At 52.7% G+C, this 115,000-nt stretch overlaps 5 protein-coding genes, 1 non-coding gene and 1 pseudogene across 9 annotated transcripts in view; 3 read left to right on the top strand and 4 right to left on the bottom strand.

Moving 5' to 3' along the window:
- LOC129715392 (pre-mRNA-processing factor 39-like) overlaps window positions 1–683 on the bottom strand; it is a 35,660-nt gene extending 34,977 nt beyond the window's left edge. The window contains exon 1 of the mRNA XM_055665279.1: window positions 622–683. The gene's annotated coding sequence lies outside the window, so the exon portion shown is untranslated. The remainder of the gene's footprint in view (window positions 1–621) is intronic.
- A 3,967-nt stretch (window positions 684–4,650) lies between these two features.
- LOC129715400 (U6 spliceosomal RNA) lies at window positions 4,651–4,750 on the bottom strand (annotated as a pseudogene).
- Window positions 4,751–17,809: 13,059 nt separating this feature from the next.
- On the bottom strand, window positions 17,810–75,748 carry syvn1 (synovial apoptosis inhibitor 1, synoviolin). Its single transcript, XM_055665286.1, has 16 exons — window positions 75,619–75,748; window positions 69,214–69,549; window positions 58,093–58,185; window positions 57,400–57,552; window positions 51,785–51,833; window positions 48,545–48,648; window positions 46,314–46,440; window positions 44,546–44,645; window positions 42,639–42,704; window positions 39,187–39,306; window positions 32,385–32,527; window positions 31,578–31,742; window positions 25,275–25,421; window positions 23,199–23,385; window positions 21,010–21,173; window positions 17,810–19,417 (listed from the first exon to the last, which is right to left on the bottom strand). Exons 2-16 carry the CDS (start codon window positions 69,343–69,345, stop codon window positions 19,248–19,250), a joined length of 1,920 nt encoding a protein of 639 aa, XP_055521261.1. The 5' UTR covers window positions 69,346–69,549; window positions 75,619–75,748; the 3' UTR covers window positions 17,810–19,247.
- On the top strand, window positions 24,605–24,712 carry LOC129715399 (U6 spliceosomal RNA). The gene has a single exon (XR_008726495.1). It is a non-coding gene; the product is annotated as a U6 spliceosomal RNA (small nuclear RNA).
- Window positions 75,749–77,498: 1,750 nt separating the features above from the next.
- Window positions 77,499–88,869, top strand: LOC129715394 (speedy protein 1-A-like). Of its 4 annotated transcripts, none has more exons than XM_055665283.1 (6): window positions 77,499–77,565; window positions 80,901–81,149; window positions 81,615–81,673; window positions 81,961–82,046; window positions 83,403–83,574; window positions 87,660–88,869. In XM_055665283.1, the coding sequence occupies exons 2-6, from the start codon at window positions 80,930–80,932 to the stop codon at window positions 87,960–87,962; spliced, it is 840 nt and encodes a 279-aa protein (XP_055521258.1). In that variant the 5' UTR covers window positions 77,499–77,565; window positions 80,901–80,929; the 3' UTR covers window positions 87,963–88,869. The 4 variants fall into 4 exon arrangements, with proteins under 4 accessions (XP_055521258.1, XP_055521259.1, XP_055521257.1 ...); XM_055665284.1 differs by lacking the exon at window positions 77,499–77,565 and adding an exon at window positions 77,589–77,772; XM_055665282.1 differs by lacking the exon at window positions 77,499–77,565 and adding an exon at window positions 77,589–77,776.
- Window positions 88,870–96,783: 7,914 nt separating this feature from the next.
- Window positions 96,784–102,004, top strand: LOC129715393 (maestro heat-like repeat-containing protein family member 1). Its single transcript, XM_055665281.1, has one exon. It carries the CDS (start codon window positions 96,819–96,821, stop codon window positions 101,778–101,780), a length of 4,962 nt encoding a protein of 1,653 aa, XP_055521256.1. The 5' UTR covers window positions 96,784–96,818; the 3' UTR covers window positions 101,781–102,004.
- Window positions 102,005–109,898: 7,894 nt separating this feature from the next.
- LOC129715398 (glycogen phosphorylase, muscle form-like) overlaps window positions 109,899–115,000 on the bottom strand; it is a 56,179-nt gene continuing 51,077 nt past the window's right edge. Inside the window, exons 15-20 of the mRNA XM_055665290.1 lie at window positions 114,714–114,772; window positions 113,738–113,879; window positions 112,430–112,661; window positions 111,825–111,959; window positions 111,227–111,293; window positions 109,899–110,377 (exon numbers count right to left, since the gene is read on the bottom strand). Coding sequence (XP_055521265.1) covers window positions 110,225–110,377; window positions 111,227–111,293; window positions 111,825–111,959; window positions 112,430–112,661; window positions 113,738–113,879; window positions 114,714–114,772 — 788 coding nt within the window. The 3' untranslated portion in view covers window positions 109,899–110,224. The remainder of the gene's footprint in view (window positions 110,378–111,226; window positions 111,294–111,824; window positions 111,960–112,429; window positions 112,662–113,737; window positions 113,880–114,713; window positions 114,773–115,000) is intronic.

Genomic DNA, 115,000 nt, shown 5'->3' with positions numbered 1-115,000 from the left:
CACACACACAATGATACACACTGGTACACACACACTGGTACACACACACACACACTGGCACACACACTCAGTCCACCAGTGTCCTCGCCAGCAGCTCCATAGCCGCCAGTGCCCAGTGTAAGGCCTCCACCCCCACTGATACCCACCCTCACCCTCACACACACACACGCCTCAGTCCATATATATACACACACACACACACACACACACACACTGGCACACACACACACACACACACAATACACACACACAATGATACACACTGGTACACACACACTGATACACACACTGGTACACACATACACACACACACACTGGTACACACACACTGGTACACACACACACACACACACTCAGTCCACCAGTGTCCTCGCCAGCAGCTCCATAGCCGCCAGTGCCCAGTGTAAGGCCTCCACCCCCCCCCCACCCCTGTCCCCGGGGCCTGGGCGAGCGGGCAGCAGAGGAGAGGCCGCCATCCGCCATCTCACCGCCTCCCCGCGGACGTCTCTCCCTCCCCGCGGATTGAGAGATCATCCTCCCCCCATCCGCCTCCAATATCGGCGCCTCCAGCTCCCCGGCAGCCGCCTGCCCCCCCTCCACCCTCCCTCGGCCCCCTCTCACCGCCCGCAGCGGCGGATGGCGGCGGATTCGGATTCAGCTCCCGCTCCGGCCACCGATCATCCTCCATCCCCGGCCTCGCCGGAAGCGGAAGGAGAAGCAGCGCCGCGGCGTGCACCCTGGGAGTTGTAGTTGTGTGTGTGTGTTGTCAAGGGAACCAGGCCCTTCAGCCCAACTTGTTCATGCTGGCCAACATGTCCCATCCACACCAGTCCCACCTGCCTGCATTTGGCCCAGATCATTCTTGGTTCTTGGTTTATTGGTCCTCCAAAAATATTGTATTGTGTTGCATTGTAATGCCGTGCCTTGCAGTCATAACATCAAATAAAATAACAAAACACACACTTAACCCAGATTTAACAAACATATCCCATCCACACCAGTCCCACCTGCCTGCATTTGGCCCAGATCATTCTTGGTTTATTGGTCCTCCTCCAAAAATATTGTATTGTATTGCAATGTAATGCCGTGCCTTCAGATTCAGATTCAGAGATTCAGATTCAGATTCAGATTCAGATTCAATTTTAATTGTCATTGTCAGTGTACAGTACAGAGACAACGAAATCATATGCCTTGCAGTCATAACATTGAATAAAATAACAAAACACACACTTAACGCAGATTTAACAAACATGTCCCATCCACACCAGTCCCACCTGCCTGCATTTGGCCCAGATCATTCTTGGGTTCTTGGTTTATTGGTCCTCCAAAAATATTGTATTGTATTGCAATGTAATGCCGTGCCTTGCAGTCATAACATCGAATAAAATAACAAAACACACACTTAACGCAGATTTAACAAACATATCCCATCCACACCAGTCCCACCTGCCTGCATTTGGCCCAGATTCTTGATTCTTGGTTTATTGGTCCTCCAAAAATATTGTATTGTATTGCAATGTAATGCCGTGCCTTCAGATTCAGATTCAGATTCAGATTCAGATTCAGATTCAGATTCAGATTCAGATTCAATTTTAATTGTCATTGTCAGTGTACAGTACAGAGACAACAAAATCATATGCCTTGCAGTCATAACATTGAATAAAATAACAAAACACACACTTAACCCAGATTTAACAAACATGTCCCATCCACACCAGTCCCACCTGCCTGCATTTGGCCCAGATTCTTGGTTTATTGGTCCTCCAAAAATATTGTATTGTATTGCAATGTAATGCCGTGCCTTGCAGTCATAACATCGAATAAAATAACAAAACACACACTTAACCCAGATTTAACAAACATATCCCATCCACACCAGTCCCACCTGCCTGCATTTGGCCCAGATTCTTGGTTTATTGGTCCTCCAAAAATATTGTATTGTGTTGCAATGTAATGCCGTGCCTTCAGATTCAGATTCAGATTCAGATTCAGATTCAGATTCAGATTCAGATTCAATTTTAATTGTCATTGTCAGTGTACAGTACAGAGACAACAAAATCATATGCCTTGCAGTCATAACATTGAATAAAATAACAAAACACACACTTAACCCAGATTTAACAAACATATCCCATCCACACCAGTCCCACCTGCCTGCATTTGGCCCAGATCATTCTTGGTTCTTGGTTTATTGGTCCTCCAAAAATATTGTATTGTGTTGCATTGTAATGCCGTGCCTTCAGATTCAGATTCAGATTCAGATTCAGATTCAGATTCAATTTTAATTGTCATTGTCAGTGTACAGTACAGAGACAACGAAATCATATGCCTTGCAGTCATAACATTGAATAAAATAACAAAACACACATTTAACGCAGATTTAACAAACATGTCCCATCCACACCAGTCCCACCTGCCTGCATTTGGCCCAGATTCTTGGTTTATTGGTCCTCCAAAAATATTGTATTGTATTGCAATGTAATGCCGTGCCTTGCAGTCTTAACATTGAATAAAATAACAAAACACACACTTAACCCAGATTTAATAATAATAATAATAATAATATATTTTATTGTCATTGCACGTCAGTGCAACGAGATTTAGTATGCAGCTCCAACCGATGAAAAAGAAAAGTAAAATAAATAAACAAGCTGTGTGTCGTGACCATCTGAGGGAGACAGTCCGGGGGGGGGTGGGGGGCACTCAGCAGGGCCGGTTCAGAGCCGCTGTAGCTCTTGGAATAAAACTGTTTCTGAGTCTGGAGGTTCGGGCGTAGAAGGCCTTGTAACGTCTGCCGGAGGGAAGTAGTTCGAACAGTCCGTTACAGGGGTGTGATGAGTCTTTATGGATGCTGATGGCCTTCCTGAGGCACCGTGTGTGGTAGATGCCCTCCAAGGCTGGTAGCTCTGTCCCAATGATCCTCTGCGAACAAACATGTCCCATCCACACCACTCCCACCTGCCTGCATTTGGCCCAGATCATTCTTGGGTACTTGGTTTATTGGTCCTCCAAAAATATTGTATTGTATTGCATTGTAATGCCGTGCCTTGCAGTCATAACATCGAATAAAATAACAAAACACACACTTAACGCAGATTTAACATCCACCACAGTGCGAGTCTACCAGGCCCTCCTCACTGTGATGGAAGGCAAAAGTCTTAAAGTCCTTGTCTCTTCCCTGGAAATGGAATTTAAACTGGAGGTGGTGGAGGGAGAACTAAATAAATCAAATCAAATCAAATCAACCTTTATTGTCATCTTGCAAAGCAACAGTTGTACATTGCAAAATGAGAAGACGTTTCCTCGGGAATACTGGAGCATCGCACATAGAAACATAGAAACATAGAAATTAGGTGCAGGAGTAGGCCATTCGGCCCTTCGAGCCTGCACTGCCATTCAATATGATCATGGCTGATCATCCAACTCAGTATCCTGTACCTGCCTTCTCTCCATACCCCCTGATCCCCTTAGCCACAAGGGCCACATCTAACTCCCTCTTAAATATAGCCAATGAACTGGCCTCTTCTACCCTCTGTGGCAGAGAGTTCCAGAGATTCACCACTCTCTGTGTGAAAAAAGTTCTTCTCATCTCGGTTTTAAAAGGATTTCCCCCTTATCCTTAAGCTGTGACCCTTGTCCTGGACTTCCCTAACATAGGGAACAATCTTCCTGCATCTAGCCTGTCCAACCCCTTAAGAATTTTGTAAGTTTCTATAAGATCCCCTCTCAATCTCCTAAATTCTAGAGAGTATAAACCGAGTCTATCCAGTCTTTCTTCATAAGACAGTCCTGACATCCCAGGAATCAGTCTGGTGAACCATCTCTGCACTCCCTCTATGGCAATAATGTCCTTCCTCAGATTTGGAGACGCAATACTCCAGGTGTGGTCTCACCAAGACCCTGTACAACTGCAGTAGAACCTCCCTGCTCCTATACTCAAATCCTTTTGCTATGAAAGCTAACATACCATTCTATGTAACCTCCCTGCTCCTATACTCAAATCCTTTTGCTATGAATAACATCGAATAAAATAACAAAACACACACTTAACGCAGATTTAACATCCACCACAGTGCAAGTCTACCAGGCCCTCCTCACTGTGATGGAAGGCAAAAGTCTTAAAGTCCTTGTCTCTTCCCTGGAAATGGAATTTAAACTGGAGGTGGTGGAGGGAGGACTAAATAAATCAAATCAAATCAAATCAACCTTTATTGTCATCTTGCAAAGCAACAGTTGTACAGTGCAAAATGAGAAGACGTTTCCCAGGGAATACCAGAGCATCGCACATGAAACTTAAAACATTTCACACATAATAACAATAAAAACAATCCAGTCCTTGATGAAACTGTATAAATAGTTAAAAGCAGGTAAAACGGCAACATTAAAATACAGTAATAACAGTCATTAAAATGTCCAGGGCAGATGATTTGAGTGGCCAGTGCCAGAGTTATTAAAATGTTAGTGCAAAGCCGCAGAATCAGGTGACTGTGAGTACAGAGTGACTGTTTAGCAGCCTCACAGCCAGTGGCAGGAAGCTGTTTAGCAGTCTGGTAGTCCGGGCTTTGATGCTACGGTATCTCTTGCCTGATGGCAGGAGATCCAGGTGTGTGTGGAGGGGGTGCAGTTTGTCCTTAGCTATTCTCAGGGAGATTAGCTAAGGAAAGCTTCACGAATGTGCCTGTCATCCTTGCGCAGAGGCCATGCTCATCTCCTGTGCATTGTTCCGTTCTAAACATTTCACATCCATGTGCCTGCCTAAATGTTTCTTAAACATTACAACTACCTCAACTACCTCCTCTGGCATAGATACAAAAAGCTGGGGTAACTCAGCGGGTCAGACTATCATAGAAACATAGCAAATAGGTGCAGGAGTATGTTGTTAAGGGCTTGGACACGCTAGAGGCAGGAAACATGTTGGGGGAGTCCAGAACCAGGGGCCACACAGAGTTTAAGAATAAGGGGTAAGCCATTTAGAACGGAGACGAGGAAACACTTTTTCTCACAGAGAGTAGTGAGTCTGTGGAATTCTCTGCCTCAGAGGGTGGTGGAGGCGGGTTCTCAGGATGCTTTCAAGAGAGCTAGATAGGGCTCTTAAAAATAGCGGAGTCAGGGGATATGGGGAGAAGGCAGGAACGGGGTACTGATTGGGAATGATCAGCCATGATCACATTGAATGGCGGTGCTGGCTCGAAGGATCAAATGGCCTCTACTCCTGCACCTATTGTCTATTGAGTAGGCCATTCGGCCCTTTGGGCCATTCAGTATTCTCTTGCCAAAATCAGTGCCCCGTCCCTGCTTTCTCCCCAATATCCCTTGATTCCGTTAGCCCTAAGAGCTAAATCTAACTCTCTCTTGAAAACATCCAGTGAATCGGCCTCCACTGCCTTCTGTGGTACTCAGCGGGTCAGAGTGTATCCCTGGAAAAGAGGAATGGGTGATGTTTCAGTCTGAAGAAGGGTCTCGACCCAAAATGCCACCTATTCCTTTTCTCCAGAGATGCAGTCTGACCCTGCTCTTCGGTTTAGACCAGCATCTGCAGTTCCTCCGGCAGCTCGTTCCATACACCCAGCATCCTTTGTGTAAAAAAGTTACCCATCAGATTCACATTAAATCCCCCCCCCCTTCCCCCCCACCTTAAAACCATGTCCACTGGTTCTTGAACTCCCTACTCTGGGCAAAAGACTGCATTTAACCAATCTATTCCTGCCATGATTTTGTACATTTCTATAAGGTCACCTCTCATTCTCCTGCGCCCCAAGGAATAGTCTTAGCCTGCTCAATCTACCCCTCTGGCTCAATCTTCTCTGAACCCTTGACAAGACTGGTCACGGTCGCGCAGCGGTAGAGTTGCTTCCTTAGGGCGAATGCAGCGCCAGAGACCCGGGTTCGATCCCGACTACGGGCGCTGTCTGTACGGAGTTTGCACGTTCTCCCCGTGACCTGCTTGGGTTTTCTCCGAGATCTTCGGTTTCCTCCCACACTCCACAGACGTACCGGTTTGCAGGTTAATTTGCTTGGCGAATGTAAAAATTGTCCCTAGTGTGTGTGTGTGTAGGATAGTGTTAATGTGCGGGGATCGCTGGTCGGCGCGGACCCGGTGGGCCGAAGGGCCTGTTTCCGCGCTGTATCTCTGAACTAAACAAAACTAAAACGCAAGGAATTACAGAGAGTTGTGGACGCAGGGACGGGATACTGAGTTGGATGATCAACCGTGATCATATTGAATGGCGGTACAGGCTCGAAGGGCCGAACGGCCTACTCCTGCACCTATTGTCTATGTTTCCATGTTTCTATGTATCACACAAACCAACCTTCCTTCCACCGACCCCCATCTGCACCTCACGTTGCCTCGGCAAGGCCAGCAGCATAATCCAGGACCAGTCTCACTCCCTCTTCTCCCCTCTCCCATCAGGGAAGTTTGAAATTCTACGCCTCCAGATTCAGGGACAGTTTCTTCCCAGGCAACAGATTTGAGCAGTCCTGAGCTACCATCTACCCCACCTTTGCACTATCTGTGAGGAAGAGCTGTAATCAGTTTGGAACTATTTTTACCCCATTGCCGGAAGGATATGGAGGCTTTGGTTAGGGTGTAGTGGACCCGAACGCTGCCTGGATTAGAGTGCCATAAGGAGAGGTTAGACTTAGACAGACTTGGATTTTTTTCTCAGGAGCGTCGGAGATCTAATGGAAGTATGGGAGGTGCAGACCATCAGAACCTTTTCCCCCCGGGGTGGAAACGTCAAAGACTAGAGGGCACAGCTTTAAGGTGAGAGGGGCAAAGTTTGAAGGAGACGTCTATACACAGAGAGTGGTGGAGGCCTGGAACGTGATGCCAGGCCTGGTGGAGGAGGCGTGGGTTTTCTCCGAGATCTTCGGTTTCCTCCCACACTCCAAAAACGTGCAGTTTTGTAGGTTAATTGGCTTGGTGTAAATGAAAAATTGTCCCGAGTGGGTGTCGGAAAGTGTTCAGTTTAAGAAAGAACTGCAGTTAGTGGTGGCGCCTAACGGCAGCGGCTAGACTACAGCCGTTTGTCTTTTTTTATTTTTGTCTTAAATGCATGTCTTGAGTTAGTTTTTATTATTTTTTTAGCTGTGTATATGTGGGGGGTGGTGGGGGGGAAACCGTTTAAATCTCTTCCCTGTGCGGGGACCCGGCTATTCCCTGTCGGGTCTCGGATGTCGTTGGGCCTAACATCGTGGAGCCGGTGGCGACCTCAGGCCGGGACTAACCTGGGGGCTCCAGTTGCAGAGCCTGCAGAACGGAACTGACATCGCGGGGCTGGCCAACTTCGGAGCGGGGAGAGCTGTGGTGGCGTGCGGATGCGACCCGGCTTTGGAGTTCGGAGGCACCGGCCGCAGACCCGGTGGACGGGAACATCGGGAGCTCGCAGGTCCCTGGTGGGAGACCGCTTTTCCGAGCTCCGCAACGGCGACTTCTCCCGCTGGAATCGCGGGTTTAAGGACATGGAGCCGGGGCCTAACATCGCTCGGCGTGGCTTAAGCGGCCTCAGGACTTACCCACGCCCACCGGGGGCTTTAACATCGGAGCCCCAGTTCGCCTCGACACTGCAGTTGCACTGCTGGACCACGGGAGAAGGAACAAAGGGAAGAGATAAAGACTTTGCCTTCCATCACAGTGAGGAGATGTTGGAAACTCACTGTGATGGATGTTTATGTAAACTGTGTTAAGTGTGGGTCTTGGATTGTTTTGTAAACTAAAAAACTGCAGAAATGACATTCCGTTCAAACCTAGCTTTGAATGACAATAAATTGCATTCTATTCTTCTATTCAGATGCTGGAAAAATCGACGGTAGACAAGAATGCTGGAGAAACTCAGCGGGTGAGGCAGCATCCATGGAGCGAAGGAAATAGGTGGCGTTTCAGGTCGAGACCCTTCTTCAGCTGAAGAAGGGTCTCAACCCGAAACGTCATCTGTTCCTTCGCTTCATAGATGCTGCCTCACCCGCTGAGTTTCTCCAGCATCCTTGTCTGCCTAGGATAGTGTTAATGTGCGGGGATCGCTGGTCGGCGCAGACCCGGTGGGCCGAAGGGCCTGTTTCCGCGCTGTATCTCTAAACTAAACCAAACACAATGTTGGCTGTTGAGGCTTATAAATAGGTGTCTGGACATACAGGGATATGGATGGCATGGAGGCCAAGAATAGTTTGCCTTGGAATCACAGACATTGTGTTTCGAAGGGCCTGTTCCTCTTCGGTGCTGTTCTATGTACTTTCTTTGCAGCCACCACACTGTGTACTGCACGCTGTGTCCCTTCTCGCAGTAACTGATGTACTCATGTACGATAGAGTACATCACTATCTTTACGTGGGAGAGTCTAGGGCTAGAGGCCGCAGCCTCAGAAGACTCTGCGCTCGCCACATGTTCGCTGTTGGTCTCTGGTGAGTCTCCTTCATGGTCGCGAGGAGTTCCCGCATTCTGGGAACTAGTCGCGGCCTCAGTATGGTCGCCGCTAATTTTTCTGCGACCATAAATTGGTCACCGTAGTGAGAATTGATACTTTTGTTGTCGTGAGTGCAGTTGTAGTGGGGTCGCCATGTAGTTAGAGGCAAAGATTCTAGAGCAGAGCAAGATAGACCACTCCTCCGAAATCCAATGGGCTGACGTGTAGTACGTAACGGAACGTCACGGCCGCCATTTGTTTATGCCAACCGCGACATCTTTGGTAACGGGGGCGGGTACGGACTCCAGTTATACAATCTGCTCTTATATCAGGTCGTAGGGAAAAGCAAAGAGGCTCCTCTAGTATCATTGGGGGAAGAGGACATTTCCTCCACTCCCGAGTTGCTCCAGGACTGATTCTTGGTCGGTCCCCCCCGATACCAGATGAAGGCGACCGGCGGGAGAGCCTCAAGCGTCTGCCCACGGTTGGCGCTCCCGAGGGAGGTAGCGGGCAATGCTCCTCTAGTATCTTTGGTGTAATCCGTTCCAAAGATTGATCTGCTAAATCATCTTTGGTGTAATCAGTGTTGTAGGGAATAGTGTTTTATATAGCATCGATCACTTCACATATTTAGTTAATATTATTGTACATTTTATTCATATTATTCAGGTTCAGATTCAGATTCAATTTTAATTGTCATTGTCAGTGTACAGTACAGAGACAACGAAATGCATTGTAAAATGCAGCTCAGTAAAATGGCGTCATGTCATACCCATGTCATACGCTTTTTTCGCAGAGTGGCGCATCTTGCTCTGCTCTTATAATCTTTGGTTTTAGGCAGTCGAGCTAGACCAAGGTAGTTTTAATTAATCGCATTTTCATTGGCTCATTGGGGGAAAGAAAACGTAAGCACGAGTTTTCATAGAAACATAGAAAGTAGGTGCAGGAGTAGACCATTCGGCCCTTCGAGCCTGCACCGCCATTCAATATGATCATGGCTGATCATCCAACTCAGTATCCCGTACCTGCCTTCTCTCCATACCCTCTGATCCCCTTAGCCACATCTAACTCCCTCTTAAATATAGCCAATGAACTGGCCTCAACTACCCTCTGTGGCAGAGAGTTCCAGAGATTCATCACTCTCTGTGTGAAAAAAGTTCTTCTCATCTCGGTTTTAAAGGATTTCCCCCTTATCCTTAAGCTGAGACCCCTTGTCCTGGACTTCCCCAACATCGGGAGCAATCTTCCTGCATCTAGCCTGTCCAACCCCTTAAGAATTTTGTAAGTTTCTATAAGATCCCCACTCAATCTCCTAAATTCGAGAGAGTATAAACCAAGCCTATCCAGTCTTTCTTCATAAGACAGTCCTGACATCCCAGGAATCAGTCTGGTGAACCTTCTCTGCACTCCCTCTATGGCAAGAATGTCCTTCCTCAGACTTGGAGACCAAAACTGTACGCAATACTCCAGGTGTGGTCTCACCAAGACCCTGTACAACTGCAGTAGAACCTCCCTGCTCCGACACTCAAATCCTTTTGCTATTTCAGAACCAATCGGTAATGTTAAATGTCCGCCAAACTTCACAGCTGTGTATCTCTGGCTTATTAAAAGTTGTCTGGCTTCTTAAAAGTGTCTCCTCTCCTTCTCCCCATGCCACTCTTCTTATAAAGGACATACCGTAGCACTGTGCTAGCAGTCTTAATCTTTCTGTTCGTCGCAGTGTGTGTCTGTATCACCTTGGCTTTGTACCGTGTGAATTTCAGAGAGCACTCCCCCGCTTTCCCTGGCCCCTGCCTTTGCGACGTGTGTGTGTGCGTGTGTGTTCCACTCTGACAGTCGCTGTTCCCGTTCCCGATTTTTCAGGCGAGTACCCTGATCTTGACAGTCTGCTGAAAAATCGCCCAAGTGGGACAGGCCCTTTAGATCTAGCTCTTAGAGCTAACGGAATCAATGGATATGGGGAGAAAGCAGGAACAGGGTACTGATTTTGGATGATCACCCATAATCATATTGAATGGCCGTATGGCCTACTCCTGCACCTATTTTCTAGATTTCCCTTATGTTGATTCTAACGTCTACAGGTGCACAGTAGAGAGCATGCTGACTGGTTGCATCGTGGCTCGGTTCGGCAACTTGAGCGCCCTGGAGAGGAAGAGACTACAAAAAGTAGTAAACACTGCCCAGTCCATCATCGGCTCTGACCTCCCTTCCATCGAGGGGATCTATCGCAGTCGCTGCCTCAAAAAGGCTGGCAGCATCATCAAGGACCCACACACCATCCTGGCCACACGCTCATCTCCCCGCTAACTTCAGGTAGAAGGTACAGGAGCCTGAAGACTGCAACGTCCAGGTTCAGGAATAGCTACTTCCCCACAGCCATCAGGCTATTAAACTTGACTCAGACAAAACTCTGAACATTAATAACCCATTATCTGTTTATTTGCACTATATCAGTTTATTTATTCATGTGTGTATATATTTATATTATGGTATATGGACACACTGATCTGTTCTGTAGTCAATGCCTACTATGTTCTGTTGTGCTGAAGCAAAGCAAGAATTTCATTGTCCTATACAGGGACACATGATAATAAACTCTCTTGACTTGACTCTTGACATAAGCTAATGGTTTAGGAGCTAATTAACCCCGTTGAACTGTAGACACTAGATCTATTATCCCACTTTCTCATGTACTACCTACCCAATTGGGGCAAATTAACCTACAAACTACCAATGTCTTGCTGGTGGGCACAACGGTAGAGTTGCTGCCTGCAACACAGCGTCAGAGACCCAGGTTCGATCCTGGCTACGGGTGCAGTCTGTACGGAGTTTGTACGTTCTCCCCGTGGGTTTTCTCCGGGTGCTCAGGTTTCCTCTAACGGTCCAAAGACGTACAGGTTTGCTGGTTCATTGGCTTCTGTGCTATTGGTCCTAGTGCATGGTCGGCGAAGACTCTGTACAGAGCATGCTGTTTCGCTATAGTCTATGTGGGCTGTGGAAGGAAACTGCAAACTCCACACAGACAGCGTAGGGAGGTGAGGATCGAAGCCTGTGGAGTTCCTCCCACACTCTAAAGAGGTACAGGTTTGTAGGTTAATTGGCTTAAGTAAGGCGGTAACATTATCTCAAGTGTGTGTGTGTGGAGAATAGCGTTAGTGTGCTGATATCGCTGGTTGGCACAGACTCGACGGGCCGAATGGCCCAGTCTCATAGAAACATAGAAATTAGGTGCAGGAGTAGGCCATTTGGCCCTTCGAGCCAGCACCATCATTCAATATGATCATGGCTGATCATCCAACTCAGTATCCCGTACCTGCCTTCTCTCCATATCCTCTGATCCCCTTAGCCACAAGGGCCACATCTAACTCCCTCTTAAATATAGCCAATGAACTGTGGCCTCAACTACCCTCTGTGGCAGAGAGTTCCAGAGATTCACCACTCTCTGTGTGAAAAAAGTTCTTCTCATCTCGGTTTTTTAAAGGATTTCCCCCTTATCCTTAAGCTGTGACCCCTTGTCCTGGACTTCCCTAACATCGGGAACAATCTTCCTGCATCTAGCCTGTCCAACCCCTTAAGAATTTTGTAAGTTTCTATAAGATCCCCTCTCAATCTCCTAAATTCTAGAGAGTATAAACCAAGTGTATCCAGTCTTTCTTCATAAGACAGTCCTGACATCCCAGGAATCAGTCTGGTGAACCGTCTCTGCACTCCCTCTACGGCAAGAATGTCTTTCCTCAGATTTGGGAGACCAAAACTGTACGCAATACTCCAGGTGTGGTCTCACCAAGACCCTGTACAACTGCAGTAGAACCTCCCTACTCCTATACTCAAATCCTTCTGCAATGAATGCTAAATCTCTAAATTAAACAAGGTTAATTCCCGGGATGGCGGGTCTGTCATATGCCGAGAGAATGGAGCAGCTGGGCTTGTACACTCTGGATTTTAGAAGGATGAGAGGGAATCTTATAGAAACAAATACGATTATTAAGGGTTTGGACACGCTAGAGGCAGGAAACATGTACCCGATGTTGAGTCCAGAACCAGTGGCCACACACAGTTTAAGAATAAGGAGTAAGCCATTTAGAACGTAGACGAGGAAACACTTTTTCTCACAGAGAGTTGTGAGTCTGTGGAATTCTCTGCCTCAGAGTGCGGTGGAGGCTGGTTCTCTGGATACTTTCAAGAGAGCTAGAACCCTGGTTCTGGACTCGCACAACATTGGGAACATTTTTCCTGCATCTAGCTTGTCCAGTCCATTTATAATTTTGTACGTTTCCATAAGATGTCCCCCTCATCCTTCTAAACTCCAGTGAATACAAGCCTAGTCTCTGCCTCAGAGGGCGGTGGAGGCAGGTTCTCTGGATGCTTTCAAGAGAGAGCTAGATAAACATAGAACATAGAAACATAGAAATTAGGTGCAGGAGTAGGCCATTCGGCCCTTCGAGCCTGCACCGCCATTCAATATGATCATGGCTGATCATCCAACTCAGTATCCCGTACCTGCCTTCTCTCCATACCCCCTGATCCCTTTAGCCACAAGGGCCACATCTAACTCCCTCTTAAATATAGCCAATGAACTGGCCTCAACTACCCTCTGTGGCAGAGAGTTCCAGAGATTCACCTGTGTGAAAAAAGTTCTTCTCATCTCGGTTTTAAAGGATTTCCCCCTTATCCTTAAGCTGTGACCTTGTCCTGGACTTCCCCAACATCGGGAACAATCTTCCTGCATCTAGCCTGTCCAACCCCTTAAGAATTTTGTAAGTTTCTATAAGATCCCCTCTCAATCTTCTAAATTCTAGAGAGTATAAACCAAGTCTATCCAGTCTTTCTTCATAAGACAGTCCTGACATCCCAGGAATCAGTCTGGTGAACCGTCTCTGCACTCCCTCTATGGCAATAATGTCCTTCCTCATAAGGCTCTTAAAGATAGTGGAGTCAGGGGATATGGGGAGAAGGCAGGAACGGGGTACTGATTGGGGATGATCAGCCACGATCACATTGAATGGCGGTGCTGGCCCGAACGACCGAATGGCCTCTACTCCTGCACCCATTGTCTATTGGAGTAACTCAGCAGGTCACACGGGGGCTCCCAGTAGGTGGATAGGTGATGATTCGGGTTGGGGACACTTGGATCCTGGTCAGGAACAACACCGGCAAGACAGAACCAGCAGATTTTATTGTGCACTATGTACAATCCCAGCTATTAAAATTTTATACAATATATACAAATTTAAATAATCAACGACAAAACCCTCACCCGCTACGAGCGTAGACTTAAATGCAAGTAATCTATGCATGGACCCCCCCCCCCCGCCCTGGAAAGTGGCAGAAAGGGGGCGATGTGCGCCAGGCCGCATGTTCGACGGGGCTGGGAAACCTGACCCGCAACCCAGGCTCGAGAGCAGTGTAGGCCGCAATGTCACTAGGCAACGCCAGCTAGGGGCACCCCCCACCTCAGTCGCTGGCGTCGAGCCTGTGGGTCGAAGCGAGAGTGGTGGAGGTGGGGGAAATAACCCAAACGCACTCAGGACGAGAGTGTAGAAAGGAACTGCAGATGCTGGTCTATACCCGAGATAGACACAAAGTGCTGGAGGAACTCAGCTGGTCGGGCAGCATCCCCCTTTTCGCACACACCCATCCTTTCTCTTCCCCCCCCCCCCTTTTTTCCTCTCTCTTCCCCCCCCTCTCCCTCTTCCCCCTCCCTCTCGACCCGAAACCACACACCCATTCCTTCGCTGCAGAGATGCTGCCCGTCCCGCTGAGTTACTCCAGCTTGTTGTGTCTGTCTCGTCGGGGGTTACCTGATCCTATCCATTGTCCCCCCAGCACTGGGACACCTCTCGATCGTCAAGCAAGAGGACAACTGGCCGAATGCAACCAGAGGCGTTTGTCCAATGCAGGGTCTGTGGGGGGTTGAAGGGAAGGTGGCAGAGCCCAACCCTGGACAAATCTCTTATTGCAGGTGAAAGCGTCAGGAGGATGTATTGCCACCGCTGGCATCGAGTGGCAATGTGAGGGGGTGGGGGGGGGGTTGCGGTTCCTGTTTCACACAGTGGGAGAGAAAGGAGGAAAGAAGAGCAGATAAAAAACAGGGAGGAGGAGGGAGAAGGGAGAGGGAGAGAGAGGGAGAGGGGAGAGGGAGAAGGGGGAGGAGAGGGGAGAGGGAGAGGAGAAGGGGAGAGGGGAGAGGAGAGAGGGGAGAGGGAGAAGGGGGAGAGGGGGAAGAAGGGGAGGGGGAGAGGGGGAGAAGGGAGAGGGGGGAGGGAAGGGGAGAGGGGGAAGGGGAGGAGAGGGGAGAGAGGGGAGGGGGAGAGGGGAGAGGGGAGAAGGGGAGAGGGGGAGAAGGGGGGAGAGAGAAAGGGAGAGAGAGGGAGAATGGGGAAAAGGGGGAGAGGGAGAGGGTGGAGGAGAGAGAGGAGAGAAAAGAGAGATAGAGGGAGAGGGGAGAGGGGGAGAAGGGGAGAGGGAGAAGGGGAGAGAGAGAGAAGGGGGGAGAGAGGAGGGGGGAGGGGAGAGAGAGAGGGAGAAGAGGGAGAAGAGAGAGAGGAGAGAGGGAGAGGGAGAAGGGGAGAGAGGGAGAAGGGGAGAGGGGGAGAGAGGAGAGAGGGAGAGAGGGGAGAGGGAGAGAGGGGAGAGGGAGGGGGAGAGGGGGAGAAGGGGAGAGAGGGAGAAGGGGGAGAGAGGGAGAAGGGGAGAGGGAGAAGGGGAGAGGGAGAAGGGGAGAGGGAGAAGGGGAGAGGGAGAAGGGGAGAGGGAGGCAGAAAAATAGGGAGGGAGAGCGGGAGAGGAGAGAAAAGGACAGAGAGAGAGAGAAAAAAAAAAAATGAGAGAAAGAGACAGAGACAAAGACCTTTCCTGACCCGCCGTCTCTTAAAGAAGGGTCTTCATCCCCACAAAACAGACCCTCTCCCACAAGGGGGTCTTCTCCCCAGATGGACCCTCTCAAAACAGGGGGAAGGGGGGGGGGGGGGGGGTCTTCAAGTAGGAAGAAAGGGAAACGGGGAGCAGAAGATTGAAGTGGGGAAAAACCCCACCCCCGCTCCTCAGCGGTGAGGATAAGGGGCATTGTCCCCACAGTTTAAGTGCCGCGCAAGGAGGCGTTGTGGGCCCAGCCGTGGAAAAACACGGCAGTCTCCATGATCCAGCAAGCCTTTCCAGTACCTCCCCTCCCCCCACCCCTCTCTCACGCCCCTCCCCCGCCCCCCCCCCTACTCTCCCCCCCCCCCTGTCCCCCTTCCTCCTCCTCCTCCTCTCCCCCTTCTCCTCCTCTCCTCCCTCCTTCCCCCACCTGCTCCCCCCCTCCTCCTTACCCCTCCCCCTCCTCCCCCCTCCTCCTCTCCCCCCTCTTCTCCTGCCACCCCCCTACTCCTCCCTCCACCTCCCCCCCCTCCTCCTGCCCCCCCCCCCACTCCTCCCGCCCCACCCTCCCCCTCCTCCACACTAAAAATGGGGAGATGCAATGAATAACCTAACGTCAAAGTGAAAAATATTCCCCGACAAGGGCCAAAACTAAAGGTGAACGGTTTGAAGCAAAAAAAATCAAAAAAAAAATCAATGTTAATCAGCCAGCGACATTAATCCCAAAGGTTACACAAGAAAGCTGGAGAAACTCAGCGGGTGCAGCAGCATCTATGGAGCGAAGGAAATAGGCAACGTTTCGGGCCGAAACCCTTCGAAACGAAGGGTTTCGGCCCGAAACGTTGCCTATTTCCTTCGCTCCATAGATGCTGCTGCACCCGCTGAGTTTCTCCAGCTTTTTTGTGTAACCTTCGATTCTCCAGCATCTGCAGTTCCCTCTTAAACATTAATCCCAAAGCCTGGAGATCGTTTCATCGTCTGGGGCCATAACCCAGGGACTCGATGGCCCAGTTTCCTTGTACGAGACCCTTTCCAAAGCGAACATCATTTCCCCCCCTCCCCTAAAGACGAGAAACACAAAATGGCGGAGTAACTGAGCGGGGAACAGGCAGCGTCTCTGGAGAGGAGGAATGAATGGGTGACGTTTCGGGTGGAGACACCCCGAAACATCGTCCGTTCCTTCTCTCCCGAGACGCTGCCCGTCCCCCGCTGAGTTACTCCGGCATTCTTTGCGTGTGCGCATCTTCGGACGCAAGCCGGCATCTGCAGTTCCTGCCCTCGATCAAACCCAAATATAAATAGATGCGGTTTAGGTTTAGGTTTCATCCGGCGCGTTTGTACCGAGGAGGCCGTCTGGTAAAATGCTATTAGCGGGCTCCAAGGTTAAGACAGAAATGATGGAGAAACTCAGCGGGTGAGGCAGCATCTATGGAGCGAAGGGATTGGTGGCATTTCAGGTCGAGGCGGGCGTAGAGTATTCAGCCAGGGAGCAACTGGAGAACCTTTGTCGCATCTGCAGTTCCTTCCGAAAAACAAAATGCCGGAGGATCTCGGAAGTCCAGGCAGCATCTGCGGAGGCAGCGGGCAGACACCATTTTGGGTCGGAGGTTGGCGATACTGTTCGTCTTCAGAGTGATGGGAGAGGATCCTGGCAACGGAACGTCACCCGTCCGTTCCCTCCGCAGACGCCGGCCCGACTTTCTCCGGCATTGCGTTTTGTTTTTTTTCCCCCGTTGGCTTTTCGGAAGGAACTGCAGATGCTGGGTTTGGCGGCGTTTGCACTGAAAGGCCGGGAATGACCCAGAAGCAGGCCGCAAGTCACCTGGTTGGCTATGTCACGCTAAAAGGCTCGGAACTACCCGTTGAAGCAGGCCACAGGTCGCCTCCCCGGACCAACTAAAGGCTGGGACTTATCCTGAAGCAGGCCACAGGCCCGCCTCCCCTGTTCGACTAAAGGCTTGGGCCTACGCTGAAGTAGGCCACAGGTCGCCTCCCCTGACCAACTAAAGGCTGGGACTTATCCTGAAGCAGGCCACAGGCCCGCCTCCCCTGTTCGACTAAAGGCTTGGGCCTACGCTGAAGTAGGCCACAGGTCATCTCCCCAGTTCAACTTGAGGCCAGGGCCTACGCTGAAGCAGGCCACAGGTCACCTCCCCTGTCCAGGGAGGTGACCAGAGGCCTACTTCAGGAGTTTACACTGAAAGGCCGGGAATGACCCACGAGCAGGCCGCAAGTCACTTGGCTGGCTATGTCACGCTAAAAGGCTCGGAACTACCCCCTGAAGCAGGCCACGGGCTGCCTCACCCTACTTCAGGGTGAAAGAAAGGGGATGTCACTGAACAGGCACCAGGGCTGCCGTTGGTTTCTAGGGCTTGGCTCTGAAGTAATGCAGATGGGTTGACGCCAATCCTGGTGGGAGAGAGATTGGTATCATCGAGGTGGGGAGGGGGGGAAAGAGACTGGCGGAGTGGCATTGAGGACCGTGTCAAGGAACTGCAGAAGCTGGTTTGTGACGGGGATGAGCCTCGAGATGCCGGGGGGGGGGGGGGGGGGGGGGGCAGGGGAAGCGTCTCTGGGGGAGGGAGTGTGGGAAGGAAAGGGCGACGTTTCGAGTCCTCTCGAAGGCCCGAAACGTCGGCCGTTCCTTCTGCCGGCCCCGCTGTGATCACTCCAGCGCATCGCGTCTTATCTCCAGCGTCGATCTATCGTGTGTTTTTTTTGAGGGGTTTCGGTCAAAGCGAGGAGGTTAAATAATGACCGGCTTTTGGAAGGAGAGTTTAAGAAAGGACTGCAGATGCTGGAAAAAAAAAAATCGAAGGTATGGACAAAAAAAAATGCTGGAGAAACTCAGCGGGTGAGGCAGCATCTGTGGAGAAGAGGAGGGTCTCGACCTGAAGTGTCACCTGTTCCTTCGCTCCATAGATGCCGCCTCACTCGCTGAGTTACTCCCGCATTTTTGTCTGTCTTGGAAGGAGAAGGAGCTGGGGGTCAAGGAAGTTTAAAAAGAAAAAATGTTTAACAGCAGAAGGACAAAACCTCCTCCGCATCGGACATGGTTTTCAGACATCTCCACTGACAGGCCGGGGGATTACTCTAAAGCGGGCCTCAGGTCAGGTCACCTGGTTGACTATGTCACACTAAAGGCCGGGAATTGCCCCGCAGCAGGCCACAGGTCACCCTCAAGGTTGTGTCAAGGACCACCACCACCACCCAGTCCCAGAGGAACCCGTGGTGTACAAGCACTAAAGGCTGGGATTTACCCCCCGAGGAAGGCCACAGGTTACCTACCCTGTCCGACTAAAGCCTGGGGCCTACGTTGAAGAAGGCCACAGGTCACCTCCCTTGTCTGACTAAAGGCTGGGGCCTACGTTGAAGCAGGCCACAGGTCACCTCCCTTGTCCGACTAAAGGCTGGGGCCTACGTTGAAGCAGGCCACAGGTCACCTCCCCTTGTCCGACTAAAGGCTGGGGCCTACGTTGAAGCAGGCCACAGGTCATCAGTGGCCTACTTCAGGCTAAAAGAAAGGGGACCACACAGAACAGGCCCCAGTGCTGCCATCTGTGCCGGGGCTTGGCTCTGAATCAATGCAGATGGGTTGACGCCAACTCTGGGCGCATGGGGGGGGTTGGGGGGGTGGGGAGACCGTGTCAAAAATCCAGACCAGCTTTAGAGACAGAGAAAGAGAGAAAGAGAAAGAAAAAAAATTAAACTGGTGCCTAGTGGTGTGTCTGGAACGACTGAAGAGCACAGGACAAGAGGTGGTGGCTGGTGTATGGTTTACTGGAGTCGTGGAGATTGGACCTCGGGGTCAGCTGGTGAATCGATGGCAGTCGGGGTGGGGGGAACCGGTCGAGCAGATAGTGGAGACCCCCCCCTTCGCAGACTTCCCTCACGCACGCACACACACACACAAACAAGGCCCGGTTGACTTTCCTGGGCCTCCCCTCCGCACCACCACCACCATCGAGGCCGGCAGCCAGCGGTTGGTTAGAGCGGGGCGCCGGGGCGCTCCAGATTCCGTAGACGGCGGCGCCGCAGCTCGGCGGCGTCCGGCTCCCCCAGCCGGGCGCCCTCCTCCTCGTCTTCGTCGTGGCCGCGGCGGCTGCCAGGCGAATCTGGCGCCGTGTAGCCCACCGCCCCTTCCAGGTCGCTCGGTCCTGCAGGTCGGGGGGGGGGGGAGGGGGAGACACACGGTCATTTGGTGGTCTACGAACCACCCCCCCCCCCCGCCTCTCCTGCACCAGGTATAGTACAGACACCCCCTCCCCCCCCACCAGCTTGAACACGACGAGCAATCGGCACGCACGTGCGCTTACGCAAAGGCGAGCACTGCGCAGGGGGGCCGCAATGGAGGAATGTTGTGTGGGAGGAGTGGGGGGGGATGGAAAGAGAGAACACAGGAGGACCAGGTGTAGCAATGTTACAAAATTTTAAGATTTTAAAAATCAAGTCTGCAATTTATCCCATCAGATAAAGCATAACAATAAGTTTAATTTGACACCAAATTCACTTTCATATCTCAAGTATTAAAAAAGTTATGGCCATTTTCATACTCGGAAATTAGCATCTTGTTCCCTATTGATTTTCAATGGACATTACAAAAAAGCTGTGATCTTGGATAGTCAAAAGACCATTTCTTAAGGAAAGATTAACATTTTTAAATAGCCTAAGTGCCAAAGATTATTCACAAATAATTCACAATATAACATGATTTTTTATATCTAATTTACATTAATTTATAGGCCAAATGGAAGGAATTTAGTGTTCAATTGCTGTAAATAAATGCCCATTTAAATCGGCTTTCTAGTGGGTTCATGTGAACGCGCTGGTTTAGAACGTTGACATCGCGCTGGATTAGTGCCCTCAAATGCCGAGAAAAATACTGCGGGATATAAAAAGCCCAAAATGAAATACTCGCTATAGATAACTTGATATACAGGGTTATATATATGCCCCATTTAATGTAAAAATAAGGTACATACCTTTAATTGTTTGCTTTATAAAACCCTGGGGCTGCGAGAGGTTGCGGAATGAGACAGTAATTTTAAAACTATTATAAGGCACGAGGCCTATAAAACTAATAATACCCTTTTGCGACGGGTCTTGCAGCGATTTTTCGTTAATGATTTACTAGGCTGAACATCTGCGGTTAGAACAGCCTAGTAAAAGCGTTTTTTTAAACCGCCCCCCCCCTCCAAACAGCGCCAAAAATGCGGACATAGCTGTGGGGCAGATTCCCAATGACGATTCAGGTAGGTTTTGTAACATACCTACCAGGTGTGGTGGGATGGGGAGAGAGAGGGGGAGACAAAGGTTTGACACAGTGGGGGGGGGGAAACAAAGGGGGGACCCAGTGGGGTGGGGGGGGATGGGGAGAGAGGGGGGGGCAAACAAAGGGGTACCCGGTTTGGGGGAGGGGGGGCGAGGTGGGGAAAACAAAGGGGACCCAGTGGGGGGGGGGGGGAGAGAGGGGGAGACAAACAAAGGTACCCGGTTTGGGGGAGGGGGCGAAACAAAGGAGGACCCGCCGCGCGATCATTTATAACATGGTCGGCGCCCTTTATGTGGCCACTCTTTGGATACCTCCCGGTGGGGCGAAACGAAGGTTTGACTGCAGCTTGCTGCGTGTGATGGTACTCATTCATTCATTCATTACGGAGAGATAATATTCCCAGCCTCCTATTATAGAGGAGACGTGGCCTAAATGTAAAGCCGGCATGTTTCAAGCGCTCGCACGGTGGCCTGTTACCTATTTCCTCGGGAGCCGGTGCTGGTTCTGTCGAGGTGGTGTCGGCCGCTGGAGCGGGAGTGGGAGAGGGGGGCGCTCCCGGTGAATCTGCCTGCGCTCCCGCTGCCGGCTCCGGCGACTCCGTGCTGGGCGCCGCTCGCTCGGTTGTCGTCGGCCTGGGGGGGCTAGAGAGAGAAGGCCGTGAACGCAAAGACCCTCCCCAGCCCGAACCCGCAGTCACCTCACGTTACCCCCTCCCCCCCCCCCATCAGCCGCCTCATACAACACGTAATCCTCCGACACTTTCCCCGCCTCCGACACTTTCCCCGTTCACGTGCACCACCTCGAGCCGCATCTACCGTATCCGCTGTTCCAGGTGTGGACTCTTACACATCGGCGAGACCACATATCTGGGAGTCCACATCTCTGAGGATATGACATGGGCATCACACGCCTCAGCACTGGTGAGTAAGGCAAGGCAGCGCCTTTACCACCTCAGGCAATTGAGGAAATTCAGAGTGTCTCCGAGGATCCTCCAGTGCTTCTACGCAGCGGCGGTGGAAAGCATCTTGTCCGGGAACATTACCATCTGGTTCGGGAATTGCTCTGCCAAGGACAAGAAGGCTCTGCAGAGAGTAGTGCGTTCGGCCGAACGCACTATGGGAACTTCACTCGCCCCCCTGCAGGAACTATACAACAGGAGGTGCAACTCCAGAGCAAACAAAATCATGGGAGACCTCTTCCACCCCTGCAACGGACTGTTCCAGCCGCTACGGTCAGGCAAACGCCTCCGTTGCCATGCGGTGAGAACGGAGAGGTTGAGAAGGAGTTTCTTCCCAGAGGCAATTCGGACTGTAAACGCCTTATTCACCAGGGACTAACTCTACAGAACGTTTTTCCTTCTATTATTTATTATGTAAAAGAATATGTGTGTTATGATTGTGTTTATAATTTGTTTGGTTGTTTTGTTGTTTGTCTTTTGCACAAAAGTCCACGAGCATTGCCACTTTCATTTCACTGCACATCTCGTATGTGTATGTGACAAATAAACTTGACTTGACTTGACCAAGCGTAGTTTGGGCGATCGTTTCGCTGAAAACCTTCACTCAGCACGCCTGAACCAACCTGATCTCCCGGTTGCCAAATTCCCCATCCCATTCCCACACAGACCTTTCTGTCCTGGGCCTCCTCCATTGTCAGGGTGAGGCTAAAACGCAAATTGGAGGAACAGCATCTCATATTTCGCTTGGGCAGCTTACACCCCAGTGGTATGAATATTGATATCTCTAACTTCAAGTAACCCCGGCATTCCCTCTCCCTCCATCCCTCCTGCACCCAAGTCACACCAGCTACTCGTTGTCACCCAACAAACAACTAACGTCGGCCTGTTTCCATTTCTTTTTTGCATATCATTCATTCATTGAAATGTCGTTACTTTTTTGTACATCTTTCATTCATTGAAATGTCGTTACTTTTTTGTAAATTTCATTCATAATATTCATAATACTACACTAGTCCCACCTGCCATATCCCTCCAAACCCGTCCTATCCATGTACCTGTCTAACTGTTTCATAGATGTTGATGTAGTCCCAGCCTCAACTACCTCCTCCGGCAGCTCGTTCCATACACCCACCACCCTCTGTGTGAAAAAGTTAACCCTCAGATTCCTATTAAACCTTTTAACATTCACCTTGAAGTATGTCCTCTGGATATAGAAACATAGAAAATAGGTGCAGGAGGAGGCCATTCGGCCCTTCGAGCCAGCACCGCCATTCATTGTGATCGTGGCTGATCGTCCCCTATCAATAACCCGTGCCTGCCTTCTCCCCATATCCCTTGATTCCACTAGCCCCTAGAGCTCTATCTAACCCTCTCTTAAATCCATCCAGTGACCTGGCCTCCACTCAGATTCAGATTCAGATTCAATTTTAATTGTCATTGTCAGTGTACAGTACAGAGACAACGAAATGCATTCCCCTCTGTGGCAGGGAATTCTATAAATTCACAACTCTCTGGGTGAATGTTCTACCTATGCTCTGTGCTGTGTTGTTTAAGGGGCTTTTTGGATTGGCACATGTTAGTGCAGAGGGAATGCAGGGACATGGTTCACATGCAGGCTGAGGAGATCGGGTTTTGACTTGATGCGGTGGTTGGCTCGGAGGTGATGGGCCGAAGGGCCTCGCTGGTTCCCCCCCCCCCAAATGCCCACCTGAGGGTGGCCACCACGGCGAGATACTGGTGGATGTGGACCATGGCAGCGTCGAGCAGCGTGTGGATGTTCTGCAGGCACTGGAGCCGGGCCTCCAGGTTCTGACGTTCCTGCCCTTCCATCGCACGCAGCTCCTCTTCCGTCAGCCCGGCAAATCCCGACGGGGGCAACGGCATCGGAGGCATCGCTGAGGGAACGGGGGGGTGGGGGGAGAAGAGAAGAGGTTTAGGTTTATTGTCAACACCTGCAGTAGCGATGTTACAAAATTTACTTCAGCGACGCTGCAGTTTTGGCCGTGTGCGCGGTTTTGGCGCCTTTGGGGGGCGGGATTAAAGTCCAGTTTTCTACTGCCTGTCAGAGAGGGATTTCCTCTGGCTGCTAGCTGCTGAAGAAAAATCGATCAGACTTCCGTTCCCTTCCTTCAATTTTTTTTTAAATCACGAGACAATTAAAAAATTATATTCAAATAAAATGCGACTTCTAACGCCTACAACGTGACGGATCGCAAGAACGGGACAAAACAAAGGGTAAGACGTCTATTTTACATATAACCTTGCTTCTTGGGATGGCTTTAATCTAATTTTACGTTGCGAAAATGTGATTTGGGCCCCCTTAGTGTTTTTCCTGCCGATATGGAGTTCAAATTCACCGCAAATGCAACGTTCCAATCGATTGCGTTCCATAAAAACCCACTCGCAAGATGATTAAAATGCTCTTTTTCTTTGGACAATCATGACACAAGAGCATCTAAATCGTCTATATTTTGTGTTATTGTCTATCCATAGTTAATATTTTTATATTAAATATCAGTTTTAGTGTATTGTGCAAAAAAAAAAAAAATTTTGATTATATTGAGTGGATGTTTCTAGATTAATTTTATGGGAATTAAACATTAAAACAGATCCCGCAATCCGGCATAAGTGTTCGGACTGGAGACCGGAAGGTAGCCGGTTCGAAAGAGGCTTGGAGTGCATACTGTCGTTGTGCTGCTGGGGCAAGGACACCCTGCCGTTGCACCCAGGCTCCCTTGCCATCTTCAAATCCAGTGTAAAACACAATTGTACTCCCTGTTTTGACCATGTGAGGCTTTGCTTTGTTTGTGGTGTTTTTGATGTTTCTTTATTTTAAAATGTGCTATCCTAAATAAGATTATTATTTTTATTGTATTAAATTCCCTCCATCCGGCATATAAATTCATGACAGTGAGATTTAAAAATCATGTTATATTGTGGATTCTTGTGTGAATGGGATTAGTTTGTTATTTGGATACTTAGGCTATTTTAAAAAATAAAATCTTTTTCTTAAGAAATGGAATCGTTAATGGGAAAGTAGTGGGCAGAAAGGCATGTCATGTGTGGTTTGAAGAGCAAAAACTTGTAATTTACAATACCAAAATTGAAAAGTTGGTGCTTGCTTTGGCAGCACATATACTAAAAATTGGAACGATACAGAGAAGATTAGCATGGCCCCTGTGCAAGGATGACACGCAAATTCGTGAAGCGTTCCATATTTTTTTTTTTTCAATTAAAAAAAAAAAAAAAAAAATGTTTAAATTGAAAAGTTGAGGTGTACAGAGCTGCTTATTAGTTACAATCTGAGGAGTATGATGATGCTACTGATTATGATATGCCAATGTACCAGCTGGCAACTGATCTTCTCCATAAAGACTTGGTCTATTGCTAGAAATTGGAATTTATTTACCTATCTGTTACGGACTGACAGCATTTTATACAATAATATTAAAGTTCTGATCTTGAGAATATCACATTTTTGAATTTTCAAGGCAGTCTGGATGTTTGTTATTATTTCCGTCACAACTTTCAATTTTGTAATTGGCTCCAATTACGTAATTAACTAATTATATGGTTTAATTTCCGGTCATCCAAGTAAGATGTTTTATATTTGTTTCAGAATGCTTCAATCTATAATAACTGAAAACTTCATTCAGTTCCCTTAATTTTTAAGAAAGTGACGGGCTTAAAGGGGGCGCGAGGAAGTGTGGGGCCCGCACTGACAGGCTTAAAGGGGGCGCGGGAAGCCCCCTGCAAGTACTCATGCCCGCCCCTTCATCCTTACCGAACGGAAGTGGCGGCATTCCCACCCAAGGAGCCGTTGGGAACGGAGGGAAGGTGAAAGGAAATCCTGGGATGGAGCCCGTGGGCGGCGCTTCCAAGCCGGTCCCTGCCATGGAGTCTCCGCTCCTCGAGGAATCACCAGTAGCAGCTGGAATGTTGAAAGATAATCAAACAAGCATTGTTAATTAATCAGACAGTGTATCAGTGTATGTGTGTGTGTGTGTGTGTGTGTATGTGTATCAGTGTGTGTGTGTGTGTGTGTGTGTGTGTGTGTGTGTCAGTGTGTGTGTGTGTGTGTCAGTGTGTGTGTGTGTGTGTGTGTGTGTGTGTGTGTGTGTGTGTGTGTGTGTGTGTGTATCTGTGTGTGTGTGTGTGTGTATCAGTGTGTGTGTGTGTGTGTATCAGTGTGTGTGTGTGTGTGTGTGTGTGTGTGTGTGTGTGTGTGTGTGTGTGTGTGTGTGTGTGTGTGTGTGTGTGTGTGTGTGTATCAGTGTGTGTGTGTGTGTGTGTGTGTGTGTGTGTGTGGTTGTGTGTGTGTGTGCGTATCAGTGTGTGTGTGTGTGTGTGTATCAGTGTGTGTGTGTGTGTATCCACGTGTGTCAGTGTGTGTGTGTGTGTGTCTATCAGTGTGTGTGCGTGCGTGTATGTGTATCAGTGTGTGTGTGCGTGCGTGTGATTTCTATTCCGTTTATTATACTGTTTACAATATGGAGGTGCAGCGGGTAGAGCTGCTGCCTCACAGCGGCAGAAACCCGGGTTCGATCCCGACCGTGTGTGCGTGCTGCCTGTACGGAGTTTGCACGTTCTCCCTGTAACCTGTGTGGGTTTTCTCCGGGTGCTCCGGTTTCCTCCCACACTCCAAAAGACGAGCGGGTTTGTAGGTTAATTGGCTTGAAGAAATGTAAATAAAATTCCCCGGAGTATAGGGTAGTGTCAGTGTGCGGGGATCGCTGGTCGGCGCAGACTCGGTGGGCCGAAGGGCCTGTTTCCGCGCAGTATCACTAAATTAAACTAAACTCAGCGGGACAGGCAGCATCTCTGGAGAGAAGGAATTGCTGAGGTTTTGGGTCGAGAACCTTCTTCAGTCTCGTCCCGAAACGTCACCTATTCCATTTCTCCAGAGATAGAAACATAGAAAATAGTAAATAGATGCATTCGGCCCTTCGAGCCAGCACCGTCATTCAATATGATCATGGCTGATGATCCAACTCAGTATCCTGCACCTGCCTTTTCCTCCATATCCCCTGATCCCTTTAGCCACAAGGGCCACATCTAACTCCCTCTTAAATATAGCCAATGAACTGTGTGGCCTCAACTACCTTCTGTGGCAGAGAATTCCACAGATTCACCACTCTCTGTGTGAAAATTATTTTTCTCATCTCGGTCCTAAAAGACTTCCCCCTTATCCTTAAGCTGTGACCCCTTGTTCTGGACTTCCCCAACATCGGGAACAATCTTCCTGCATCTAGCCTGTCCAACCTCTTAAGAATTTTGTAAGCTTCTACAAGATCCCCCCTCAATCTTCTAAATTCTAGCGAGCACAAGCCGAGTCTACCCAGTCTTTCTTCATATGAAACTCCTCCCAACCGACCCTCCTCCCCTCTGTACAACATACCCAAAAATCAGGATCGTCAGACTAAAATGGAGCCCAAACTTGACGAGCAGCCCCTTCAGATCTGGGAGTGTGGGAGGAAACCGAAGATCTTCTTATAGAAACTCACAAAATTCTTAAGGGGTTGGATAGGCTAGACGCAGGAAGATTATTCCCAATGTTGGGGAAGTCCAGAACTAGGGGCCACACAGTTTAAGGATAAGGGAGAAATCTTTTAGGACCGAGATGAGGAAAACATTTTTCATACAGAGAGTGGTGAATCTCTGGAATTCTCTGCCACAGAAGGTAGTTGAGGCCACAGTTCATGGGCTATATTTAAGAGGGAGTTAGATGTGGCCCTTGTTGCTAAAGGGATCAGAGGGTATGGAGAGAAGGCAGGGATGGGATACTGAGTTGGATGATCAGCCATGATCGTATTGGAATGGCAAGAGGCTCGAAAACCTAATCCCTACTCCTGCACCTATTTTCTATGTTTCTATCTGGGGCCAACCCACACGGTCGGGGGGGAATAGGGGGTCGGCGCGTTTCAGAAACTCCGCACAGGAAAGCAACCTTTTCTCCAGCAAGCGCGCCACTGTCTGTGGAATTCCCGCGCCCCAAGTCTCCTCGTGGCTTGCCCCTCCGGACATATGCTGGATTTTTTCATGTTCTAATTAGAAAAGCGAGATAACTTGGGGACGAATGGAAGGGATCTGAGTTTTCACCAGGTTAATTCACGGGATGGCGGGACTGTCTTATGTTGACAGAATGGAGCGGCTGGGCTTGTATACACTGGAATTTAGAAGGATGAGAGGGTATCTTATTGAAACATATAAGATCAGTGAGGGATTGGACACGCAAGAGGCAGGAAACATGTTCCCGACGTTGGGGGAGTCCAGAACCAGGGTCCACACACACACACAGTTTAAGAATAAGGGGTCGGCCATTTAGAACGGAGACGAGGAAACACCTTTTCTCACAGGATGTGGTGAGTCTGTGGAATTCTCTGCCTCAGAGAGCGGTGGAGGCCGGTTCTCTGGATGCTTTCAAGAGAGAGCTAGATAGGGCTCTAGAAGATAGCGGAGTCAGGAGCCTGTCCCACTTGGGCGTCACGCAGATGGTACACGAAGGTTTTGTACATACAGACCGCACCATGCGGCATCACGTGCGTGGAACAACGCACGTAAATGATGACGCGCAAATGCGCCCAAGTGGGACAGGCCCGTCAGGGGATATGGGGGAGAAGGCAGGAACGGGGTACCGATTGGGGATGGTCAGCCATGATCACATTGAATGGCGGTGCTGGCTGGAAGGGCCGAATGGCCTACTCCTCCTGCACCTATTGTCTACTGCTGTCGAAAAATAAAATGGCAGCTCTGTTGACCCAACTCATTCCTGGGATCACTCTGGTAAAGTCTCACCATCGCTGCGGGTTTTCGAGCGACTCTTGCTCGCCGCGTTTCTGCGCTTGTCGTGCGTTCTGCCGCCTTTTGATTCCATCGGCTCATCGGCGGAGGGACGGGGGAGTGACGGAGATCGGGCGGCAGAGCCCCACGGGCCTTCTCCACCCTGCCAGGGGTTGTGCCCTGGCTCCGACGTGATGGGGGTCATGTTAGAGGGGGTCGGACAGAGGTGTGTGGGGGGGGGGGGGAGGGGAGGCACGAGAGACACAGAGAGGGGACAGACTGCCCCTCTGTGAGAGTCACATGGGGGTCACAGGGAGACCCAGCCAGCAACACAGACAGAGAGTGAGAGTGACAGAGACAGACAGAGAGAGAGAGAGAGAGAGAGACAGAGATAGACAGAGACACACACACAGACACAGACAGAGACAGAGACAGAGACAGAGACAGAGACAGAGACAGAGACAGAGACAGAGAGGCACAGACAGAGGCACAGACAGAGACACAGACAGAGACACAGACAGAGACACAGACAGAGACACAGACAGAGACACAGACAGAGACACAGACAGAGACACAGACAGAGACACAGACAGAGACAGAGAGAGAGAGAGAGACAGTGAGAGAGAGAGACAGACAGACAGGGAGACAGAGATAGCGGGAGTGAGAGAGACGAAGAGAGAGACAGAGACACAGGGAGAGAGAGAGGGGGCCGCAAGAAACGGTGGCTAATCGTGGAAGCAGCCCAGGCGCCATCACGCAAACCAACCTCCCTTCCACCGACTCCATCTTCACCACACGCTGCCTCGGCAAGGCCAGCAGCATCATCAAGGACCAGTCTCACCCCCGGTCACTCCCTCTCCTCCCCTCTCCCATCGGGCAAGAGGTACAGAAGTGTGAAAACGCACACACACACACACCTCCAGATTCAGGGACAGTTTCTTCCCGGCTGTTATCAGGCAACCGAACCATCCTACCACAACCAGAGAGCGGTCCTGACCTCCCATCTACCTCTTTGGTGACCCTCGGACTATCCTTGATCGAACTTTGCTGGCTTTGCTTTGCACTAAACGTTATTCCCTTTATCAAGTATCTGTACACTGTAAACTGCTCGATTGTAATCATGTATTGTCTTTCTGCTGGCTGGTTAGCATGCAACAAAGGCTTTTCACTGTACCTCGGTACACGTGACAATAAACTAAACTGAAACTGAACTGATGAAACAACTCATAGATACAATCAGTCCACACTCAGGGACAACAGGTGGAGCAAAGGGGAACATACAGAGTGCAGAATATAGTTCTCAGGGGCGGCACGGTGGCGCAGCGGTAGAGTTGATGCCTCACAGTGCCAGGGATTTTGTTATTCCCTTATCGTGTCTCTGTACACTGTGGACGGCTCGATTGTAATTGTGTGTTGTCTTTCTGTTGACTGGATAGCGCGCGAAAAAAGCTTTTCATTGACAGGAAAGGAAACTGAAACTGGGGGGGAAGGGGAAGGGGGAAGGGGGGGAAGGGGGGAGTGGGGCAGGGGGAGAGGGGGAGAGGGGGAGAGGGGGAGACAGAGGTGGAGGGGGGGAAGGGGGGAGGGGGACGGAGAGGGGGAAGGGAGAGGGGGAAGGGAGAGGGGGAAGGGAGAGGGGGGAGGGGAGAGGGGCGAGAAGGAGGGGAAAGGAGAGAGGAGGAGGAGAGGGGGGAAGAGGGGGGGAGGGGGAGGGAGAGGGGGGAGGGGAGGGGGGGGAGGGGGAGGGAGAGAGGGGGAAGGGAGAGGGGGAAGGGAGGAGGGGGGGGGGGAGGAGAGAGGGGAGAAGAGGAGAGGGAGGAGGAAGAGGAAGGGGGGGAGGAGAAGGGGAGGGGAAGGGGGAGGGAGAGGGGGAGGGGAGAGGGGAAGAAGAGGGGAGAGGGAGGAGGGGGAAGGGAGAGGGGGAAGGGAGAGGGGGAGGGGGAGAGGGGGAAGGGGAGAAGGGGGAAGGGAGAGGGGGGGGAAGGGAGGAGAGGGGAAGGGAAGAGGGAGAAGGGAGAGCGGGGGAGAGGGAAGGAGAAGGGAGAGGGAGGAGGGAGAGAGGGAAGGGAGAGGGAGGGAAGGGAGAGGGGAAGGGAGAGGGGGGAAGGGAGAGGGAAGAGAGAGGGGGAGAGGGAGGGGGAGAGGGAAGAGGGGGAGGGAGAGAGGAGGAGAGGAGGGGGAGGGAAGGGAGGGAGGGAGAGAGGAGAGGGAAGGGAGAGGGGGAGAGGGAAGGGGGGGAAGGGGAGAGGGAGGGAGAGAGAGGGGGAAGGGAGAGGGGGAAAGAGAGGAGAGGGGAGGGAGAAGGGAAGGGAGGAGAGGGGGAAGGAGGAGAGGAGGGGGAAGGGAGGGGGAAAAAGGGGAGGGGGGGAGAGGGGGGAGGAGGAGGAGGGGGAAGGGAGGAGGGGGAAGGGAAGAGGGGGAGGGGAAGGGAGGAAGGGGAGGGGGAAGAGGGGAGGGAAGGGGGGAAGGGAGAGGGGGAAGGGAGAGGGGAGGGGAGGGGGGTGGGGGGGGGGGGGGTGGGGGTGGGGGAGAGGGGGAGGGGGGGGGGGGGGGGGGGAGGGGGGGGGAGGGGGGAAGGGGAGAGGGGGGAGGGGGGGGGGAGGAGGAGAGGGGGGAGAGAGAGGGGGGAGGGAGAGGAGGGGGGGGAGGGGGAAGGGAGAGGGGGAAGGGAGAGGGGAGGAAGGGGGGGAAGGGGAGAGGGAGGGGGAGGGGGAGAGGGAAGGAGAGGGAGAGGGAGGGGGAGGGAGAGAGGGGGAGGGAGAGGGGGAAGAGAGAGGGGGAAGGGGAGAGGGGGAAGGGAGAGGGAGAGGGAGGGGGAAGGGGGAGGGGGAAGGGGAGGGGGGGAGGGGGAAGGGGGGAAGAGGAGGGGGGAGGGAAGGGGGGGGGAGGAGGGGGAGGGAAGGGGGAAGGGGGAGGAGGGAAGGGGGAGGGAAGGGGGAGGGAAGGGGGAGGGAAGGGGGAGAGGAAGGGGGAGGGAGGAGCAGGGAGAGGGAGAGAGGAGATGGAGGGAGGGGAGAGAGGGAGAGGAAGGGAGGGAGAGAGAGGAGAGGGAGGGCAAGGAAGGGGGAGAGGGAGGGAGAGGGAAGGGAGAGGGAAGGGAGGAGGGGGAGAGAGGAGGGAGGGAGGGGAGAAGGGAGGGAGGAAGGGAGGGGAGGAAAGGGGGGGAGAGGCGGGGGGGGGAGAGGGAAGGAGAGGGGAGAGAGAAGGGAGAGAAGGGGGAAGGAGAGAAGGGGGAGAGAAGGAGGGGGAAGGAGGGGAGGAGGAGGGGGGAGGGGAGGGGGGAAGGAAGGGGAAAGAAAGCACCTACCGTTGGACCTGAGCGTTTGACCGGAGGGGGGAAGAGCGTTTGGTTTGCGGGTGTTGGGGGGAAAGGCCGGTGGGGCCTGAGGGAAGAGGTTCTGGCCCATGTGGCCCATCGGCGGCCAGAAGGGGAACAGCCCCGGCGGGAAGGGTGGCATCATTCCCGGAGGCACTGGAAGCAGAAAGAGACACTCTGTGAGAAACATTACATGTTTTCGTATTCTAGTCCTAGAAACATAGAAAATAGGTGCAGGAGGTGGCCATTCGGCCCTTCAAGCCAGCACCGCCATTGATTGTGATCATGGCTGATCGTCCCCGATCAATAACCCGTGCCTGCCTTCTCCCCATATCCCTGGACTCCACTAGCCGCTAGAGCTCTATCTAACTCTCTCTTAAATCCATCCAGTGACTCGGCCTCCACTGCCCTCTGTGGCAGGGAATTCCACAAATTCACAACTCTCTGGGTGGAAAAGAAAAAGTTTTTTCTCACCTCAGTCTTAAATGGCCTCCCCTTTATTCTAAGACTGTGTGTGTGGCCCCTGGTTCTGGACTCGCCCAACATTGGGAACATTTTTCCCGCATCTAGCTTGTCCAGTCCTTTTATAATTTTATATGTCTCTATAAGAAATCCTGACCGAAATCAATGCTAGCATTGTGTGAAGCCTTCCTTAACTAGGATCTACAACACTCCAGGGAATCTGACTAAATACAAGTGGAGAGGACACTGAGTTTAGAACCAAGACAGGACAATCGGAGGATCGTAACCAGGGGATAGGAGACCCCCAGCGGGGAGAGAGGAAGCCCGAAGGGGGACGGTTCGGTTGCTGGGGCACCAAGGGCGTCTGCGGAAGGGGCTGACTGAGAGTGGGGGAAGAGAGAGGCGCGGGAGCGTGGAAGCGCAGGAACGTCCATGCGGGAGGTGGGGCAGGTCTGCTGGAGGGAAACCAGGAGCGGAGGGAAGCTGCAGGGCAAATGGGGGGGGGGGAGGGGGGGAGGGAGGGGGAGAAGGGGGAGGGAAGGGGGATGAGAGAAGGGGAGAGGGGAGGGGGGGGAGAGGGGAAAGGGGGGGAGGGGGAGAAGAGAGGGGGGGGGAGAGAGAGAGGGAGGGAGGGGGAGAGAGAGAGGGGAAGGGGGGAGAGGGAGAGGGAGGAGGAGGGGGAGGAGGGGAGAGGAGAGGGGAGAGGGGAGGAGGGGAGAGGGGGAGGGGGGGGGGGAGGGGAGGGGGGGGGGGGGGGGGGGGGGGGGGGGAGAGGGGGGGGGGGGGGAGGGAGGGGGGGGAGAGGGAGGGGGGGAGAGGGGCGAGGAGGGGAGAGGGAGGGGGAGGGGAGAGAGGAGGGGGGGGAGAGGGGAGGGGGGGAGAGGGGGGGGGGAGGAGAGGGGGGGGCGAGCGGGGTGGAGAGGGTGGGAGGGGGGGGAAGGAAGAGGGAGGGGGGGGGAGAGAGGGAGGGGGGGGGGGGGGGAGAGGGGGAGAGGAGAGGGGGAAAGGGGGGGGGAAGAGAAGGGAGGGGGGAGAGAAGAGGGGAAGAGGGGAGAGGGGGAGAGAGGGAGAAGGAGAGTGGAGAGGGGGAGAAGGAGAGGAGAGGGAGAGAAGGGGAGAAGGAGAGGAGAGGGAGGGAGAGGGGGAGAGAGGAGAGGGGGAGAGGGAGGGAGAGGGAGGGAGGGGGGAGGAAGAGAGGGGGGGGAGAGGAGGAGGGGGAGAAGGGAGGAGGGGGGAGAGGGAGGGGAGGGAGGGAGAGGGGGGAGAGGGAGGAGGGGAGAGGGGAGAAGAGGGGGGAGGGGAGAGGGGAGAGGAAAGAGGAGAGAGGGAGGAGGGAGAGGGGAGGGGAGAGGGGAGGGGGGAGGGGAGGGGGAAGGGGGAGGGGGAGGAGGGGAGGGGCGAGAGAGGAAGAGGGGAGGGGAGAGAGAGGGGAAGGGAAGAGGGGGAAGGGGGGAGAAGAGGGGAGGGGGGGAGGGGAGGGGGAAAGGGGGAGAAAGGGGGAGAGGAAAGGAGAGGGAGGAAAAAGGGGAGGGGGAAAGAGGGGAGGAGGAGGGGAGAGAGGGGAGAGAGAGGAGGAGAAAGAGGGGAGGGGGAAGAGGAGAGGAGGGGGGAGGAGAAGAGGGGAGGGGGAAGAGGGGAGGATGAAAGAGGGGAGGAGAAGGGGGAGAGGGGGAGAAGAGGGGAGAGGGGAGGGGGAAAGAGGGGAGGGGGAGAGGGGAGGGGAGGAGAGAGGGGAGAGAGGAGAGAGAGAGAGTAGGGGAGAGGGGAAGGGGGAGGGGGAGAGGGAGGGAGGGATAGGGGGGGGGGGAGGAGAGGAGGGGAGGAGAGGGAAGGAGGGAGGAGGAGGGAGAGAAGAGGGGAGGGGAGAGGGGGAGGGGGAGAGAGAGAGAGGGGAAGGGAGGGGAGGAGAGAGAGAGAGAGGGACCGAGAGATAGAGAGAGAGAGGGAGAGAGGGGGAGGAGAGGGGAGGGAGGAGAAGGGGAGGGAAGGAGGGGAAGAGGGGAGGGGGGGAAGAGGGGAGGGGGGAGAGGGGAGGGGGGGGAGGAAGAGGAGAGAGGGGAAGAGGGGAGAGGGGGAAGAGGGGGGGGGGGGAGAGGGGAGGAGAGGAGGGGGAGGGGGGAGAGAGGGAGAGGGGGGAAGAGGGGAGGAGAGGGAAGAGGGAGGGAGGAGGAGAGGGGGAGAGAGGGGAGGGGGAGAGAGGGGAGAGGGGAGGAGGGGAGGGGGAGAGAGGGAGGGAGAGAGGAGGGGAAGAGGGGAGGGGGGGAGAGAGGGGAGGGGAGAGGGAGGGAGGGGGGGAGGGGGGAGAGAGAGGTGGGGAGAGGAGAGGGAGAGGGGAGAGAGAGGGGGATGGGAAAGAGGGGAGGGGGGAGAGGGGAGGGGGGGGGGAAAGAGGGGGAGGGGGGAGGGGAAAGAGGGGAGGGGGAAGAGGGGAGGGGGGGGAGATGAGAGGGGAGGTGGAGATGAGAGGGGGGGTTACAACCAAGACACTACCCAAATGCATTCCTCAAAGCCGCAGGAACATTACAGTCATACATTAGAGCGGAGAAACAGGCCCTTCGGCCCAACATGCCCAAGATATCCCATCTAGACTAGGTCCCACCTGCACATATTTGGCCCATATCCCTTCAAGCTGTTCCTATCCCTGTACCATGTACCATCTGAAGAAGGGTTTCTGACCTGAATGGTCACCTGGTCCTTTTCTCCACAGATGCTGCCTGACCCGCTGATGAGCCCACCCCAAATATCTTTAAATTGTGTTTTCGCGCTTGCCCAAACTCCCTCCTCTGGCAGCCCGGCCCATGTGCCCACCACCCTCGGAGTCAACAAGTTGTCCCTCAGTTTCCCGCCAAATCTCCCCCTCCCTCACCTTAAACCCTTGCCCTATGGATCTTGATGCTCCAACTCTGGGTAAAAGACTGCCCAGCCACCCTATCTATTCCCCTCATGATTTTATAGGCCTCTCTCAAAACAAAAACAAAAAAAAAATCACCCTCCATCCTCCTGCGCTCCAAGGAATAAAGTCCTAGCCTGCACAACCTCTCCCTGTCGCTCAGGCCCTCGAGTAGGGTCGCCAACTCTCTCTCGCTCCCAAATAAGGGACAAAAACGGTCAAAATACGTGGACAAAATCCCGACGGCAATCCGTCGACCGACTCGGCCGTGGCTGGGTGAACGATGAGTTGGCCCCGGGCGCTGGACTGCACACAAAGCCCAGCCGGCACGGGCCAGCTGAGGAGTTTTGGCCCCAGGGGCCTCGCACAACCATCCAACTCATGAACCGATGAGCAGGAGTGGTGGTGGTGTCAGCGGTAAGTGATGGTAGACTCATTGTAGACTTCAGGAAGTCTAGGGGCGGCACGCACACTCCCATCCACATTAACGGGACGGAGGTGGAACGTGTTTCTAGCTTCAGGTTCCTGGGGGTCAACATCTCCGATGACCTCTCTTGGACCCACAATACCTCTACTCTGATCAAGAAGGCTCATCAGCGTCTCTTCTTCCTGAGGAGACTGAAGAAGGTCCATCTGTCTCCTCAGATCCTGGTGAACTTCTACCGCTGCACAATCGAGAGCATCCTTACCAACTGCATCACAGTACGGTACGGCAACTGCTCTGTCTCCGACCGGAAGGCATTGCAGAGGGTGGTGAAAATTGCCCAACGCATCACCGGTTCCTCGCTCCCCTCCATTGAGTCTGTCCAAAGCAAGCGCTGTCTGCAGAGGGCGCTCAGCATCGCCAAGAACTGCTCTCACCCCAACCATGGACTGTTTACCCTCCTACCATCCAGGAGGCGCTACAGGTCTCTCCGTTGCCGAACCAGCAGGTCGAGGAACAGCTTCTTTCCGGCGGCTGTCACTCTACTCAACAACGTACCTCGGTGACTGCCAATCACCCCCCCCCCGGACACTTATTATTTTTTTTATTCAAATCGTTTGCTATGTCGCTCTTCAAGGGAGATGCTAAATGCATTTCGTTGTCTCTGTACTGTACACTGACAATGACAATTAAAATTGAATCTGAATTGAATCTGAATCTGAATCTGGTCCGAAGGTCTAACTGTTTCCTAAGGAAATAGGTTCAAGGTGAAGGGGAAAAGATTGAATAAGAATCTGAGGGGTAACTGTTTCACACAAAGGGCAGCGGTGGGTGTTTGGAACGAGCTGCCAGAGGAGGTAGTTGAGGCTGGGACTACATCAACGTCTATGAAACAGTTAGACGGGTACATGGATAGGACAGGTTTGGAGGGATATGGACCAAGCGCTGGCAGGTGGGACTAGTGTAGTCAAGTCAAGTCAAGTCAAGTTTATTTGTCACATACACATACGAGATGTGCAGTGAAATGAAAGTGGCAATGCTCGCAGACTTTTGTGCAAAAGACAAACAACAAAACAACCAAACAAATTATAAACACAATCATAACACACATATTCTTTTACACTAGCTGGGACATGTTGAGGAATAGATCGGGTAGATGCACAGAGTCTCTTGCCCAGAGTTGAGGGGAATCGAGGACCAGAGGACATGGGTTCAAGGTGAAGGGGGAACCATTTAATTGGAATCGGAGGGGTAACCTTTTCCACTCAAAGGGTGGTGGGTGTATGGGAACGAGCAGGGCACGTTGGGCTGAAGGGCCTGTTTCCACACTGTATCACTCTATGACTCCACCCTACACAAACACAGCCAAGTCGGACTCGAGTACTGTGGTAGAGCTGCTGTCTTACAGCGCCAGATACCTGGGCTCTGTCGTATCGGAGAGAGAAACATAGAAACATAGAAAATAGGTGCTGGAGGAGACCATTCGGCCCTTCGAGTCAGCACCGCCATTCATTGTGATCATCCCCTATCAATAACCCGTGCCTGCCGTCTCCCCATATCCCTCGACTCCACTAGCCCCCAGAGCTCTATCTAACCCTCTCTTAAATCCATCCAGTGACTTGGCCTCCACTGCCCTCTGTGGCAGGGATTTCCATAAATTCACAACTCTCTGGGTGAAAAAGTTTCTTAAATGGCCTCCCCTTTATTCTAAGACTGTGTGTGGCCCCTGGTTCTGGACTCGCCCAACATTGGGAACATTTTCCTGCATCTAGTCTGTCCAGGCAGGGAAAGGCAGAGATGTAAAACTCTCTGGGTGAAAAAGTTTCTTAAATGGCCTCCCCTTTATTCTAAGACTGTGTGTGGGCCCTGGTTCTGGACTCGCCCAACATTTGGGAACATTTTTCCTGCATCTAGCTTGTCCAGTCCTTTTATAATTTTATATGTTTCTATAAGATATCCCTTCATCCTTCTAAACTCCAGTGAATACACGCCTAGTCTTTTCAATCTTTCATCATATGAGGGGTTGGACAGGCTAGATGCAGGAAGATTGCTCCCGATGTTGGGGAAGTCCTGGACAAGGGGTCACAGCTTAAGGATAAGGGGGAAATCCTTTAAAACCGAGATGAGAAGAGCTTTTTTCACACAGAGAGTGGTGAATCTCTGGAACTCTCTGCCGCAGAGGGTAGTCGAGGCCAGTTCATTGGCTATATTTAAGAGGGAGTTAGATGTGGCCCTTGTGGCTAAGGGGATCAGAGGGTATGGAGAGAAGGCAGGTACGGGATACTGAGTTGGATGATCAGCCATGATCATATTGAATGGCGGTGCAGGCTCGAAGGGCCGAATGGCCTACTCCTGCACCTATTGTCTATGTTTCTATGACAGTCCCGCCATCCCAGGGATCCATCTGGCGAACCTACGCTGCACTGCCTCAATCACAAGGATGTCCTTCCTCAAATTGGTGAACCTGGCGTGGCTCCTTGGCAAGGTTAAGCCGAAGGGTGACTTCATGACCGCGACTCTACCAGAGGGCGCTAACAGGAGGTGTAGGCCGAGGGGTGTTCACGAACACCGGCATGGCTTAAGGGGCTGTCCCACTTGGGCGACCTAATTGGAGAGTTTAGAAGAGTTTGAAAAAATGACATGTTGAAGACCTCCTTGGGCTAGCTACGACTAACTTCGGGAAAATTGTTCACCGAATAGTGGAGAGTGAAGTCGACCTTCGACTATGGTGAAGACTATCTACAACTACCGTCGATGACCAATGACTAGCATGCCGAACTACTACGACTAAACTTACGAGTAAAAAAAGTATCGATTTGTTTCCACGGCGACCTGTTTTTTACGCGCGGGCATTGGGGTGGGAGGGAGGGGGAAACTTTTAAATCTCTCCCTGCACGGGAGACCCGACCTTTTCTTGTCGGGTCTCCGTTATCGTTGGGGCTGCAACGAGGAGCGGCCTCCAACAGGAAGAGACCGGGGACTCTGGTGCTGACGACTCACCGTCACCGTCGCGGGGCTGGCCGAGTCCGGAGCGGGTGGAGCGGTGGAGGAGCGCTGCTGCTGCTGCTGCTGTGGCCCGACCTCCGGAGAGTCGGAGGCTTCAACTGCGGGTCTGGTGGACGGCGGCACCGGGAGCCCGTGGGTCCCTGGAGGGAGACCGCTTTTCAGGGCTCTCGCAACGGCGACTTCTCCCGCCCGAGTTGCGGGGTCGAAGAGCTCCTGGAACGGGGCCTTACAGCACCGCCCCGCGCGGCTTGGAATGGCCGCGGGACTCTGCGAGCGCACGCCGGGGGCTCCAACACCAAGACCCGGTGTGCGACCTCGCACCACCCGGCGTGGCTTTAATGGCCGCGGGACAATCGCCATCGCCAGCCGGGAGCTTTGACTTTGACTCTGACATCGGGTGGGGGGGGGGGGGGAGGAGTGCAGTGGAGAGATAGGTTTTTTTGGCCTTCCATCACAGCGATGTGATGGATGTTTATGTAAATTATGTTGTGTCTTGGGTCTATTTGTTTGTAATGTATGGCTGCAGAAACGGCATTTCGTTTGGACCTCAAGGGGTCCAAATGACAATTAAATTGTATCTTGGTATCTTGGTATCTTGATCTTGATCGTCAACATGTTGAAAAATACGCCGCGGCCTAGCTGAGGCCTCGAGTACATGGGGACCGCTCTGGAGCATGGAGCAGAGTCACAAAGACCTCCTAGGACCGCGTGTCGACCATGCTGCGAGTACGAGTCGAGGGCAAACTCGCAGGTTAGGTCGCCCAAGTGGGACAGGGCCCTTTAGCGCGTGCGTGGCCACAGGACAGGTTGCCCGCCCTCACCTGGTGTGGAAGATGTGGTTGCACGGCAGTCGCTTGGCTCCCGTCACCATCTCCTCCCGGCAGATAATACAGACGTTGTCCGTCAGTTGCAGCTCCTCTGGGCTGGCGTCGGGGTACCTGAGGGGGAGGGGACAGATCACGTTAGTTCCCCGCAAACAAATACGTAAAAAGGCCACAAGCGACGGGAGTCGAATTAGGCCATTCGGCCCATCGAGTCTACTTTGTGGGAACAAGTTACCTCAGATTCCTATTCAATCTATTCCCCTTCACCTCGAACCTATGTCCTCTGATAGAAACATAGAAATTAGGTGCAGGAGTAGGCCATTCGGCCCTTCGAGCCTGCTCTGTTGCGGGAAGAATTCTGCTGATTCACCACCCTCTGTCTAAAGAAATCTCTCCTCGTTTTCGTCCTTTAATTTTGAGGCTGCGACCTCTAACATAGAAACATAGAAATTAGGTGCAGGAGTAGGCCATTCGGCCCTTCGAGCCTGCACCGCCATTCAATATGATCATGGCTGATCATCCAACTCAGTATCCCATACCTGCCTTCTCTCCATACCCCCTGATCCCCTTAGCCACAAGGGCCACATCTAACTCCCTCTTAAATATAGCCAATGAAATGGCCTCAACTACCCTCTGTGGCAGAGAGTTCCAGAGATTCACCACTCTCTGTGTGAAAAAAGTTCTTCTCATCTCGGTTTTAAAGGATTTCCCCTTGATCCTTAAGCTGTGACCCCTTGTCCTGGACTCCCCTAACATCGGGAACAATCTTCCTGCATCTAGCCTGTCCAACCCCTTAAGAATTTTGTAAGTTTCTATAAGATCCCCTCTCAATCTTCTAAATTCTAGAGAGTTTAGATCATAAGTGATAGGAGAATTAGGCCAGTCGGCCCATCAAATCTACTCTGCCATTCCATCATGGCCGATCTATCTGTCCAATCAGCTAATTTATACGTTTCAATAAGATATCCTCTCATCCTTCTAAATTCCAGTGAATACAAGCCCAGTCGACCCATTCTTTCCTCATATGTCAGTCCCCGCCACCCCAGGAATTAACCTGGTGAGCCTACGCTGCACTCCCTCAATAGCAAGAACGTCCTTTCTTAAACTAGGAGACCAAAACTGCACACAATACTCCAGGTGTGGTCTCACTAGGGCCCTGTACAACTGCAGTAGAACCTCCTTGCTCCTAAACTCAACTCCTCTTGCAATGAAGGCCAATTGGCTTTCTTCACTGCCTCCGGAAACCTCCAAGACAGAGAACAAAGGAGACCTAGAGTAGAGCAACCACAAATGGTATACTTTATAGACAATAGGTGCAGGAGTAGGCCATTCAGCCCTTCGAGCCAGCACCGCCATACAATGTGATCATGGCTGATAATCCCCAATCAGTACCCCCCGTTCCTGCCTTCTCCCCATATCCTCTGACTCCGCTATCTTTAAGAGCCCTATCTAGCTCTCTCTTGAAAGTATCCAGAGAACTGGCCTCCACCGCCCTCTGAGGCAAAGAATTCCACAGACTCACAAATCTCTGTGAGAAAAAGTGTTTCCTCGTTCCGTTCTAAATGGCTTACCCCTTATTCTTAAACTGTGTGTGGCCCCTGTTTCTGGACTCCCCCAATATTGGGAACATGTTTCCTGCCTCTAGCGTGTCCAAACCCTTAATAATCTTATATGTTTCAATAAGATATCCTCTCATCCTTCTAAACTCCACAGAGTGTACAAGCCCAGCCGCTCCATTCTCTCAGCATATGACAGTCCCGCCTTCCCGGGAATTAACCTTGTAAACCTATGCTGGGCTCCCTCAATAGCAAGAATGTCCTTCCTCAAATTAGGGGACCAAAACTGTACACAATACTCCAGGTGTGGTCTCACTAGGGCTCTGTACAACTGCATACAAGTGCTATACAACTACACTACAACTAGACACTTTGTGTTTAAATGGAATACTGTGTCACTTTGCCCTTTCTGTGGCAACTCTTTGCATACCTTGGGAAATGCAAGTATATCACTGTGACTTGTCACGTCTGATAACAAAGTATCATTCATTCAAATGCCATAGAGTCACAGAGTGATACAGTCTGGAAACAGGCCCTTCGGCCCAACTTTCCCCACAATGGCCAGCACGTCCCAGCTGCGCTGATCCCATCTGCCCGCAGTCGGTCCATATCCCTCCAAACCTGCCCGAACTGTTTCTTAAACGTTGGGATAGTCCCAGCCTCAACCACCTCCTGTGGCAGCTCGTTCCATACACCCACCACCACCTTTGTGTGAAAAAAAAGTTACCCCTCAGATTCCGATTATATCTTTTCCCCTTCATCTTATAACCATATAACCATATAACAATTACAGAACGGAAACAGGCCATCTCGGCCCTACAAGTCCGTGCCGAACAAATTTTTTTCCCCTTAGTCCCACCTGCCTGCACTCATACCAGTTAACCCTCCATTCCCTTCTCATCCATATGCCTATCCAATTTATTTTTAAATGATACCAATGAACCTGCCTCCACCACTTCCACTGGGAGCTCATTCCACACCGCCACCACTCTCTGCGTAAAGAAGTTCCCCCTCATATTACCCCTAAACTTCTGTCCCTTAATTCTGAAATCTTGAACCCATGTCCTCTGGTCATAAGCGATAGCAGCAGAATTAGGCCGTTCGGCCCATCAAGTCTACTCTGCCATCCAACCGTGGCTGATCTATCTCTCCCTCCTAACCCCATTCTCCTGCCTTCTCCCCATAGCCTGACACCCGCACTAATCAAGAATCGATCTATTTCTGCCTTAAAAATAGCCACTGACTTGGCCTCCGAAGAATTCCGCTGATTCACCACCCTCTGTCTAAAGAAATCTCTCTTCGTTTTCGTCCTTTAATTTTGAGGCTGCGACCTCTAACATAGAAACATAGAAATTAGGTGCAGGAGTAGGCCATTCGGCCCTTCGAGTCTGCACCGCCATTCAATATGATCATGGCTGATCATCCAACTCAGTATCCCGTACCTGCCTTCTCTCCATACCCCCTGATCCCCTTGGCCACAAGGGCCACATCTAACTCCCTCTTAAATATAGCCAATGAACTGGGCCTCAAACTACCCTCTGTGGCAGAGAGTTCCAGAGATTCACCACTCTCTGCGTGAAAAAAAGTTCTTCTCATCTCGGTTTTAAAGGATTTCCCCTTTATCCTTAAGCTGTGACCCCAAGTCTAGTCCTAGACTCTCCCACAGGTAGAAACATCCTCTCCACGCCCACTCTATCCGAGCCTTTGATTCACCTCCTCTGGGCAAGAGACCCAAAGAGTCCATCGTTGATCAGCTGATTGGCCCCACAAGCTCCTCCATCCAGCAAGTTGACCCCCCCCCCCCCCCCCCCCCCCACAACAACAATGGCCAGTTAACAGTCACCCCCTCCTGCCACCAGAGGCCGCCACCAGCGAGCGACTACTACTCACAGCGTGTTCATGTTGCGAATCGCTCGCCGTGACATAATGGCGTCAGTCACGGCCTTCTTGAATTGCCTGAAGGGAGACATTGGGAGGGCGTTATGGTCCGTTCAGCGAATTAGACGCCTCCCCCCCACGGCCTGCTGCACGGGTGTCACATTGCAAAAAGAGCACTGGAGACGGAAGGATGAGGAAGACTCCTTACGGAGGCACGCGGGTTGGGGTTCTACAGTTACCGAGTGGTCGGGGATAGTTTCGGTTCCCTCCCCCCCCCATGCAGGGATTAGATTCCTCAGGAGGGCCCGGATTTTGGCAAGGCTTCACCGACACATTCTTGGCTCAGATACAAAGGCAAAATAGCATCTGCTCCATCAATCCTTTCCACCGATATCTCTCTCAGGAGGGAGAGGGGGGAGAGGGGAGAGAGGGGAGAGAGGGGAGAGAGGGGGGAGAGGGGGGGAGGAGGGAGGGAGGGAGAGAGAGGGGAGAGAGAGAGAGAGAGAGACAAGGAGAGAGAGAGAGGCATATAAGCAAAGAGGAGGGAAAGGGGAGAGAGGGAGAGGGGAGAGAGGGAGAGAGGGAGAGAGGGATAGAGGGAGAGAGGGGGGGGAGAGAGGGAGAGGGAGGAGAGAGGGGGGGAGGGAGAGAGGGGGAGAGGGGAGAGAGAGGAGAGAGAGGGGAGGGGAAGAGAGGGGGAGAGGGGAGGGAGAGAGGGGGGGAGAGGAGGGAGAGAGGGGAGAGGGGAGGGAGAGAGGAAGAGGGCGAGAGAGAGAGAGAGGAGGGGGGAGAGAGGGGGAGAGAGGGGGGGGGAGAGAGAGAGGGGGAGAGGGGAGGGGAGAGAGGGGAGAGGGGAGAGAGGGGAGGGGAGGGGGGAGGAGGGGGGAGGGAGGAGGGGGAGAGGGAGAGAGAGGGGGAGAGGGGAGGGAGAGAGGGGAGAGGGGAGGAGGGAGGAGGGAGAGGGGAGGGAGAGAGGGGAGAGGGGGAGGGAGAGAGGGGAGAGGGGAGGGGCGGAGGGGAGAGGGAGGGAGGAGGGAGGGAGCCCTGGGAGAGGGGAGGACCGAGAGGGGAGGGAGGCAGAGAGAGAGAGGGGAGAGAGGGAGGGAGAGAGGGGAGAGCAGGGGGGAGAGGGGGGAGAGCCAGGAGAGGGGAGAGAATGCATCTTTGATCGCACTGCAGATTTCAGCTATTGCTGGATCACGTTCACCCAGTATAAGCATAGAAACACAGAGGCAGGGTTAGGCCACTCGGCCCCTTCGAGCCAGCACAGCCATCCAATACGATCATGGCTGATCAACCAAAATCAGTACCACGTTCCTGCTTTCACCCCATATCCCTTGATTCTGTTAGCCCTGGGTGTTATACCTAATTTGAGGAAGGACATCCTGGTGATTGAGGCAGTGCAGCGTAGGTTCACGAGATTGATCCCTGGGTTATTGATTGGGGACAACCTTCGAGCCTGCACCGCCATTCAATATGATCACGGCTGATCATCCAACTCAGTATCCCGTACCTGCCTTCTCTCCATACCCCCCGATCCCTTTAGCCACAAGGGCCACATCTAACTCCCTCTTAAATATAGCCAATGAACTGTGGCCTCAACTACCTTCTGTGGCAGAGAATTCCACTCTCTGTGTGAAAATTGTTTTTCTCATCTTGGTCCTAAAAGACTTCCCCCTTTTCCTTAAACTGTGTGGCCCCGTGTTCTGGACTTCCCCAACATCGGGAACAATCTTCCTGCATCTAGCCTGTCCAACCCCTTAAGAATTTTGTAATAAAGTTGACTTGACTTTGTTGATCGATTGGCTTGGTGTAAATTAAAATTGCCCGCCCAGTGGTTATAGGAGAGCGTGGCAGTGTGCGCGGGGATCGCTGGTCGGCGCGGGGCGCGGAACGGAGCAAACAGCCGGCGCTTTTACCTCATGGTCAGGTACATGGGGCGAATGGCGAACAGCGGGAACGTGTGCACCTTGATCATGATGGTCATGAAGGCCATGTAGAGCAGCACCTTGATGAAGCCTGCAGCCAGGGAGAGAGCAGAGGCGGTGACACAGGTTAAAACGCGGACAATTACGGGCCTGTCCCGCCTACGCGGCTTTTCCGGCGACCGCCGCGGGTCGCTGCAGGTCGCCGAAAGTCTTCACCACGTTGAAAATAGACAATAGACAACAGGTGCAGGAGTAGAGGCCATTTGGCCCTTCGAGACAGCACCGCCATTCAATGTGGTCATGGCTGATCACCCCCAATCAGTACCCCGTTCCTGCCGTCTCCCCTGATCCGCTATTTTTAAGAGCCCTATCTAGCTCTCTCTTGAAAGCATCCAGAGAACCGCCCTCCGAGGCAGAGAATTCCACAGACTCACCACCCTCTGTCTTAGAGGGCGGTGGAGGCCGGTTCTCTGGATGCTTTCAAGAGAGAGCTAGAGAGGGCTCTTAAACAGAGATAGGGCCTATTCCTTCGCTCCATAGATGCTGCCTCACCCACTGAGTTTTTCCAGCTTTTTTGTCTAGCTTCGATTTTTCCAGCATCTGCAGTTCCTTCTTAAACATAAAGTACAGGTAATTCTTTTATCATGTGCATTTTCCTGAACTGGACTTGACGCAAGAGGAGAATTAGACAATAGAGTATTGCGCGGGCCAAATTATTTAGATTGGGAACTAGAGAGACTTTACTTGGTGACAAGCAGATTAAAAAAAAGCTGAATTTAAACAGTCTAGAAAAAAAAAATAACCGTTACCCCCAAGTAATCAGACTCTGATGTCTCTTAAGAACAGTTTAAGAAGGAACTGCAGATGCTGGAAAAATCGAAGGTAGGCAAAAATGCTGGAGAAACTCAGTGGGTGAGGCAGCATCTATGGAGCGAAGGAATAGGTGACGTTTTGGGTCGAGACCCTTCTTCAGACTGTTGCGGGGGTGGGGGCGGGAATAAGAAAGGAAGAGGCGGAGACAGTGGGCTGTGGGAGAGCTGGGAAGGGGAGGGAAAGGAGGGAGAAAGCAGGGACTACCTGAAATTGGAGGTCAATGTGTAAACTGCCCAAGCAAAATATGAGGTGCTGCTCCTCCAATTTGCGGTGGGCCTCACTCTGGCCATGGAGGAGGCCCAGGACGGAAAGGTCGGATTCGGAATGGGAGGGGGAGTTGAAGTGCTGAGCCACCGGGAGATCAGGTTGGTTAGTGCGAACTGTGCGGAGGTGTTGGGCGAAGCGATCGCCGAACCTGCGCCTGATTCACCACGGAAGGCCATTGAAATTGAGAAACAAATTGCGTCTACTGACAATTGTGGAACAATACTCCAATAAACAATGCAACATATAGCCTTCAGAGATGTGTAGGAAGGAACTGCAGATGCTGGTTTAAACCGAAGATGGACACAAAATGCTGGAGTAACTCAGCGGGACAGGCAGCATCTCTGGAGAGAAGGAAGGGGGGTGACGTTTTAGGTCGAGACCCTTCTTCAGACTCGACGGGTCACCTCTCCCTTATCTCCGCAGATGCAGTCTGACCCGCTGAGTTACTCCCAGCTGGCATGGGTGCACCATGACAACCTTTGTGGCCGATCAAAATGGCCGCTTTGGGGCCAATCAAAATGGCCGCCTCCTGGGCATGGTGGTCCTGTCAGCAAACCCGACCCTACCCCACCCATCGGTCACCCAAGACGTCCCCCCCCCCACCGTTGCATCGCCATACCGGTCAGGAGCTCCGTGTACAGCATGTAAACGGCCTTGTTGTCCCAGGGATTCTCGCTCTGAAGGTCAATGGTGTGGAGAACGTACTTGATGAAGATGGTCAGCACCATGGTGAGAAGTATGGCGTACTGCAAGGAGAGAACGCCACGGTTACACAGATCAGCGGCAGTCAACTCATTCCACGAAGGTTCACAATTGTTCGGACGGAAGACGGACCATTATTAACCTTCTGCTCCCTCGTTAACGAAGGCAAACGTATTCGACGCGGATAAAAGAAGTAAGATCGGGAGCTCACACGTCCCTGGTGGGAGACCGATTTTCGGGGAGCTACCTCAACCGCAACTTCGCCCGCCCCCGAATCGCAGGGTTTGAATAGGCCCGTCGCAGGGCCTTTCACCACCGCGGGACTTAACATCGCCTGCCGGGGGCTTTAACACCAAGAGCCTCGATCGCCTCGACGCAGCAGTTTGACTGCCTGACCGCGGGAAACATAGACAATAGGTGCAGGAGTAGGCCATTCAGCCCTTCGAACCTGCACCGCCATTCAATATGATCATGGCTGATCATCCAACTAGTATCCCATCCCTGCCTTCTCTCCATACCCCCTGATCCCTTTAGCCACAAGTGCCACATCTAACTCCCTCTTAAATATAGCCAATGAACTGTGTGGCCTCAACTACGTTCTGTGGCAGAGAATTCCACAGATTCACCACTCTCTGTGTGAATAATGTTTTTCTCATCTCGGTCCTAAAAAGATTTCCCCCTTATCCTTAAACTGTGTGTGTGACCCCTTGTTCTGGACTTCCCCAACATCGGGAACATAGAAACATAGAAATTAGGTGCAGGAGTAGGCCATTCGGCCCTTCGAGCCTGCACCGCCATTCAATATGATCATGGCTGATCATCCAACTCAGTATCCCGTACCTGCCTTCTCTCCATACCCTCTGACCCCCTTAGCCACAAGGGCCAATCTTCCTGCATCTAGCCTGCCCAACCCCTTAAGAATTTTGTGAGTTTCTATAAGATCCCCCCTCAATCTTCTAAATTCTAGCGAGTACAAGCCGAGTCTATCCAGTCTTTTTCATATGAAAGTCCTGCCATCCCAGGAATCAGTCTGGTGAACCTTCTCTGTACTCCCTCTATGGCAAGAATGTCTTTCCTCAGATTAGGAGACCAAAACTGTACGCAATACTCCAGGTATGGTCTCACCCAGACCCTGTACAACTGCAGTAGAACCTCCCCGCTCCTATACTCCAATCCTTTTGCTATGAATGCTAACATACCATTCGAGAGAAGAACAAAGAACAGGGAAGAGATAAGACTTTTGCCGTCCATCACAGTGAGGAGGTGTTTGGAGATTCACTGTGATGGATGTTTGTGCGGAACTATGTTCATTGTGTGTTTTTATTATTTTTTGTCTATGTTTTTACGTAGTTTTTGTTATTTTTTGTTGGGGTGTGTGTGTGTGGGGGGTGGGGGTGGGGTAACTTTTAAATCTCTCCCTGCACGGGAGACCCGACCTTTTCTTTGTTGGGTCTCCGTTGTCGTTGGGGCTGCAATGAGGAGCGGCCTCCAACAGGAAGACCGGGGGCTCTGGTGCCGACGACTCACCTCACCGTCGCGGGGCTGGCCGAGTCCAGAGCGGGTGGAGCGGTGGTGGAGCGCTGCTGTGGCCCGACCTCCGGAGATTCGGAGGCTGCAACTGCGGGTCTGGCGGACGGCGGCACCGGGAGCCCGCGGGTCCCTGGAGGGAGACCGCTTTTCAGGGCTCCCGCAACGGCGATTTCTCCCGCCCGAGTTGCGGGGTTGAAGAGCTCCTGGAGCGGGGCTTTACAGCACCGCCCCCGCGCGGCTTGGAATGGGCGCGGGACTCTGCGAGCGCACGCCGGGGGCTCTAACATCAAGAACCCGGTGTGCGACCTTGCATCACCCGGCGTGGCTTTAATGGCCGCGGGACAAGTTTATTTGGCCTTCCATCACAGCAATGTGATGGATGTTTATGTAAATTATGTTGTGTCTTGGGTCTATTTGTTTGTAATGTATGGCTGCAGAAACGTCATTATGTTTGGACCTCATTGGGCCCAAATGACAAATAAATTGTATCTTGTATCTTGTTTTGCTTTATTTTGCTGTTACGACTGAAGGTAACATCATTATTTGGAAACCTTTGTTTGTTTGAATGACAATAAAGGCATTCTAATTCCAATTCAATTGCCATCGGTCGAGTCTCACCTCAAAGCCGAACACCAGCTGGACAGACGCGCCTCGGGTCATGATGCTGTGGCAAGCATGGTTTACAAACAGGAGGTCTAACACAGTGAGCAATCCCATGAGTGCTGCAGAGAGATACAAACAAAAATCACAATTATAAATGTTTAATCACAACTGAAATGCCAAACGCCAAACTTCCAGTTGCCAAACCCTGAATTCCCCTGAATATCAACACAAAAAGCTGGAGTAACTCAGCGGGACAGGCGGCATCATCTTTAGGAGGGCACATCACTCGAGGACGTACACGCCCTTGAGGATAAATGGGGATAGGGTGAGCTGTTTTAGATACCTGGGAGTCCCCATCTCTGAGGATATGACATGGACAACACACGCTGCAGCACTCGTGAGTAAGGCAAGGCAGCGCCTTTACCACCTCAGGCAATTGAGGAAATTGAGCGTCTCCGAGGATCCTCCAGTGCTTCTACTCAGCGGCTGTGGAAAGCATCTTGTCCGGGAATATCACGATTTGGTTTGGGAATTGCTCTGCCCAGGACAAGAAGGCTCTGCAGAGGGTTGTGCGTTCGGCCCAACGCACTATGAGCACTATACATCAGGAGGTGGAGGTGCAACTCCAGAGCCAACAAGATCATGGGAGACCCCTTCCACCCCGCAACGGACTGTTCCAGCTGCTACGTTCAGGCAAACGCCTCCGTTGCCATGCGGTGAGAACGGAGAGGTTGTGAAGAAGAGGCCATTAGGACTGTACACTCCTACCTCACCAGGGACTAACTTTACAAGCCGAGTCTATCCAGTCTTTCTTCATATGAAAGTCCTGCCAACCCAGGAATCAGTCTGGTGGTGAACCTTCTCTGTAGGCCTTGAACATAACCACAGCCCCGTCAGTCCCAGCTGAATGTTAGCAGGTGCGAGCCGACCTCCAGTGCAGCGCCAGACTCAACCACTTCCCCACAATCCATGCAGCGTCCGAGAAGACACGTCAGAGGCACGGCCACAGAGATTGGGGGGGGGGGTCCCAGTGCGGCAGTTTTTAGCATCACCTATGCAAATCCTGTACCACAGATGCACAGGGAACAGAGATACTCACCAACCTTCAGCTCCACGCGCAAAACATGGGCCTACAATCTCAGTGCACCCCCCCTCCACAAAACCCCTCCCCTCTCGACCGCGGGCGGCCCCCTCAGCCGCCCAAGCCCCCTCCTCATCTGCCCACCCCCCCCCCCTAAACCAATCTACCCTCAATTAGAGTCATAGAATAATACAGGCCTCATCGTGTGAGGAAATAGGCCAACTTGTCCACACCGACCAACTACACTAGTCCCACCTGCCCGCTTCCAGCCCATATCCCTCCGAACCTGTCCTATCCATGTACCTGTCTAACTGCTTCTTAAACATTGGGATAGTCCCAGTCTCAACTACCTCCTCTGGCAGCCCGTTCCATACACCCACCACCCTCTGTGTTCAATTGGCCTCACCTTCGACCATCACCCCTCCCTCCCCCCCCCCCCCATCTAATCCATCCTGAATTGATGGCAGAATTAGGCCATTCGGCCCATCAAGTCTACTCCGCCATTCAATAATGGCTGATCTATCTCCCCCTCCTAACCCCATTCTCCTGCCTTCCCCCCCCATAACCTCGGACACCCGCACTAATCAAGAATCCATCTATCTCTGCCTTAAAAATATCCACTGACAGTGAAAAATATCCACTGGCCTCCACAGCCGTCTGTGGCAAAGAATTCCACAGACTCACCACCCTCTGACTAAAGAAATTCCTCATCTCCTTCCTGAAGGAACGTCCTGTAATCCCGAGGCTGTGTCCTCAGGTCCTAGACTCTCCCACTAGTGGAAACATCTCTCTCCACATCCACTCTATCCAAGCCTTTCACTATTCTGTACGTTTCAATGAGGTTCCCCCCCCTTCATTCTTCTAAACTCCAGCAAGTACAGACCCAGTGCCGACAAACGCTCATCATATGAAACAAGCTGCCGGAGGAGGTAGTTGAGGCTGGGACTATCCCAACGTTTAAGAAACAGTTAGACAGGTACATGGATAGTGTTTAAGAAGGAACTGCAGATGCTGGAGAATCGAAGGTACACAAAAAAGCTGGAGAAACTCAGCGGGTGCAGCAGCATCTATGGAGCGAAGGAAATAGGCAACGTTTCGGGCCGAAACGTTGCCTATTTCCTTCGCTCCATAGATGCTGCTGCACCCGCTGAGTTTCTCCCAGGTACATGGATAGGACTGGTTTGGAGGGATGTGGACCAAGGGCAGGCAGGTGGGACTAGTGTAACTCGGACATTGTTGGCCGGTGCGGGCGAGTTGGGCCGAAGGGCCTGTTTGCTGGGGTCGTTCTCGTAAACCTCCTCTGGACCCTCTCCAGAGCCAGCACACCCCGGGATGGTGGGACTGTCATATGCTGAGAGAATGGAGCGGCTGGGCTTGTACACTCTGGAGTTTAGAAGGATGAGAGGGCATCTCATTGAAACAAATAAGATTGTTACGGGTTTGTACACGCTAGAGGCAGGAAACATGTTCCTGATGTTGGGGGAGTCCAGAACCAGGGGCCACAGTTTAAGAATTCGGAGTAAGCCATTTAGAACGGAGACGAGGAAACACTTTTTCTCACAGAGAGTGGCGAGTCTGGAATTCTCTGCCTCAGAGGGCGGTGGAGGCAGGTTTCCTGGAAGGCTTTCAAGAGAAAGCTAGATAGGGCTCTTAAAAGTCAGGGGATACAAACATAGAAAATAGGTGCAGGAGGAGGCCATTTGGCCCTTCGAGCCAGCACCGCCATTCATCGTGATCATGGCTGATCGTCCCCTATCAATAACCCGTGCCTGCCTTCTTCCCATATCCCTCGACTCCACTAGCCCCTAGAGCTCTATCTAACTCTCTCTTAAATCCATCCAGTGACTTGGCCTCCACCGCCCTCTGTGGCAGGGAATTCCACAAATTCACACAACTCTCTGGGTGAAATTTTTTTTTCTCACCTAAGTCTTAAATGACCTCCCCTTTACTCTAAGAAGATATGGGAAGAAGGCAGGAACGGGGTATTGATTGGGGATGATCAGGCATGATCACATTGAATGGCGGTGCTGGCTCGAAGGGTCGAATGGCCTACTCCTGCACCTATTATCTAAACGCATGTGGGTGAGATACAGGCACGGTGAAACTATAACCCCCCGCCCCACAAAACAAAATCCAAGGGCCACCAGAGGCTCCCTTGACACAGCGGCACTTACAGGTAACGCGGAGGTGGAACAGCACGGAGATGTTCGGGCTCCTCTCCATCTGCGGGGAAATACAAAGGGATCAGCGAGGACAGCAGGCCCCGTCGGGACAGAAAACAGCAACGTTGCACAAACCCCCTCGCATTAGACTTCACCTGTTCGAGGACGTTGCCAGGACTCGAGGGTGTGAGCTACAGGGAGAGGTCGAGCAGGCTGGGCCTCTATTCCCCGGAGCGCAGGAGGATGAGGGGCGATCTTATAGAGGTGTGCAAAATCATGAGAGGGCTAGACAATAGGTGCAGGAGTAGGCCATTCGGCCCTTCGAGCCAGCACCGCCATTCAATGTGATCATGGCTGATCATCCACAATCAGTATCCCGTTCCTGCCTTCTCCCCATATCCCCTGACTCCACTATCTTTAAGAGCCCTACCTAGCTCTCTTGAAAGTATCCAGAGAACCGGCCTCCACCGCCCTCTGAGGCAGAGAATTCCACAGACTCATAACTATCTGTGTGAAAAATTGTTTCCTCATCTCCGTTCTAAACGGCTTACCCCTTATTCTTAAACTGTGTGGCCCCCGGTTCTGGACTCCCCCAACATCGGGAACATGTTTCCTGCCTCTAGCGTGTCTAAACCCTTAATAATTTTACATGTTTCAATAAGATCCCCTGTCATCCTTCTAAACTCCACAGTGTACAAGCCCAGACGCTCCATTCTCTCAGCATATGACAGTCCCGCCATCCCGGGAATTAACCTTGTAAACCTACGCTGCACTCCCTCAATAGCAAGGATGTCCTTCCTCAAATTAGGGGGCCAAAAACTGTACACAATACTCCAGGTGTGGTCTCACTGGGGGCCTGTACAACTGCAGAGAGATCTCTTTGGTCTCAGAGAGAACCAGACTGATTCCTAGGATGGCGGGACTTTCATATGAAGAAAGACTGGATAGACTCGGCTTGTACTCGCTAGAATTTAGAAGATTGAGGGGGGATCTTACAGAAACCTACAAAATTCTTAAGGGGTTGGACAGGCTGGATGCAAGAAGATTGTTCTCGATGTTGGGGAAGTCCAGAACAAGGGATCACAGTTTAAGGATAAGGGGGAAGTCTGTTAGGACCGAGATGAGAAAAAGTTTTTTCACACGGAGAGCGGTGAATCTGTGGAATTCTCTGCCACAGAAAGTAGTTGAGGCCACAGTTCATTGGCTATATTTAAGAGGGTTAGATGTGGCCCTTGTGGCTAAAGGGATCAGGGGGTATGGAGAGAAGGCAGGTACAGGATACTGAGTTGGATGATCAGCCATGATGATATTGAATGGCAGTGCAGGCTCAAAGGGCCGAATGGCCTACTCCTGCACCTATTTTCTATGTTTCTTTGCTCCTAATGACTCCTCCTCACTTCACCTTCCTGCAATCAGCAGGGTTTTTGCGTAAGGATTACACCCTCAGGCCCATGCAAACTGGAGAGCTCACAAGACAATAGCATTTGCATGCCGGCGTGCCAACTCACCGCCCTGCCAAAACAAACCAGCCACGGCAAGGCCAGCAGCATAATCAAGGACCAGTCGCACCCTGGCCAATAGTCAATAGTCAATAGTCTATTTATTTGTCATTATGGCCACGTATCGAAGTGTGAAAACGTACACGCACACCTCCAGATTCAGGGTCAGTTTCTTCCCAGCTGTTATCTGGCAACTGAACCATCCTACCAACAACCAGAGAGCAGTACTATCTACCTCATTGATGACCCTTGATCAGACTTTGCTGGCTTTATCTTGCACTAAACCTCATTCCAATTAAAACACAGAGTACTCGTGCTATATCTCCAGGATAAGCGCTCAACCAAGAAAATCAAGCCCAAAGTATTATCTAAAGGCCCTGTCCCACTTGGGCGACTTAATCCGCCAGTTCTGGCGAGTTTGCCCTCGACTCGTACTCGCAGCATGGTCGACACGAGGTCGTAGGAGGTCTTTGTAACTCTCCTTCATGCTCGAGAGTGGTCTCTCCCCGTACTCGAGGCCTCAGCTAGGTCGCGGCGTATTTTTCAACATGTTGACAAATGCCCGCGAGGAAAAAAAGGTCGCCACGGAAAAAAAAAAAATCGATATTTTTTGACTTGTAGGTTTAGTTGTAGTAGGTCAGTACGTTAGTCGTAGGTAATCGAGGGTAGTCGTAGATAGTCTTCATCATAGTCGAAGGGAGGTCGAAGGAGATCGTCCTCACTCTCCATTATTCGGGGTCCAATTTCACTGCGGGTCGGGTTACTAAAATGGATGTAAAAAAGGCCCACGTTCGTACTACACGTCAGCCCATTGCATTTAGAAGGAGTGGTCTGTTTTGCTCCGCTATAGGTCTGAAGAAGGGTTGCAACCCGAAATGATGCCAATTTCCTTCGCTACATAGATCGCTGCCTCCCACCGCTGGGCGGCTCCGGTTTTTTTTTGACTACCTTCAACTCTTTCCAGCATCTGCGCAGTTCTCCAAAAACAGCGCCGCCCGCCGCCCATCTGAGTTAACAGTTTCAGATTCAATTTCAATTGCGCATTGGAGTTACAGTACAGCGACAACGAAAGGCATTTAGCATCTTCCCGCTGGTAGCGACATAGCGCTGCGATTGCCGCCGAATCCCAACAAGTGCAGAGGGGGGGGGGGGGGGGGGGGGGGGGGGGGGGGTGGATTTGGAGCGCCTCGCAGCAGGGGGTAGAGTTGTACGGGGTTGGAGCTAGAGGTGACAGCCGCCGGCCCCCACAGCGCTGTTCCTCGACTTGCTGCTGGTTCGGCAAGGCATTGACCTGTAGCGCCCTCCCGGATGGTAGGAGGGAAAAAGTTTACCCCTTCAACCCCCCAGTCCTCCCCTCCTTCACATGAAAGCCCCTCCTAACTGACTAACATTTAAGACAATGACTTTACAGATGTGGAAGGGTCTCGAGGAACCGGTGAGGAGGAGGCGTTGCCGCTACATTTTCACCAGACCTGGGTTTGCACCGTGGGTCCTTTCGGGTCAAGTTTGAGACAGAGCTTTGGTGTGCAGACGACATACTGTGAAAAAATGGCCGGTTTTTCGGATGCTTTCGATGGTTTCAGCACCGGATAGAAGTTGTGCACAGTAGGTTGTAGTAGGTCAGATGCGAGTCGTACAGATGGAGTCGTCTTCAGTCTTCCTCAGTCGAAGAAGAGGACGAAGGTGATCCTTCTTGATCAGAGTATTCGTATGTGGGTCCAAGAGAGGTTATCGGAATGGATGTAAAACTCCCAGGAACCTGAAGCTAGTAACACGTTCAACCTCAGTCCCGTTAATGTGGATGGGGGAAGGCGTGCCTGCCTCTCCGACTATAGGTCTGAAGAAGGGTTGCGACCCGAAACGTTGCCTATTTTCTTCGCTCCATAGATGCTGCCTCACCCGCTGAGTTTCTCCAGCTTTTTTTTGTCTACCTTCGATCTTTCCAGCATCTGCACAGTTCCTTCTTAAACAGGCCGCCGCCGGTCCATCTGAGTTACTCCAGCTTTTTGTGTCGATCTTCCATTTCTTCCACCGACTGCCTTCCTCTGTCTGACATCTGATTTCGGGCCTGGATGCAAACTACAAATTCCCAGCTCTCCAGAGAGCGAGATCAGGGTCGGTCATGCATCTGTACACTGTGAATGGCTCGATTGCAATTGCCATTGTGTTGTCCTTGAGCCGTGAGGCACAAAAATGGCGCAGTAACTCAGCGGGACGGGCAGCATCTCTGGAGAGAAGGAACGGCTGACGTTTCGGGTCGAGACCCTTCTTCAGACATGGGTTAATATATCAGCGCCCCCGACCTTTGACCGTATAACCATATAACAATTCCAGCACGGAAACAGGCCATCTCGGCCCTTCAAGTCCGTGCCGAACACTTACTCTCACCTAGTCCCATCTACCTGCACTCAGACCACAACCCTCCATTCCTTTCCCGTCCATATACCTATCCAATTTATTTTTAAATGATAAAATCGAACCTGCCTGCCTCCACCACTTCCACTGGAAGCTCATTCCACACACAGCTACCACTCTCTGAGTAAAGAAGTTCCCCCTCATGTTACCCCTAAACTTTTGTCCCCTTAATTCTCAAATCATGTCCTCTTGTTTGAATCTTCCCTACTCGCAATGGAAAAAGCTTATCCACGTCAACTCTGTCTATCCCTCTCATAATCCCTTCTGCCGACTGGATAGCGTGCGACAAGAGCTTTTCGCTGTACCTCAGTGCGCATGACAATAGACCAAACCGCGGCAGGCCCAGCTCCACACACGGCGGTGCAGCGGTAGAGTTGCTGCCTTAATGGCCTGTCCCACTGTACGAGCTAATTCAAGAGCTCTCCCGAGTTTCCCCTGATTCGAACTCGGAGAATTACTGTAATGGCCGCTCGTAGGTACCCGGGGCTTTCGTGGACATTTTTCAACATCTTCACGAGCTTACCGCGTTTCCCCGAGTACCTGTCGACAGCGTTACGAGCCGCTAAGAGACGTCCCCGAGCTCTGACGTACCCTCTACGTGCTTACCACTAGTTTGATTATTTTTTTTTTTAAACTCGGAAGAGATCTTGAACGACCTCGTACAGTGGGACAGGGCCTTCACAGCGAATGCAGCGCCGGAGGCTCGGGTTCGATATCGACGACGGGTGCTGTCTGTACGGAGTTTGTACGTTCGTGTTTGTAAACTGCGCAGGCGAGTGAAATTATTATTGTAAATTGTAAAATCCAGCATCGTCTTTTTTAGCATTTTATCGGGTCCGAATTGTATAAATACTTTGTGTATGTAAAAAGATTTAGAGTGTATTAAGATTTTGAAAGTTAATATTTAGAGTGTGTTGAGTTTGCGGACTGCTATTTGTATTGTTTGTGTGTGTGTGTGCTTAAGGATTTTTGGGTATTAGATAATTTTCAGTAAGAGTGTGTTTGAAGTAAATATTTATAATTGTTTAGATTGTAGTATTGTTAGAATCCGTTAGATCACTGTGTCGGGGGAGGAGTCGTTCCATCAACCAAGCATGCCACGAGGAAGATTTATTGGAGTGTGATTTATGCTTGTAGTATATATTGGGGTTATTTTCCTTTTTGATTATAGTCTTACTGGCATGGTTCCGATTTGTTTGTCTGTGTGAACTTAAAGTGGTTTGAATTGGAGAGATTGTTGCTTGGGAGAGATTGCTGTGAGGGAGAGATTGTAATTAAGAGTTGGAGTCTTAATTTGAGGAACCGGAGGTCCTTTGTTTGAAGGTTGAGAGTTGAATTAAGTGATTGTGATCTAACGGTACGGGATGCAGGTACGGGATACGGGATGCAGGTACGGGATACTGAGTTGGATGATCAGCCATGATCATATTGAATGGCGGTGCAGGCTCGAAGGGCCGAATGGCCTACTCCTGCACCTAATTTCTATGTTTCTATGTTCTCCCTGAGATCTTTGGTTTCCTCCCACGCTCCAAAGACGCACGGGTTTGTAGGTTAATTGGCTCGGTATAAGTGTAAAAGTTGTCCTTAGTGTGTGTAGGATGGCGTTAGTGTGCGGGGATCGCTGGTCGGCGCGGACTCAGTGGGCCAAAGGGCCTGTTTCCGCGCTGTATCTCTAAACTAAACTAAAGAGACCCAGGGCCAGGCCACACTCACAAAGTCCACGCGATCCTCTGCCAGCCAGTGGAAGCACTTGAGGAAGAGGAGCAGGGTGAAGATGGCCACAAAGCGCGGGCTGAAGTCGTCCCTGAAGACGGTGAACGCCAGGCAGGTCTCCGTCACTGCGTACCAGGAGCGCTCGATTAAATGCTGGGAAAACAGGAAGGAAAGAACGGTGATCATCCACAATCAGTAACCCTGTTCCTGCCTTCTCCCCATGCCCCTTGAGATTAAAGCCATCTTTAAGAGCTCTATCCAACTCTCCCTTGAAAGCATCCTGAGAACTGGGCTCCACTGCCTTCCGAGGAAGAGAATTCCACAGATTCACAACTCTCTGGGTGAAAAAAGTTTTTCCTCATCTCCGTTCTAAATGGCCTACCCCCTTATTCTTAAACTGTGATTAAAATGATCAGCCATGATCACATTGATTCAGATTCAGATTCAGATTCAATTTAATTGTCATTGTCAGTGTACAGTACAGAGACAACGAAATGCATTAGAGACAACGAAATGCAACGAAATTGAATGGCGGTGATGGCTCGAAGGGCCTACTCCTGCACCTATTGTCTATTGACCCCTGGTTCTGGACTCTCCCCCCCCCAACAGGGGGAACGTGTTTCCTGCCTCCACCGTAACTCCCACCGCAGAGTTCAGTGCAGTGGGCAATCACAAGACGAATGGCCATCTCACCTCCATCTCTGCAGCCCGCAGTTGCCCGAAGAACACCTTCCTCATGAACTTGCCGACGAGAAAGACCAAGACAAAGGCCTGGATGTACAGCACCTGCCCAAAGAAAGAGAATAATAATCAAAATCACACATGGTTGGGCACAGTCACGTGGTGGTAAGAGTCGCTGCCACACAGCGCCAGAGACCCGAGCCGCTACTTCTTAACTAGAAGTACTGAGAACTCAAGCCGACCGTTGAGACCTTTGGCGGGGATTCGCCAGCTCCGTCCAGCTCGGCTTGTGGACCTCGGGAGCCGCGGTCTCCGGCGGGAAGCGGCCGATTCGGAAACTCCAAGCCGCTGAGAGTGTCCTTCCGTTACCATACAACCATATAACAATTACAGCACGGAAACAGGCCATCTCGACCCTTCTAGTCAGTGCCGAACACATAATCTCCCCCTAGTCCCCAGAAGGGTGGCTACCTGGCGCTCAGACCATAACCCTCCATTCCCTTCCCATCCAATATAACTGTATCCAAATTTATTTTTAAATGATAAAAACGAACCTGCCTCCTCCACCTTCACTGGAAGCTCATTCCACACCGCTACCAGTAAAGAAGTCCCCCCTCATGTTACCCCCTAAACTTCAGTCCCTTAATTCTCAAGTCATGTCCCCTTGTTTGAATCTTCCCTACTCTCAGTGGGAAAAGCTCATCCACGTCAACTCTGTCTATCCCTCTCATCATTTTAAAGCCCGCTTAACCTTCTGCGCTCCAAAGAATAAAGCCCTAACTTGTTCAACCTTTCTCTGTAACTTAGTTGCAAAAACCCAGGCAACATTCTAGTAAAAATCACACTCTGTTGGGCATTTTGTGACGATGTGGTAGAGTCGCGATCACACACGGTTGAGAGGGCCTGAAAGTACACCCGGCCCGCCCGTAGCGGCGACTGCGGAGGGGCTCAATAGCCCGCGACCACGGTGAACTTTGTGGAAGATTCGCTGAACTTTAGTGCCTTCGGCTCACAGTGGGAACGTCGGTCTCCGCTGAGTGGGGGCCGATTCGGAATGTTCAAGCCGCTGAGAGTGTATCGTGTTCTTTACCATATAATTCGGGGCAGCACGGAAACAGGCCATCTAACCTTCTAGTCCGTGCCGAACACATAATCTCCCCTAGTCCCACATACCTGCGCTCAGACCATGACCCTCCATTTCCCTTCCCATCCATATAACTATCCAATTTATTTTTAAATGTTAAAAACGAACCTGCCTCCACCACCTTCACTGGAAGCTCATTCCACACAGCACCAGGACATGGGGTAACAGCTTCATTAAGGGGGCAGATCCTTTACAACGGTGATTGAGGAGAACTTTTTTCAACAACGATGAGGTGGCCTACAGGGAGGAACTCTCTGCACAGCAGAGGGTAGTTGACAAGTTCATGGCCCTTATTTAAGAGGGAGTTAGATGAGCTCATTGTAGACTTCAGGAAGTCCAGAGGCGGCACGCACACCCCCATCCACATTAACGGGACGGAGGCAGGTACGTGTTTTCTGAGTTTCATGATCAGCCATGAGTCAACATCCGATGGCGGTGCAGGCTCGAACCCACGAATGGCTACTCCTGATCAAGAAGGCTATGTTTCTATGTGTTCTCTTCTTCCTGAGGAGTAAAGAAGGTCCCCCTCATGTCCCCTCAGATCCTTAGTGAACTTAATTCTCAAGTCATCGTCCCTTGTTACCAACTGCCCTAAGCTATGGTATGGGAAAAGCTTGTCTCCGACCGGAAGGCTGTGCAGAGGGTGGTGAAATTTTAAAGCACCTCTATCCACGCTCCCCTCCACCTTCTGTCTGTCCAAAGAATAAAGCGCTAACTGTTCAGGGCGCTCTCTGTGCCAAGGACTGCTGAAACCCCAGGCAACATTCTAGTAAACCCTCTGTACTGTCTCTATTTTGTTACAGATGCCGGAGTTCCGTTGCACAAACCAGCAGGAGGGCCTGAAAACATCGGGCCGCCATTTCCGGCGACTGCGGATAGGCCCGCGACCACGGGTGAACAAAGTGGAAGATGACTGAACTTTAGTGCCTTCCCTCACAGTGGGAAACGTTGATTCCGCTGTGTGGGGGGGAGGGGGGATGTTCATGTTAAATTCTATCGTGTGTTGGGTTATTTTTATTCGGGGCTGTCTGGCAACTCAAACCTAACTGTACCAATCAGTGCAATGTGACAATAAATGTTACTTGAACTCCTGAAATAACTATCTGGCAGAAAACCCATGCAGGTCACGGGGAAAACGTGCAGACAGCACCTGTAGTCGGGATCCAACCCGGGTCCCTGGCGCTGTGAGGCAGCGACTCTACCGCTGTGCCGCCCAACTCTGATATATGCCGAGTTATTAGAGTGGATCTGTGGAACACCCTCTCCCCCCCCCCTCGGGTACTGCCCGTCCAGTCGCAGCCTCAAAAAGGCTGGCGGTGTCATCAAGGACCCACACACCATCCTGGCCACACACTCATCTCCCCGCTACCTTCAGGTAGAAGGTACAGGAGCCTGAAGACTGCAACGTCCAGGTTCAGGAATAGCTACTTCCCCACAGCTATTAAACTAGGCTCGGACAAAACTCTGAACATTAATAGCCCATTATCTGTTTCTTTGCACTTTATCCGTTTATTTCTTGATGTGTATATATATATTTATATTATGGTATTCAAGAAGGAGCTGCAGATGCTGGAAAATCGAAGGTACACAAAATTGCTGGAGAAACTCAGCAGGTGCAGCAGCATCTATGGAGCGAAGGAAATAGGCGACGTTTCGGGACGAAACGTCGCCTATTTCCTTCGCTCCATAGATGCTGCTGCACCCGCTGCGTTTCTCCAGCAATTTTGTGTACCTTCATATTATGGTATATGGACACACTGATCTGTCTTGTAGTCAATGCCTACTATGTTCTTCTGTGCTGAAGCAAAGCAACAATTTCATTGTCCTATCAGGGACACATGACAATAAACGCACTTGAACAAACTATTACCACTTTCTGGTTTTATCTCGGATTTTCAGCATCTGCAGTTCTATTTCTGTTTTCTCTGGCTTTCCTAGGTCGGTGGTTTAAGATGGGCCAAACAGCCCTTCGCACCACAGTTCATTTGTCGCCTTTGTTAGTTTAGCTTAGAGATACAGCACGTAAACGGGCCCTTCGGCACACAGCAATTCCCAGACTGATTCCTGGGATGTCAGGACTGTCTTATGAAGAAAGACTGGATAGACTTGGTTTATACTCTCTAGAATTTAGGAGATTGAGAGGGGATCTTATAGAAACTTACAAAATTCTTAAGGGGTTGGACAGGCTAGATGCAGGAAGATCGTTCCCGATGTTGGGGAAGTCCAGGACAAGGGGTCACAGCTTAAGGATAAGGGGGAAATCCTTTAGAACCGAGATGAGGAGAACTTTTTTCACACAGAGAGTGGTGAATCTCTGGAACTCTCTGCCACAGAGGGTGGTTGAGGCCAGTTCATTGGCTATATTTAAGAGGGAGTTAGATGTGGCCCTTGTGGCCAGGGGGATCAGAGGGTATGGAGAGAAGGCAGGTACGGGATACTGAGTTGGATGATCAGCCATGATCATATTGAATGGCGGTGCAGGCTCGAAGGGGCGAATGGCCTACTCCTGCACCTAATTTCTATGTTTCTATTCCCACACACCCTACACACACCAGGGACAATTTAGCATTTAGAATAGAAGCCAAGTCAAGTCAAGAGAGTTTATTGTCATGTGTCCCAGATAGGACAATGAAATTCTTGCTTTCTGCAGCACAACAGAATATTGTAAGCAAAAATACAGAACAGTTCAGTTCAATATACACATAAATAAGCAGAGAAAGTGCAGTTCAGAGTCTGTTTGTTGACGAGTTTAATAGCCTGATGGCTGTGGGGAAGTAGCTGTTCCTGAACCTGGATGTTGCAGATTTCAGGCTCCTGTACCTTCTACCCGATGGTAGCAGAGGGATGAGTGTGTGGCCAGGATGGTGTGTGGGTCCTTGATGATGCTGGCTGCCTACTTGAGGCAGCGACTGCGATAGATCCCTTCGATGGTGGGGAGGTCAGAGCCGATGATGGACTGGGCAGTGGTCACAACTTTCTGCAGTCTTTTCCGCTCCTGGACGCTCAAGTTGCTGAACCAAGCCACGATGCAACCGGTCAACATGCTCTCTACTGTGCATAGAAACATAGAAAATAGGGGAACTTCTTTACTCAGAGAGTGGTAGCGGTGTGGAATGAGCTTCCAGTGGAAGTGGTGTCGGCAGGTTCGTTGGTATCATTTAAAAATAAATTGGATAGGCATATGGATGAGAAGGGAATGGAGGGTTACGGTATGAGTGCAGGCAGGTGGGACTAAGGGAAAATAATTGTTCGGCATGGACTTGTAGGGCCAAGATGGCCTGTTTCCGTGCTGCAATTGTTATATGGTTATATGGTACAGGAGTAGGCCATTCGGCCCTTCGAGCCTGCACCGCCATTCAACGTGATCATGGCTGATCATCCAACTCAGTATCCTGTACCTGCCTTATCTCCATACCCCCCCGATCCCTTTAGCCACAAGGGCCACATCTAATTCCCTCTTAAATATAGCCAATGAACTGGCCTCAACTACCTTCTATGGCAGAGAATTCCACAGATTCACCACTCTCTGTGTGAAAAAGTGTTTACTTGTCTCTGTTCTAAATGGCTTACCCCTTATTCTCAAACCCCTGGTCCTGGACTCCCCCAACATCGGGAATATGTTTCCTGCCTCCAGCGTATCCAAACCCTTAATAATCTTATATGTTTCAATAAGATCTCCTCTCATCCTTCTAAACTTCAGAGTGTACAAGCCCACAGCCGCTCCATTCTCTCAGCATACGACAGTCCCGCCATCCCGGGAATTAACCTGGTGAACCTACGCTGCACTCCCTCAATAGCAAGAATGTTGAGTTTCGTGCCTGGCTCCAGCTGCCTCCCTACATCGGCCACGTCACCGCAGAGAACACGATGAAACTCTCCTCTCATGCCGTGGGCTCATAGCCACAAACCTAGCTGAGCAAACGTCCCCAAAGAACAAACTTCCCCAAAGAACGCAGTGAACTAGATCCTCTCCCAACAACCTCACGACGATTTAATGGCTTTATAGTCAACTTTAGATTTTGATGAATCAACATAGAAACATAGAAAATAGGTGCAGGAATAGGTCATTCAGCCCTTCGAGACTGCACCGCCATTTAATATGATCATGGCTGATCATCCAACTCAGTATCCCATCCCTGCCTTCTCTCCATACCCCCTGATCCCTTTAGCCACAAGGGCCACATCTAACTCCCTCTTAAATATAGCCAATGAACTGTGGCCTCAACTACCTTCTGTGGCAGAGAATTCCACAGATTTACCACTGCGTGAAGAATGTTTTTCTCATCTCAGTCCTAAAAGACTTCCCCCTTATCCTTAAACTGTGATCCCTTGTTCTGGACTTCCCCAACATCGGGAACAATCTTCTTGCATCTAGCCCGTCCAACCCCTCCGTGCCAACCAGCGATCACCCTGTTGCACCAGCACCATATCCCACCCACTAGGAATAATTTACAATTTGACCAAAGACTACAAACCCTTTTGGCGCGTCTTTGGAGCGTGGGAGGAAACCAGAGGACCCGGAGAAAACCCACGCGGTCCCAACCCTTAATAACCTTGTATGTTTCAATAAGGTTCCCTCTCATCCTTCTAAACTGTAGAGTGTACAAGCCCAGCTGCCCTGTTGTGCAGCAATAGACTGGTTCCACCAAGATGCAGCACAGAACGCCACAGGAAATCCTTCTTCCCTGTGGCTATCAAACTGTACAACTGCTCCCCCTTCAGTCTTGGGGTAGACTGACCCCCCCCCCCCCCTCCCTCCTCTCCACCAATCACTTTAATTTCATGTATCTAGTGTTTTATGACTATTGGCAGACCAATTTCCCTCCTGGGATAAATAACGTGCTGTCGTATCGTAAAGTCCCTTCAACAGCTGAAGTTCCCCCGAATGCTCCCTCTTGAAACGAAACTCTACTTGGTTTCATTCCTAAATAGTTAAACATCCAACTTCTGTGACCACAAAACTCTCTGAAGACAGTTTGACAACCTCCTCTCTCACTGACACCCCCCCCCCCCCCCCCCCCTCCACCGCCTGTGATTCCCCCTTCCCTCCAATCCTAAAACCACAAGAACTGTCTCCGCCTCTTCCTTTCCTCTTCACGCCCCTACCCCCCCCCACCCACATCAGCCCGAAGAAGGGTTTCGGCCCGAAACGTCGCCTATTTCCTTCACTCCATAGATGCTGCCTCACCCGCGGAGTTTCTCCAGCATTTTTGTCTACCTTCGTCTTAAATCAAAATCTTTTTGATTTAGTTTTCAGGACATAACAAAGTGCAAAGTTGTCGATTTGATACAGACAGAGCATACGAAAAGAACGAATAAAAAACAACTTATACTAACATTATAACAAGACAAAAACAATAAAATAAAAATGGAGATATCAAAAATAATCCCTCCCCAGTCACTGCCAGTGAGCATATGCACACATCAGCCTCTCACAACAATAATCCGCGATAAATGAATGGGTAGACTGTTAAGCTGTTAAACTGTGCTTGATGATCAAGCATTTATTACCTTCGTCTTTTATCCAGCATTGTGGAATCGAGAATCAGAGGATGTAGGTTTCAGGTGAGAGGGGAAAGATTTAATAGGAACCAGACCAACATCAAAGTCCATAGTGGGCCCTAATTGCTGAGGGCAGTGTTCAAGAGCCTGATGGTTGCTTTGAAGAAGCTGTTCATGAAACTTCTTCATCACTCACTTCTCAGGCTCTTGTACCTTCTTCCCGATGGTAGCAGCGAGATGAGAGCGTGGCCTGAGGTGGTGCGGGTCTTTGATACTTTTGAGGCAGATTAGTTTTGAGATACAGCGGGGTAACAGGCCATTCGGCCCACCGGGTCCGCGCCGACCAGCGATCCCCGCACACTAACACTATCCTACACCCACTTGGGATAATTGCTACATTTACCAAGCCAATTAACCTACAAACCTGTATGTCTGTGGGAGAAAACCGGAGCACCCGGAGAAAACCCACGCAGGTTCTTGGTCCTCCAAAATATTCCACCTGGAATTTAAACTGGAGGTGGTGGAGGGAAGACTTAAGCCAGAAAGGGTTTTTGGGAAGGAAGAATGTAGTTGCATCTGGTTGGGTAACTATTGTAGGGTGAAGATTATTCCATGCTTTAATTGTGCGGGGGAAGAACGAATTGCTGTACACACCCATCTTGGTAGCTGGAATCTCAAATTGGATCGAATTCTCTTGTCTGCTAATTGGTTTGGGTTTGGTCACGGGAAGAAGGTACAAACTCTGTACGGACAAGCACCCGTAGTCAGGATCGAACCGGGGTCTCTGGCGCTGTAAGGCAGCAACTCGACTGCTGCGCCACCGTGCCGCTCAAAACATCTGCAGTTACTTTGTTTAAAGATAAAGTTTAATAGATAGGGTGGTAAAGAAAGCTTTTGGTATGCTAGCCTTTATAAATCAGAGCATTGAGTATAGAAGCTGGGATGTAATGTTAAAATTGTACAAGGCATTGGTGAGACCAAATCTGGAGTATGGGGTACAATTTTGGTCGCCAAATTATAGGAAGGATGTCAACAAAATAGAGAGAGTACAGAGGAGATTTACTAGAATGTTGCCTGGGTTTCAACAACTAAGTTACAGAGATAGGTTGAATAAGTTAGGTCTTTATTCTCTGGAGCGCAGAAGGTTAAGGGGGGACCTGATAGAGGTCTTTAAAATGATGAGAGGGATAGACAGAGTTGATGTGGACAAGCTTTTCCCTTTGAGAATAGGGAAGATTCAAACAAGAGGGCATGACTTCAGAATTAAGGGACAGAAGTTTAGGGGTAATATGAGGGGGAACTTCTTTACGCAGAGAGTGGTAGCGGCGTGGAATGAGCTCCCAGTGGAAGTGGTGGAGGCAGGTTCATTGGTATCATTTAAAAATAAATTGGATAGGCATATGGATGAGAAGGGAATGGAGGGTTATGGTACGAGTGCAGGCAGGTGGGACTAAGGGGAAAAAAATTGTGTTCGGCATGGACTTGTAGGGCCGAGATGGCCTGTTTCCGTGCTGTAATTGTTATATGGTTAAACATGGGAACGGAAGATTCATTGTCAGCACGAGCTCAGTGGGTCAAAGGACCTGCTTCCATGCTGCATCTACTAATCCAACTGGGCGACATGGTGGCGCCGCAGTGGAGTTGCTGCCTCACGGCGCCAGAGACCCGTTTGGTCACACTAGACCTTCCCGTGACCTGCGCGGGTTTTCCCCTGGGAGTTGCGGTTTCCTCCCACTATGCAAAGAAGTCCAGGTTAATTGGCTTGGTAAAATTGTCGTTCGTGTGTGATTGTGTTCGTTCATGTGTGTGTGTGTGTGTGTGCATGCGCGATAGCGTTAGTGTGCGGGGATCGCTGATCGGCACGGACTTGTTGGGCCGAAGGGCCTGTTTCCGTGCCCCATCTCAAAACTAAACAATATCAACCAACAATTTATTTAAAATGGTGAGAGGGATAGACAGAGTTGACGTGGATAAGCTTTTTCCATTGAGAGTAGGGAAGATTCAAACAAGAGGACATGACTTGAGAATTAAGGGACAGAAGTTTAGGGGTAACATGAGGGGGATCTTCTTTACTCAGAGAGTGGTAGCTGTGTGGAATGAGCTTCCAGTGGAGTGGTGGAGGCAGGCAGGTTCGATTTTATCATTTAAAAATAAATTGGATAGGTATATGGACGGGAAAGGAATGGAGGGTTATGGTCTGAGTGCAGGTAGATGGGACTAGGTGAGAGTAAGTGTTCGGCATGGACTAGAAGGGCCGAGATGGCCTGTTTCCGTGCTGTAATTGTTATATGGTTATATAACAGTCAATTCAGTTTAGTTTATTGTCACATGTACCGAGGTACTGTGAAAGGCTTTCGTTGCATGCTATCCAGTCAGCAGAAAGACAACACATGATTACAATCGAGCTATTTACAGTATGCAGCTACATGATAAGGGAATAACGTTTGGTGGAAGGTAAAGCCAGCAGAGTCTGATCAAGGATAGTCCGAGTGTTTAAGATGCTGGAAAAATCGAAGGTAGACGCAAATGCTGGAGAAACTCAGCGGGTGAGGCAGCATCTAAGGAGCGAAGGAAATAGGCGACGTTTCGGGCCGAGACCCTTCTTCAGACTGATGTGGGGGTGGGGAGGCGGGAAGAAGAAAGGAAGAGGCGGAGACAGTGGGCTGGGGAAAGCTGGGAAGGGGAGGAGAAAAAAGGGACTACCTGAAATTGGAGAAGTCAATGTTCATACCACTGGGGTACAAACTACCCAAGTGGAATATGAGGTGCTGCTCCTCCAATTTACGACTGGCCTCACTCTGGCCATGGAGGAGGCCCAGGACCGAAAGGTCGGATTGCAGAGGCACTAAACGTGGTGAATGGACCCCCCCCCCCGGTTAAGTTGGTCCACTAAAGTAATTATCATTGCTGCTGTAGCTGAGCGAGGTTGTTCTCTCGGGCTCAGCTACCTGTTGACTCACTAGGTCTCGAGGTGAGATAAGCTTAAGTAGCAGGACACTCCCCCTAGGCCGTGACGTCACGTGGCAGCTCTTGTAGCTACTGACGAGGGTTCGACCATAAGTGGTCTGTGTATCAGCTGACGCCACAGGATTCAGAATTTTAAGTAAGTTTATCGGCCAAGTATTCACATACAAGGAATTTGCCTTGGTGCTCCGCCCACAAGTAACAACATGACATACAGTGACAGTTACGAATGACTCGGAAAACACTAAACATTGATAATAATAAAACATTAATGATAAAACACCAAGCAGGTGAACCAACAAAATACCAGATCAAAGGGAGGCTACAGATCTCTGGCTGTTGAGTAGAACAACTACTCGTGGATAAAAACTGTTTTTATGTCTGGCTGTGGCAGCTTTGACAGTCTGGAGTCGCCTTCCAGAGGGAAGTGATTCGAAGAGTTTGTGGCCAGGGAGAGAGGGGACAGAGATGATCTTGCCCGCTCGCTTCCTGGCACGAGATTGGCATTCTTGGCACCACAAAATTACAATCAGTATACGGATAAATGGACACACTGATCTGTTCTGTAGTCAATGCCTAGCATGTTCTGTTGCTCGGCTTCTTCTACGCAGCGGCGGTGGAAAGCATCTTGTCCGGGAACATTACCATCTGGTTCGGGAATTTCTCTGCCAAGGACAAGAAGGCTCTGCAGAGAGTAGTGCGTTCGGCCGAACGCACTATGGGAACTTCACTCACCCCCCTGCAGGAACTATACAACAGGAGGTGCAACTCCAGAGCAAACAAAATCATGAGAGACCTCCTTCTACGCCTGCAACGGACTGTTCCAGCCGCTACGGTCAGGCAAACGCCTCCGTTGCCATGCAGTGAGAACGGAGAGGTTGAGAAGGAGTTTCTTCCCAGAGGCAATTCGGACTGTAAACGCCTTTCTCACCAGGGACTAACTAAACAGAACGTTTTTCCTTCTATTATTTATTATGTAAAAGAATATGTGTGTTATGATTGTGTTTATAATTTGTTTGGTTGTTTTGTTGTTTGTCTTTTGCACAAAAGTCCGCGAGCATTGCCACTTTCATTTCACTGCACATCTCGTATGTGTATGTGACAAATAAACTTGACTTGACTTGTGCTGAAGCAAAGCAAGAATTTCATTGTCCTATCAGGGACACATGACAATAAACTCACTTGAACTTGGATATATGATAAGTGTAATGCATACAATGTAAATGGTGTTACCTGCCTCCAAGTTAAAGGGGGAGCAGTGTGATGTATGTAATATAATTAGCATATGTCATGTCTTGTGCGAGCGGACACATGTGCTAGGGGAGACTCAAGGTGGCATCCTGCAATAAAGTAACTTGTTAGTTTACTCCTGTATCACCCAAATACACTACAATAAGGGAATAACGTTGAGTGCAAGGTAAAGCCAGCTGAGTCTAAGGGTCACCAAAGAGGCAGATAGTTCGGCACAGCTCTCTGGGCAACCCCCCCATTCACCCCCCCCCCCACACACCCCCAATACTTACAGCCATGCTGGGGCTGGACTTGGTGAGGTAGACCACAGTGGGGTAGAACTGGCGCTTGAGATAGTAGGCGTGGGTGACCACGGTGGTGGTGAGCACCAGGCTGGTGGCCGTCGCCAACATGGATCGGGCCATCTCGTGCCTCCCCGCGGGAAACAGCTTGCTGGCGGGACGCCGGGAGAGCGAGGCCCCCCGGAACTGGACGGTGGAAGAAATACGACCAACCGGCTCGGCCCGCGGTGCGTGAGCGCACTCGTGTCGTCCCCGTCGCCCGCCTCAGGTGCTAGTCCCACCACCGGGCAGTCGGGTCTCGCCGCCTCTCCTCGGCTCACCACAAAACTACAAAAAAAAAGGAAGATAAAAGAGAGATTATAGACAATAGACGCAGGAGTAGGGCCATTCGGCCCTTCAAGCCAGCACCGCCATTCAATGTGATCATGGCTGATCATCCCCAATCAGTACCCAGTTCCTGCCTTCTCCCCATATCCCCTGACTCCGCTATCTTTAAGAGCCCGATCTAGCTCTCTCTTGAAAGTATCCAGAGAACTGGCCTCCACCGCCCTCTGAGGCAGAGAATGCCACAGACTCACAACTCTGTGTGAAGAAGTGTTTCATCGTCTACGTTCTAAATGGCTTACCTCTTATGATATGCCATTTATTGTCACTATACATGTACAGTGAAACTGAAAGCTGCTCGTACTCAGTGCATTCATACAATTTAGCACAAAAAACAAGAAACAGAAAAAACAAAAAACAGAAGGGAGATGGGGGGGGGGGGGGGGGAATAGGTGCACAAATTCTGTGGCGCCACATACATATATACAGATGGAAGTCTGTGTTGGGCGGTGTAGTCAGTGCATGTGTGAATTTGAATTTATAGTAGATATAATTCTCAAACTGTGTTCTGGCCCCTGGTTCTGGACTCCCCCAACGTCGGGAACATGTTTCCCGCCTCTAGCGAGTCCAAACCCTTAATAATCTTATACGTTTCAATAAGATCCCCTCTCATCCTTCTAAACTCCACAGAGTGTACAAGCCCAGCCGCTCCATTCTCTCAGCATATGACAGTCCCGCCATCCCGTGAATTAACCTGGTGAACCTACGCTGTACCCCCTCAATAGCAAGAATGTCCTTCCTCAAATTAGGGGACCAAAACTGCACACAATACCCCAGGTGTGGTCTCACTGGGGAATTAACCTTGATAGGAGCGGAATTAGGCCTGATTAAGGGGCGGCACGGCAGTAGAGTTGCTGTCTTACAGCACCTGGGACACGGGTTCGATCCTGACCACGGGTGTTGTCTGTACGGAGTTAGAGCGTTCTCCCCGCGACCTGCGCGGCTTTTCTCCGGCCTCCTCCCATATTCCAAAGACGTGCAGGTTTGCAGGTTAATTGGCATGGTACAATTGTAAATTGTCCCTAGTATGTGTGTGTGTGTATGTGTAGGATAGTGTTAGTGTGCAGGGATCACTGCTCGGCGCTTACTCAGTGGGCCGAGGGGACTGTTCCCACACACTGTATCTCTAAAACTAAATCTATCTCTCCCTCCTAACCCCCATGCCTCCTCCCCATAGCCCTGTCTCCTTCCCACCCCTCAGCCAGCTCTCTATTCCCTCTCACTCACCCACCCCTCCACCTTCTCAGGCACTGGAGCAAGGCGTGACCAGCCCACAGTTGACCTTTGGTCCAAGAGGGGGATAGAACCAGGAATATCATTGTTTTCATGAAAAGATACAGCATGGAAACAGACCCTTCGGCCCACCGAGTCCATACTTGCCCATCGATCAGCCGTTCACATTAGTTCTGTTAGCCCACTTATTCGTCCACTACCAAAACAGTTGCGGTAATTTACAGAGGGCCAATCAATCTACCCGCCCACACTGGCACTCCGGGATGTGGGAGGAACACAAAGCACTCGGGATGGACCCATACAGACACAGGGAGAACAAGCAAACTCCACACAGGCAGCAAGTCTCCCCCCCCCCCTCACCACCCTATCTCCTCTCCCTCCGTCCCTTCCTCCCGTCCACACCCTAGCCTCTCCCCCAACACCGTCGCCTCTCGCTCCCCTCCTTCTCTCCCTTCCCCCCTCCCCCTTCCTCACCTCCCCTCCCCCCCTCTCCTCTCTCTCCCTTGTCCCTCTTCACCATCCTTCTGCTCCCTTCGTCCACCCTCTTAAGTGGCCGACCTCACCACCACACCCCTCTTCTCCTCCCTGCCCCGGTACCCTCACTTCACCACCCCCTCTCTGCCCCCCTTGTACACCGTGTTAAGCGACAGACCTCCCCTCCACCAGCCCCTCTCTTTCCCTCACTACCCCCCACCCCCTCTCTCTTCCCCTCCCTCTTCCCTCCCTACCCCACCCTACTCCCCTCCTCCTCTCCCCTCCCTCTCTCCCCTCTCTCCCTCTCCCCACCCCCTCCCCCTCTTCCCCTCCCCTCACCCCTCCCTTCTCTTCCCCTCCCTCTACCCCCCTCTCTTCCCCCCCCCACCCACTCTCTCCCCCCCCCCTCCCTTTCTCTCCCCTACCCCCACCCTCTCTCTCCCCTCCCCCTCTCTCCTTCTCCCTGTCCCCTTCTCTCTCTCTCCCCATCCTCCTCTCTCGCTCTCCATCTTTCTCTCTCCCCTCATCCCCCTCTCCCCCCTGTCTCTCCCTCTTTCTCTCTCTCTCTCTATCTCTGTCTCCCTCCCCCCGTCCCCTCCCTTCCCCTCCCCCCCCCCTCCTCCCCTCCCTCTCTCCCTCCCCCCCTCCCCCTCCCCCCCCTTCCCCCGCTCTCCCTCTCCCTCTCCTACCCCCCTCTCTCCCCCTCCCCACCCCCCCTCTCTTCCCCTCCCCTCTCCCCCTCTCTTCCCCTCCCCCTCCCCCCTCCCCCTCTCTCCCCTCTCCCTCCCCCTCTGCCTCCCCTCTTCTTCCCCTCTCCCCCCTCTCCCCCCCGCCCGCCTCCCCCCTCTCCCCTCCCTTCCCCCCTCCCCCTCCTCCCCTCCCCTCCCTCCTCCTCCTCCTCCCCCCTCTCCTCCCTCTCCCTCTCCCTCTCCCCTCCCCCTCCTCCCCTCCCCCTCTCCCCCTCTCCTCTCCTTCTCCCCTCTTCCCCCCTCTCCCTTCCCCCCTCTCCTCCCCTCCTCTCCCTCCCCCCCTCTCCCCCTCCACTCCCTCCCCAACCCCCACCCCCTCTCCCCTCCACCTCCCCCTCTCCCTCCCCTCCACTCCTCTCTCCCTCTTCCCCACCCCTCTCCCTCCCCCTACCTTCCCTACCCCCCTCTCCTCCCCCTCCCCCACCCCCTCTCTCTTCCCCCTCCCTCCCCCCTCTCTCTTCCCCTCCCTCTGATCCCTCTCCCCCCTCCCTCCCCCTCTCTCTCTCCCCTACCCCGCCCCCCCCCTCTCTTCCCCTCCCTCCCCCTCTCCCCCCCCTACCCCTCCCCCCCCCTCTCTTCCCCTTCCCCCCCCCTCCCCCTCCCTCTCCTCCCCCCCCACCCCTTCTCTTCCCCTCCCCCCTCCCTCCCTCTCTCCCTCTCCCCCTCCCCCCTCTCCCCCTCTCTTCCCTCCTCTCCCTCTTCTCCCTTCCTCCCCTCTCCTCTCTTCCCCTTCTCCCCTCCCCACCCCCCTCTCTCTCCTCCCTCCCTCCCTCTCCCTCTCTCGTCCTCCCCCCTCTCTCTACTCCCCCCCTCTCTTCCCCTCCCCACCCCCTCTCTTCCCCTCCTCACCTCCCCTCTCTTTTCCCTCCCCACCCCCCCTCCCTCTCCCCCCCCCCCTCTCCCCCCTCCCCTCCCTCTCTCCCTCCCCTCCCTCTTCCCCTCCCCCCTCCCTTCTTCCCCCCCCCCCCTCTCTCTCTCTCCCCCTCCCTCTCTCTCTTCCCCTACCCCCACCCCCACTCTGCTCTCCCTCCTTCCCCTACCCCCACCCCCTCCCCCTCCCCTCCCCCCCCCCCCCTCTCTCTTCCCCCTCCCCCCCCCTCTCTCCCCTCCTCTAACCATTCCCCTCTCCTCTCCCCTCCCTCCACCCCCTCTCTCTTCCCCTCCCCCCACCCTCCCCTCTCCCCCCTACCCCCTCCTCCCTCTTCCCCTCTCCCCCCCCCCCCACCACTCTCTTCCCCCTCCCCCCTTACCCTTCCACCCCCCCACTCCACCCCACAAGGTCCATCTTGCCACCTCCACCACCCCCTCTCCCCTCTCTCTCCCTCACTACCCCCCCCCCTCTCTCTTCCCCTCCTCCCTACCCCACCCCTCTCTCCCCTCCCCACTTCACCTCCCCACCCCCAGCCCTACTCCCCCCTCTCTCTCCCCTCCCCACCCCCCTCCCCTCTCTTCTACCCCTCCCTCCCCTCTTCCTCTCTCTCCTCCTCTCCCCCCCCCATCTCCCCCCCCCCCCCCTCTCTCCCTCCCCCCTTCCTCTTCCACCCTCTCCCCCCACTCTCGCCAGTCCTCCACCTCCACCACTCCCCACCCCCTCCTTCGCCCTCCACCTCCCTCCCCTGATCGGTTCCCCCGGCGGCTGCGCCAACCCCCCAGAGAGAGGGAAGGGACAGCTTCAACCCCTCACTTCCGGTCGAGGCGTCCGTCCCTTTTACTTGTCCCCCCCCCCACCCCCCCCCCCCCCCCCCCCTCCACGGTGTGTCAGGGGGCTCTATTGTTTCCCTCCCTGGGAATCCCTCTCTCTCCCCGGACAGACGGTCCCCCCCCCCCCCTTCCCTCCCTCCTTCTCTCTCTCTCTCCCTTCCCTCCCCCTCTCCCCCTCCCCCTCTCCTCTCCCCCCTCTCCCCCCCCCTCTCTCTCTCTCCTCCTCCCCCTCCTCTCAATCTCTCTCTCCTCCCTCTCCCTTCCCATACCCTACTCCCCCCCTCTCTAGCCTCCCTCCCTCCCCCTCTCCAAACTCTCACCCCTTTCTTCACCCCCCCCTTCTTCTCTCCCTCCTTCTACGTCCCCCTTCACCTCCTCTCCCTCCTCTCCCCCACCCCCTCCCCCCCTCTCTCCCCCCCCTCTCCTCCTCTCCCCTCCCTCCTCCCTCCTCCTCTCACCCCCTCCTCTCACCCCCCCTCCTCTCACCCCCTCCCCTCTCCCCCCCCCCCCTCCTCTCCCCACCCTCCTCTCCCCTCCCCCTCCCTCTCCCCACCCCCCTCCTCTCCATCCTCCTCACCCTCACTCTCCTCCTCCTCCCCCCCCCCTCCCTCCTCTCACCCTCCCCGGTTCTCTCACCCCCTCCTCCTCCCCCTCTCCTCCCTCCCTCTCACCCCTCCCCCTCTCTTCTCCTCTCCCCCCCCCCTCCTCCTCCTCCCCCCCCCCTCCTCCCCCCTCCCTCCCCACCCTCTCCTCACCCCCCTCCTCCTCCTCCCCACCCCTCCCTCCCTCCTCCCCACCCCCTCCTCCCCCCTCCCCCTTCTCCCTCTCCCCTCCCCCTTCTCACCCCCTCCCCCCCTCCTCCTCCTCACCCCCCCTCCTCCTCTCACCCCCTCCTCCCCATCCCTCCCCTCCTCCCCCTCCTCCTCCTCCTCCCTCCTCCCCTCCCTCCTCCCTCCTTCACCCCCCTCCTCCTCCTCTCACCCCCTCCTCCCACCTCTCACCCCCTTCCTCCTCCTCCTCCGAACCTCCTCCTCCTCCTCTCCTCCCCCTCCTCCTCTCACCTCCTCCCTCCCTCCCCCCTCCCCACTCCCCCCTCCCTCCTCCCCACCCTCTCCTCCCCTCCCCCCCCCCTCTCCCCCCTCTCCCTCCCTCCTCACTCTCCTCATTCACTCCCCCTCTCCCCACCTCTCCCTCCCATCCTCCCCCCCTCCTCTCCCTCCTCCCACCTCCTCCTCCTCTCACCCCCTCCCCTCTCCTCCACCTCCCTCCCCCTCTCACCCCCTCTCCTCCTCTCCCCCCCTCCTCCTCTCACCCCCATCCTCTCTCACCCCCTCCCCCACCCTCTCCTCCTCTCCGACCCTCCCCTCCTCCTCTCCCCCCTCCTCCTCCTCTCACCTCCCCTCCCCTCCTCTCACCTCCACCTCTCTCCTCCTCCTCTCACCCCCTCCTCTCTCCTCCTCCTCCCCTCCCCTCACCCCCTCCTCCTCTCTCTCCCACCCTCTCCTCCCCTCCTCCCTCTCATCCTCTCTCTCCCCTCCTCCTCCTCCCTCCTCCCCACCTCTCCCCCCCTCCTCTCCCCCCCCTCTTCCTCCCCCCTCGCTCCCCTCCTCCCTCTCCTCCTCTCACCCCCCTCCTCCTCCTCCTCTCCTCCTCCCCTCACCCCCCTCCTCCTCCTCTCACCCCCCTCCTCCTCTCACCCCTCACCCCCCTCCTCCTCTCACCTCCCTCTCAACCCCCCTCTCTTACCCCCTCCTCCTCTCCCCTCTCCTCTCCCTCCCTCACCTCCTCACCCCCGAGTTGTAGGGGCTTCGCCTTGCCCCCGCCACCCCACCCCTCCCGACAGCCGCGACGTTACCTCCTCTCGGGCCGACCCGCCTCCTCTTCCTCCCCGCAAACCCCCTCCAACGTTTGCGCCACAACTCCCCACAAGCGAGCCCGTGGCCTCTGCCCATTGGCGGCGCCGCCTCTGTCCGCCGGCTCCTCCCCTCCCCCTCCCCCCACCCCCGCCAGCCCCGCCCACAGGCCGGCCGGGCCAATCAACGCCGCCCCGCCCCGCCGGACCCCACCAATCAGCATCCGTCTCTAGCCCCGGCCAATCACCGCCGCTCCGTGCATCGGCAGTCTCCGCCAATCAAAGCCGCCCCCCCGGTTGTCCCGGCCAATCAACGCCGCTCAGTACCCCACGTGGGCTCCCCACCAATCAGCATCCGTCTCCAGCCCCGGCCAATCACCGCCGACCCGTGCCCGGCCAATCACCGCCGCCCCCCACCCTGCCCGGCCAATCAACGCCGCTCAGTACCCCACGTGGGCTCCCCAGCGATCAGCATTCCGTCTCCAGCCCCGGCCAATCACCGCCGCCCCGTGCCAGGCCGGCCAATCAACGACAACCCTCTCGGCCGCCCCACCAATCGGCAGCCACCCCTGCGGCGGCCGGACCGACCAATCAATGCCGCCCCGTCCCGTCCCCACGTGGTCTCCCCACCAATCAGCAGCCGCGGACGTGTGAGTACTTGGACCAATCCGATCACACCTCGTTGCTTTCAGAACAACATTAACACCCCTTCAACCCTCCCCCCGCCCCCAAAATACAACTAAACAACAAATAAAAAACGTTGCAAACGACACTATTTTTTTTAATACGAACAAATAATCAGGGCATTCGCCCCAGGCCGGTTTCCTAGGCAACGACGCCACGCCAAGGCCCACGGGTTGGGTTGGCGGGGGGAAGGGGGTTACGCGTGGCGTGGGAGGGGCGGGGCTGGGCGCCGGAGTGAAGGCGGGGCTGGCTGGCTGGCTGGGCGGGAGCTGACGTAAAGGGGTGGGGGCGAGCGTGAGGGCGTAAAGGGGTCGTTGGGGCGGTGACGCAGGGGAGGCGATGGCGGGGGGGGGCGCCCTATTGGGGGGGGCGAGGGCTGGGTCCGTGACGTGAGGGCGGGGAGGAAATGGGCGGACAAAAATTCTGGAGAGACTGAAGACGTGGGGGACGAGGAGGAGCAGCGCGACGTAGAGGCGTGGGGGCGGGGCGATGACGTACGAGTAGGGGGCGGGGCGCCCTCCTGGGGGGCGGGACGCTTGAGCGGTGGACGTGGAGGCGGGGCGATGACGTATAAGGGCGGTGACGTATGAGTAGGGGCGGGTTTAGGGGCGGTGACGCGTGAGTGTGGGAGGCGGGGCGATGACGTAACAGGGGCGTAGAGGCGTGGGGGCGGGGCGATGACACGTACGAGTACGGGGCGGGGCGACCCTCCTGTAGGGGCGGTGACGCCCTCCTAGAGGAGTGACGGTGGACATAGAGGCGGGGCGTTGACGTATAAGGGCGGTGACGTATAGCAGGGGCGGGGCGCCCTACTAGGGGGCGGGTTTAGGGGCGGTGACGCGTGAGTGGTGGACGTAGAGGCGGGGCGATGACGTATAAGTAGGGGCGGGGCGCCCTCCTAGAGGGCGTGTGTTAGGGGACGGTGTGAACGTAGAGGCGGGGCGTAGAGTATGAGGGTGGTGACGTCAAAGTAGGGGCGGGGGGGGCGTCCTCTAGGGGGCGTGGTTAGGGGCGGTGACGCGTGAGTGGTGGGCGTGGAGGCGGGGCGATGACGTAAAATAGGGGCGGGCCGTCCTGTTAGGGGGCGTGGTTAGGGGGGGCGGTGACGCGTGAGTGGTGGGCATGGAGGCGGGGCGATGACGTCAGGGGGCGGGGCGCGGGAGGGGGGGGGGCTGTGACGCAGCCAGTATTAAGGGGGGGGGGGGGGGGAGGGGGGGGGGAAAGGGTCCAGGTGCGGCACGTGCCTCCCGCCTTCCCCTCCTTCAGGTGAGAGCGGCCGTCAGCTGATGGCGATGAGGGCGTCCAGCCCGCCCGCCCGCGGCCTACAAGCCAAGCCGAGCCAGGGGGCATTGATGGAGGATGGACAATGAGGAGGGAAGGGAAGGGGAATGGGTGCTGATGCTGTGGGATGCGGGGTGGAGGTGCTCATACCTTGTGTGGGGACTGTGTGGGTCCCACTGCACCTTCCTCACAGTGAGTGAGTGAGTGAATAGAATAGAATAGAATAGAATAGAATAGAATAGTTTCTTTATTGTCATTGTAACATGAACCATGTACAACGAAATTTAAAATGTCAGCCAGTCAGTGCAGCATTCAAACATTTCTAACATTTCTGAGTGAGACAGACAGAGAGAGAGGGAGAAAGAAAGCAGCTTTGTCCCATTTCCACCCAAAGCAAAAAAATGCACCAGATGCTGCAAAATCTTGCAAGGGTTGAGTGTGGACCGGGGCAAGATTTACACTTACAGGTGCTGATTTAAAAGCTGGAGTAACTCAGAGGGACAGGCAGCACGTCTGGAGAGAAGGAATAGGGGGGGGGGGGGGACCCTTCTTCAGACTAGGATTTACGAGGATGTAGCCAGGACTAGAGGGTGTGAGCTACAGGGAGAGGTTGAGCTGGGTCTCTATTCCTTGGAGCGCAGGAGGATGAGGGGCGATCTTATAGAGGTGTACAAAATCCTTCAACTGAGTAGAATCCTGCTTCCTCTTGTTTTGACCCGAAACGTTGCCTATTTCCTTCGCTCCATAGATGCTGCCTCGCCCGCTGTGTTTATCCAGCATTTTTTGTCTACCTTTGATTTTCCAGCATCTGCAGTTCCTTCTTACACATACTCTTCCTATCCTCTGCCTTTTGTTCCCTTCCCTCTCATTTGTGCCGGCAATTTTCCCATTATCGTGCCCCTATTTCCCCCCCCCTGCCCTGCTCCCCTTCCATTTATGTCACTCCCTATGACTTTACATTTATCTGGCGTTTATCAATTACGTTTTATCTGCCGCCCTTTTGACTCCAGTTTTGTCCCTTACTCCACCCATCTACAATCTATCCCACCTTTCCTGTATCCACCTATCACTTACCAGGCACCCCCGCCTCTCTTTTCCAACTTTCTCCCCCTACAGTGAAAAACTTCCTTCGCTGTGTAGAAAACATAGAAACATAGAAATTAGGTGCAGGAGTAGGCCATTCGGCCCTTCAAGCCTGCACCGCCATTCAATGTGATCATGGCTGATCATCCAACTCAGTATCCCGTACCTGCCTTCTCTCCATACCCCCTGATCCCCTTAGCCACAAGGGCCACATCTAACTCCCTCTTAAATATAGCCAATGAACTGGCCTCAACTACCCTCTGTGGCAGAGAGTTCCAGAGATTCACCACTCTCTGTGTGAAAAAAGTTCTTCTCATCTCGGTTTTAAAGGATTTCCCCCCCTTATCCTTAAGCTGTGACCCCGTGTCCTGGACTTCCTTAACATCGGGAACAATCTTCCTGCATCCAGCCTGTCCAACAGGAAGGAACTGCAAATGCTGTTTTACACCGAAAACAACCGCAAAATGCCGCAGTAACTCAGCGGGTCAGGCAGTATCTCTGGAGAGAAGGAATGGGTGACTTTTCGGGTCGGGACTCTGCTTCAGACTGAGAGTCAGGGGGAAAGGGAAATTAGAGATTTTGAAGCGTTCAAAGAGCATGTAAGATGTGAAAAGAACAGATCAAAGCAGACAAAATGTTTATGAATGAACTGCAGATGCTGGAAAATTGAAGGTAGACAAAAATACTGGAGAAACTCAGCGAGTGAGGCAGCATCTGTGGAGCGAAGGAAATGGGCGAAGTTTCGGGTCGAAACCCTTCTTCAGACTGATGTGAGGGTCGGGGGGGCGGGAAGAAGAAAGGAAGAGGAGGGGCCAGTGGGCTGAGGGTGAGCTGAGAAGGGGAGGGGAAAGTAGGGACTACCTGAAATTAGAGAAGTCAATGATCATACCGCTGGGGTGCAGACTGCCCAAGCGAAATATGAGGTGCTGCTCCAATTTACGGTGGTCCTCACTCTGGCATGGAGGAGGCCCAGGACAGAAAGTCGGATTTGGAAATGGGAGGGGGGGGTTGAGTTTGGTCATTGAGAACCGAGCGGAGGTGTTGGGCGAAGCTTCGTCTCACCGATGTAGAGCAGCTGACACCTAGAGCAGTGGATGCAATAGATGAGATTGGAGGAGGTGCAGGTGAACCTCTGCCGCACCTGGAAAGCAGACGATGATCAAGGAATTGTGGCTGAGGGGTAGTTGATAACGAGTTATACCTTTTTTCCCCCTGACTCTCTGTCTGAAGAAGGGTCCAACCTATGCCTTTGCTCCAGAGATGCTCTGATCCACTGAGTTACTCCAGCTTTTTGTCTATCTTCGGTTTAAACCAGCATCTGCAGTTCCTTCCCATGGACTAGCTGTACTATTTCACTTTTGTCTGTTCATTCCCTCCACAAATGCTGCCTAACCCACTGAATTCCTCCAACGCTTGGTACTTTCCACATAGTCTACACTTTGCTTTGCTGAACGAAGGAGCTGTAACTGTAGCTGAGTTACAGATAGTGAAAAGTTGGTTGTGAAACATTGGTCGATTTGTCAGGTGGGCTGAGGAGTGGTTGATGGAATTTAATAGCGAAATGTGAGGTATTGCATTTTGAGAAGTCTAACATGGGCAGGACCTACACAGTGAATGGTAGGCCTCTAGGGAATGTTGTAGAGCAGATTGATATAGGATTGCGGGTGCCTGGTTCTTGGCCTTCATCAGTCAGAGTATTGAGTATGGAAGTTGGGAGGTCATGTTGCCGTTGTATAAGACGGTGGTGAGACGGCATTCAGAGTATTGTGTTTAAAGATGTTGTCAAGCTGGAAACTACAGGGTCTGAGCTACAGGGAGAGGTTGAGTAGGAAGGAACTCTATTCCCTGGAGCGCAGGAGGATGAGGGGTGATCTTATTGAGATGTATCAAAATCATGAGAGGTATAGATCGGGGAGATGCCCAGAGTAGGTGAATCGGGGACCAGAGGACATAGGTTTAAGGTGAAGGGGAAAAGATTTAATAGGAATCTGAGGGGGTAACCTTTTCACACAAAGGGTGATTAGTGTATGGAACGAGCTGCCAGAGACGGTAGTTGAAGCTGGGACTATCCCAATGTTCAAGAAGCAGTTGGACAGGTTTGGAGGGATATGGACCAAACGCGGGCGGATGGGACTAGTGTAGCTGGGGCATGTTGGGCCGAAGGGCCTGTTTCCACACTGTATCGCTCTGGCTCGAGAACTGCAATCGTGACATGATGTCGCTTCTCTTCCTCACAGACCACCCCTGACTGCTTTCGTTTACCATCATGAGGCACCACCAGACCCGCGCACAGAATCACTCCTCGGTCACCATCCAGGTGAAGCCAGGTGTTTCGAAATTGTCGCGTCAGAGCCGGGATTTGGTGCCTCGGAAGCAGAGGTTGCACGAGAGGGGTGAAGGGGAAGGCAGCAAGATGTCAAAACTCTCAAAAGAGCCTCCGTTTGTAATAAAACACCAAGAGTTGGACGCCTTCCTTAAGCTGCTTGGTATGTTGGGTCAATTCCTTATTCCTCTCAATTTTAGTTTAGTTTAGAGATACAGCGCGGAAACAGGCCCTTCATCCCACCGAGTCCACACTGACCAGCGATCCCTGCACATTGACACGACCCTACACACACTAGGGACAATTAACCTACAAACCTGTACGTCTTTGGAGTGTGGGGAGGGAAACCAAGGAGTCTTTGGGGAAAACCCATGTAGGTCACTGGGAGAATGTACAAACTCCGTACAGACAGCACCTGGCTCCGTAAGGCAGCAACTCTACCGCTGTGTCACCATCCCGCACATTGGTGTTTGCTGCGCTGGATTCTTACTCTTCTGAAGTCTGGCACTCGGAGGTTGGTGTTGATTGATGTTCCCCGTGGGTCATCTAACAGGTTTAATGTTCTGCTTCAAATCTCTGTTGATCAGCGATTACTGTTGTACTCTAACCACACCGCTGTCACTTGCAGATGATGAGGTGATTCAGGACTTCCTGTGGATGGACAGTTGCTGTAGAATTGCAGACAAGGTAATTGTTAGTAAATCTAATAGTTCATTAAGAATATAGGGAAGAGGTCAGTTCTGGCCGAAGATGGACACAAAATGTTGGAGTAACCCAGCGGGACAGGCAGCATCTCTGGAGAGAAGGAATGGGTGACGTTTTGTCCCTTCAGACCCGAAACGTCACCCATTCCTTCTCTCCAGAGATGCTGCCTGTCCCGCTGAGTTACTCCAGCATTTTGTGTCTGTCTGATTTAAACCAGCATCTGCAATTCTTTCCTGCACTCAATATCTGACAGCCCTGTTCTCTTTCAGTATTTGATGGCCATGGTCCTGACTTACTTCAAACGGGCAGTCCTTCACACAAGTGAATACTCGAGGATGAACTTCTTTGTGGCACTGTAAGTACACAATGTGTGAGCGCTGGCAGGTGGAGCTCGGCTCCCATTGCAGAGGCAAGCCCGCCATTTTAGGGACCGGTTTATAATTGGCAATTGCAACGAGGTACAGAGAAAAGCTTTGTTTTGCTTGCTATCCAATCTGATAATACTGCACATAAATACAATCCCCTCACATGTTTAATCAATAGTGTTTTATTATTAATGTTTAATGTTTTATGTGTCATTCCTAACTGTCACTATGTCACTTGCGGGCAGAGCACCAAGGCAAATTCCTTGTATTTGAATACTTGGCCATAAACTTATTCATTCATCAAGTCAAACTCAAATATAATTTTTGAGCATTTAAACCTTGGTGCAGGGAGGAAATGCAGATGCTGCTTCAAACCAAAGATAGACACAAAATGCGGGAGTAACTCAGCGGGACAGGCAGCACCTCTGGAGAAACGGAATGGGTGACGTTTCGGGTCGAGACCGAGTCAATGGAAATTTTTTTTAAGGTGGAGATTGACAGAATGTTGATTAATAAGGGTGTCGGGGGTTATGGGGAGGAGGCAGGAGAATGGGATTGAGAGGGAGAGATAGATCAGCCATTGTTGAATGGCGGAGTAGACGTGATGGGTCGGTGTGGTTGATCTGCCGTGGGGGGGAAACAAAGGAGGACCTAACGTGGGGGGGGGGTCTGGCTGCAGGATACTTTGTCAACGTCGTTTATGTAGTGACTCTGCATACATCGGGTATGTAAAACAAAGAATCTCACTGTGACCTGACAATAAAGTATTCACCCACTTGGGCGGCCTAATTGGCGAGTTTAGAAGAGTTTTAAAAAAGTCATGTTGAAGACCTCCTTCAACTATGTAGAAAACCTCCTTCGACTATCCTGAAGACTAGCTGCAACTAACTTTGGGGAAAATTGGACACCGAATAGTGGAGAGTGAAGACGACCTCCTTCGATCCCTTCGACAATGATGAAGACTATCTGCGACTACCCTCGATTACCTTCGACTAACATGCTGATCTACTACAACCTACTACGACTAAACCTACGAGTAAAAAAACGTGTCGATTTTTCCCATGGCGACCTTTTTTTACTGCGGGCATTTTTTAACTTTGAAAAAAACGCCGTGACCTAGCTGAGGCCTTGAGGACGAGGACACCACTCTCGAGCATGAAGGAGAGTTACGAACACCTCCTACGACCTCGTGTCGACCATGCTGCGACTATAAGTCGCGGATTAGGTCGCCCAAGTGGACAGGCCCTTTACTCACTTGTTCAGTGACCTAATTCTGCTCCTAGAACCTATGAACATGTGCCCCTCTGAAACGTCAGCAGCCCGTTGTAATCCGCTCTCTCCCGCAGGTACCTGGCGAACGACATGGAAGAGGATGAGGAGCAGTACAAGTACGAAATCTTCCCGTGGGCGCTCGGCGAGAACTGGCGGAAGCTGGTCCCGAATTTCCTCAAACTCCGGCTCGACCTTTGGGCTCAGATGAACTACAGGGCAGCCGTGAGCCGTCACTGCTGCGAGCAGGTGAGCTGATGACGGTCGCTGCAGCCGTTATGAATTGATGATTCGGCTGAGGGGATTGAGGGCTCAATGGCCAGGTTTGTGGACGACCTGAAAATAGGTGGAAGGGCAGGTAGTGTAGAGAGAGCAGGGACCCTGCAGAAGGACTTGGACAGGTCGGGAGAATGGGCAGAGAAGTGGCAGATGGAATACAACGTAGCAAAGTGTGGAGATGCATTTTGGTGGTAGGATTAAGGGCGCAGTCTTTTTCTAAATGGGGAGAGAATCCAGAAATCGGGTGCAAAGGGACTTGGGAGTGCTGGTGTAGGATTCCCAAAAAGTTAATTTGCCGGTCGAATCTGTAGTAAGGAAAGCAAACGCAATGCCAGCATTTATTTCAAGATAAAGGCTAGAATACAAAAAACAGGGATGTAATGCTGAGGCTCTATAAAGCCGCATTTGGAGTATTGTAAGCAGTTTTGGACACCATAACTGAGGAAGGATAGAAACATAGAAAATAGGTGCAGGAGTAGGCCATTCGGCCCTTTGAGCCTGCACCGCCATTCATTATGATCAAGGCTGATCATCCAACTCAGTATCCTGTACCTGCCTTCTCTCCATACCCCCTGATCCCTTTAGCCACAAGGGCCACATCTAACTCCCTCTTAAATATAGCCAATGAACTGGCCTCAACTACCTTCTGTGGCAGAGAGTTCCAGAGATTTACTACTCTCTGTGTGAAAAATGTTTATCTCATCTCGGTCCTAAAGGATTTCCCCTTTATCCTTAAACTGTGACCCCTTGTCCTGGACTTCCCCAACATCGGGAACAATCTTCCTGCATCTAGCCTGTCCAACCACTTAAGAATTTTGTAAGGTTCTATAAGATCCCCCCTCAATCTTCTAAATTCTAGCGGGTACAAGCCGAGTCTATCCAGTCTTTCTTCGGATGGACTAGCTCTGGAGAGTTCCCAGAGGAGGTTTACAGGAATGATGCCAGGAATAAGTGGGTTAACATATGAGCGTTTGACGGCGCTGGGCCTGTACTCACTGGAGTTTAGAAGAATGAGTGGGGGGGGGGGGAGACCTCATTGAAACGTACAGAATAGTGAAAGGTTTGGATAGAGTGGATGTGGGGAGGATGTTTCCACTAGTGGGAGAGTCTGGGACTAGAGGTCACACTCAGAATGAAAAGACATTCGTTTAGGAAGGAGATGAAAAGGGATTTCTTTAGTCGGAGGGTGGTGAATCTGTGGAATTCTTTGCCACAGAAGGCTGTTGAGGCCAATTAATTTTTAACGGCAGAGATGGATAGATTCTTGATTAGTGCGGGTGTTAGGGGTTATTGGGAGAATGTGGTTAGGAGGGAGAGATAAATCAGCCATGATTGAATGGCGGAGTAGGCTTGATGGGTTGAATGGCCTAATTCTACTCCTACCACGTATGACCTTATGTGCAATTGCTTGTAGCCCCTCGAGCCCATTGATTGCAGGCAGCGGATTATCATCGCTGGTGTGGAATCCTGAGCTAAATACAGAGAGAGAGAGAGAGAGTCAAGAGAGAGTCAGAGAGAGAGAGAGTCAATTTAATTGTCATTTGGACCCCTTGAGGTCCAAACGAAATGCCGTTTCTGCAGCCATACATTACAAACAAATAGACCCCAGACACAACATAATTTACATTTTACATAAACATCCATCACATTGCAGTGATGGAAGGCCAAAAAAAAACTTATCTCTCCACTGCACTCTCCCCCCCCGATGTCAGAGTCAGAGTCAAAGTCAAAGCCCCCGGCTGGCGATGGCGATTGTCCCGCGGCCATTAAAGCCACGCCGGGTGGTGCGAGGTCGCACACCGGGTCTTGGTGTTAGAGCCCCCGGCGTGCGCTCGCAGAGTCCCGCGGCCATTCCAAGCCGCGTGGGGTGGTGCTGTAAGGCCCCGCTCCAGGAGCTCTTCGACCCCGCAGCTCGGGCGGGAGAAGTCGCCGTTGCAGGAGTCCTGAAAAGCGGTCTCCCTCCAGGGACCCGCAGGCTCCCGGTGCTGCCGTCCGCAGACCCGCAGTTGCAGCCTCCGCATCAGCAGCAGCAGCAGCAGCAGCGCTCCACCACCGCTCCACCCGCTCTGGACTCGGCCAGCTCCGCGACGGTGAGGTGAGTCGGCACCAGAGTCCCCGGTCTTCTTCTGTTGGCGGCCGCACCTCATTGCAGCCCCAACGACAACGGAGACCCGACAAGAAATGGTCGGGTCTCCCGTGCAGGGAGAGATTTGTGGGTGCTGGAGCAACACAGTGCTGGAGCAACTCAGCAGGTCGGGCAGCATCTATGGAGAGAAATGGACAGACAATGTTTCTGGTTGGACCCTTCTTCAATCTGACCTGCTGCCTTCCCCTAGCACTTTGAGTTTTTCTTGCTCGAGGCTGGCGCAACACAGAACTGCAGATGCCAGTTTACACATAAGGACACAGTGCTGGAGTATCTTTGGAGAAAATGGATGTGACATTTCGGGTCGTGAGCCTTCGGATGTAGCCACAAAGGAACTGTAGATGAAATGTTTAAGAAGGAACTGCAGATGCTGGGAAAAATCGAAGGTAGACAAAAAAGCTGGAGAAACTCAGCATGTGAGGCAGCGTCTATGGAGCGAAGGAATAGGTGACGTTTCGGGCCGAGACTTGACCCAAAACGTCGCCTATTCCTTTGCTCCATAGATGCTGCCTCACCCGCTGAGTTTCTCCAGCTTTTTTGTTCACCAAGGAGCTAGATGTTGGTTTATAAAAATAAATAGTGCTGGAGTAACTCAATGGGTTAGGTAGCATATGTGGAGAAAATGGATAGGTGATATTTTGGATCGGGGCCCTTTCTAGACAATAGGTGCAGGAGTAGGCCATTCGGCCCTTCGAGCCAGCACCGCCATTCAAGGTGATCATGGCTGATCATCCCAAATTAGTACCCTGTTCCTGCCTTCTCCCCATATCCCCTGACTCCGCAATCTTTAAGAGTCCTATCTAGCTCTCTTGAAAGTATCCAGAGAACCTGCCTCCTGAGGCAGAGAATTCCACAGACTCACAACTCTCTGAGAAAAAGTGTGTCCTCGTCTCCGTTCTAATTGGCTTACCCCTTATTCTTAAACTATGGCCCCTGGTTCTGGACTCCCCCAACATCGGGAATATGTTTCCTGCCTCTAGCGTGTCCAAACCCTTAACAATATTATGTTTCAAGGAGATCTCCTCTCATCCTTCTAAACTCCAGAGTGTACAAGCCCAGCTGCTCCATTCTCTCAGCATATGACAGTCTTGCCATCCTGGGAATTAACCTTGAAAACCTAAGCTGCACTCCCTCAATAGCAAGAATGTCCTTCCTCAAATTAGGGGACCAAAACTGCACGTAATACTCCAGGTGTGGTTTCACTAGGACTCTGTACAACTGCAGAAGGACCTCTTTGCTCGTATATTCGATTCCTCTTGTAATAAAAGCGAACATGCCATTCGCTTTCTTCACTGCCTGCTGTACCTGCATGCTTACTTTCATAGACTGATGAACAAGGACCCCCAGATCCCGTTGTACTTCTCCTTTTCCCAACTTGACGCCATTTAGATAGTAATCTGCCTGTTTTTGTTATCAAAGTGGATAACCTCACATTTATCCGCAATAAACTTCATCTGCCATGCATCTGCCCACTCCCCCAACCTGTCCAAGTCACCCTGCATTCTCATAGCATCATGGCTGAAGAAGGGTTTCGGCCTGAAACGTTGCCTATTTCCTTCGCTCCATAGATGCTGCTGCACCCGCTGAGTTTCTCCAGCAATTTTGTGTACCTTCGATTTTCCAGCATCTGCAGTTCTTTCTTGAACACCTTCTCATAGCATCCTCCTCACAGTTCACACTGCCACCCAGCTTTGTGTCATCTGCAAATTTGCTAGTGTTACTTTGTCGAGGACCGTGGGGTGGCTGTCTGTGCACCAGTCTCCCCACGTTAAACAAATTCACGCACAGGTGACCTCCATGAGAGAACAGTCGTACTCGTTTCGGGTGACTGCCGATGATGATATCAAGTCCAATGAAGTTTTTCCATCCGTGCTGTTCTGCGATCTGATTCTAAAGTGATTTATTTCAGGTGATTGCCGCAATCCCTTCTCACTACACCTGGCACCGGGATCGCCCTGCCCACCACAGTGGTGCCACTCGGAGTTACCTGCAGAAAGAGATGGTGCCTTCTCCACCGGGGCCCAACGGTACGCCCCCCTTCTGCACCCTCTGCACCCGCACCCGCTGCTTCCTGGGACTTGATCTGGACTCCTCGTCCTCCCCAGAAAACCTGCCCTTGTTCGACAACGACTGGCCCCAAGATCTCTTCATCCTGTCTCCGGCCATGTTGATAGACCACGACAGAGAAGGTACGACTCCAGTAGGCGTTTGAATGAGGGAGGAGTCTTAACGGAGACCTTGACGCCAAAGAGGCTTCAAGTTGAAAGCTGCCTCGACACAAACTTGGTGATGTTCTCTAGTTGGGGAATGACTGTTCTAGCTGACGGCATTTGTGGACAACAATGTATACCAGTGTCTGTCCTTTCCTGACTAACGCTAGATCACAGACCTAATACTCACGGGTAAATTTACTGACTACTTTCCTGTAGGTTTTTTTTTCCCCCTAGTTGAGTTTTGCCAGAATTCAGGATTGCTGGAGTCGGTGAGCAAGCTAGCTGTTGTCTTGTCGAGCATTGCACTGGTTCCTCCAGTTTCAGTTGAGATCTGGCGGGCATTGTCTCTGGCTTGTGTCCACCTCACTGCACTCTCAAACCACCCACCTCTGCAGTGTAGTCTGTGTTTATTGGTGACTGGGGCTTTGAGCTCTGTGCTTGCCTCCAGAGTTTTGGTCGCTGTTGGTGCTACCATGTGGGGGCTGTAATGTTTTGGGAAGGGACGTGGCCGTTACCAAGGTAGTGTGGTTGGTGACTGCGTTAGCATCGAAGTGCGTTGCTCCTGCATCAGGCAGCGATCAGGAACACACCAGGTGGAATTTGTCAAGCGGTTTATTTAACATGTCCACCTAATGTTGGCTCCTATTGACGGGTGCCTTAAAATCTACCTTAAAATCAACTCGGCATTTTGTGACCCGACGCACTTTATGGTTTTTTTCCCCCTCTTCCTCCCAATCGCTGTGTTTAACAGACAGACGGGGAAGGGAGTTGTTGCTATTGAAACTTGTTACACTCAAATGTTAAGAGGCATTTGTTTGCAATTGTATGTCTATTTATTGCAGTGGAAATGAAAATATATAATGTATAGAATAAAGATTGCAACATGAATGTGTGGGCGTCTTGTGAGCAGCCAGCTCTCAGTTCATCATCGATCGGGGGTTAAGACAAAGGAGAATGAGCTGAAGGGTCCCGACCAGAATCGTCGCTGTCCATTCCCTCCGGAGACGCTGCCTGACCTGCCGAGTTCCTCCAGCACTTTGTGTTTTGCTCCAGTCGAATGTCCCTAAGTAAAACCACACCTGCATGGGGTTCACTCAGTCTGAAGAAGGGTTTCGGCCCGAAACGTTGTCTATTTCCTTCGCTCCATAGATGCTGCCTCAGCCGCTGAGTTTCTCCAGCATTTTTGTCTACCTGGGGTTCACTCACACCAGGTGAGGAGATTGATTGGGACTCGAAGGGCCGAATGGCCTACTCCTGTACCTATTGTCTATTGTCAACCAGAATTAAGGTCATAAGTGATAGGGGCAGAATTAGGCCACCTGGCCCATCGAGTCTACTCCGCCATTCAATCATGGCTGATCTATCTCTCCCTCCTAACCCCATTCTCCTGCCTTCTCCCCATAACCCCTGACGCCTGTACTAATCAAGAATCTATCCATCTCTGCCTTAAAACTATCCATTGACTTGACCTCCACAGCCTTCTGTGGCAGAGCGTTCCACAGATTCACCACCATCTGACTAAAGTACTGGACGTGTAGCAGGTTAGACGGTCTTTTCCCCCAGGATAGAAAAATCAAAGCCTAGAAGCTGTAGTTTTAAGGTGAGAGAGGCAAAGTTTCAAGATGATATGCGGGGCACGTTTTTACGCAGGGTGGTGGGTGCCTGGAACACTGCTGGGGGCGGTGGTTGAAGTAGATAAACTAGTGGTATCTATTCCAGTCATGATCTTGTACACCTCTATAATATCACCCCTCATCCACCTGCGCTCCAAGCAATAAAGTCCTAGCCTGCCCAATCTCTCCCTGTAGCTCCATAAAGTCCGCCAGCTCTGCTTACATCCTTGTGAATCTTCTTTTGTTTAAGCAGGAACTGCAGATGCTGGAAAAATCGAAGGTAGACAAAAATGCTGGAGAAACTCAGCGGGTGAGGCAGCATCTATGGAGCGAAGGAATAAATAGGTGTCATAGAAAATAGGTGCAGGAGTAGGCCATTCGGCCCTTCGAGCCTGTACCACCATTCAATATGATCATGGCTGATCATCCAACTCGGTATCCTGTACCTGCCTTCTCTCCATACCCCCTGATCCCTTTAGCCACAAGGGCCACATCTAACTCCCTCTTAAATATAGCCAATGAACTGTGTGGCCTCAACTACCTTCTGCGAGAGAGAATTCCAGAGATTCACCACTCTGTGTGAAAAAGGTTTTCCTCATCTTGGTCCTAAAAGATTTCCCCCTTATCCTTAAACTGTGACCCCTTGTTCTGGACTTCCCCAACATCGGGAACAATCTTCCTGCATCTAGCCTGTCCAACCCCTTAAGAATTTTGTAAGTTTCTATAAGATCCCCCCTCAATCTTCTAAATTCTAGCGAGTACAAGCTGAGTCTATCCAGTCTTTCTTCATATGAAAGTCTTGACATCCCAGGAATCAGTCTGGTACATCCCAGGAATCAGTCTGAACAAGGGTCTCGACCCGAAACGTCACCTATTCCTTCGCTCCATAGATGCTGCCTCACCCACTGAGTTTCTCCAGCATTTTTGTCTCCCTGTAAATCTTCTTTGTTTAGCAGAAACTGGCCCATCAGCCCACCATTTCATTCAGCGATTCCCGTTCACTAGCACTATCTTACACACACTAGGGACAATTTAAAATCTTTACTGAACCCAATTATTAATCTACAAACCTGTGTGTCTTTGGAGTAAGTGGGCAAAATCCACGCTGTCACGGGATTGCATATAATCTCCTTCAACAGTATCGGTGGTCGGGATTGAACCCAGGTCTCAGAACCCAACTCCACCGCTGCACCCACCCACAGCAAAAAACATTCTCTGCACCCTCTCCACCTTAACAATGTTTCCTATAACAGGGTGATCTGCAATACTCTGCATGTGGACTCACCAACGCTTTGTACAACTGTAACATGGCCTCCGAACTGTATTCAATACTCTGACTGAAGGCCAGACATAGTAGTACTGAGTTTGTGGCCATGCTCACTGCCGCTGCAGGATGCGATCCATCCATTTGTGAACGCTGGTTTCCTCAGGGTGGTCCAGTTTCCTCCCACATCCCAAAGATTTGTAGGTTCGTTGACTGTATGTTGCAGCATGGTGGCGCAGCGGTAGAGCTGCTGCCTCGTAGCACCAGGGACCCAAGATCAATCCTGACTATGGGTGCTTGTCAAAGGTCAAAGTCAAAGAATCCTTTATTGTCATTCAGACCTTTCGGTCTGAACAAAAGTTTGTTGCCTTGCAGTCGTACATATAATAAAATAACAAAACACACAATAAACACACATTAAACATCCACCACAGTGAGTTCACCAGACACCTCCTCACTGTGATGGAAAGCAAAAGACTTAAAGTCTTTGTCTCTTCTCTCCTTGTTCTCCCTCCGTGCTGAGGCGTTCTATGATCCAGGCCTCCGATGTTGTGACATCGGGTGATGGTAAGTCCCGCGACTTAACCATGCCCCGTACAGACGCAGAAGGGTCTGTTTCCACATTATATCTCTTTCAAAACAAAACTAAAACATCTGAAAGAACATTCCCAATTAGATACGGAAGTAAAATTTGAAGTCAATAGACAATAGGTGCAGGAGTTGGCCCTTGGAGCCAGCACCGCCATTCAATGTGATCATGGCTGATCATCCCCATTCAGTACCCCGTTCCTGCCTTCTCCCCATATCCCCCCGACTCCGCTATCTTTAAGAGCCCTATCTAGCTCTCTCTTGAAAGTATCCAGAGAACCGGCCTCCACCGCCCTTTGAGGCAGAGAATTCCACAGACTCGCAACTCCCTGTGTGGAAAAAAGTCAATGAGTTGGTGTGATCCCATGCACAAAAGATGATGTTCACAGTGAGACTTAATCATCACTGCCGCAGGATGCCTCTCAAGGCAGTGTCCTCAGCCCAACCAACTGTCCCATCTGTAGCATTCCTTCCATTCTGGTGGTTACGTGGGCTAGGTTAAATGTGGACAAAAATGCTGGAGAAACTCAGTGGGTGAGGCAGCATCTATGGAGAGAAGGAATAGGCGACGTTTCGGGTCGAGACCCTTCTTCAGACTGAAGAATCTCCATAGACGCTGCCTCACCCGCTGAGTTTCTCCAACATATTTGTCTACCTTCGATTTATCCAACATCTGCAGTTCTTTCTTAAACTATGGGTAGGTTAACAACTGCGCAAGGTTTAATGTCATTCGGCCATCTTCAGCTTATGGCTACAAGGATCTGCGCAACCCAATGAGTACATTGGAGATGCAGCAGGCAGTAAAGAAAGCGAATGGTATGTTAGCTTTCATTGCAAAAGGATTTGAGTATAGGAGCAGGGAGGTTCTACTGCAGTTGTACAGGGTCTTGGTGAGACCACACCTGGAGTATTGCGTACAGTGAGGAAGGACATTATTGCCATAGAGGGAGTGCAGAGACGGTTCACCAGACTGATTCCTGGGATGTCAGGACTGTCTTATGAAGAAAGACTGGATAGACTTGGTTTATACTCTCTAGAATTTAGGAGATTGAGAGGGGATCTTATAGAAACTTACAAAATTCTTAAGGGGTTGGACAGGCTAGATGCAGGAAGATTGTTCCCGATGTTGGGGAAGTCCAGGACAAGGGGTCACAGCTTAAGGATAAGGGGGAAATCCTTTAAAACCGAGATGAGAAGAACTTTTTTTCACACAGAGAGTGGGTGAATCTCTGGAACTCTCTGCCACAGAGGGTAGTTGAGGCCAGTTCATTGGCTATATTTAAGAGGGAGTTAGATGTGGCCCTTGTTGCTAAAGGGATCAGGGGGTATCGAGAGAAGGCAGGTACGGGATACTGAGTTGGATGATCAGCCATGATCATATTGAATGGCGGTCCGGGCTCGAAGGGCCGAGTGGCCTACTCCTGCACCTAATTTCTATGTTTCTATGTTTACACGCCCAGATCTTTCATATATATAACATATATATAACATAACAATTACTGCACGGAACAGTTACTCTCACCTTGTCCCCTCTACCTGCACTCAGACCATAACCCTCCATTTCCTTTCCCGTCCATATACCTATCCAATTTATTTTTGAATGACAAAATCGAACCTGCCTCCACCACTTCCACTGGAAGCTCATTCCACACAGCTACCACTCTCTGAGTAAAGAAGTTCCCCCTCGTGTTACCCCTAAACTTCTGTCCCTTAATTCTCAAATCATGTCCTCTTGTTTGAATCTTCCCTGATGTCAATGGAGAGTAGGGAAGATTCTACTCTTCAAGCGCTCCTCTGACATTAACCCCGGGATCATTCTTGTAAACCTCCCCTGGACCCTCCCCAGCGCCAGCACGTTCTTCCTCAGATATGGAATCATGTGTTGTCTTTCTGCTGACTGGTTAGCACGCAACAATAGCGTTTCACTGTACCTCGGTACATGAGACAGTAAGCTAAACTCAAAGTCAAACTCAAGTGGGGCTGAAACCTGCTCACAGCACCGTATAAAGCCTTACCCCCCCCTCCACTTCCCCAAAGCCGAGGCCTATTCCCTCTTTTCATGGGTCCCCATAATGAGGGGACTACCCGCTACTTATTCGTGCCTTGTAGTTTGGGGCGGCAAAGTGGCGCAGCGGGTAGAGCTGCTGCCTCACAGAGGCAGAGACCCGAGTTCGATCCTGACTACGGATGCTGCCTGTACAGAATTTGTACGTTCTCCCCGTGACTTGCGCGGCCACGGGAAGAACAAACAAACTCCATACAGACACGGGGAGAACACACAAACTCCGCACAGAAGGGCGCCCGTTGTCACGTGTCTCTGGCTCTACAGCGCTGTAAGGCAGCAACTCTACCGCTGCGCTGCTTCATTTAGTGGTTGCCTTGTACGTGCTGCTGGGGGGGGTAGTGGTGGAGACATATTTGGCAGCTTTTTAAGAAGCTTTTCAATGGCCACATTTATATGAAGGGATATAAATCACATTCAGACCAAGAAGATTAACTTAAAGGAGATGTGCGGGGCAAATGTTTCTATAGAGAAGGTGGTGGCTGCTTAGAACGTGCTGACAAGGGAAAGGTAGAAGTGAGGTAGAAGTGAAAGGAGGAAGGACATTATTGCCATAGAGGGAGTGCAGAGACGGTTCACCAGACTGATTCCTGGGATGTCAGGACTGTCTTATGAAGAAAGACTGGATAGACTTGGTTTTATACTCTCTAGAATTTAGCAGATTGAGAGGGGATCTTATAGAAACTTACAAAATTCTTAAGGGGTTGGACAGGCTAGATGCAGGAAGATTGTTCCCGATGTTGGGGAAGTCCAGGACAAGGGGTCACAGTTTAAGGATAAAGGGGAAATCCTTTAAAACCGAGATGAGAAGAACGTTTTTCACACAGAGAGTGGTGAATCTCTGGAACTCTCTGCCACAGAGGGTAGTCGAGGCCACAGTTCATTGGCTATATTTAAGAGGGAGTTAGATGTGGCCCTTGTGGCTAAGGGGATCAGGGGGTATGGAGAGAAGGCAGGTACGGGATACTGAGTTGGATGATCAGCCGTGATCATATTGAATGGCGGTGCAGGCTTGAAGGGCCGAATGGCCTACTCCTGCACCTAATTTCTATGTTTCTATGTTTCTAAGTGGATACAGTAGTGTATCAAATAATAGCGGATAGATTATTCCAACAAGGCATCATGTCCAGCACAGACATTGTGGGCCGAAGGGCCTGTGCTGAACTGTTCTGTTTTCTACGTTCTAAAGTTCTCCCTGCTCTTATAAGACCGTGACCGTATGACATAGTCGCAGCTTTAGACCATTTTGGCCCATCGATCGTTGCCGATCTATCTTTTCCTCTCAACCCCATTCCCCTGCCAGCTCTCCGTGACCTTTGACGCCATTACTAATCAAGAAAATGTCAATCTCCGCTTTATAAAATACCCATCGACTTTGGCCTCCACCGCCGTCTGCGGCAACGGACTCCACAGATTCACCACCCTCTGGCTGAAGAAATTCCTCCTCGTCTCCTTTCTAAATGTTCTGTGCCCTTTGGTCCCAGACGCTCCCACTAGTGGAAACATCCTCTCCACATCCACTCTGTCCAGGCCTTTCACCACCCACTGGCTAAAGAAATTCCTCCTCATCACCTTTCTAACCATATAACAATTGCAGCACGGAAACAGGCCATCTTGGCCCTACAAGTCCGTGCCGAACAAATTTTTTTTTTCCCCCTTAGTCCCACCTGCCTGCACTCATACCATAACCCTTCATTCCCTTCTCATCCATATGCCTATCCAATTTATTTTAAAATGATACCAATGAACCTGCCTCCACCACTTCCACTGGAAGCTCATTCCACACCGCTACCACTCTCTGAGTAAAGAAGTTCCCCCTCATATTACCCCTAAACTTCTGTCCCTTAATTCTGAAGTCATGTCCTCTTGTTTGAATCTTCCCTATTCTCAAAGGGAAAAGCTTGTCCACATCAACTCTGTCTATCCCTCTCATCATTTTAAAGACCTCTATCAGGTCCCCCCTTAACCTTCTGCGCTCCAGAGAATAAAGACCTAACTTATTCAACCTATCTCTGTAACTTAGTTGTTGAAACCCGGGCAACATTCTAGTAAATCTCCTCTGTACTCTCTCTATTTTGTTGACATCCTTCCTATAATTGGGCGACCAAAATTGTACACCATACTCTAGATTTGGTCTCATCAATGCCTTGTACAATTTTAACATTACATCCCAGCTTCTATACTCAATGCTCTGATTTAAAGAGGCTAGCATACCAAAAGCTTTAAAAGGTACGTCCTTTAATTCTGAGGCTGTGCCCTCTGGTCCTAGAATCTCCCACTAGTGGAGACATCCTCCCCACATCCACTCTATCCAGGTCTTTCAGTATTCGGTAAGTTTCAATGAGGTTTCTCCCCCCCCCTTCATCATTCTAATTCACTCTTATCTAGATCTTTCACCACCCTCTGGCTAAAGTTCTGCTTCTTCCTCTTGTGAGGAGGAGATGAGAGGGAGGGGAAGGGGGCAAAGTCCTCGGGTGAGGTCACAAAGAACCATTGAGTCGTCGAAAAGCTCCAGGACCCTGGGTCGTCAACAACCCCTCCCGCCCCCCTCGACCGTCGATAACCTCTCACCAAGCTCACAGTCGCAGGGGTGATCTCACAATGACGCTGGTGGTCACACACATCCCCCAGGGTGGGTGGGGTGGGGGTGGGGGGGGGAAGTAAACACAGGGGAGAGACCAGCCCTGTACGCCGGGGAATCTGAGCGGTGGCCGAGAGGTGATTTGGGAGGGGGAAAGGGGAAGACATGAGGTGCCGGCTGACGGTCGCGGAGAGCAGAGGGCAGAGACGAGGCGAGAAGGTGTTGTTTTCCTCCACATAGGCCGGCTGGCGGCGAGGGGGGGTTGGGGAAGGGGCGGGGGCGATCCTGTCCGGAGTCCACCCGCTGTGGGGGTGGGGGGCGGACGCAACGGAGCGAGAGATTACAAATCAGGGGAGCAAGCAAGACCCAGTACTGGTGGGGGGGGGAGGGGTGAGTATTGACTAGACTGAGGGGAGTGTGAGGTGACGGGGGAAGAGAGTGAGAGAGAGAGGAGAGAGAGAGGCGTGAACGATAGGTGATGGAAGAGGGAGGACAGGTGGAATAAAAAGGAATCTTTCCCCAAAACCAAGGAGGAAGGTGGTGGAAGGGTTGCGGAGAAAACTGTCCCGATCAGAACCCTTTGGGCGGGAGGAGAGAGACGGGGAGGGGGGAAGGGAAGGTATTTAAGCTCTTGTAGTCGGCCGTGAGTTGCGGCCATCCCCCCCCCTCATCTCCCCCCCCCTCCCCACAAAGCTGTCGGGGCCCCCTCCCCCGCCCAACACCCCCCGCCTGGCCGGCCCACGGGCCATGGACGCCTGCAAGATGGAGTCCTGCAAGGCGGAGGCCTCGCTGGCGGCCCTGACGGACGCGGCCTTCGACAAGGACGAGGGGGTGCGCCGGCAGATCGGCCAGTCCCTCTACGACCTGGGCTGCCACAACCCCGAGCAGGTGCTGGCCTCCTGCCTGGACTTCCTGCTCAAGCACGGCCAGCTGGCCCAGGGCCACCGCACCGCCATCCTCCAGGGCATGGAGAGGGTGGTGCGGGACACCATCTGCCGGGTGGGGCAGCCGCTGGCCAAGAAGATGATCGCCCTGGCCTCCGAGGAGATGATCCACTCTAACGAGTCGGCCGTCAACTGGAAGGAGGCCGCCAGCAACCTCCTGGTGGCCCTGGGCTCCAGGTTCAGCGAGGAGATCCTGGAGGAGATCCTGCAGAAGTTGCAGCCGGGCACCTTGCCCCAGTTCTTTGTGGTGCAGACCCTGGCCAACCTGTCGGTGGCCAACATCCAGGGCATTGTGCCCTACCTGCCCACCACTCTGCAGACCATGCTGCCCATGCTCCACCTGGCCAAGCAGGACAACATGAAATGGGTCTTCACCTCGGCCATGGGCCTCTTCAGCAAGAGCATCCTGGAGTACCTCTCCACCGTGGACAAGACCTCCAAGCCCGTCCTGAACAAGGACGTCTTCTCCGAGGAGATCTACGCCGCCTACCGGATCCTCTTCATCAACTGGCTGAGGAACAAGGACATCAAGCTGAGGACGGCCATCGTGGTGGCCCTGAGCTACATGGTCCACCTGTTGCCGGCCGATCGGGTGGAGGAGGAGCTGCCCCGCTTTGTGGCCGGGATCCTGGGCCTCTACAAGAAGCGGTGCGAGCCCTTCTACGTCACGCAGTGCCTGCGCAACATCCTGGAGGCCGGGGTGGAGATCGCCAGCCACATGCCCGAGACCCAGATGGACACACTCCTCCCTCAGCTCCACCACCAGATCTGCACGCCGGTCGACCCGGCCAACGAGCTGAGCCGCCGGAACCACGCCGAGGTCCTCCACTGCTTCGTCATCCTCTCCCACGTCTCCGTCGATGGCCTCATCAAGTTCCTCCTGCAGAAGCTGGCCAACAACAACGAGAAGGTGCGTTTCGGCACCCTCACCGTCCTCGACCACATTGTCTGCACCGGCTTCAAGCCGCTGGAGACCAAGAAGGCCCTCATTGTGTGCGGCATGAAGCAGGCCCTGCAGGACAACGACAACAAGGTGAAGAAGATGCTGGCCCAGGTGATCGGCAGCATGGGGGAGCACGGCTACCTCCAGCTGGAGGGCGGCACCACCCTGGTGGAGTTCCTCATCCAGCTGTGCGGCCTGGTCCCCTCCGAGAACCCCTCCTGGCTCCAGATGCAGGAGGCTGTCGACCAGGTCAGTGACGAGGAGCTCCGCAAGCTCTGCGAGGGCACCATGGACTTCCTGGTCACCTTGGACGTTGTGGAGGACGTGCTGTGGCCCTTCCTCCTGGAGTTTGTCACTCCCGTCCACTACACCAACGCCCTGACTACCGTCTGCCGCTGTCTGGAGAAGGTGGGCGCTAGGAAGAGGCAGGAGAAGCTGGAGACCCACGCGCTGAACTACAACGAGAGGCTGGGCATGCCCAAGCCGCACTCCCTGCTGACCCGACTGCTGGCCGTGTCGGCCACCCCTTACGCCGGCCAGGGGCGCGGGGCCGCTGCCCTGCGTCTCCTTCAGGTCCTCAGCCCCAACATCCAGCCCGAGGTGGTGAAGCTGTGGGACGAGGAGCTGCCCCAGTTGACCCAGTACCTGTCGGAGAATCAGGAGGACACCCTCCCGCAGAAGCTGTGGGAGGACAAGCTCTTCTTCTTCCTCAGCCGCACCTTGGAGACGGTGACGGACGAGAAGTGGACCTGGCAGCTGAGCGAGGAGATGACCCGCCACATCCACAGCTACCACGCCTACCCCAAGGAGAAGGCCTTCCTCTACAAGTGCGTGGGCATCGTGCTGGGCCAGACCAACAACAAGGAGGTGATCAACAACGAGCTGCAGGAGATGCTGCTCAGCGTGCAGCACAACGAGGCCCTGGAGCGCGAGGGGCTGGCGACTGGCATCGGCTTCTGCGCCATGTCCCACCTGGACGAGACCCTGGCCAAGCTGGACGACTTTGTCAAGATGGACATCGTGAAGAAGACCGCCAGCTTCTTCAACATCCTGAAGGAGAAGTTGGACGGGGACATGGAGAGGGTGAAGAGCACCCTGATCCTGTGCTACGGCTACGTGGCCCTCTACGCCCCCGAGAGTCTGATCCTCCAGCGCATCGAGATCCACATCTTGGACCACATCATCAGCCTCTCCAACACCAAGGTGCTGGGCATCAAGGTGGAGACCAAGGACCTGATGATCAAGCTGACCCTCATCAAGTCCGTCACTCTGATCGCCAAGGCGGTCTACGCCAACAAGGGCAAGCACCACTTCAAGTTCAGCCGCAGGGAGGAGGTGCTGTCCTACATGCAGGACCTCATCGCCGGCGAGCCCAAAGCCCACCTCAAGACCCGGGTGCGGCAGTCCGCCATCAACGCCTGCACCCACCTCATCCGCCTGGAGCCCCGGCTCAACGAGATGGAGTCGTCCGAGCTGCTCCGCAACTGCCTGGAGGCCGTCTTCTCCTTCCTGCCGCTCGACACGGACAAGCGGAAGGACACGAAGAAGCTGAAGGAGCGCGAGGTGCTACACGGCGAGACGGTGGGGGCCCTGCACGAGCTGCTGAAGGAGTTCCTCACCCAGAACCTCACCTCCGACGGCCTGGAGTTCATCTTCAAGCACGTGCAGGAGTGGATGGTGTCCGTCAAGGACCACGAGAGGGAGCGCTCGGTCGAGGCCATGTTGGCCCTGTTGACCTTCTACCGAGAGAGGTTCAAGACAGTCAACATGGGCACCTTCCACAACCTGGGCGTGCTGGTGGGCCGCTTTGTGCCACGCTGTGCCGACCCCGTCCTCTCCATCCGCTACATGGCCATGGAGAGCTTGTACACTCTCCTCTACATCCAGGTACGCTATGAGGGCTGCTTGGTCAACCAGATGGACGACCTGGTTGACCACCTCCGCACCATCAAGGACCAGCTGCAGAACCCCGACAGCCACATGCTCTTCCAGATCTGCTACGACATTGCCAAGGTCATCTCCAACAAGCTGCCCAGGCAGCAGCTCCCCCCGCTCCTCTTCACCCTCTTCGAGGGGCTGTCCGACTTCCACTCCACCTGCTCCAGCGCCACCTCGGTGGTGATGAACACCCTGGTGCGCAAGCACGGCGAGGCGCTGAAGGACCACGTGCCCGACATCCTCGACCATCTTCAGGCCCGCATGCAGACCATCCCCCTGGAGCAGGTCCGCTTCTCGGTCATCCACTTCATCTCCATCCTGACGTCCCAGTGCCTGCTCGGCGTCCTCACCTACCTCCTCTTCCGCCCGCTGCCCTACGACAAGTACACCAGCGCCATCTGGCACTCGCTGGCCCGCGAGGCCAAGTTGGCTGCTGCCACCATGGACTGCCTGGTGGGCAAGCTCAACGCCTACCTGGGCCACGACGAGAAGAGGGAGGCCAGCGGCGGCAAGAAGCCCCAGGCCACGGGCTCGCCGGAGGCGGTCGCCATCATCTACGCCCTGAACGAGATGGTCTCCAACCCCGAGTCGACCGAGCCGGTGGTCACCCTCTACCCCAAGCTCTTCGGCACCCTGGTCCTCTTCCTCAGCTTCCTGGTCAGCGAGAAGACGGCCGAGGGCCAGGGCAAGAGCTCGTCCAAGCGGAAGAAGCTGAGCCTCCAGCTGCAGAGCCCGCCGGTCAACGTCTGGGACTCCACGGTGGAGACGCTGAAGATGACCCTGGTGCGCGGACGGACGGACGAGGTGGTGGCCCTGATGGAGGACGAGGGGGGCTGGGAGCTGATGAAGAGCGCGGAGGAGCACCAGCGGGGTGTGTCGGTGCTGGCCAGGGCAGCGAGCCGGCACTCCGCCTGCCACCTGCCCGACATTGTCCGCTGCCTGGAGCCCGTCCTGCTGGGCGCCCACGAGCACCAGCGGTTGACGGTGGCAGCTTTTTTCGGCGAGCTGCTGGCACAGCCGGCGCTGCAGGGTCTAAGCATGACGGATAGCCTGGTGGGCAGCCTGCTGCAGGGTCTGGAGGACAACTCGCCCACCGTTCACTGGTTGTCCATGAGGGGCCTGGGTAACGTGGCGCTGGGCTCGCCGCAGAAGATCTCCAAGTACTCGGAGAAGCTGCTGGCCGCCATGGTGTCGGGACTGGAGGAGAAGGCGGAGCTGGATGACCTGGTGGCGCTGGAGGCCATGTCGGGCCTGTCCAAGGTGGTGCGCCAACTGGAGGAGCAGGACGTCAGGCACGTGCTCGGCGGGGTGGTGGCCGCCGTCCAGCCCTTCTTCGAGAACGAGAACGAGAGGCTGCGGGCGGCCGCCTTCGCCGCCTTCGGCAACCTCTCCCGCTTCGCCTGCGACGGCTCGCGCCAGGCCTTCCTGGAGAACGTCCACCACAGCTTGGTCAGCCTCCTCCTCCACCTCAACGACAGCAGCCCCGAGGTGTCGAGGGCCTGCAAGACCGTGCTCCACCTGGTCGGCCCCCACCTCTGCTCCGACGGCATCTGCGCCGTCTTCCAGACCGAGCTGCTAGAGGAGGCCCACACTCGCTACTGGGAGTTCATCGGCCAGCTGACCAAACTGATCGTCAGCGACTTCCCGGACAACGTCAGCCTCTACCTGACGGGCAGCATGTCCTTCTTCAAGAGTATGCTGCCGGAGATCCGGGGGAACGCCGTGATCCTGGCCGGATTCCTCCTCTACAACCTGCCCAAGGACTATGTGGAGACCAGCATGGACGAAAACGTCTGCGTGGCCATCATCATGATGCTTCACGACGTCTCCCCCTGTGTGCGGATCAAGGCCGCCAAAGTGCTGGGCCTCTACCGGGGCTTCTAGCATCTTCATTCCCGCCCTGGCGTCCGTTCGGGGAGGGCGAGCGCTGACTGATCTTTTTTTTTTAAAGAAAAAAAGAGAAGAAGAAAAAAAAATAAGAGTCCTTAACGATTTTTAGGCGAGCAAACGAACGAGTCGAACAGGAGGGTCGTCTGCTGGAGGCTAAAGGAAGCTCCCCCTCGAGCAGCGGAAACGTTTAGAGTTAATAAAGGCACCCGTAACAAACAAACAAACATGGCTGGTTGTTTGTGTTCCCTGCCTTTGCCGATCAAACATATCTCAAATATTAGAATGTGGACAAAAATGGTGGAGAAACTAAGCAGGTGAGGCAGCTTCTATGGAGCGAAGGAATAGGCGACGTTGAGGGTCGAGACCCTTCTTCAGACTGATGGGGGGATGGGGGGGGGGGGAGAAGGAAGGAAGAGGCGGAGACAGAGGGCTGTGGGAGAGCTGGGAAGGGGAGGGGAAAGAGGGAGAAACCAGGGACTACCTGAAATTGGAGGTCAATGTTCACAGCGCTGGGATGTTATTATCTAAATGGTGGCCGATTGGGAAAGGAGGAGATGCAGCGAGACCTGGGTGTCATGGTACACCAGTCATTGAAGGTAGGCATGCAAGTGCAGCAGGCAGTAAAGCAAGCGAAATGGTATGTTAGCTTTCATTGCAAAAGGATTTGAGTATAGGAGCAGGGAGGTTCTACTGCAGTTGTACAGGGTCTTGGTGAGACCACACCTGGAGTATTGTGTACAGTTTTGGTCTCCAAATCTGAGGAAGGACATTATTGCCATAGAGGGAGTGCAGAGACGGTGCACCAGACTGATTCCTGGGATGTCAGGACTGTCTTATGAAGAAAGACTGGATAGACTTGGTTTATACTCTCTAGAATTTAGAAGATTGAGAGGGGATCTTATAGAAACTTACAAAATTCTTAAAGGGTTGGACAGGCTAGATGCAGGAAGATTGTTCCCGATGTTAGGGAAGTCCAGGACAAGGGGTCACAGCTTAAGGATAAGGGGGAAATCCTTTAGAACCGAGATGAGAAGAACTTTTTTCACGCAGAGAGTGGTGAGTCTCTGGAACTCTCTGCCACAGAGGGTAGTCGAGGCCACAGTTCATTGACTATATTTAAGAGGGAGTTAGATGTGGCCCTTGTGGCTAAGGGGATCAGGGGGTATGGAGAGAAGGCAGGTACGGATACTGAGTTGGATGATCAGCCATGATCATATTGAATGGCGGTGCAGGCTCGAAGGGCCGAATGGCCTACTCCTGCACCTAATTTCTATGTTTCTATGTAAGTGTTCTTGCGTGTAGAGTGCACAGCCTAAAGTTATAGGACAACTTGTTCTATTGGATTGTGCACGCCGGGTTGATTGCATTCGTCGAAACAGGGCGGACCATGTGAAGGACCATTCCACCCCATTAGAATTCCATATCATCATCACTATACCCCTGACAACAGTCTGAAGAAGGGTCTTGACCTGAAACGTCACCCATTCCTTCTCTCCAGAGATGCTGACTGAGTTACTCCAGCTTTTTGAGTCTGCTACAATGCTGTACTTCTGAGCTGAGGGGCAGAGTTCCAATGAGATGTGTTGGGCAAGCCTCGTCATCCTAAACTCAGGCCCAGAGACTTCAAATGCTCATCATAACTTTCCCCGCCTTCAAGTATAAAATACTAGACCAGAGGGCTCTCGGGCGAGAGGGGCAGTTTCAAGATGCACACAGGGCAGGTCTTTTGCACAGAGGAGGGTGTAAATGATCCACTAGAGGAAACATCCTCTCCACATCCACTCAGGCCTTTCACTGTGCTATAAGTTGCAATGAGGTGCCCCCTCATCCTTCTAAACTCCAGCGAGTATAGGCCCAGCGACTGCAAATGCTCCTCATACATTTCTCTCCGTCTTCAAATATCAAATGCCTACTTATAGGTATGTAGGTTAATTGGCTTGGTAAATGTAAAAATTGTCCCGAGTGTGTGTAGGATAGTGTTAATATCGCTAGGTGATACGGTCCCGATGGGCCGAAGGGCCAGTTTCCGTATCACTAAACTAGAGGGTTCTCAGGTGAGAGGGACAACAAATTCCACAGATTCACCACCCTCTGACTAAAGAAATTCCTCCTCATCTCCAATCTAAAGGAAAGTCCTTTTACTCTGAGGCTGTGCCCTCTTGTCCTAGACTCTTTCACTGGTGGAAGCATCCTCTCCACATCCACTCTATCCGGGCCTTTTTACTATTCGGGAAATTTCCCCTCTCCAGCGAGTACAGGCTCAGTGTTGTCACGTACGCACTCCTCATATGATTCTCTCCCCGCCTTCAAATATGCGAGTTCTCGGAGCAGAAAGGGACGAAGTTGGAAGGAGATACGTGGGGCAGGACTTTTGCACACAGGATGGTGTGGGCCTCGAACACGCTGTAAGGGGTGGTGAGGGAGGCGGATGCAATGGAGGCGGTGACGAAGCTTTTCGACAGGCACGTGGATATGCAGAGAATGGAGGGATATATGTTCATAAGTCACAGGAGCAGAATTAGGCTATTTGGCCCACTGAGTCTATTCCGCCTTTCAATCCTGGCAGATCTATTTTTCCCTCTCAACCCCGTTCTCCTGCCTTCTCCCCGTAACCTTAAGACAACCGTACAAATCAGGAACCCATCAATCTCTGCCTTAAATACCCAATAACTTGGCCTCCACAGCTGCCTGTGGCAATGAATTCCACAGATTCACCAGCGTCCGGCCAAACAAACAAACCTCCTCATCTCCTTCCTAAAGGTGTACGTCCTTTCATTCTGAGGCTGTGCCCTCCAGTCCTAGACTCTCCCACAAGTGGGAACATCCTCTCCGCATCCATTTTATACAGGCTTTGGTAAGTCTCAATAAGGTCCCCCTCTCATCCTTCTAATCTCCCAATGAGTAAAGGCCCAGAAATTTCAAAAGCTCAACATTTCTGTTCCTGCCTTCAAATACCAAAATACTGGAATTGCAGAGGACTTTAAGGTGAGAGAGTTGAATGGGAGACATGCAGGGCAAGTTCTTTGCACATGGCATAGTTAGTGCCATGATCACAGAAGGGATCTTATTGAAACATATAAGATTATTAAGGGTTTGGACACTCTAGAGGCAGGAAACGTGTTCCCAATGATGGGGGAGTCCAGAACCAGGGGCCACACAGTTTAAGAATAAGGAGTAAGCCATTTAGAACGGAGACAAGGAAACACTTTTTCACACAGAGTTGCGAGTCTGTAGAATTCTCTGCCTCAGAGGGTGGTGGAGGCCGGTTCTCTGGATACTTTCAAGAGAGAGCTAGATAGGGCTCTGAAAGATAGCAGAGTCAGTGGATATGGGGAGAAGGCAGGAACGGGGTACTGATTGGGGATGATCACATTGAATGGCGGTGCTGGCTTGAAGGGCCGAATGGCCTACTCCTGCACCTATTTCTATTGTGCCCGGAACTCGCTGCCAGGGGTGGTGGTGGAGGCAGATTTGATAGTACCGTTCAAGAGGCTTTTGTAGACTTGTGGAAATGCAGGGGATGACTTTAGAGCTACATTGTGGAATCAAGCCTTTCGGCCCAAAGTTTCAGTGCCGACCAGCGATTCCTGTACACCAGCACCATCCTACACACCAGGGACAATTTGCACTATTCCAAAGCCAATTAAGCTACAAACCTGGACATCTTTTGGAGTGTGGGAGGAAACCGGAGCACCCAGAAAAAAAAACACAGGGAGAACGTGCAAACTCCGTTCAGACAGCAGCTGCAGTCAGGATCGAAACCGGGCTTCGGTTGCTGTGAGGCAGCAACTCTACTGCTACGCCACTGTGCTAATATCACCACTGACAGAGACCCAGGTTCAATCCTGACCTCTGGAACTTCCAGGACCAGAGGACATGGGTTTAAGGTGAAGGGGATAAGATTTAATAGGAATCTGAGGGGTAACTTTCTCATGCAAAGGGTGGTGGGTGTACGGAACGAGCTGCCGGAGGAGGTAGTTGAGGCAGGGACTATCGCAACGTTTAAGAAACATTCAGACAGGTACATGGATAGGACAGGTTTGGAGGGCCAAATGCGAGCGGGTGGCACTGGTGTAGTTGAGACATGTTGGCTGGTGCGGGCAAGTTGGGCCGAAGGGCCTGTTTCCACACTGTGTGACTCAGGAGCTGGCTCTCACCATTTGAACATAGAACAGTACAGCACAGGAACAGGCCCTTCGTGCCGAACATGATGCCTTGTTAAACTGATCTCTGTCTGCCCATGAATCTACCATGGATTTTGTCCGGGTGCTCCGGTTTCCTCCCACACTCCAAAGATGTACAGGTTTGTAGGTTAATTGACTTCAGTAAGAATTGTAAATTGTTCCTAGTGTGTAGGGCAGTGCTGGTGTACGGGGAAGGTCGCTGTGGACTCTTGAGCTGAACAAATCCACCCAATATTGGGGGAGTCCAGAACCAGGGGCCACTGTCTGAAAATAAAGGGGATGCCATTTAAAACTGAGATGAGAAAAAACTTTGTCGGCAAGAGAGTTGTGAATTTGTGGAATTCTCTGCCACAGAAGGCAGTGGAGGCCAATCCACTGGATGAATTTAAAAGGGAGTCAGATAGAGCACGTATACTCTCTAGTTTGGAAGGATGAGAGGGGATTTTATTGAAACATATAAGATTTTTAAGGGTTTGGGCTTGCTAGAGGCAGGAAACATGTTCCCGATGTTGGGGGAGACCAGAACCACAGTTTATGAATAAGGGGTAAGCCATTTAGAACAGAGACGAGGAAACCTTTTCTCACAGAGAGTGGTGAGTTTATGGAATTCTCTGCCTCAGAGGGCGGTGGAGGCCAGTTCTCTGGATGCTTTAAAGAGAGAGCAAGATAGGGCTCTTAAAGATAGCGGAGTCAGGGGAGAAGGCAGGAACGGGGTACTGATTGGGGATGATCAGCCATGATCACATTGAATGGCGGCGCTGGCTCGAAGGGCCGAATGGCCTCTACTCCTGCACCTATTGTCTATTGAATTTGTGGAATTCTCTGCCACAGAAGGCAGTGGAGGCCAATTCACTGGATGAACTTAAAAGAGAGTTAGATAGAGCTCTAGGGGCTAGCGGAATCAAGGGATATGGGGAGAAGGCAGGAACGGGGTACTGATTGTGGATGATCACAATGAATGGCGGTGCTGGCTCGAAGGGCCAAATGGCCTCCTCCAGCACCTATTTCCTATGTAAGTGCCTGTTTCCGCACTGTATCTAAACTACATATATAAAATGATGAGACATAGATTGGGTCGGCAGAAACGTTTCCCCAGGTTGGAAATGTCCATCTGTAGAGGGTAGAGCTATAACGTGAGTGGGGAAAAGTTTAATGGAGATAGAAACATAGACAATGGGTACAGGAGTAGAGGCCATTCAGCCCTTCGAGCCTGCACCGCCATTCAATATGATCATCCAACTCAGTATCCTGTACCTGCCTTCTCTCCATACCCCCTGATCCCTTTAGCCACAAGGGCCACATCTAACTCCCTCTTAAATATAACCAATGAACTGTGTGGCCTCAACTACCTTCTGTGGCAGAGAATTCCACAGATTCACCACTCTCTCTGTGTGAAAAATGTTTTTCTCATCTCGGTCCTAAAAGATTTCCCCCTTATCCTTAAACTGTGTGACCCCTTGTTCTGGACTTCAGATTCAGTTTTAATTGTCATTGTCATTGTCAGTGTGCAGTACAGAGACTTCCCCAACATATGGGGAACAATCTTCCTGCATCCAGCCTGTCCAACCATGAGCAGTCGAAGTTGTCTTACACAGAGGGCCTGGATGGCGTTGCCAGGGGCAGTGGTGGAGACAGCTGTATAATAATGGAGTTTCAGAGGCATCCATCGGTGTGGGTCCTCCACGACAGGTGGTTGCCGATAGCAACGGCCTCGCCGCCGGCGATGCTCCGGTAAAATACGAGGCAGAGGCGATGGCAGAAGGTAAACCGTCACTTTTATTCAGATCAGCAGAAAGGTGAACAGGTCATTGCACCAGAGGAACATGCAACTCACTCAAGGCCAGCACCAATAAATAGGGAACCTCTCAGGTTGGTGGGGGGTTTCAGTTAATGGTCGGGAGGGGGGGGGGGGGGGGGGGGGGGGGGGGGGGGAGGGTTTAGTTCGTTGATCGTGTGGCCACGGGGTCTCTGAGCCACAACAGCCCCCTGAGAACATCCCCAAACCGAGCCCAGTGTCTCGGCCCTGAGAGGAGGACAGGACAAGACAGGAGGACAGGACAACACAGGAGGACTATCGCCGGGGAGAGGAGGGGGGGGGGGCTTTAGTCAAGATACTGACACTCGCCTCCCTGTAAACCTCCAAGCCCAGGAGACAGAGAGAGAGAGAGAGAGACAGTGAAACTGGAAAAGAGTGAGAGACAGAGAGAGAGAGAGTGCGTGGGAGATGGAGGGAAAGACTGAGGGAGAGAGATAGAAAGAGTGAGAGGAAGAGAGACAGTGAGAGAGAGGATAGGAGAGACAGTAACAGGTAGACAGCGAGAGAGGGAAAGACTGAGGGAGAGAGGTAGAAAGATTGAGAGGAAGAGAGACAGTGAGAGAGAGGATAGGAGAGACAGTAACAGGTAGACAGCGAGGGAGGGAAAGACTGAAGGGGGAGAGAGAGAGGGGGAGAGACTGAGAGTGAGAGTGAGGGAGAGAGAGGAAAAAGCAAAGCGAGGGGGAGAAATATATAAAGTGGGGTGAGAGACAAAGAAAGGGGGGGGGAGAGGGAGGGGGGGGGGAAGTGTCAGAGCTGAGCTGGAGAGAATGAGAGATGAGCTGGGGTCTGTCAGGGAGTGCAGCAAAGCCAGGGCTTTGGAGGGTGCAGAGGGGAGAGGGACTGGGGGAGAGAGGTTGCAAAGTCGAGACCCCTCGGGTAAACTCCATCCACCGCCATCCAACTTCATCGCTCAGGCTCGGCGGCTAAGTTCCATACCTGTTTGCCGTTAATATTTACACTTAAAAATAAATTAGTCACACACGTTAAATGCACCCGAGGGAAGACTTAACAAGATCAGTGGGTTGGGGGAGGAGGGAGAGTGAGCAGGAGGGGGGGGAGGAAGGCAGCCATTTTGATGGCCACAACTGTGGGACAAAATGGCCGCCGCCCCATAGCAACCAGCGCCGCTTGCCCTGACTGGGGCTCCAGCTGCAGTGGATGGGGACAGATGTTGGGCACAAAGCAAATTGGGCTTGGCCTCAAGGCCAATACAGCGACCCGCTCGGAGACGACTGATGAAACGAGAGCTTGGCTTCGTAAACGGGGACAGAGGTGTCGGGGAAGGGTTGGGTAGAATCACTGACCCCCTCCCCCCCCCCCCCCCCCCCGTCCTCGGCTCACTGTCAGTGGGATATCTCTTCAGTGTTGGGAGGTGGTGCAGAGAAGCTGGGGGGAGAGTGGGAGGGGGAGAGTGAGGGGGGAGAAACTGAGGAGAGAGAAGGGAGAGATTGGAAGATTGGAAGAGAGGGAGAGAGAGAGACTGGGGAGACAGAGTGGGGAGATAGAGGAAGAGTGACTGGGGAGAGAGAGAGGGAGAAGGACTGAGGAGATAGTCTCCCAAGAGAGATGGGAGAGAGATCGGGGAGGGAAAGATGGGGAGAGAGAGACTGGGGAGAGGGGGAGAGTTAGGGAGTTAGGGAGAGACTGGGGAGAGAGGGACTGGGGAGAGAGAGACTGGGGAGAGGAGAGGGAGAGTTAGGGAGAGACTGGGGAGAGAGGGACTGGGGATAGAGGGGAGAGTTAGGGAGAGACTGGGGAGAGGGGGGGTGGGGAGAGGGGGAGACTTGGGGAGAGAGGGGGGGGAGAGGGGGGAGTTAGGGAGAGAGACTGGGGAGAGGGGGACTGGGGAGAGAGGGGAGTTAGGGAGAGACTGGGGAGAGGGGGAGAGAGACTGGGGAGAGGGGGAGTTAGGGAGAGACTGAGGGGGGAGAGAGGGACTGGGGAGAGGGGGGGGTTAGGGAGAGGAGGTGGGGAGAGAGGGACTGGGGAGAGAGGGGGGACTTAGGGAGAGGGGGGGGGGGAGAGGGGACTGGGGAGAGTACTAGAGAGGGGACGGGGAGAGAGGGACTGGGGAGAGAGGGACTGGGGAGAGAGGGAGGGAGGATGGGGAGGAAGTGGGGGGGTATATGAAGGACATTTTTTAAGCTGGTGTGATATTGGAGCACATTGGTCTGTTCCCCTTCGTTGGGCTGGAGTGTGGAGGGGAGGGGGTGGGGAGGGGGGGGCTGGTTTTCCAGCTGGCAGGCGGCAAGGATCGACACTGTCAACGCATGCAACCGTTAAAGATCCGGAGGGGACAAAAGCTGGGGTTGAAGTCCGAGAGACAGCGGACCCCCTCGCCTCCCCTCCCCCCTGAGATCGCCCCGCACGGCCCTGACCCTGGGGGTGGGGGGTGAAGGGGGGGGTGAGGAGGCAGGTGCAGGTGGGTGGCTCCCTCATTCGCGGGGTTCGCTGGGAGGTGGGATCTTGTGCTTGCTGGGCTCCACGCCCCAGATCTGGCGGGCGTACTCCCCGATGGTCCTGTCGCTGGAGAACTTGCCGGAGGTGGCGATGTTTTTGATGACCATCTTGGTCCACTCCTTGGGATTCTGTGTGTGTGATGGAGAGAGAGAGAGAGAGAGAGAGAGAGGGGACAGGTTAAGGGCAAAAATCCCACACTCGCCCGCATAGAAACATAGAAAATAGGTACAGGGGGAGGCCATTCGGCCCTTCGAGCCAGCACTGCCATTCATTGTGATCATGGCTGATCGTCCCCAATCAATAACCCGTGCCTGCCTTCTCCCCATATCCCTTGATTCTACCAGCCCCTAGAGCTCTATCAAACTCTCTCTTAAATCCATCCAGTGATTTGGCCTCCACTGCCCTCTGTGGCAGGGAGTTCCACAAATTCACAACTCTCTGGGTGAAAAAGAAAAAGTTTTTTCTCACCTCAGTCTTAAATGACCTCCCCTTTATTCTAAGACTGTGTGTGTGTGGCCCCTGGTTCTGGACTCGCCCAACATTGGGAACATTTTTCCTGCATCTAGCTTGTCCAGTCCTTTTATAATTTTATATGTTTCTTTAACATTACATGCTTCTCTCCCCCCCTCCCCACTCGCCCCCTCTCTCTCTGTAACCACCCACCACCTATCCTACGCACATCAGGGACAATTTACAATTAACCTGCAAACTTTGTGGAGACTGGGCGTCTTTGGGTTGCGGGAGGAAACCGGAGCGCCCGGAGAAAACCCACGCAGGTCACGGGGAGAGAACGTGCAAACTCCGTACCGACAGCACCCGGGGCGGGATCGGAACCCGGGTCTCTGGCGCTGAGAGGCAGCAGCTCTACCCGCTGCACCGCCCCCAAAGCACAGAGACACGCACGGACACGGGAACACGCGTGCTCAGGCACACGCGCACGCACAAACACACACGGGCGGACGGACGCGGTCACTGACCATGTAGAGCGCACTGACACGGTCTTGGCATTTGATATAATCCTCGTAATCAGCAAACACCTTGAACCTGCGGATGGGGAGAAGGTGGAGAGAGAGAGTAGAGAGGGAGAGAGAGAGAGAGAGAGAGCAGAACACAAAGTGTTGGAGGAACTCAGTGCATCAGGCAGCATCTTCCCCTCCCCGCTCACCCCTCCAGCTCACCCCTCAATCACCTCTCCCCCACTCACTCCTCTCCCCCTCCCTCCCCAGCTTTCCGGTTACTCCACACCCCTCTCCAGTCGCTCCCCCCCCCCCCATACCTGTCACCCCTCTCTCTAATTCCCTCACTCCCCTCCCCTCATCCCCCCCCCACTCCCTCCCTCGCTAGCCCCTCTCCCACACCATCTATCAGCACCATCCCCACATCCCCCTGACCCCCCCCAACCCCCGCATCTCCCCTGCATCACCCCTCCCTTCTCTTCCCCCGTCTCCCCACTTTCTAACTCCTCTCCCCTCCATTCAACGCCCCCCCCACCCCCCACTGGTCTCTCTGCCCCCCTGTCTCTAGCCATCCCCTTCTCAACCTCTCCCTGTCTCTTCTTCCCTTCCCAACCCCCACCTGTCGTGGTGCATCAGCATGTTGACGATCTCCCCGAAGAGGCCGCGGTCGTTGGGCGAGAAGAATCCACCGCTGATCTGGTCCATGGCCTGCTTCAGCTCCGGCAGACGGTCGTAGTAGGACTGGGCGTTGTAGCTGGGGGGGGGGGGGGGGGGGGGGGGGGGGGGGAGAGGGCGGCAGGGTGCCCCAGGGGCCCCACCCCCCCATCCCCAAACCCCTCCCCTCCCTCCCCTCCCCTCATCCCTTGCCTCTCCCATCCCCCCTCCCTGTCAACCCATGCCCACCCCACCCCCTGTTTAAGAGGAACTGCAGATGCTGGAGAATCGAAGGTTACACAAAAAGGCTGGAGAAACTCAGCGGGTGCAGCAGCATCTATGGAGTGACGGAAATAGGCAACGTTTCGGGTTTCGAAACGTTGCCTATTTCCTTCGCTCCATAGATGCTGCTGCACCCGCTGAGTTTCTCCAGCCTTTTTGTGTAACCCACCTGCCCCTGCCCCTGCCCCTTCTTGCCCACCCCAGTCCCATACCCACCCCTCACTTACTCCACCAATCCATGCTAACCCTCCCTCCTTGCCCCTTCCCTCTGCCCACTCCACGCCCAACCCATTCCCGCGCCCCTCTCCTCCCCCCTTCACATCCATGGCATCCACCTCCTTGACCCTCATGCCGAAGATGAAGAAGTTGTCCATTCCAGCCTCCTCGGCCATCTCCACGTTGGCCCCGTCCATGGTGCCGATGGTCAGCGCCCCGTTCAGCATGAACTTCATGTTGCCCGTGCCCGACGCCTCCGTGCCCGCCGTGGAGATCTGCTCCGACAGGTCCGACGCTGGGATCACTGGGCACAGGGGGCAAGGGTCACCGTGGAGAGGGGGCAAGGGTCAGGGTGGGGGAGAGGGGGGGGCAAGGGTCACGGTGGAAAGGGGGCAAGGGTCACGGTGGAGAGGGAGCAAGGGTCACGGTGGAGAGGGGGGCAAGGGTCACGGTGGAGGGGGGCAGGGTCAGCAAGGGTCAAGGTGGATCAGGGTGAAGAGGGCAAGGGGAGGGCAAGGGTTATGGTGGGGAGGGGGAAAGGGTCAGGGTGGAGAGGGCAAGGGTCAAGGTGGAGAGAGGGGGCAAGGGTCACGGTGGAGAGGGGCAAGGGTCACCGTGGAGAGAGGGCAAGGGTCAAGGTGGAGAGAGGGCAAGGTTCACAAGGGTCAAGGTGGAGAGAGGGGGCAAGGGTCACAGTGGAGAGGGGGCTAGGGTCACGGTGGAGAGAGGGGGCAAGGGTCACGGTGGAGAGGGGGCAAGGGTCATGGTGGAGAGGGGGCAAGGGTCACGGTGGAGAGAGGGGCAAGGGTCATGGTGGAGAGAGGGGGAGCAAGGGTCACGGTGGAGAGGGGGGCAAGGGTCACGGTGGAGAGGGGCAAGGGTCACCGTGGAGAGAGGGGGCAAGGGTCATGGTGGAGAGAGGGGGCAAGGGTCATGGTGGAGAGAGGGTCAGGGGGGGGGGGGGCAAGGGTCACGGTGGAGAAAGGGGGGGGTCAAGGGTCATGGTGGAGAGAGGGGGCAAGGGTCATGGTGGAGAGGGGGCAAGGGTCACGGTGGAGAGGGGGGCAAAGGGTCACGGGTGGAGAGGGGGGTCAAGGGTCACACGGTGGAGAGGGGGGTAAGGGTCACGGTGGAGAGGGGGCAAGGGTTACGGTGGAGAGAGGGGGCAAGGGTCACGGTGGAGAGGGGGCAAGGGGGGAAGGGTCACGGTGGAAGAGGGCAAGGGGGCAAGGGTCAGGGTGGAGAGGGCAAAGATCAGGGGAGAAGAGGGCAGGGGAGGGTCAAGGGTCATGGTGTGAAGAGGGGGGGGCAAGGGTCAGGGAGGGGGGGGGTCAGGTGGGGAGGGCAAGGGTCAGGGAAGGAGAGGAGGAGCAAGCAAACCTTTCTCAGCCAGAGACACGCGGTAGTTCTCGAGGTAGATGACCTTCAGGCGATCGCCCACCATGGGGTCGTTATTCACCACCTCGCCAATGGCAGTGATGAGTCTGATGATGAGTTTGGCCATGTGATAGCCCGGTGCGGCCTGTCCCACACAGAGAGAGAGAGAGAGAGAGAGAGAGAGAGAGAGAGAGAGAGAGAGAGAGAGAGAGAGAGAGTCAGAGAAGGACCAAGTCCACACCGTCCGACCAAAATCCCCCAGGACTGGACACCATTCCTGACGTGGCCTCCTCTACTGTTAGTTTCGTTCACTGTTCGACACGTTTCAACGAGCCCCCCCCCCCTCGTCCTTCTAAACTCCGGGGGGCACGGGCAGGCCCGGCTCTGGGTGGGGGTCAGACAGGAGAGGAGCTCCCCCAACGGCTGGGACGATTCGCAGCTGAATTTCAGAAGGAGTCCAGAAGAACGAGGGGGGGGACCTCATTGAAACGTACAGAATAGCGAAAGGCCTGGATAGAGCGGATGTGGAGAGGATGTCTCCACTAGCGGGAGAGTCTAGGACCAGAGGGCACAGCCGCAGAATTAAAGGACGTTCTTTTAGGAAGGAGATGAGGAGGAATTTCTTTAGCCAGAGGGTAGTGAATCTGTGGGACTCTTTGCCACACAAGACGGCTGTGGAGGCCACAAGTCAATGGATAACACACAAGTTGAAACATAAGATTATTAAGGGCTTGGACACGCTGGAGGCAGGAAACATGTCCCCGATGTTGGGGGAGTCCAGAACCAGGGGGGCCACACACACGGTTTAAGAATAAGGGGGAGGCCATTTAGAACGGAGACGAGGAAACACATTTTCTCACAGAGAGTTGTGAGTCTGTGGAATTCTCTGCAGTTACTCCAGTATTTTTGTCTGCCTTAAACTTGGTGATTGATCTTTCATTGGTACATTCTGAACGTGTGTAGAGGCAGACGTACGTACCTTGCCTCCGATCATGACAGTACGGGGTGTGTACTTCTTGTTCGGCTCTCGCTTGATCCCTGCAAGGAAGAACAGGCAGCTGGGAGACTCACACAGCCTGGAAACAAAACAGGCCCTTCGGCCCAACTTGCCCCATCAATACTAGCCCACGTTTACCCCATTATCCCTCCAAACCCATCCTGTCCAACTGTTTGTTAAACGTTGCGATAGTCCCAGCCTCAACTACCTCCTCCAGCAGCTCGTTCCATACACCCACCACCCTCTTACCCCTCCCCTCAGATTCCTAT

The sequence above is a fragment of the Leucoraja erinacea genome, unplaced genomic scaffold, assembly GCF_028641065.1.
Source record: "Leucoraja erinacea ecotype New England unplaced genomic scaffold, Leri_hhj_1 Leri_115S, whole genome shotgun sequence".
NCBI lineage: Eukaryota > Metazoa > Chordata > Chondrichthyes > Rajiformes > Rajidae > Leucoraja > Leucoraja erinaceus.
Note: the sequence above shows the minus strand (reverse complement) of the source record. Positions and strands in the feature narration are given on the sequence as shown.

Bases quoted from the DNA above. Each gene is read 5' to 3' on its own strand.
- LOC129715393 (XM_055665281.1), top strand. From the start codon at position 96,819: ATGGACGCCTGCAAGATGGAGTCCTGCAAGGCGGAGGCCTCGCTGGCG.
- syvn1 (XM_055665286.1), bottom strand. From the start codon at position 69,345: ATGGCCCGATCCATGTTGGCGACGGCCACCAGCCTGGTGCTCACCACC. The intron at 48,649-51,784 runs GTAAGTGCCGCT...ATCTCTCTGCAG, and splicing joins GTTCCACCTCCGCGTTACCT to CACTCATGGGATTGCTCACT. The intron at 32,528-39,186 runs AGGGCGGGCAAC...CCCTGCAGCTTC, and splicing joins CACATCTTCCACACCAGGTG to CCTCCGCTCCTGGTTTCCCT.
- LOC129715394 (XM_055665283.1), top strand. From the start codon at position 80,930: ATGAGGCACCACCAGACCCGCGCACAGAATCACTCCTCGGTCACCATC. The intron at 81,150-81,614 runs GTATGTTGGGTC...TGTCACTTGCAG, and splicing joins CGCCTTCCTTAAGCTGCTTG to ATGATGAGGTGATTCAGGAC. The intron at 82,047-83,402 runs GTAAGTACACAA...TCTCTCCCGCAG, and splicing joins ATGAACTTCTTTGTGGCACT to GTACCTGGCGAACGACATGG.